Source organism: Ornithodoros turicata, chromosome 1 (genome assembly GCF_037126465.1).
Source record: "Ornithodoros turicata isolate Travis chromosome 1, ASM3712646v1, whole genome shotgun sequence".
NCBI classification, from domain to species: Eukaryota; Metazoa; Arthropoda; class Arachnida; order Ixodida; family Argasidae; genus Ornithodoros; species Ornithodoros turicata.
Window position 1 is genome coordinate 63,276,706 of NC_088201.1, and position 144,179 is coordinate 63,420,884.

At 44.0% G+C, this 144,179-nt stretch overlaps 4 protein-coding genes and 3 long non-coding RNA genes across 12 annotated transcripts; 4 read left to right on the forward strand and 3 right to left on the reverse strand.

The window, feature by feature from the left end:
* Positions 1–17,597: 17,597 nt before the first annotated feature.
* LOC135398805 (putative nuclease HARBI1) lies at positions 17,598–18,174 on the forward strand. Its single transcript, XM_064630321.1, has 2 exons — positions 17,598–17,685; positions 17,789–18,174. Exons 1-2 carry the CDS (start codon positions 17,598–17,600, stop codon positions 18,172–18,174), a joined length of 474 nt encoding a protein of 157 aa, XP_064486391.1.
* Positions 18,175–24,728: 6,554 nt separating this feature from the next.
* LOC135398947 (uncharacterized protein K02A2.6-like) lies at positions 24,729–26,502 on the reverse strand. Its single transcript, XM_064630564.1, has 2 exons — positions 25,741–26,502; positions 24,729–25,679 (listed from the first exon to the last, which is right to left on the reverse strand). The coding sequence occupies exons 1-2, from the start codon at positions 26,500–26,502 to the stop codon at positions 24,729–24,731; spliced, it is 1,713 nt and encodes a 570-aa protein (XP_064486634.1).
* Positions 26,503–26,509: 7 nt separating this feature from the next.
* Positions 26,510–55,223, forward strand: LOC135378314 (dual specificity protein kinase Ttk-like). Of its 5 annotated transcripts, none has more exons than XR_010418323.1 (18): positions 26,510–26,810; positions 27,059–27,202; positions 27,482–27,605; positions 27,675–27,772; positions 27,849–27,939; positions 28,646–28,734; positions 28,911–29,011; positions 32,200–32,275; positions 32,375–32,573; positions 32,811–32,882; positions 32,961–33,115; positions 40,513–40,679; positions 41,461–41,585; positions 42,404–42,481; positions 50,721–50,897; positions 54,401–54,473; positions 54,660–54,750; positions 54,918–54,987. XR_010418323.1 is itself a non-coding variant. In XM_064611316.1 (18 exons), exons 2-18 carry the CDS (start codon positions 27,156–27,158, stop codon positions 54,942–54,944), a joined length of 1,791 nt encoding a protein of 596 aa, XP_064467386.1. In that variant the 5' UTR covers positions 26,510–26,810; positions 27,059–27,155; the 3' UTR covers positions 54,945–55,223. The 5 variants fall into 5 exon arrangements, 4 of the variants coding, with proteins under 4 accessions (XP_064467386.1, XP_064467385.1, XP_064467387.1 ...); XM_064611316.1 differs by having other exon boundaries at positions 27,849–27,940; positions 28,650–28,734; positions 54,656–54,750; positions 54,918–55,223; XM_064611315.1 differs by having other exon boundaries at positions 54,656–54,750; positions 54,918–55,223.
* Positions 45,601–46,784, reverse strand: LOC135378315 (uncharacterized). Its single transcript, XR_010418324.1, has 2 exons — positions 46,691–46,784; positions 45,601–46,044 (listed from the first exon to the last, which is right to left on the reverse strand). It is a non-coding gene; the product is annotated as an uncharacterized LOC135378315 (long non-coding RNA).
* Positions 55,224–67,801: 12,578 nt separating the features above from the next.
* On the forward strand, positions 67,802–69,377 carry LOC135399672 (uncharacterized). The gene is made up of 3 exons (XR_010424382.1): positions 67,802–67,904; positions 68,176–68,291; positions 68,857–69,377. It is a non-coding gene; the product is annotated as an uncharacterized LOC135399672 (long non-coding RNA).
* A 9,865-nt stretch (positions 69,378–79,242) lies between these two features.
* LOC135378316 (Golgi apparatus protein 1-like) lies at positions 79,243–120,563 on the forward strand. Its single transcript, XM_064611319.1, has 22 exons — positions 79,243–79,782; positions 86,212–86,250; positions 86,352–86,438; positions 88,716–88,925; positions 89,738–89,983; positions 91,835–92,015; positions 92,080–92,309; positions 96,009–96,130; positions 97,272–97,373; positions 97,466–97,628; positions 99,668–99,805; positions 102,613–102,762; positions 103,869–103,988; positions 104,145–104,233; positions 104,309–104,432; positions 104,495–104,587; positions 112,593–112,964; positions 113,590–113,727; positions 114,059–114,151; positions 114,389–114,509; positions 116,127–116,233; positions 117,625–120,563. The coding sequence occupies exons 1-22, from the start codon at positions 79,441–79,443 to the stop codon at positions 117,790–117,792; spliced, it is 3,435 nt and encodes a 1,144-aa protein (XP_064467389.1). The 5' UTR covers positions 79,243–79,440; the 3' UTR covers positions 117,793–120,563.
* Positions 120,564–132,318: 11,755 nt separating this feature from the next.
* Positions 132,319–134,711, reverse strand: LOC135399686 (uncharacterized). 2 transcript variants are annotated; one of them, XR_010424388.1, is made up of 5 exons: positions 134,447–134,711; positions 134,167–134,374; positions 133,225–133,305; positions 133,055–133,164; positions 132,319–132,385 (listed from the first exon to the last, which is right to left on the reverse strand). It is a non-coding gene; the product is annotated as an uncharacterized LOC135399686 (long non-coding RNA). The 2 variants fall into 2 exon arrangements; XR_010424389.1 differs by having other exon boundaries at positions 134,443–134,711.
* Between the last annotated feature and the right edge of the window lie 9,468 nt (positions 134,712–144,179).

Genomic DNA, 144,179 nt, shown 5'->3' on the forward strand with positions numbered 1-144,179 from the left:
GTTTCGTAAAAAAGCGTAACTTCTAAAGCAGGGCGCTGTCGGTATTAAAATGGGTACTACCCCTTTTGGGACCTTCAGTGGACACCTTTCAGAGAAAAATCTGCCACCGAAGCGGGTCATTTGTTGCAGTAATTAATTGGTTTCGGTTTACGTATTTTTGTCGCGGCTGGTCGCGGCGAAGCGCAAAAAGACGCTCTTTCACTCCCTTATCCATCAATGAATTACGTCCTTACACCAATGAATTACACCAATGAATTACGTCCTTTTGCGCTTCGCCGCGACCAGCCGCGACAAAAATACATAAACCGAAACCAATTAATTACTGCAACAAATGACCCGCTTCGGTGGCAGATTTTTCTCTGAAAGGTGTCCACTGAAGGTCCCAAAAGGGGTAGTACCCATTTTAATACCGACAGCGCCCTGCTTTAGAAGTTACGCTTTTTTACGAAACTCATTTGCATTTTTATTTAAATAATGAGCGCCTCCCGCTCATTCACGTGGTGCGCATCTTGTAGGCGGTATTGTAAAAAAGAAAGTTATTCGATTGGTGCACCGGTTCGCGAATTATTTAGCCCGGGGATTTAACTGAAACACCCTGTATACATGTACTGTTGGCTACGAAGTTGAATAAAAGTAAAATAATAAGACGTGAACGACAGACGTGAAAGAACGGTCGACGTTTCGACAGTGCCACTGTCTTCGTCAGGACAAAAAAAAAAAAAAACTGACGAAGACAGTGCCACTGTCGAAACGTCCGCCCGTTCTTTTATAATCTATGTGTTAAATTACCCATTAAATGAATTGGTTTTTGTTAACTTTCCTGTGATCTGTCGTCCACGTCTTATTATTTTACTTATATATATATATGTATATATATACAAGGTGTCTTTTTTTAGGCGATACATATTTTTTATTAAACTATAAGGGCTATAGACATGCTGCTTTCATTACGATCATCTCTGGGCAAGCGGACGTTCTTGGCCATATGTTGCTCAACCGTCAAAAGACTAATTACTTAACGTTAATTAACTTTTTAATTATAAAAGTTACAAAGTTGTCCCAATGAGAACTTCTATTCCTTTCGTTGACCTGATATCGTAGCCATTTTCAGAACAAAAATCCGTTCGGTAGATCGTCCGCAAAATATTCGTGAAGAAACACCTTTTTTTTTCTTTTTTTTTCATTGCGCATCTTCGGAGACGCGTCTTTCCTTCACCCCTAATGTGAGAGGGTGACGGAGCCTCATGCGTCGAAGATGCCGCCACAGTGCCGCCTCATGCGTCGAAGATGAGGAGAAGATGAGCTTTAAAGGGACTATGACATTTCCCGAACCCCCGTACTTTTTTCGCTGGAAACTGTTCTCCCGACGAGAAACTAATATGCCACAAATTTTTCCGGACGAAATCGCCCCACTCTGTGAGGAGCGCGCGCTCGAAATAACACTTCCGCGTTCCTCCTCACCCGCGCACATTCTCCCGTCGATGGTGTAACTGTACGGACCGCACTTCTGTTCCCCGTTACGTCACCGGTGTTGCGCAATGGGAAGTAATGCTGCGAGCCCACTGTAGCTGGCGCCGTCCAGTCGCACGTAGAAGGTCACACTGTCTCTGGTCGCGCCTTCAGGCGATTTTGATTTACTCTGTATTTATTGTTCTACAGATGGCTGTATTTCCTTCCGTCGGAGGACTTCTTGTTTGCCGAAGATTATGTTTCATGCAAGAATTTATTTATCAGCACGTCACGTATTGTGTATTCAATGTTGAGCACGTCGTAAATCTGAACATTTAGCATTGCCAACCACCATGCCTACAACACGCAGCTGTAGCGTATTGTGTAAGAGCATTCTGCACATCGTCACTGCACATCTGATAAGTGTTGGTCGTTTAACAAATTTATTGTTCAACCAGGTTTCCAATACTGTGTAATACATCCCTAAGACTGGGGGACACAATCTCACGACACCAGTTCGCCTGCTTCATGCCCTCTTATATTATTGCTTTACGTAAGCTTGAAGTCATCAGTTGAGGTAACTGGAAAGAAGCAAAAAACCCCAGTACTGACGTAGCATGACCAATATTTTGCAATTAGAAAAACGACAAGTAATTGGTACTATTTCAAGTAAACTGCTTGTTGATCTTCTGGCAGAAATCTGCTTTCTTTGTGAAAGAACTGTTCCATTTGCCACTGGGACAGAGTCCTCGCTATGCAGGCTCCTCCAAGGGTGTGGGCACACTTGTATGTGCGTCAAGGACGAGGGCATCAGGCTCAAACTGCTGAAATCTCGACATTTAGCTCAAATATTTTTTTTTTTTGATTGGGTGTTAGCGCCGCGAAGCAACTGTGGCTATGAGCGACGTACAGATGTGGACAGACGGAGAGAGGATAGCAGGAAGGAGTGGGGGACAGGGGGGTTAGTATGCGTCCTGGGCCGACTTCAGGGGGAACTGTGCCGACATTCGTCTGGAAAGTCTTCGGAAAACCCAGGGAAAACCTCAGACAGCACAGCCGGCGGTAGGATTCGAACCCACCACCTCCCAGTCTTCAGCACGACCTTGGTTATCACCAACGAGCGGACGCCTTAGCCCACTCGGCCATGCCGCTGGTTTAGCTCAAATAGTACAATAACTAAGACCTAACATCTACATATACACATTATATGCAATACATGTATAATTTTTATTTTTAATAGAACACAGGATATGTTTTATTTTACATTGTCACACCTGATCTAACAACTGTATTGCCACCAGTGTGACCAGCAAATAAGGGCTGAAGTAGCTGCAGGGCCTTGCAGGATGCCCAGAGCAAGTTGAACTGGTTGAACACAGCAGTACACTGGTATGATAATGGTTGGTAGGGTTATTTTTTGGTAATGTGAAACAAAGCGCAGAGTTGTAGCAGGAACAAAATCTCATGAGGACATAGTGCATCAAAGGTAGGTTCCTTTAATTTAGAGGTGACCTGCAGAACACTCGCTGGAGTTGTCCTGGCATGTTACCCTGGTGAAAGACTTCAGCTGCCATACACATGGGCTGCCCTGATTTGAGACAAGAAAATAACATAGTATACAACTCCAGTTCCGGTGAATGCAAATCATGTAATCTAACTGAGCAATGATTATAAGATAAGAAGTGTCAACAAGAAAATGTCCCCCTCAATATCATATTTGTGCACATGATAAAGCAAACTGTAAATCAAATGACAAAACAGGTTTAAAAAAAACTTGTGAACAATATACAGAGCCGGAATGGTAGGCAAGACACTGCATTAAAGAGGAATCTGGAAAGAGGATGCACAGCATTTGTCTGCTCTGAATAGTGGGTTGCAGTGATCATGCTGTCGCACCTGAGGGGTTTCAGGCTCCGCTGAGGAAGTCACCTGTGAACATGAAAGCAGCTGACTGAAGAGGAAAGAACGGATACGTATGTTCAACATATTACATAAATATTCTGTTGAAGTATGGTTTCCAAGATCATGCTAAACGAAGTGTACTTTTATCAACAGTGCACCACCTGAGTTTAGGGACTAGATTCGGTAACTTCTATTTTCTTTTTTTACTCTCTTTGTGCCGTAAGCGGCGGCAAGGTTCAGAGTCACGCAGATGAGAATTAACCCATTCACGCAATCCTGAAATCTATGATAGCATTTGAACCACACGGACTGAGAGACCTTTGTTAGCCCCAATAACGAAAAATACTCACACCTTTGCGCCGTTTAGGTGGATGTTCTTTCTCCGGTGTGGACAGGTTGCTACACCTTGATTCAGATGAGAGAAAAGCGAAGAGATTCAGCGTACCCTTCGATCATGCAAATGTCCGCTAAAAACACGAGCAGTCGATGGCATCACATCGTCTTTCCACTCCGGCGGTCCGATTGCTTCGTGGCATCAAAAGCTGTCCGTCTCGTCACTGGGAAGCAGGACACATTCGATACCAGGTGAATATTAACGTAAATTAGGAAAACCACAGGATGCGACTGCGATAGACTGCGACCCAGTGTTGCCAAATCTCATTCACAGGAAGTCGCTAGTGGCGCCCCGAAAAGTCGCTAAAATTGAAACTGAAAGTCGCTAAAAAAGTCGCTGCTGCTATTGTGCCTTTTTTGTTCGTTGCATGTTATGAAACAATATGGTGACAGCCCTACCAAGATGATTCAGCGAATGAGCGCAGTGGATGGCCAAGAGAGAACATGAAAAAATGGGCATGAGTAGATAAGAATGAGAGAAAGTAAATGAAATTCGGCATCTTGTACATCGTCTGCAGAACTTTTTCTCGTTTTGTCACCGGAGGCACTGAACATGGTTTTTTTATTGCTTACAAAAAGTTCCGATGCCTTCTCGTGTTTTTGCGACCTGCTTCTCTGACAACCTCGCATAAATCTCACGCTTGCAATATACAGGGTGTTCAAAATTAAGCTTTCACGAGCGCTACGCAAACACAGCGATGACAGGAAACCGGATGTAAACTTTACACTACTTGTGTAAGAAACAGGCGCTGCTAATTATGTAGCACCTTTTCTTACTCAAGGAACAGAAAAAGTAGCACCAGTTTTCTTTTGTTCGCCTATTTATAAAGTGCTAGTGAAAGCTTAATTTTGAACACCCTGTAGGTGCACAGCACCCTTGTGTCAGTCTTTGACTGGACGAAGCTATCCCTTGAATACTGGCAGCATCACCCAGCTCTTGCGGTATTTCTGATGTTACTTAAGAGGTATGTTGGAAAGCGCTTGCGTCTAGGCCACGTGGCGCGTCAGAAATGGGGCAAAATGGAAACAGCCCAAATAAACTAGCGCTGCAAAGAACAACAACGAAACTGCACGCTGCAGGGAGCACGCTGAGAGATCTCCGTTACAGGTGATTGGCCCTGGGGAGTGAGGGCCAGCGAAAAATGGCGCGATTTCATATTATTCTGCGCTAGAGCTTGTCGGCCACTGAAATGTGACAGGAAATTCACGATTCTTCCTGACTTCATCAAGGAATATTTGTGTCGCTAAAAAGTCGCTGAACATGTCAGAAAGTCACCAAAAAATCCGCTAATCCCAAATAGAAAATTTTGTCGCTAAACAGACCCCGAAATCCGCTAAATTTAGCGACTTTTCCCCAAATTTGGCAACACTGCTGCGACCATCGCGCGGAAGCTGCCGTCTCATGGAGATTTCCACTCCCGATGAACGCATGCGCGGGATCCTACAGCGCATGCTCCTGGCGGGATCCTTCGGCTCGGCCACACGTCACGATGACGTGTTGCCGAGCCGGCCGTGGTCCCGTCAAGTTGCATTTTTGTGTCTCCGCTCCGCAGCTCGCCACGGCGCGGCGCCAGCTGTCCTCCCTTCGCCGCTCCGTTTAAATTCACTCCCGAGAATACTCCTCGCGTGATGAAGGTAAAATTTTGCTTCTAGACTCGGAAAAAGGTTTTCTTTCTGATGAAAACGAGAAAGAAACAAAACAATAACACATGTAAAACGACGATAAAACCTGACACATGGAACAGAAAAAATGCGACACGACACGTTCTTCAATACATGTATCGGGTGACGCTATTGGAACTGCCCTTATCTTGGGTTGCATTTTCTGTGTTCTTTTAATCTTTTTCCAGGACGCAAGAGGCGACCGTGTGCTCTTTCACCCTCTCCACATTGGGGATGAAGGAAAGACGGGTCTCCGAGGGTGCGCAATACACAAAATAAAGAAAAAAAATTGTGTTCCTTCATGAATTTTTTTTGCGGACGATCTACCGAACGGATTTTTGTTCTGAAAACGGCTACGCTATCAGGTCACCGAAAGGAATAGATGTTCTCATTGGGACAACTTCGTAGCTTTTACAATTAAAAAGTTAATTAACGATATTTAGGTAATTAGTCATTTGATGGTTGAGCAACATATGGCCAAGAACGTCCGCTTGCCCAGAGATGATCGAAATGAAAGCAGCATGTCTATAGCCCTTATAGTTTTTAATAAAAAATATGTATCGCCTAAAAAAAGGACACCCTGTATATATATATCTCTCTTGAAAAGTTGGAGTTGGGTCGGACGGCTACGTAATTATAGTTGAAATAAATGGGAGACAGAAGACGAAAGTAGGAGAAGTAACAAAAAAGGGTTTATTAAAACTTAAAAAATTATAAAAGTTAGGTAGGACGTCTACGTTACGGCGGAAGCTCCGCCTTCTTCGGGACGAAATAGCTAAATGTGGCCACGAGGGACGAGGCTGATAAGGGGTTTGAGAATGACGTTATGGTAGCTAGAAAGGACGGTACAATCCACCGCTTAAATGAGCATCAGCCAATCATGATCGAGAAAGGTCACGTGGGGGTCCGGAGCCAATGAAAATCAAATAACCGGAATTTGGCGGGAAATCCCAGCGGCGACGGCGGCGACACTATTTTCGCGGTCGCGAAACCCGCATAAGCGGTAACCGCATACGACGATTTCTCGACGGAAAAACGGCCAACTTTCCCACCCGCACAGCAACTCGACGCAAAAACGGCAACTCGACGCATGCCACGACCACCTCTATAATACACGACCATCACACTCCCACCTAGCCCCAGCGCCACTGATGTAGTTTCGCCAAGCGGCCGCCGCGCGTTTGTGGCGCTGAGTACGGGACCCTCGGCAGACGGCGGATACCGTTGCTGCCGTCATTCGCGTTTGGTTTTTGCTATTTTTCACGTGATGGACAGTTTGTCTCCAGTGCATGGTTTGTGCATGGTGCAGACGTGATGGTGTACTGCACCGTCCCGCTTTGCAAGCCGAAGAAAGCAGTGTCGAACACAAGTATTTCATTCCACGAGTTCCGCTCAAATGCTGTCTTACTGGAGAAGTGGCTCGAAATATATAGCGGCGTCCTGACACAAGTAACTTCATTGCGAATTGCGATTGTTTCATTTCATATAGGGTGCACTTTTTGGATGGCAGTGTGTACCATAAATAGTTTTATCTAATATAGCGAGTACCTTTTACGCATCTCTCTCTGAAAAAAAAAAAAAAAGAACTAATAATGAACCACACTCTTAAAAATGAACTTCACCGCATAGCACGCTCCTAGCCAACCATTATCTCGAATGATATCGTTATCTGCCCTGATTTGTTGAAAACAGGGGGCGTACGTCTTTTCTGTGACAATTATGAACCGCATAAGTGTCACAGAAATGGCGTACGCCCCCCGTTTTCAACAAATCAGGGCAGATAACGATATCATTCGAGATAATGGTTGGCTAGGAGCGTGCTATGCGGTGAAGTTCATTTTTAAGAGTGCATGGCCTCCGACCAGGGGTGGACATAAATTCACTTTTTGAGTATTTAAATATAAATGCAAAATACTTTGTTGAAAGGGGTGTTTAAGTACTCTTCATAAATACTTTTCGATAGGAGTATTTAAATATAAAATATACAGTATTTAAATGCCGTAACTAGTACCATAAATACTGTGGTGAAGATGTCATCTGGAATTACAGAAATAACGATGAACATAACAAGTCAGCAAGGAAAAATAGCATTTATTTGTTAGATTATCACGGTAATTTTAATATTAGAAGTTTTTGACTGCATCACTTAGGATTCTTGTGTTCGGCCGTACAATCAGATTCGCAGAGGAGAACAGCATCTTCACTGGTGCCGATGAGCAAAGGCTTGCATTAAATTTGATGAAGATGCTTCGTACAACAAAGTAATCAGCCGCGACCATTGTCTGCAACAACAGCGAAAAACTCTCCATCTAAAATCGTTTTTCGCCTGCATGCTAGCTCGAACTCTGCGTGTTCTCGGCATTTCAAGCCCGAAGACTTTAGCATCGGCGCAAAGCGCAAAATTCTCGGACGTGGCACCGTGGCTACGGTACCTACGTTTAGTGATCACGAAGTTTACACAGCCTTGCATCTCCCAGGAGTGCAAAACGAACACAAAAAAGGCACCAAAAGGTAGCGTCGCAGAAAAGCCACCATCAAGAAAAATTCTCAGAGTGGCTTCTATCCGAACAGCATAATAAAGGTTAGCAGAGCATTGTAATGGCAAACCGCAAAAGAAGAAAAAAAAAGTAAAATAAAAAGGGAACAATAAGCGGACTAAATAAAATAATATAAATATAATAAATAATATAAAAATAAATATAAATAATAATAATAAAAAATAATAAAATAAATATAATAAAAGTAAATAAGTAGGAAAACAAAACAAGCAACTGCTGATTTAAAACTGAAGTGCTTGCTTATGCAACAAATTCTGTTGGACGTCGTAACAGGTATCAGTCATCTCTTTGCCAAGAGCAGTTTCTTCTTACGGTTGCATTCACCCATTCTCTGTAACTGCCCTGTATATTAACACGGAACGCCTCTCACGTGAAACGTAAAGTCTGAACGTGCTTGCATCTGACAATCATAAGCGCATGATAACTGGCCCAACACACAAGGTGCTGCTGCCAAGTTTATGTGTACGATGTACGGCACATAGTGCGCGAGTTTCACAGTTTTACATGCCACCTACGCTTCAGAGCAGAGCCTATTTCTGAGTATTTAGTTTCAGAACTCTTAGCTCTACATGAACAGAGAACCTGCGACAATACACAAACATGTACGCACGAAGAATTAACCACAAGGACCACTCATATTGAACACAGCTGAGCTACAACAAACGCTCTTCTGGGTCCCGCAAGTGGCGCCCCTGGCGGGCGCTCCGCGCGTAAATACGGCACTTCCGCTCCCCGAGGCGCGGACGGAAGTCCCATAGGCGAACGGGCGAGTGTTATGGTCGTGTATTATAGAGATGGTCGTGACGCATGCACAGATTTCCACAGCGGCGGACGGTGACGCCCTAGCCGGCGTTTCGTTAGTCCGTGTTAAATTTTGACTTCAAATTAACTGATAAATATTTTGCTACACATAGAAAAGTTATAGTAGCACACAAAAGAAGCTCTTGAGGTCAAAGCATATTCGCGAAGCAAGCGCTACAAAAGCGCCTTCAGTCAGCAGCGGGTGGACGACAGCATCCTTTCCACTTCCCAAGTTAGGGCCAGTTCTCACTTGGCGACGCCCGACGCGGCGTCGTGAGCGGGCGGCGGAAGTAGAGGCGCATTTCCACCTCCCCGTCAGCGCGCACGATTTTCATGTTCCCACTACAGTGGCTTTCCGTCGTTCAAAGCAGACGAAAAATCAGGGGGCGTGGACTTTCTGTGTCACCTAATTGGTCGCCAGCTGCCGTTCTCGGCAGCTCTCGCCGACGTCGTGAAAGAAGTTCGGCATGGCAGTTTTTTTTTTACTCGACGTCTCTCCTCTCCCGACCCCGGAAATGCGCGTCTATTTCCGCCGCCCGCTCACGACGCGGCGTCGGAAATATAGACTGCTTGTATATGATAATTTGATCTGATTGCTTTCTTGATTAATGCAATGCCCATTGCAATGATTACAATTACATCTGGTCTAGTGTATTTCAATTCTTCGTTAGCAAACCTCAAAAACTCCACCATCAATCCCAGTGGTCCTTCCGATGTTGACGTGCAAATATTCTTATAACTATTGTAGATTCGGCATACAAGTTCTCGCATCTTGAATTCCATAATTTGCACCATATCTCCGAATACGACCATGTCTAGGATGTATTGAAATGCAGCGATAATTGAATCGTTTCGCGGCTCCTCCTTTTCGAAGCAACTTTTTATCAGGTCCTCCCATGACCTATGGTAACGAGTACATATCCGTCCATCTCTTCAATGTATAGCAATTGTCTGTTCTGTTTTGTAGTGTGCCTCGACATTTAATTAAATCATATCGGTGGTAATTTTATTTATTAAAATTTTATTATCAGGTTTAGAATGTTCAATCTGACGTTAGAATTATGAAAGTCAATTTACAAAAAAGATGTGATGTGTAATGAAAAAACGTGTGCTTTCAATGATTCTACGTACAAGACAGCGCTAGAGCCCCTCCTTCCCTAACTTGACTTGCAGGAGCGAGTTTATGATTGTCAACTATACATTGTGTACCACAGTACCAAGACCATTATTGGATTCCCCCACTTCCTGCGGGCGTAACCTTAACGAAAGTGTATGGGAACTCAGCTTCCCTCTCTCACTTCGTTTCCACTAGTGGGTCCTGAATGAAAAAGACATGTTTCTGTGATGTATATTTGTGCTGCGTGGTTACGAAAAAATATTTGCCTAAATTAATTACTGTTTAAGGCTTTGTTTCAGATGATCACTCGACTGATATTAATAAAAATATTCTACTAGTTGGGAATGTATTTTTAAGTTGTGTGCGTTGATTTTCACTGTAGCAAACTTTTACATTCATTTGCATTTCAGATGAGTTGTTTGTGGCTTCTGCATGTAGAAATTACTATTGCAAAGTTGTCATAAAACGATGTAATTAAATTTGATTCTCGTTTTCGAATGAGTATTGTTTCTATCATTGAGTAAATTTGACTTTATCTTTTTGCTTCAGATGTTCACTCGATTGATATTTTGTGAGTTGAGAATAATGTATGCATAATAGTTATGTCTGATCTGAAATACATTAAAATGCAGCGTTTCTCGTTTGGTATTGTTTGCGCCGATAATATTTCTCATTTGCTTAGATAATGTTTCTCTAAAAACCAGTTTGCACTGATATTGACGTCTATTCCTAGATTTTTTGCGTGCTATTGTTTGTTGATACACTCTAAAAACTGAACTTCACCGCATAGCACGCTCTGCGCCAACCATTGCAACGTATGATAGGGTTTTCGCTCCTGATTCGAAGACAGAGGGGGGCGTACGCCTTTTTGTGTCAATTTGGATATATGATAATTGACACAAAAAGGTGTACGTCTCCCTCTCTCCTCGAATCAGAAGCGATAATCCTATCATTCGTCGCAATGGTTGGCGCAGGACGTGCTATGCGGTGAAGTTCAGTTTTTAGAGTGTAGAATTCTTATTGTGTTCTTGAGAATCGAATAATTCCAATGTCTATTTGCAATCTACAAAAAATTTCATCTCTGTACACCAGTCCTGAGAATATTTCCTTTTGGAGGAAAGAATGTGAAAAAGAGAGAGGGTGTCCCCACCCCATAGATTGACAACAGATTATTTGCTTTGGGGTGTTTAGAGGGAGAGAGTGACCCCACCGGTCTCGAGTCTGCACTCTTAAAAATGAACTTCACCGCATAGCACGCTCCTAGCCAACCATAATCTCGAATGATATCGTTATCTGCCCTCATTTGTTGAAAATGGGAGGCGTACGCCTTTTTTGTGACACTTATGCTGTTCATAATTGTCACAAAAAAGGCGTACGCCTACCGTTTTCAACAAATCAGGGCAGATAACGATATCATTCGAGATTATGGCTGGCTAGGAGCGTGCTATGCGGTGAAGTTCATTTTTAAGAGTGTGGTTGTACTGTGTAAAGCATAGCTGTGCTGGGTGTTTGGATACCTCTGTCAAGGTAAAGTTTATAGTGCACGAGTAGGATGAAAATTCTATATTGTTAGGTCGCAAAGTTGATTTTATGATAGTTCAAAAGATATATTATTTCCATTTCAATTTGTAATGTTCGATAGTTTGTTTCGCTATTATTTTCCTGTGTGTTGTTTACATATTGGCAGATGCGCCGTTTAGAGTGTTTCTCTGCTATTTATCCGTGTGTGTTTCTCGTTTTGATAGATTGTTTTTCAATTATTTATCCTTTGTGTACCTCTTGTTTGCTTTGGTGCATTTGTTTGGTTCTCTATTAGCTGTTGATCGTGTTTTTCATTATTTCCTCGTGTGTGTGCTATTGTTTACATGTGGATGGTGTGCCGTTCAAAGTGTTCCTCTACTATTCATCCGTGCATGTTTCTCGTTTTGATAGATTATTTTTCAATCATTTTCCTATCTGTTGTTTACACGTTGGCTAGATGCACCGTCTAGAGTGTTTCTCTGCTATTCATTCGTGCATGTTTCTCGTTTTGTTAGATTGTTCTTCAACTATTTATCCTTTGTGTACCTCTTGTTTACGTGTTGGATTTTGGCTCTCTATTAGCTGTTGATCTTGTTTCAATAATATTTTCCTGTCTGTTGTTTACACGTTGGCAGATGCGCCGTTTAGAGTGTTTCTCTGCTATTCAGCGTTAGCTCTTCAGTGTGCTGTATTAAATTATTCATCATGTGCCATTCAAAGTGTTTCTCTGCTATTCATACGTGCATGTTTATCGTTTTGATAGATTCTTTTTCATTTATTTTCCTGCATGTGTCTGTTGTTGTTCAAAGTGTTATCTCTGCTATTCATTCGTGCATGTTTCTCGTTTTGTTAGATTGTTCTTCAACTATTTATTCTTTGTGTACCTCTCGTTTACGTGATGGGTTTTGGTTCTCTATTAGCTGCTGATCGTTTTGTTTCTCATTATTTCCGTATGTCTATGCTGTTTACTTAATAAGAAAATGATTAATTGTGTAATGTTGGAATAATCTTCCCCATTGCGTTCGAAAATGTTCATAACTGTCACAAAACAGGTGTACGCCTCCCGTCTTCAACAAATCAGGGCAGATATTATTAGAGCTGATTGTTGGCTAGGAGCGTGCTATGTGGTCAAGTTCATTAATATATTTTCTGTGTTGAATTCATAAAACAAAGTAAGGTTTGTAGTGTCTCTTAGAATGAAAATTGTATGGGGTTCGACTAGATTAAGTCACGGGGATGATTTTATGGTAGTTAGAATGATAGATTATTCTCCTCCTCTGTTGTTTTGATTAAGAATATCTTCTTTGTAGTGTTATAGATTTTATTTCCTCTTGTGTTCGTGTCCCATGGTCTTCCAGGTTCTCTGCTGTCCGCAATTAACTACATCTATCGGCACTTGTAATTAAAGCTCCACTATGGTGGTCACGTATAATACTGTTAGACTTTTTATAATAAAACTTTTAATTTTGATTGTAATCATATTGATTAAAAATATCTTCTTTGATTAAATGTGCTACTCCTTCTGCTTAATTGAAAACTTGCGTGATTATATCACTAATAAAAATTGTGATAGCCCTTCAATGCTATTGCATCAGATTTTTTGCTAAGTTTTTCTCCTTCACACAGAGTCATAATATAATTCTCGACACTCATGACTTTAATAAATATATTTTCACTTGTACTTTTGTGTATGGCTATCCTTTGCATGTAAACCGCCCACTGCACACCTGTTGTATCGGACAAAAAATTGTGAAGGAAGTCGTCCCAGGCGGAGAAATGACGAAAGAAGTCGGCCCAGGCTGAAAAATGTGAGAGGGTAAGCGCGCACGCAGCCCTCCCCTCGCCGATAAGCGCGCGGACAACCCTCCGCACACGCGCCGCGCCCTCCGCACACGCGCCGCGCGGGGAAAAATACGCGCAGGGCTCAGGGGCAGGGGCGCCGTAGTTTAACATGGCCGTAGTTTCTCAATATACTTATACTACTCGGCCATACGCCGAATTACGCCGAATACGCGCCGTACGCATACGACGAATTCTCAACGGAAAAACGGCCACCGTCACCGTTTTTGCGGTGAGCCGACGCGAGCAATGGGAACTTCACCGATTTCTCGACGACAGCGGTGGACAGAAGAATTCGTCGAAGAGCGGAAGCGGCCGCTCGACGGCAGCCAATAGGACCGCTCCACGCGCTGTCGTTCCACGAGCGGACGTGCCGGACCAGTGGCGGGCATTTCGGATGCCCGTATGGCTAAGGGCCAGTTCTCACTTGGCGACGTCCGACGCGGCGTCGTGAGCGGGCGGCGGAAGTAGGGGCGCATTTCCGCCGCCCCGTCAGCGCGCACGATTTTCATGTTCCCATCACACAGTGGCATTCCGTCGTCGAAAGCAGACGAAAAATCAGGAGGCGTGGCCTTTCTGTGTCACCTAATTGGTCGCCAGCTGTCGTTCTGGTAAGGCCTAAATTTATACAGGTGAGTCACTCTTTATCGAGGAATAAATAGGCGTCCATTCTGTATATTTAGTTGACCATTATGAAGTGTTTTTTTGCCCAAAACGAGCACTGGATGCAGGTTGCTTGATCGCTCTTCCGACGTTCAATCGAGCACACTTGCATTTTACTCGGCGGCAAATTCAGTTTGAGTGCATAATATGCTTGAAAGAACACGTTACACTACACAGGTAGTGTTGTCATCAATATATGTGCGAGCACTCGAGCGCTTTTTTGCATGCATTGCTAGCATGGTACACGGTGTTCTCTGCGGAAGTAAGTGCCACATTCATTTCTTTGAATTACCTTCACGCACAAGTTCGGTATTACGTCATAATGAGACCACGATTGTCACCTTTTTTCATGTATTGGTATTGTTTTGTGCCTTGGTTTGATTTGTGACAAATTATCCTACGTAACGGTGGTGTGCCGCGACTTGAATAACGCCTTTGTGTCTGAGCTGTAGCGTCAGCTTGTTACGATAGTAATAATTTGTAGCGTGTCTGGCTATTTGTAGCAGTTTTTAAGGCAAAAGTGGTCTCTCAATACAGGTTTCGTCATGAGGGCTACCCAGTGAATAATCTGTGCAGTGTGATACGGCTGGATGTACAGGTAAGTATCACGTTCCTCATCCACTGGTTTCTACTTTACAGGAAGGAACAACCTCAGTGCACGCACTGTGGTTAGCCTCTCTCAGTTTTGCATATTTTCTTACATGTTCACCATCAGAAACACACCTTACACTTTAGGCTCCTTCACCCAGCCATATAATAATTAGAGATTATAATTATTTTTAGAAGAGTTCCGCATATTCTTTTTAGAATAGTTTTTAATCTTTTTAATTTTTAGAAGGTACAGGGATTGTAAACCATGTTTTAAACTGATGTTTTAACATTTGTCCAATGCATTTATTAAACAACATATTCATTTTTAACTAGCTGCACCCAAACCAATGTTCTGATGTATTATTTCCTTTGTTGTCGATGCACCATAAAAATTGGAATAATCATCATCAATACAGGTTACTTCACAGCTGCCTCGACATACTTAAGAAATGGTTGCAGAACCTGCGCAATGCCCACAAACTTTGACTACCACAGCACCTCCAGAAAGTAAAGGCATATGTGTCACAGGTTTTTAAAGGCATTCACAGTATATAATACCTTGTATGAACTGTTGTAGATCTAAGCAGCCTCTACAGTACACTCTCAGAAATTAAAACTTGTCAGGGAACTGTGATAATTGTTTCAGTTAATAGGCGTGCACATATACACTATAAGAAGAAAATTATTTATTGAGAATGCACTTCTCTGGCTGCTCATGTTGTTTACATCTACTGTTGATCACATTCATTTATCACATATTATATTCTTATATATTATTATTATATTATCACATATTCGATCACATTAAATTTAAAATTTAGCATATATGAGAAAATATCAGGATGGAAGTTGCTATTCATTGCTCATTCCAACCTAAAATTGAGTGCTACAAATTTAGAGAGCGTACCTACCAATATCATTCCTAAAATATATATTGCCATTGTAGCAAGGTCACAAAACAATAAATGTAGTCTTTTGCGACCTCCCTGCAAATAGTGCTGTTCATTGTATCCTGAAACGCATAAGTGCAAGAAATAAATCTTGAACTTGAATAAACTTGATGTTGTATAAACTTGACATAAAATGTTGATAATATAATGAATGATATAAAATATTGAATAAACTTGAACTCGTACATTCTCTTTACTCATCATCAGTGATCTTCATTACAAAAGCATATCGTGTTAGACTTTTTTGTTTGCGTTTCAAAGACTGGGTACACGAGGGCCAAAATGACAAAATCACAACTGTTTCAACCTCCAAATAGTCCTGTTGCAATTTGAAGACCATATGTGGAGCTGCATTTTTTGGAACATGCTCCACATAACAAGCATGACAAAGTCAGCACTGGATAGCAGGACCCCGTCCCCAAGCACATTTTCTCACGCTGCAGTTGTATTCAACAAAAGCATGTGAGTGCTGGAGAAGGACATTCAGTCTGGCACAACCGCGCCTGCAAAATAATCAGAACAAATAAAGGAAGAAGCAAACAAACACAGAAGGGCTGTACTTCAAAAAGAGATAAGTCCTGTGTCTCAAGGAGGTGTTACCACTTTCTAAGTAACTTAATTGATTAAGCTTACATCACTACCTGATTAACTGTCCTAACGAGTGTGATCTAATTGCGTGAAGTAATTATTTGCGCTGCTTCGGTGTGTCCATATTTGCGAGGCAAAGCACCGCTGTCGTTTACTAAAAGACTCTTTCTAAGGCGATGCTTGATATAAATCATACTAAACGCATACACGGCTAAAACAACGGCTGTGATTCTACAGAACGATCTCTTTCTGCCATGCGAGTATATCTTTTCCCGGACCGTTCTTTATGGAACAATTTTTGTTCAGGACACAGTACGGGATATTATATACATGGTTGTTGTTAACCTCAAGTCGTTTCTTATTGAAATATTGGCTGGGAAACGTGCTCTAGTACAATCCCTAGCGCTGCACTGCAGTGACGGTCTAGTTTCGGAATGCAAAACATAACGTAATTAAGAATCGAACGGCAGGACACCTGTGAAACACTGTTAGGATACATCAGTATACTGGTACCTTACAAAATTGTGTGATGACAAACAACGATCAATGCTAGCAGCGCAATAAATACTCACAATTTATGTTGCCTCCCATTGTTTTCTATGGGCACACACAGCACTTTAGGGCCCACCAACATGGCGGCCCGAAGGCACGCCTCTCCCCCACGAGCCCCTCTCCCATGCGCGATCCAGCCTTTATACATAGAGATCAGTGGGGGTAAAGCCAGGCGAAAATAAAATTCCATACGCGACCGAGCGAGAATGACTTTGCGCTTGCGCAGTATCCTGGTCCTGCGTCGTCTGCTTCCCGTTGGCGCGCGTCGCAGGACACTGGTTAATCATTCAGCGAATTCTTTAAGCGGAACCACCATTGTCACAGAAAAAAGAAAACTGTGAAAAAGAAAACGGTAAAAAGTCAAGATCTGGACTGCATACGACCTATGGTCAGAGACGATCGGTCGGGGAACCTTACGGGAAAATAGTTTTCCGTATACACGGCGGGGATGTACTTGTGCAGTTCCGAGCCTGGGGTCTGCCTTTGAGTCGTGCTAGTCTGCGTATTGTAGTCGTGCCTGTACGTCAATTTCCGAAATTATGGACAGCGAGCAGCAAAGTCGGGTAGAAGTAATCCGTAAAGCTCAGGGTCTGATCTGTTACTTCGCGGATCCAGCCGTCAGCGGAAAGGTACAAGGGTACACAGAAATCAACGTGCCGCGACAGACTTGTGAAGTGTTTAGAACCCACTTCCGCATCACAAGAAGCATGCTGGAGGCGCTCGTGCGCAAATGCGGTACACGTATAGCACCAGGATATGCAACGGCAGAACGTGGGAGACGACCACTGCGCCCAGAAAAGCAATTCTTGATTGCCTTGTGGTACCTAGCGAACCAAGAAGCATACATGCAGGGACAAATGCCAAAGTGGCAATTGGAATTGAGGGAGTTCTGAGTGGAAACTTTATCGGTATACTATACGTTTCCAGGTCTATCGCTGACAGATTCTGTGTGTCACTTTGGACGGCTCACGAAGCAGTACATCGTGTGTGCCGAGTACTTATGTGGGGGTCATGCAGGAGGAGAACCTAATAAGTTGGCCGAATGAAGCGCGTGCCCTTCAAATTGCTGTGGCCTTTGAAAGCACCTACTCCTTCCCAGGTACCAGGCCAAGCTTATGTAGTATGTGATAAGTCAGTGTATTTCTTTGCGTTTGTTTGCTGTCAAAGCTTGAATATGCTACAATGGGACAAATTGTTTGCAGGTACCACAGGATGCATTGACGGGACGGAGATACGGATCAAGGCCCCTACCTGGTGTCCTTCATCGTATATCAATAGGAAGGGGCATCATTCAGTCACTTTGCAAGCAGTATGTGACAACGAGATGAGATTCATCGACTGCTATGCCGGTGAAGCAGGTTCGGTGCATGATGCCGCAGTGTTTCGCCGTGCCCCACTCTCCTTGGAAATGAGAAAGGAAGGTGTATTTCCAGGAGGCACGCACATTTTAGGTGATGCAGCCTACCCCTTGCAGTCAAACTTACTTGTGCCATACAAGGATAATGGGCACCTAGCTGAGCACCAGGTGCTGTACAATGCAATACGTTCTAGCACACGGTGCACCATCAGCGAGCCTTTGCCCAACTAAAGGGACTGTTCAGACGCCTTAAAGGTACTGTAAAGCAGTAGACAAGCATGATATGCCGGTGATGTGACTAGAGACTTTGTTGCTTCTAAATACCATATGCGGAACCATACGACCGACAACGCGGTATAAGTATTTTTAATCTGCCATGAAAGATGCGGCGTAGCAGAGCCGTATATTAAAAGGGAGTCTGGCCATTAATGGGTCATGCCTATACCTGAAGCTCCACCCACTTTTTCAGCTTTCCGACCAATGAAGTCTTGAAATATGGGGCGCTATCAATCAGCCTATCCTCACTATTTGCCCCCCTATCCAACATGGGCAGCGCCATTTTGGGTGGCAAGTGGATTGGATGGGATTGAAATGGATACCTCTCGCAATCTGCAAAAGTAGTGGATTGTTGGTGCAGATTTGATAAGCGCCACCTAGGGAGCGTAAGGCACGTCGGGAATTGTCGTCTGCTTCCGTCGTTGTACCGCTGCCGGCAGAACCACCCGCTGGGACACATTCTGTTGTCGGTATGATTTTTAAACAAATCTACATGAATAGTTGGAATATAAGAGGCAAAAATGTTTATATCCATGAAATCCAGCTGTTAAATATAAGATGTACAGCACAGCGCCGTTTTTGTTATGATTTCGTTGTGATCGCCGTGTTCACTAGGCCTAACACCGGCGACAAAACGTATTATTTTCAGTTAGATATCGATGGATGAGCATAAGTTGAAACTGATTTCCGAGAAATTTATATTAGGATGTACATTTGAAGCGTAAAATCAGGTTAGTCTGTGAAAATTTTTTGTCACGAAATCCCCGCTTCATTGTGTTTGTATTCGTCGCCATTTTGGGTGGCAGTATGGTGTCATGGCGACCCCCTTGGTAAAAAGCAAACCAATCAGAGGAGCGAAACTGTGATTGACAGGTCGAGCCTCTTTTTGTGACTCCTCCCAATGGCCAGTCTCCCTTTTAATATACGGCTCTGCGGCGTAGTGGAGCGGTGCGACGCCTGGTGTCAAACAACCCCCTGTACAGCAGGCAACACTGAAAATTGGTATTACACACTATTACATCGGAACTTGGTTATTTTAGTAACCATATTATCAGTTTTCGTGTTTACCTATGCATTCTGAAACCCCTGTTAACAGTGTTTTTTGCGAAGTAACCCAGCGCTGGCCGCTGTTCGATGGAGGCTCTCCCTACTTCTCTGCTGCGCCTGCGCGCTCCTTCTGTTCACGGCCTCTTCCGAACGATGGTTCGCGGCCTCTTTCGAAACTCTCTCTCTGAGCCTTTGTGAACAAACAAGTCTCGTCGCAGTCTGGCTTCTTGAACGTCTGACACATTTTTTTTCAACGGCTCAGCATTTCATTTCAGTTCGCTTATCCGTTTATCCTCAGATGTGGATCGTTGTGTAAATTGCAGGGGCGGATTTTATGGTGGATTGTTATGTCGGGCCCAGTGTTATACGCATGCAATGTGGTTGCCGCCGTATGTGTCAGGAGTACGGATTCATTTCGAATACCTAGTGCAGTGTTGCTCGTAATATTTAATTGTAATTTTCTAATTAATCGCACCGTCGATTGGAATGAAACTTGCGCAGTCTTTGTCCTGGTGGCTTGGACTATCGAATAGCCACACTAAATGACATTTGATCTGTGCTGCTTTACAGTATGTGGATATGAATAATGTGAAATACATTCCAGTTGTCATCATCGGAAGGTGCGTGCTTCATAATCTTTGTGTGGACAATGGTGACATATTTGACTGTTCCTATGAAGCTGCGGTTGAGGACGCAGTAACCCATAGTGACGAAGGACGCTCTGAGGCTGCGGCTGTGAAGAGGGACAGCATTGCGAATGCCCTTGCTTTTCAAACGATGCAGTAACCTGTCACATATGTAGGATATTTTAATAAATATTAGCACGTACAAAGATGTCACATACGATCAAAGAGGTCTACAAATCTTTTTTTTTTTGGGGGGGGGGGCAGTGTCAAACCGCTTCATTTGAGCTTTGACAGCACCAAACAACGCCAGCCGATACATTTCTCTAGACCTGCGGCTGTGTTTCTTGGAACAGCCTTGGGACGCACTTAAAATTTGCATGACAATGCAACTATTTGTTGCACCAATCAAAGATACAAAATGCGTGCTTTTCTTACATTAAATTAATGCAACAGTGCTGTATGGATAGAAAAAAAAAACTTTTCGTAGTTTCATCAGCAAACAGACTTTTTAAGCACGATTTGTGTCGAAAGCCCTACGTAGACGACTTCAGAAAATCCTACAGCCGCTCTGAACTATGGGAATTTGCTGGTAACAAAGGAGGACAAGGTCTCCAAGATATTTCGGTTTCTTCTGTCTCTGCTAATTGTCCACGAAGTGCCAATGTCGGTGTTGTGAAAAGAGATATGATTGCAAATGCTCTCACTCAGCTTGAGAGATATTTTGCAAACAACGTTTAATTTCTGCTTTTACACGTCATGGCTAAATCTTTTCAACGAGTTCCTCGAACAGGTCGAGGAATCTGTCCATTCGTTTAATCTTTTCGGCATGGCGTACATCAGCATCACGCCGTGCCCTCTTTCTGCGTGCTCCATGCCTTGGCGTGACATTCACACTATTCTGTGATGAGGCATCGGCAGGCGGCTCTGAGGCTCCTTCCCGAGCATCAGGAGATGATGAGCCAAGCAATCTGCTGCAAGTGCTCAGCGGAAACACCTCCGATCGCTTTGCAAGTATAGTGTCCATGACCTAAAGATTTCAAACATGTACAAAGGCGAGCATATAAATGTACACAGCATTCATACACACATATTGCATGCTATAAAGGAATCCAGCTGGTGACTATACAGTTCATCACAGTGAGACCTGACCAACTATGTTGCTTGTCATTTATGAAATATCGTTACGTTGTGGTTTGTGTTATATTGGAGAAACAAAAGGATGATCGTATTAGAATCCTCCTCCAATACCTCGCGCCCGCGAAGCCGCCTGACTCAGCTGATTGATAAAAGAGATAGGGCGCAGGCTAACTGGTGCATGATGATGAAGGAAACGAATAACCGAGAGACACGGGACACGAAGACAAGCACAAGAGAGCAGCTGAGTAGATCCCTTTGCTTGTCACTATTGGAACAGGCTTGCCTAGCCGAGGCGCCTGTGGCGCCATCTCGTTGGTCACGCAAGAAATGCGCACGGCGCAAGCGCAGCAGGACTCTAATGCGCTAAGTTTGTAGGACATCGTGCATAAACTGTCACCTTCACAACTAAACATGTGTTGCAATTCTCTACGCAGTTTTAAAAAACATACCACATGTGCAACTTTACATTTAGAGCCAGCAGAAACATACAGCGGGCACGCTTATACCGTTTCCATTTTCGTTACAGCTATATTTTCGTTTCCCTTATCCGTTTCTGATACCGGCCTCTCGATTTCGTTTCTGTTACGTTTCCGTTACTGTTTCCGGTAATGGAACGGTTACAGAGCTGCGGGAGGACGGCCCTTCCGGCCCTCTCAGCACCCAGTTTTGCCCAAATGCTGCTTCGGTGTCACGCGTACACACTACACACGTAATTTTGCGTCGTTGGGATGCGCACATCTTGCAAGATACAAGTATATTTTAAAAATGTAGGAACATGTCTTCAGCCTTCAGTCACTCGGAGTCCGGCACGCCAGCTGGGCGCAACCTTCATCCAATGTCGCATTTATAAGCGGACGCTCTCAGAAGTAAATAATACTGCCATGGCCACGGTGAAACGAAAAACAAAAAAAGTACAAAATAAGTAACTAAAAATCGTAGGCTGTCACCCTCGTGCTATGGTGGAGTATAGTCATATGTTGATGTCATGGAGTTATGAGGACTGGGACGAGGTAAGCGAGGGATGCACCCTCGAGATTGCGCTTTCTTTCCATGCTCTCGTGTAGTATTTAGAGCATTACACGGAATGGAGTTATCAAAATACAAAACCAAAATAAGAAAAGTCACTCAAATGTCATCGCACAACAGGAATAGCCATTACCCGAATTCAATACCGGACGATAAATTAGTTTCCGTTTCTGTTTCCGGTAATGGAGGACCATGGTACGCGTTTCCGTTATCATTACTGTGGTGTCTCCACCTGTATCTCAGAGCGGAAGAAACTATGTCCGATCTCCTGTAAGCCTGTTCCCAAAAGAAGACTTCCTCGTCTTCCACTTTATTCACGTGCCCCCCATGATGTGGCTACATCATCTTCCTCTCACTACACCACATCTTCCCCCTTGTAAACCAACTGTTCTGTAACGGAATTAAACCCAAATAAACCCAACAAAAATCCCACACAAAATTCTAGTTCTTTCATGTAGCCTCGTAGCGCACCGGTGGTCGTCGATTCCTTGTACTGCGTCGAAGTGCAGGCAATGGTGAAGTCACTGGTGCAGATGTAAAGTCCAAGGGACGAGGCAGGGGCTCGGCTGGAGATTCCACGGAAAACCAAGGGTTCCATGTGCGATTCCTGACGCTGGATGCTGCCACAGGTGCAAATTTAGATGAATGCCAAACCTTCCCGTTCTCCAAAAGAAAGGACAAAGGGCCACGTCTAGCGATGATTTTCAGAGGAGGGCTGAATCGGAAAGTACCTTTCCGCTGGCGACGCGGATGACGGACACGCACATAGTCGCCTACAGCGTAATTTCTTGCATGGGACCGACGACGATTGTCTGTGTAGGCTTTCTGTTTCAACTGGCTCATCTTGACGCGTTCTTCAAGTACCGCACTCTGCGGTGTTGAGCTGTGGAGATGAGTTTGGTTATAACCCGCGATGTGTAGGCGTGTTCGAAAATTTCTTCCATGAAGTAGAACTGCTGGTGGCACTCCCGTGGTAGCATGCGGTGTTGCTCTGTATACTGTGAGGTACTCCAGAACCGCAGCAGAAATAGGCTTGCTCTCCAATGCGCATAGTTGAATGATGTTCTTCAAGACACCATTAAATCGTTCGACCAACCCGTTTGCTTGAGGGTAGTACAGTGATACGTTGGAATGCCTAATGCCACGCTGGTGCAGAAAATCCTTGAATTCTGTTGCAACAAATTGAGGACCATTGTCAGTAACGATTTCGTCCGGAAAGCCTTCTCTGCTGAATACGTGTTTAAGAAAGTTAGTAATCGCAGATGTTGTAACTGATGAAGCGAAAGCAATCTCAGGCCATTTGCTGTGGTAATCTACCAGTGTGATGGCGTACCTGCAATGAGCTGGTAAATGGTCGAAAGGTCCAACAATGTCGATAGCAAGTTTTGACCACGGTGCAGTTGGGAACGGGACTGGGTGCAGTGGTGGCACACTTGTTTTCGCGGATTTGTCAGCAGACTGACAAACGTTGCAAGAGCCGACGAGTTGTTCCACTCGTTTATCCATGCCAGGCCACCAGTACTGCTCTCGGAGCCTTTGTTTTGTGCGGACAATCCCAGGATGAGTCTCATGAGCGAGCTCCAGGAAACGGCTTGTCAACGCCATGGGCACAATCACACGATCACCTCGTAACAAAAGTTCGTTCATGACTGAAAGTTCTCCACGACATCGATAAAACGGAAGAATGTCTTCGGAGCGTGATCCTGAAGATGGCCACGAGTCATTCTTCACGTGCTGCATTACCTCTTGCAATATGGGATCGCTGCGTGTGGCGCTTTGTATCTCTTGCTTCGTTACTGCAGACACTATGCAAATTACTTCTTCCTCCGAAGTATCTTGCGCTGACAAGGGAAGTCTTGAAAGAGCATCGGCGACACAATTCTCGGCGCCTTTCTCGTATTGTACGGTGAAGTTGTAGTAGAACAAACGTGCAGACCACCTCGAAATGCGTAGAGGACGATGCCCTGAACCTTGCGAACCAAGCAGTGTAACCAAGGCCTTATGATCGGTGCATAGTGTAAATGGTCGACCCCACAGGTATATATGCCAGTATTCACATGCCCAAAGGCATGCCAGGGCTTCGCGTTCACCCACGGAGTATTTTCGTTCTTGTTCCGATAGTGTACGTGAACCAAATGCAACGGTTCGGAGCTGTGAGCCATCGTGCTGCTGAAGAACTGCACCCAACCCGTACGAGGAGGCATCAGTTGTAACGGTCACTGGAAGGGTAGGATTGAACATGGTGAGATTCGGGCAGGTCACCAAAAGCTTCTTCACTCGGTTGAAGCCCTGGTCAGCAGCAGCAGTCCAAGCAAAAGGCTGCTTTCCGCGTAGCAGCTCACGCATCGGCTCTACCACTTCGGCATAATGGGGTATGAACTTTGAATAATACCCAGCCAACCCGAGGAATGAGCGAAGCGACTTCAGGTCCTTTGGAGCTGGTGCCTTTTCAATGGCGGTAACTGCTGTCTGTTGCGGTAGTAATCCCGAAGAAGTGACTGTGTGACCCAAAAAAGGTAATTCACTGACATTAAACAGACATTTGTCGTTGAGTTTGAGTCCCTCGGAAGCAAGGCGTCGTAAAACGGCGCGGACGTTCTGCATGTGTTCTTCCTCCGTTCGGCCGTAAATGATGATATCATCAATGTAAAATAGTACTCCTTTGCAACCTTGTCATACCAGGGTCATCATGTGCTGAAAAGCGGACGGTGCGGAAGCAAGGCCAAAACACACTCGTTTGAAACGGAAAAGTCCTTCGTGTGTTATGAAAGCAGTCAAGTCGCGGCTGTCTGGGTGGAGTAGGACTTGGTGATATGCAGAAGCTAGATCAAGCTTCGTGAAGCGTTTGGCGCCAGACAAAGCGTTCAAGAGTTCCTCTGTGTGAGGAAGAGGAAAACAATCTGGAACTACTGCCTTGTTTGCCTCCCGAAGATCGACGCAAAGACGGATGTTGCCATTCTTTTTCTTGACAACAACGATCGGAGACACCCATTCAGATGCTGTTATCCTTTCAATAATATCATCCGCTTCTAATCGTCGAAGTTCCTCAGACACTTTCTCGCGTACAGTTTGGGGTAGACGTCGGAACTTCGACGTCACCGGCGCAACATTGTGACGCACTGTGACTCTGTGCACGTAGTTTCTTGCTAAACCAGGTCTGCCGTCGAAAAGTTGAAAGAATTCTTCTGTGAGCTCCGCTGGCAAAGGTGTTGAAGTTGTAGCTGTGTTGAAACATGAGAGTTGCATGCCGTCGATGTTTATTCCTAAGGACGTAAGTGCATCCAGACCCAAAAGTGAAGTGCCATCCTGCACAACGTAAAATACGAGGCACGTCGCCTTATCTTTGTAAGCTACTTGCGCTGGAAAGCATCCCAGTACTGGAATATGGCGTTTCGAGAAGTCCAGTAGGCGAACAGTTGCCGGCTGTAACGGATGCTGCGACGCAAACATGGAGTCGTACGTGTCATGGCACATAACTGACACTGAAGAACCTGTGTCGATCAAAAACTGCATGCGTCTGTCTTCAACGTTCAGCGTAACGTATATTCCAGTTTTCGTCTTCTCCCGGGTGTGAAGTTGTAGCACCGTTGGGTTTGTGTCGAAGATTTCTGCCTCTCCAGGCGACTGCGATGACGTCAATTGTCGAAGAGATTTTGTAGATCGGCATACAGGAGCAATGTCCTACCTTCCCGCAGGAGAAACATTTCTGGTTTCGTGCTTTACACGATGGCGAATTAGCGAGGTGAAAGGAAGACCCGCAACGATAGCAGTGAGATCCTGCTTGAGTGTGCGGTGGCTTCAACGGTCCAGTCTTCTGTCGGTTGCTGACGGATTTCTTCGTGCTTTTCTTGAAAAGACGTTGAACTGTATTTTCAGTAGTATTCGCGAACTCTCTTGCGTCTCGGTGAACTTGTTCCAGCTGGCGTGCAATCTGTACTGTTCTCGCCAAAGTAAGCGACGGTCCTTCCAGAAGTAGACGATCACGTAAGTGCGGAATGTTTGTAGACTCAACGATTTGGTCACGAATCATAAGATCCGAAGTCGATCCGAAATCGCAGGTATTTGCAAGTTTCCGAAGTGCAATGACAAAATCATCAAGAGATTCGCCGTATTGCTGGCCACGCTGGCGGAAACGATGACGTTCGGCGATAGGGTTAGCTGCAACTGCGTAGTGCAAATCCAACTTCTGCAGAGCACTATTGTACGCATCAGTTTGTGAAGAACCAGGAGCTTCTGAATCTGCTGAAGGCGAAGGTAGTAGGTCGAAAAGTCGTTGACCTTCAGTGCCTAAGCAATGATACAGGATTGCCGCCTTGCGGGCTACTGCTGCGGACTCAAAACCAGCGGCGAGCACGTAGTTTTCGAACGTCTTCCGCCATGACTGCCATGGCATTGCTGGCCTCCCAGGCGTGGACAGAAAGAAAGGCGGTGGAGGTAAACCAGACATGGTACGGCCGAGGTCAAGAGAAGTAGTATTAGGTTCTCACCAGGCTCGTCGCCAAAAATTAATGTGGTGTCTCCACCTGTATCTCAGAGCGGAAGAAACTATGTCCGATCTCCTGTTGTTGTTGCTCCTCAAGCGATCTCCTGTAAGCCTGTTCCCAAAAGAACACTTTCTTCTCTTCTTCTTCTTCCACCACTAGGAACAGTGGCCACCAGCCACTCTTCCTCGTCTTCCACTTTATTCACGTGCCCCCCATGATGTGGCTACATCATCTTCCTCTCACTACACCACAATTACCATCTCCAATTTCGGTAATATACCGTTTCTGTTACTATTATCGTTACCCTTCCCTGAATTTGGAACGCAGCCATAATAGAGATAAGTGGCTGGAAACGGAAACGAGATTGGGATGATCCACTATTCTCTTGAAGGGAGGGTCGGTACGCACAACGGATGCGTTCGCCGCACCGCATCGTTTATCTGAAGCATCCGTTGTCCGTACCAACACTGCCAACACCCCCTTCAACGGGATAGTGGATCATCCCAATCTCGTTTCCAGCTATCTATCTATCAGCGCCAGATGACACGCGCTCCGCTGTTCGAGACAACCACGGTAGCTGTGCGCGCGACGGGATTCTACTGCTGATCTGTACGTCATGACAGAAGAGAAATTTTCTTGCAAAACGTTCCTTGCATCGTTGAGGTAATCAATTCGCTTCGAATATAATACCCCTCCAGAATTAATCACGTGTTCTAGTAGGCACCATAATCTTGCATAATGTGCAATGTAAAAACCCCGAGACTAGGGAACACGAAGGGACAGACACAACACGAAGTCTCAAGAGAGACCTTTTTGAGACTTTGTGTTGTGTCTGTCCCTTCGTGTTCCCTAGTCTCGGGGTTTTTACATTATGCATCATCTTCACCAGCTCGCTTGCTTCCTAGCCATTTTTTCATTACCATAATCTTCACATGTTTGTAGCCGTGATGCAAGGGTCGTAAGCGACGATGGCATTGCAATTCCATCAGCAGAGAGCCTACAAGATGTCAAAGAAAACCTGCCAGTCCCGGGGACACCAGTAAAGTCGTCCGAGGCAAGCGTGACGGTAACATGTTCAGGCACGCTGCAGTGTGTGACTTACTGCAAAATTTGTTTTCGTTTTCATATATTGCAGAGACCAATCGCCACAAAAAGTGCGCTGTGTACGATATCGGACATTTTGAATATGAAAACACCTGAATTTCGACCGTGCGTGCCATGCTCAAAAACGAAGTATGTTCCATATGCTGTACGAGTGTGAAGTACCCACAGCGTCCACAACACATTTAAATTTCTTTGCATGCCAAAGACAAGTCCTAAGCGACGAAATGCCAGCAACTGGTGCTAGGAAGAAGTTGTATTCCTGTTTGGTGCCCAGCTGTTCTGCTAATGCAACAGAGGTAAAGACATTTATTTTATAATTTTTTCAAGCAACCAAGCTGTAGCATGAGACTAAAAGTCTTAAGCGTGAGATTACTTTCGCATCAGTAGATATTGATAGAACAAGGAGGCTTTACGATGGGTGTCCCTAGGATTCCTTCCAGGGGAGGGCAAAGAACAGTGAGGGCACTCTGATATGGAAGGATCAAGCTGGTGGCATTCTGGATAAAGATAACGGACGAGTGCAGAACCTTCATGCAGTGGCTGTGACGAAATGGTTCGGGCAATTCTGGCATAATTTGGACCATGATGACAGACATTAATAGCACTGATTTCGTGGCTCCTGGGACTGGCACTAGGACTCTTGCCAGCTGTGTTAGCATATGCATGTTCAAGCTGTCTTCAATCAGTTTCTGACGTCTAAAAATTGCAAACCTATACATACCTGTAGCCATACCTGTAGCCCTTTTCTACTGTATTGGACTAATTACTCGCAGATATCTTAGCAGGGCTTAATTCTACTAGTAGTACTTGGAGCGGTCTGATTGCATATACCTATCTCTGGTCTGGACTAAAGACATCACACACCGTGAACGTCGTTCACTGTGCCCCTTTTGTAGCTTACCTATTTCTTGTTTGTAAGGCTTATCCATCCAAAGTAAACTGCTAGTGTTCGATAACAAATACCATAAAGTTTAACAAACTTGTTTCTTCCCATAACTGTAGGGTCAGAGAGAAAAGAGCAGTGGAATTCCGAGTAATTTGTCTGTAAAGAAGGTACAGAAGGAGTATATTCCACCTCTTTTGAGAAAAATGTAAGTGATATCTTATGTACATTAGTCCCTGTTGTGCAAATATCACAAGACAGTGGCATTGACTAACATGAAGTAAGTATCAATTTGATTTGCTAGTTTTGTTCAGTGTAATAGAGCTGACATTTTTCAATTTGACACTGGTTGGGTTTACTCATTTTTCATTTTGATGTAACTAGACGCGAGAACCCATCAATGGTGAAGAATGCAATGCTTGACTTGCAATTATTACGTTCCTCTGAAGACGATGAGGAGTGTGAAGAGGATGCTGAAAATATAAGTACGCTTGCTATGAGACATTGTTACTGTATTTCTAGCATATGGGGTCTGTTAGTTATGTCGTGACTAGAGCCCGGATTTCTAGGCACGAAAGACCCTTGTTTTAGGCACCTATAGAAGGTGCTAAAAGTCCTGATTCAGGCACTAAAAATGGCATTTTAGGCACTATAAATTGATTTTTTTCATCTGTAGCACTGAAAGCACAAAAAAGAAGGTGGATAAACCGGTTTTATCCGCAAGAGCACTAGCGTAAATGGGACTTGTGACTGTCAAATTTTTTGCTGCACTAAATGCAAAACTTATTGATCCTAGTATGGTCACAAGGCTTCTAGCCATTGCCACCGGTTCCTCGACACTTCTCAGAAGGACTTGTCGTGGGCGGCATACTGGCGATATGTGAAACGGGCTTCGAGCATCGGATGCTTTAGTGTAACACTAAACTTTCTTGGTCCTCAATCTTTTTAAGCTTCGCCTTCTAGATTTCGTTTTCAGCATTACCACAAGGCTCGCAATGGTAGCAAATGTGGGGGATCAGGTCTGCTCACACTGGACGCAGTGTCACTTTCGCTCATGTACCTATGACCCTGACTGCCCACGAGGAGGGCAGCTTGCTAAGGTTGCCAAACTGTAGGGATTGTACTGGACCTGTACCTACCTTCGTACGTCATGCCCCCTCGTAGTCATTTTACCATGTGTCAAATTTGTGGAACAAAAAAAAAAGGAGAGAGAAAGAGAGCAAAAGAGATTAAAAAAGGGGCCTCTTCTAGACGAAAGCAGGCAATAGTGCTGAGTGTTCTGGATTGCGACAGAACACTTACCAGACATGCCTATATTTTTTAATAATGACCTACGAAAAACACAATGCTGGAATGGAGAGAAAGAATGAGGAAGCTCTGTACGAGCAGTCAACTTTCAATTCTCAGCTTACATTGCAATACCTTTGAGATACACGCTTCTTTCAAACGATCGATGGTTTCAAAAGGATGTGTGACATGATCCATGTCAATTTTGCCTGGACAACGGCATTTCTCCACCATTTTAGGGCCATAATAGGCAAAACAAAAGCAACTTTATAGGCATTTTTCGATGTTTAATCAGAGTTTTAGGCATCTATGCCAAAATAGGCACCAATGCCTTAATAGGCATTTGTAGGCACAATCAAATCTATACAGGATGTTCCCCCGCACTCAATTTGTGCTCCTGTATCAAAAAGGCACTATTAGAACCAAAAAAGAAAAAAGGCATTTGCCTGGGCTCTAGTCATGATCTACTGAATTACAGCAACCATTTGCATCCATCCTCAGTGCGGCAATTTGGTGGTGTTCTTTATTTCTAGGGCCCTGAACTTTATGCACAAACATCTTCCGAAATATGCATGCAAACATACGGCACAAAATGTCCAAATGTGCACAAAATATTGACATGTTATGACACCGGGAATGTTGCTCCTGAGGCTTTTGTGCACCTTGGAACTGTATAAATTTGCAAATTGTCTTTAAAAAAGTTCTACAAATGAAAATGCACATCCCTAATTTACAGTCGGAACATATACGTTCACGCATGCACACTTAGATATTCCTCGTTGGTCATTGCAGCACGCCACGATAACCATGCATAATGTAAAACCCCGAGACTAGGGAACACGAAGGGACAGACACAAAGTCTCAAACACAGCTGAAAATTTTACTTCACATACAAGTTGTTGTTGTTGTTATATGCACAAGAAATATATGCAAGAAATATATGCACACTAGTGGTGCCAGCCAAATCCACTGATTGCTTTGCACAGAGTAGCTCAGAAGCAGCGTACTAGCGTAGACATGCAGCGGATTAGCGTAGACGTGCAGACGAACACGGATTTTGGGCCAATGACCCCCCTCCCCTTTCCTTTTTTTTAATTTTTATAACCTCAGCAAACCAAAGGGAACGGCATACGTTCAAAGATTGGTTCAAATGAAGCCAGAGTATGACGAATATGGAACCAAATGGGGCCGAGATACGACATAATACGCAGCCGTCATATTATATGATGATCAGGGAGAAATATACCCCTTTTATGACACACAAAACGTTGTAGATTTGTGTCGTCGTGAAAGGTAATGTGTGGAGAACTGCTAGCGTATCCGTACAAACACAATAAAAATGCATTTTGCATGAACTCCAGGGCTCTAAGTATTTCTTTAATTGCTCGATCTTTGTACAACCAATGTCTGCCCCATGGGATGTGGGTTGTTGCCAAAGTTGTACATGGATTGTCATCATCATTTCGTACAGTTTCGTAAGTTTTCGTTCGTCAATTAATAGTTAATAATTGGGGGTTTACGTCGCGAGACAACTGAGATCATGAGCGACGCCACAGCGGTCGGTCTGTGGATTGCTTTTGCCCACCTGAGGGTTCTACAACGTGCGATGAAAGCTCACCACACGGCACCCCGTATTTAACGTCCCTCGCGAAAGAGGCATGCCTAAGCAACTTGTACCCTGCCACCAAGTTGCTGGCGTCTCGGCCGGGTTCGAACCCGCGATCTCGGGATCAGAAGGCGAACACGCTACCGACTGAGCCACCGAGGCCGGTTTTTCGTTCGTCAGAGAGTTCAAACTTCTGCAGTTTTGAAATACACATCCATTGCTGTCACCTGTTGCAACTATGCATCAGCTTCGGCTCGTTCACAATTCAAATTTAAAACAGTCTAGTCACGATTAAGATCCTGTGTGAGCCAATGCATAGCACCCCTAGCAGGTGGTGCAGGTGGGGTGCTACATAGAAGTTGCTAATTATGACATGGTCACTATAATGTAGTAGGCCGTGGTTACATAGTAGAAGAGTAATATGCTGCATGGGGCCAATTCGCAGAGAAATGTTAGAACTCAAGTATGCGAAGGGCACACTTGTGTGTTGTGTTGATGTGTGAACAGTATTTTTGCTTAACATCCATATTATGGTATTCGGACACAACACATGTTTTATCTGCCTTTGCTAACACTGCAGAACTAACTTTGCGCCGCAGCATTGGGATGTTTGAAAAGGCTCCGGAACACCACCGGCTATACCACTATTCGTTTCAATGTCTGCTGTTTCATTATTTGAGTGGATACCCAATCTATAATGTCTACATTGGAATATAAACGAGTCTGCCATTCTCACTGCATAACATTCACAACTCTATATCCTTCATTTTTGTCGTTCAGATGTTGCAAAGAAGAAAGATGATTATCAGAGTGAAACGAGAGGCAGGAGCTATATACCTGGAACTTCAGCTGAGAGGCAAGTATGGTGGCCACCCACACTAGACTCATATTTCGCCTTGTATTACTTTGTGGAAGCTTAACGCTTTGAGCTTCACTTCTTTCCAAAATTTCCTAGGCGTTACAAGTCAAAACGTGTCACGAAACACAGTGCAGAACAGAGAAGTGCAGGCAACAGTTCTGGGGCAAGAGTGCCGGATAAACAACCACCTAGGATTCCGCCCAGGTCCTCCCCACATCGAGCAAGCCGCCCTGACAAGGGTCTTCTGGACCACCGGCAAAGTGAAAATGCCTTGAAACCCCACAACTCGGGGGAGGTAACGCAGTTTTAATTTCCTCTGGCATTAATGCTGTCATCAGTTATTGTAGTTGCTTTTGGGAATGATGTCTCCTGTATTAAAGGAGCTGCAAATTTTTTGTGAAACATCATACATGTAACCATTTCAGCATTAACCCGTAATTTGTGGACTCCACGCATTCGTGTAAATGTAATTCCCTTTTGCGCGTTACCTTTCCAGATTACAGGCTAACTTCTACATTACGTATTCTTGCAGGAGACTTATATCAAGGTCAATGGCAAATACTACGACATCTTCAGCGTTATTGGTAGTGGTGGATCGAGCAAGGTATATTGTATTTTTTGTGGATTGCATAGTGCTATTACAAAATTTGCAATGAACTAAGCACATTTCTTTGCCCCTCAGGTTTATCATGTGTTTGATGCTAAGAAGCATGAGTTTGCAGTAAAGTTTGTTAACCTTGAGGAGGCCAACGAAGAGGTCACGGCAATATTCCTAAATGAAGTGACAATTCTAAAGCGGTTGAAGCGCTGTCAGCGTGTCGTCCGACTTTATGACTAGTAAGAGATTGAGTGTTTGCGTTGTGGTGATCAAGGAACACATGTGAAGCCCCTAGCTTTCTGTGGTGGAAAGTTAATTTTCCACGAAGTAGGATTTACAAATCTGCGGGATTCTGTGGGCAGTAGAAAACAATCAAAAAATGAAGTTTCGACATTCTCCCAGGATCACACAGATGCACAGAATATGAGTGAATCTCAATATACTATAAGGGATACATACGCAGGGTGCGTGCCGATAAACCAAAGTGGGATTTTCGCATGCAGCTCGTTGTCTATGGAGCTGTCAAACTTCTGGTGGTGCACGGTAGCACATTTATGAGTGTGAAAGCCATAGAACAGTTGTTAAAGGGACACTAAAATGCAAAAACAACTTACTCTCAAATGAAAGACTGTTTCAATTAATCAATCAATCAATCAATCAATCTTTATTTACATTTTGACAATGTTTGAGCTCAAAGCAAAAAGCTGGGCGAACAGCTTGACGTGGCCCTGGCCCCCTAATGACAGTGGCAATTGAACATGTACAATAATACAAGAAAATCACATTTGTTATATACCTGAACAATCATACAACCTATCAGCATAATACACGCTAGCAATTGCATAGAGACGGGGAAAAAAATTGAATAAAGAAAAGGCAAAGTAAGCAGACAAACAAGTCAAGGTATACTTAACATACTAGTTCACGGATTGTGGCTATACTTGTAGTGGCATTTATTGAGAATTTGTTTAAAGCACTGCAGCTTGAAAAGATATACGTTGATCACCGTAATTTGTTCGTGAAAATGGGACAGCCCAATTGTATTGAAAGCGCGTACGGACAGAGAGGTCTAGGAAGGTATTGTTCATGGTTTTTAATGCATTACTATAGATTTAAAGTAATCTGGAGGACATGTGATGGGCAGCTATAATATTGTACTTGGCAAAGTGACCGTCCACAGAATCAAATCTCGATAATTTGGCTATACTTCTAATTCCTTTTTTTTTTGCAATATGTAAATAGAATTCTAATGACCAGTAGTTGTCGTCCCCCAGGATAACGTGCAATAATTCAGATATGAATTCAGCAAAGAATTAAACACAATGAGTTTTATTTGTGTCTGCAAAAGATAACAGTTTCTGTTCAAAATCCCCACTGCTCTGGGCGCTTTCGTTATGATGTGTTCAACATGGTCGTCCCACACGATATGACTCTGAAAATGAACTCCAAGTACCCTGTAACTCTGAACAAAGTCAATTACCTCATCTGGTATGTAAGGGGGTGGAATTCCGGTATTCGTAATTAGTACTGTTTAAACAAAATTAGTTCACCAAACACTACTGTTTAGAAGAAAAACGCAGTGAAAACAGAGCCGTCTTTGGCAGCAGCGAATGTGATGCCCGGGAGGAAAGATTGGCAACGTCCAATAAGACAGCAGGAGAAGCGCGCACATACCTATCGTGGGCATGTGGGTTTGGTACGGGTCCGATCGTAGTGTTTCGTATATGCGCGGCATGATGCGCACTGCTGCATTTTTCAATACCGATTCACTAAATTGTAGCCCACAACAGTTCTCGCGAATGTTTCACTGACAACATTTATCTTGAAGCCCTTCAGAGAGCGACGCCAGTCCGCTTCGCAACACGCACTATATTTTTCATCGGGAGTGCTCCACAGCAGACTAAAATCACCCATGCACAAGCTGAAGCATCGTTCATTGCGTAGCGCTGAAGCAAGGAAGAGTGCGGTATAATTTCGACTGTAGCTTTGTAACGGAATCAAAGTTTTGAATTATGATAACAAGTACGAAAACGTAATTTGAAGTGAACTTGTTTTTTTTTTTTTTTTTTTTTTCATTTTAGTGTCCCTTTAACCTAAATTAACAAACCAAGACTAACCTAATTTCATGTAAGTTGACACTCCAGGAAGTTTGAGATCAAGCCAATTTGCAGAATGGTGACACCAAGCAAAGGAATGCCCATAATTCTGTAATATACCAAGTATTCTGCAAAGACATGGGCAATTCTGCAGGAAACGGCATGTTCCGCGAGTCATGGTCAAACCTACACAGGTCCTCAAAAGTTGAGGGATTTGGAGGAAGGGGTGTATACTTATTCGAAGGAAAAACAAGGGAAACGTTAGTCAGGGGATTTTCACAAGACCTTGGTAAATATGTTCTGTAGATGCCACTGTGACAATATCAAGAAAGTATATACAATGAACCCTCGTTAATAAGACCACCGCCATTCCCGCGGATTTTGGTCATAAAGTGAATTGTCATATTAACGAGAAACGCACCCTCTGCGGACCGGACACACGCTACACACAACAAAAGCCCACGTAATTATAATGTATTTTCTGAAAAATCTGTTAACAATGCCTATGTCAAACAATTTTCAGTCATTGATTTTTCTAAATGGACAATAGCACCATCAATTGCGGACTCGTTATCGACTTGCTCTGCTCTGCTCAAGAAATAACGAGGCAACCAGTAGGGCTTCGCTTGCCTCCTTCGAGTAATGCCGCTCTTCATTCCGACTGCCAAATCCCTCTTCTGCTTTGTTTCGGCCATCGTTACGTGAAAACAATTGCACAGTGTGACCTGGTCCCCGCCTTTTTAAACACTTTGATGGTTCGAAAAGTGATATGAATATATATATATATATATATATAGGTATTCAATAAAGATCAGAAGTGGAGACGGTGCTTCTACAGGATAAGGAATAAAAGGGGGACTAAGAGGGGGTATTCGACGTTTCGACAGCAGCGCTGTCTTCAACAGGAATGGGATACTATGGTGACGCAAGACAATTGCAAAGAATGAGAGGGGAATATGTACAAGGAGAGAGGGCAGCACACGTGCTTTGTCAAACAAAGGTAAAGGGGTACAATGAATCATAGGCAGTCAAGTTCTTCGCCGGAGGGCAATGATTTCCTGGGGTGACCAACCGGGGAGTCTGAAAGAGATACAAAAGAGTATGTATTCTGAGAGAATTAGGAATTTAGGTTGCGAACTGTTGAGAGGACGCCGGGGTCCTCGTTGATCTGGCTTTTAAATTTGTAGATCAGGAACGATTCTCTTTGTTCTCTAAGGCGTTGAAATGGAAAACCCGATTGCGGAACGAAAATGGCTGTCGTTAATTGAGTGGCCGGGTTTACTAAAATGTCGAGACACTGGCAGATTAGGTTTCTTTGATACGTCGGACCTGTGGTTGTTGAATCGGATTCGGAAGGATGTAGCTGTTTGACCGATATATTGGGCCTTGCACTCATTACATTGAAGGAGATAAAGGACGTTAGAAGAGTTGCAGTTAAATAGACCATTAATTTTTGTGCGATAGTTAGAATTTGTGCTTTCTACTCTGGTAGCAGTTTGCATTAATTTACAGATCTGGCATCTGCGTCCGTTGCATGGTTGACAACCGTTGTGTTCCAAGGACTTGTTTAACTTGGCGTTCACAAGTCTGTCTTGGATTTTCCTTGCTCGACGATAAGTAACGCGGGGTGGTTCCGGAAACACCTGACTCATGCGATCAGATTGGGTGAGGATAGCATAGTGCCGTTTAAGTATGCGGTTTACGTCCGGGGCATAACCGTTGAAGCTAATAGTGAGGTTTACCGAAGAATTCTTATCGGCTCGGGGCTGTGTTTGGAATAGGTTCTCTCGATCGGTTGATCTAGCTCTGGCTATGGCATCTTTTACGACCTGATTAGGATATTTTCTATCTGCGAAAGTTTCTTCAAGGCTCTCAAGATGATTGTCTAGTTCATCATCGTTAGAACATATTCTCCGGTAACGCAGCGCTTGACTATAAGGGATAGCTAGCTTAGTGTGCCTGGGGTGGCAACTCTGGAACGATAGATATTGTTGGGCGTCGGTAGGCTTGCGATACAGACTGGTGGTTATGATTCCATTATGTAGTTTAACTTCCACATCCAGAAAATTAACAGCTGAGGAGGAGTAATTGAATGTAAATTCAATACTGGGATGTACTTGGTTAAAGTCGTTAACAAAATTATTTATTTATACGTTTTATCTCGGTTAGGTTCTGGAGTGAACTCTGATTTTATACGAAACGGATTACTGTTCGACTCTGTCTTTTCATGAAAATATTGAAAAGACAGAGTCGAACAGTAATCCGTTTCGTATAAAATCAGAGTTCACTCCAGAACCTAACCGAGATAAAACCCTTGATTTGTACATTAAAGCAGTTCAGAAGGATATCTTCCGTGCGTATCAGGACAGCGCCAAACGCAAACTCAGGTATAACCTCACTAAGCAGGAGCAAGAAAGCTTGTCGGCATTAGAGAACGACAAGGATATCGTAATTAAGAGGGCAGATAAAGGAGGCGCGATAGTTGTAATGGATAAACAATCATACGTTACAGAAGGCCTCCGCCAACTTCAGTGCGCGGAATTTTACAGAGCTCTCGAAACTGACCCTACCCCCGAAATTAGTGCCAATGTAACCAAAGTCCTAACAAGATTAAAAAACGCTAAAAAGATTGACGAGAGCTTGTACCAGTATTTACTCCCAAAGGACCCTAGGCCTGGTAGATTTTACATGCTCCCCAAGATACATAAGCCGGGTAACCCCGGAAGACCGATTGTTTCCTGTAATGGTACAGCCACTGAGAATCTTTCATCATTCGTGGATCATCTCCTCAAGCCCATCCCGTCTAAATTCGACTCATACGTTAAGGATACCAACCATTTCCTTCAAGATATACGTAAAATAAACGTTCCCCCTAACTGTCTATTAGCAACCCTAGATGTCACTTCCCTGTATACTAACATTCCTCATTCAGATGGAATAGCAGCAGCAGAGCGTGCATTTAAGAATCAACCCGATCAGGGTTATGATACGTCTGTCCTCACGGAGCTCCTGAATCTGATCCTAACATGCAATAACTTTGAATTCGACGACAAACACTACATACAGGTCAATGGTACAGCAATGGGAACAAAAATGGCCCCTAACTATGCAAATATCTTCATGGCATCCTTGGAAGAACCGTTCCTCAGAAATTGTGCACTGAAGCCACTCCTATATAAGCGATTCCTAGATGATATATTCATTATTTGGCCCCACTCCGAATGCGACCTTCAGTTGTTTGTTAACGACTTTAACCAAGTACATCCCAGTATTGAATTTACATTCAATTACTCCTCCTCAGCTGTTAATTTTCTGGATGTGGAAGTTAAACTACATAATGGAATCATAACCACCAGTCTGTATCGCAAGCCTACCGACTCCCAACAATATCTATCGTTCCAGAGTTGCCACCCCAGGCACACTAAGCTAGCTATCCCTTATAGTCAAGCGCTGCGTTACCGGAGAATATGTTCTAACGATGATGAACTAGACAATCATCTTGAGAGCCTTGAAGAAACTTTCGCAGATAGAAAATATCCTAATCAGGTCGTAAAAGATGCCATAGCCAGAGCTAGATCAACCGATCGAGAGAACCTATTCCAAACACAGCCCCGAGCCGATAAGAATTCTTCGGTAAACCTCACTATTAGCTTCAACGGTTATGCCCCGGACGTAAACCGCATACTTAAACGGCACTATGCAATCCTCACCCAATCTGATCGCATGAGTCAGATGTTTCCGGAACCACCCTGCGTTACTTATCGTCGAGCAAGGAACATCCAAGACAGACTTGTGAACGCCAAGTTAAACAAGTCCTTGGAACACAACGGTTGTCAACCATGCAACGGACGCAGATGCCAGATCTGTAAATTAATGCAAACTGCTACCAGAGTAGAAAGCACAAATTCTAACTATCGCACAAAAATTAATGGTCTATTTAACTGCAACTCTTCTAACGTCCTTTATCTCCTTCAATGTAATGAGTGCAAGGCCCAATATATCGGTCAAACAGCTACATCCTTCCGAATCCGATTCAACAACCACAGGTCCGACGTATCAAAGAAACCTAATCTGCCAGTGTCTCGACATTTTAGTAAACCCGGCCACTCAATTAACGACATAGCCATTTTCGTTCTGCAATCGGGTTTTCCATTTCAACGCCTTAGAGAACAAAGAGAATCGTTCCTGATCTACAAATTTAAAAGCCAGATCAACGAGGACCCCGGCGTCCTCTCAACAGTTCGCAACCTAAATTCCTAATTCTCTCAGAATACATACTCTTTTGTATCTCTTTCAGACTCCCCGGTTGGTCACCCCAGGAAATCATTGCCCTCCGGCGAAGAACTTGACTGCCTATGATTCATTGTACCCCTTTACCTTTGTTTGACAAAGCACGTGTGCTGCCCTCTCTCCTTGTACATATTCCCCTCTCATTCTTTGCAATTGTCTTGCGTCACCATAGTATCCCATTCCTGTTGAAGACAGCGCTGCTGTCGAAACGTCGAATACCCCCTCTTAGTTTTTAATAAAGTCCCCCTTTTATTCCTTATCCTGTAGAAGCACCGTCTCCACTTCTGATCTTTATTGAATACCTTTATTTTTCATGGTCAACCGCATTCGTTTATTTCAACTTATATATATATATATATATATATATATACGCTACAAAATTTAGGTTCGAACGACCAGGATGTTGAATATAGATAGGGGAGAAAAGACACCAGAGACTGAAATAGGGAGTAGGGGAAGTTATTTATTAAGCTGGCATTTAAACTAAGGGTCTGGGGAAGTCTACGTTTCGGCGGAAGCTCCGCCTTCTTCGGGACTGACAGTCTGACAGTCTGACAGGGACTGACAGTCCCGAAGAAGGCGGAGCTTCCGCCGAAACGTAGACTTCCCCAGACCCTTAGTTTAAATGCCAGCTTAATAAATAACTTCCCCTACTCCCTACTTCAGTCTCTGGTGTCTTTTCTCCCCTATCTATATATATATATATATATGAGAGTATATATGTATAATCCCGAGGTCAGCGATTTCAGGGGACATCTCAAACATTGACGCTTTACTTTAACATGTGTCACCCTCTGAGCGAGGTACGAGATAGCCTCTCCAACGGGCTACTCTGACGGTCATAATAGCGGGAAGATAATGCCTGTGTTTGACCGTACTTGTGACAGAAATCTTGGTCACTGTCCGATAAACGGATTGTCATATTAACGAAGGGGATTTACATGCAGGCGGAACGGTTCCCGAGAAAAACAGATAAACATCATCACGTCACGTCATAAACGTCGTAAACAGAGCACGATCACGTCATAAACAGAGTATGTCAGATAAACGGGGGTTCACTGTGCTGATATAGTAAGTGGACATGCACATGTAGGCCAGCAAATTCGCAACCTGAAGAAAACTGACTTATAGGCCTACGAACATTGCACACCTATAAACAAGAATATTTTCGTTTGCGGGTGCTAAAGCAACGTTGTTTATCAGTCGTACTGCACAACATCCGACCTCTAACTTTTCTACTTCCTTGACAGTGAGTTCTGCAATAAGAGAAAGATGCTCAGTTTGGTAATGGAAAAAGGAGACACAGATCTCTCTGGTGTGCTGCGATCAATAATGCATGCAGACAGCCTCAGTCCAATCAATGTGAAGTATTACTGGTCAGAAATGCTATATGCCGTCGCAGAAATCCATGAGAGAGGTATGGTTTTTACTCCTCCAAACAGGAAGAAAGGGAAAATCTGATAATGCTACCAGATTTCTTTTTACCAGTGTGCCATACCATGATAAGGGGGTGGAAATGCCAAGACAAATTGTGTACTATGTGTTTTGTGTGTGTGTGTGTACCAGCACAGAGTGCATTTTATATGACAAGCTAGTCAAAGTGGAATTGCTTTACTGTGTGACATTTAGCCAATGTCACCAACTTGAAACAGATGAGTGGTTCTCTGTGAAGTGTCATGACAAGCTGTGGTTCATTTATTCATTTACATCTATACATTTTATATAGGACCTTGTGTTTTTGTGGTTAAACCTGGTAAAACCGGGATTTTACCACCCTGATTTGCATTATCGTCACTTAGGGTAAAACTCAAACCCTCAAAAACTAACTTGGCAAAGTGCTAATTCAGCCACCAATAAGTGTGCTGGAAAATGCCAAGGAGCGCACACTCAGCACGACTGTTGTGTTCACATCAAACATGAGCAGCACTCTTTATTATTTCCCACATGGAAATCTGCTTTTCTACCTGATTTCACCCTGTTTTACGGTTCCTGAAATAAAACCCGATTTTTACCCACCAATTTTCAGAAAACATAAAACTCGAAAACACAAGGCCCCATTTATATTATTGAGCTTATTGCCCTATTTATTGCCGATGTTACTTATTGTCTTTTTTTAGTTGTTTCAATTGAAATTTGTTTTGGGCCAAGTTTGTTTGGCAGCAGGTGTCATAACATTGCCTTATCATAATTATCCCTAGGCATAATTCATTCAGACTTGAAGCCTGCCAACTTTCTCATTGTGAAGGGGACCCTGAAGCTTATTGACTTTGGAATTGCTGACACGATACAGGCTGATGCAACCAGTGTTGTTAGATCTTGTCAGGTAATATTTGGGAACTCTTCGCTGCTCCTTTAAATGAACAACAAAATTGTTTTGACTTTTGTGGCACAGAGTAATGCATACAGAGTTAATAGATACAGAGTTACACATAATAATTATTAGCACTTGGCAACTTAAAGTACACATCTCTACAATGGATCTTTTTCACATACGCGTCAAATCCTAGCGGCTCTTCTCCAATGAACCATGCTCGGCGCGCGTCAAAACAAATCCACGTGGATAGCACAAAGGACCAAGCCGGTCCGGAGTGGGGGATTCGTGCGTTCTCCCCACTGGTCCCCACTTCTGTCGTCCCCATAGTGCGCCATCTGCTTCAGACGGAGATAATCCCTTCCGGCGCATCAAGGTCATGCGCATAGGCCATTGTGGAAAAGGTCCAAGGGGTTGGGGGGGGGGGCAAGCGTGCAATGCCCCCCCCACACACACACAAACACCTACCACCTCTTTTTCTGGAGCCAGATGTTATGCACTGTGTGAGTGTTCAGAGGTTCCTATCATGACATCTGAGAATAATCATTACGACCTATGACTAAAGAGCGCACTATTTTCACAAGCGACCTCGGAGCGTGCTCTCCCCCCCCCCCCCCCCCCCCCCCCCCCCCCTCTCGGTATGCTCATGGGCGTGGTGACCTGTATATACTGCCCATAGCTGAGTCCAACAGTGGTACTGTATTTCTTTTTTCTCCCAGGGCTGCTCTCTGAGCTGGTGATACAGTTATGGTCAACAGTACTTTGCAGGGTTGCGTTAAACGCATTGTGTCTTTTTTAAACGTAATGCTCACCCTGCATTCTTCTTTCAGATGGGAACGCTGAACTTCATGTCACCTGAGTCCATTAATTCAGAAATCTCCGATACGACAGGATGTCATGACATCAAGGTAACAGTCATCTCACGAACAGTACACGGAGTGGTGCTTTTACAGAGTTAAGGCCGGCCCGCATGGTGCGCATTTTATGCGTACGAGCTGCGTTTTGTACGCACAGTGCAAAATCGAAAAAGTGTCCTGCATCTTTTTTAGCTATGGCTGCTTTCACAACAAAGTGTCAGGAGACACAGGAAAGCGAGAAAATAATTTGAGGTGGAGAAGCATAGAACGAAAGGTTACCCGTCAAAAAGGACTTGTTACGAGTTAAGTTACAGTGTGAAAAATGTAACTAATGTGGCGAAGGCCATGTCCTTCCACCTAAAAGCACCCATCAGCTTTGGAATGTTTAAAATGTTTTGCAAGCAGGAAGTCGAGGCACCTGTTTGGCCCCTGGCAATACTACCCGCTTCCGTGTTTTCCCCCATACCCTTTTAGGCAGACATCTGTAGTGCATTAGTTGCCTTATGATTCATTATGGTGATTTGATACGCTTCCAGTGTTGACCCTCAACCCATGTATATATTGTAAATAAAATGTAGCGTCGTCAGACAGTCTACGGAAAGAGAACACGTCTCGCTGTCTCTCCTTCGGTACACATGCCGCCACGACGACTCCCGGGGATAAGTTCCCCGAGGTTCCTTACACTAAGTTAATAACGAAGTTCTTCAACCTGAAATGTAACTCGCAGTTAGAGTTACTTCAAAGTTACTTCGGAGACAAATAGGACAACACAGGTGCAGCGCATGAGCAGTACCTTGATGAGTTAGACCTTGAGTTGCCTGCGGAGGAGTGCAATACGCTTAGATGGTTTTCGTTTATGTCCAACAATTCGAATGCTTTGCATCTTAGTCCCTGTGGGCGTGCAATGGTTCAGCTTCATTTTGATGGCAGCGGTTCTTACTTCCTGAATAGAATACTGTCATTGATTGGATATCACGCTTTATGGCATAAAACGCCATGAAAGAACTGGAGAGAAAGCAAAAAACAGCAAAAGAAAGGAGTGAAAAGCAAATTAAAAGTAACTTGGAACTTAGCTTAAGTTACTTTGGCAAGGTTACCTGAAAAAGAAAGTCCTCTGAAGAGTTCCTCTGAAAGTTACCACAGCGCAAAAGCACCGGGTTAAAGGGGCACTAAAATGCAAAAACAAGTTCACTTCAAATTACGTTACTAATTTTACGCTATGTTAATTTTGTACTTGTTATATATAATTCAAAACCTTGATTCCGTTATCGAACTACAATCGAAATTATACCGGGCTCTTTCATGCTTCGGCGCTAAGCAGTGAACGTTTCAGCTCGTGCATTAGTGTTTTTAGTCGATGCTGCGCGTGCCACACCATGGAGCAGTCCCCGTCAAAAACATAGTGCGCGTTGTGAAGCGAACTGGCGTCACTGTATGAAGGACATGAAGATAAATGTTGTCAGTGGAACATTCGCGAGAACTGTTGTGGGCTACAATTCAGTGAATCAGTATTGAAAATTTCAGCAGTATGCATCATGCCGCGCATATAAACGCTATGATTGGACCCGTTCCAAATCCACACTGCCACGATAGGTAAGCGCGCGCTTCTACTGCTGTCTCATTGGATGCCACCAATCTTTGCCTCCTGTGGATCCCATTCGTTGCCGCCAAAGACAGGTGTGTGTGAACTAATTTTGTTTGCATTATACTAATTGGAACACGGACTTTCATTTGAGAGCAAGTTGTTTTTGCATTTTAGTGCCCCTTTAAGTTACAAGTTACCAAAAAAGAACTTAATTACAGTAACGAGTTACCTTGAACTCTGTGGGATATACATAGGGCCTGACTTTTTAGGGTTAAACCCGTATCCGCCCGATATTTACCCCCCGAACGAAATCTGTAAAATTCGGGTTTAACCCGAATCTACCCGAAAACATCCGGGTCTCGTGGCACACTCATAAGCGTGCATTAAAATAAAGCTTGATAACATTGCTAAACATTACTTCCATGTTAAGACAAATTTTTATTAAACAAAAAAAAAATCACCCGAATTCCTGACGACAGAATATGCCGTAACGGGATTTAACCCGAATACACCCGAATTTTCGAATAAAAAATATCACCCAATATTTACCCCCCGAATTTGGCCAAAAATAAAACCCGAAAAAGTCAGGCCCTAGTCATATACAGCGTTCTGACTACAAAAATGTACATTTGAAGGCCATGCTGTGGGAAAGGGGTAGTGGCAGTGGTGGACAGTTCTGTTGTGTGTGCAACTGCGGCATCTTTGCCACATGCTGGTTGACACATGTATTTAAGCACGGTGGCAGCATTTCGCGCTGCCAGCTGAAATATGTTTTTTTTTCTTCAGCTGAAATATGCACCTTGCAGGCCGGCCTTTGTTGCAGTTTACAAGTCATGTTGCTCTTGAATATTTTAAACATAAAAGTAAAATACCACCAGCAAAATCCATGGTGGTTGCAAAAGTCTGGTGTTCTAGTCTCTTTCAGCACAAACCCAGTCAACCAAAGAACATCCCATGAATATCCCGAGGTCATTCCTTTATGGATGTTCAAATATTCCTGGTACATTCTGCGGATATTCCTGGGTAGGCTCTCGCGAGTCCCGTGGGTCCCATTTGCAACATTCATGGGAAAGTCCAAAGAACGCCCCACAAAGACATAAATGCCCTTATACTGATGGTTAATGTCCTTTTAAATTACATTATACTCTTATTATTTTGCATAGAGTTACGCATATTTATCATATTTCGAGCGTTCTTTTACATGTTGATATAGAGCTTTGTGGGAAGCATCTGCAGTTAACGTGGTGTTGGAGGTCTGCATAAAAAAGACACAGAGCCCATATAGTGATTTACATTTTATTTGGGTACAACAATATATATATTGATCATGGACGACAACCACACACGACTAGTGCAATTAATATGAAAAGAAAGCGCCAATATTCTTGTTTGGCTAATTATTTAGCATGTCGCAGGTACGACTGTATGACGCATTCAACCTCGAAAGCGCTGATCTTACCTAGTCTCCTGTTCTTCTTGATTGCACCTGGAAATTGAGCACAAGGGAAGCGTGAGGCAAATACGTATCAAAGCTACAACCACACCTCCGCACTTCGTTGTAGTAAGGTGGCTGTCATTATAAAAAGTTGGCATTCCTTGTCAAATAAATTTTTGCTGCTCAACCCGTTTAACGTAGGGAAAGAGGTAATGTTTTCCTTAGTTTTAGGGACATGCAGGATGATGTGGATGACACAAAACTCAAACCAGCTTCATTGTTTGTTTGTGTTTTTCTCGTCCTGATCGTCTAGTGTGTTCCTGAAGCGCAAGGAAATTTCTCTTCTACAGTACGCCAGCTCGCTTGCACCGTTTTTTTTAATTTTAATTCACCGTTCTATTTTGATTCACCGTTTAATTTTTTTATGTGTGCTAGTAGAAAATCACTTCGATGTGCTTACATTTACTTAGATTAGCTTACGTGCTTACATTAGATTTCAGTTCAACAACACACGGGTAGGTGCGGGCAAGATTGCTGGATTCATACGGGTTGACAAAATCGTCGACGACTTCTTGTGCACTGGTGGATGCAAGCCTGAAAAACAGGAACAGAGAATAAAGAAAACGCACTATTTTCGCATGCTGCGCTCTGCCAACTCTTGAGCTCTGAAAAAAAAAATAACTTTCCAGAAAGCGTTCCAAGTTCGTCTGCAACAACAATATGCGTAGTACCACACTCAATCCGTCTGTAAACGTTCAAAAGCCCATTTGAGAAGATCTTCATGCAAGCAACACTGCGATCCGAAGCGACTAGAACGCACAATGTACGAAGCGTCTCACAGCATATAGTAGGTGCATTAAATCCTAAAGCATGCATTAAAAGCTAATGAAGGATTGGTTCAAGAATGAACTGGGCGCACACATTAATCTGTACATTAATGTTGCCTCCGGCAGAAACCCACATACAGGTACCGCGTTCACTTGCGCGCATCACTCGTTTTCTGGCAAAATCGCCCAACGCTTTTTTGCTCGTATGTAATTTCCTCAACACGTAGCAACCAAAAGCGTATGCAAACTTGTGAGGACATATCTATATCGCCAGCACGAAGGTAGGAACACCCTTAAAACGCCAACGTGTGAGGCGTCAGATTCTGGTTCACCGGACAGGAAGCTTGACGCTTAACCCATATAACGTTCTTAAAACAACGTCACACAATGGAAATGACTAATCGGGAACATACCGCCTGCAGAATAATTCCACCTTGATTTTCGGCTGGGTTGCCCAGTTACACATGCGTCTTTCAATTGCCTCCACTTGCGAAAAAGCAGCCTTGACTTGTCTTCGGCTTGGGCGTCCCTCGCCACGGTCGAGGAGCTTCACGCGCCAGCTGCCGAGCTTTCGCCCCCTCCCTCCTCGAGCCCTCGCGCTCTCTGCAGGGAATAGCCCACGTTCGGCATTTACGGTGCTTTTCTGGGGCATATTCTTGAATCGCCCTATAGGGCATTCATTCGACGTTCTCAGGACGTATAAAATTCGCAATGGTTGTCTGGGAACCTGTTTTTCTAGTTGTGCTTTGACCTCGTGGAACAATAACAAAAATATCGGGGTGTCTACCGACCTGGAAGACCGAGAATTCTCAGGGAATTTTGATGCGACTGGGAAAAGTCAGTATTATTGGGGAATTAGCCAAAAAGCAGCTGAAGTAAGGGAAAATCGCTGAGAAGGGCTGTGACCGTGCGCAGCGAATTGCGAGTGCCGATCGGTGGTTGAGCGGCCACGCCACGGCAACATTGCTGCGAGTAGCAGTTCTCCAATTTGACGAGCTCAGAGGCAGAAAAGTAGGGCAGCCTTCTTTATACGCAATAAATTGTGTGTTTAGTGAGGGAGATCTGTATCAAAACGTAGCTGTAGGCACCAAGTTCCCTTTTGTTTAGGGCAGGAAGTTCGCTTACATTAGTGAGTGGAAACCTGGAAAAGTTTGGGGAATTTGAAGGCTTATCACCTTCAGCAATGATTCTGCCCCTCTTCATAATCCTGCCAATCGTTTGCCAGAGGCATTTCGTCAGACAGGCACCAATACGAAAGCAGTGCATCATGGTGTGATCATTGATGTCCTTGGGAAATTTACCCCCATCCAGTTCTTGATTTTCTTCCTCACCTCTGTCATTTGAAAGCGGTTTCCTCCTGCACGAAAGGTGTTTTTTCAGTGCCCCTGCACGGGCACTCGGGGAAAGCATTTGCCCACCCTGTCTAGATGCCAGCTCTGACCACAATTAAGCAAGCTAGCTATGGCTCTTGCATGCCAGACAGTCTAGATAAGTAATTGTTTGCACACATCTCAGTGCAACAACAACAGACAAGAAAAGGAGGTATGATCACAATGTTGGAGTTCTCAGTATGTCAAAAATCACTACAATGTAATCCACTCGCGTCCCGTCAAAGTCATATGTATTTCAATAGAGGTATATATTCGGTCATTCGAACACATGAACGTGTGCGACGGGTCGTACACTCTTAAAAATGAACTTCACCGCATAGCACGCTCCTAACCAACCATCATCTCAAATGATATCGTTATCTGCCCTGATTTGTTGAAAACGGGAGGCGTACGCCTTTTCTGTGACAATTATCATAAGTGTCACAAAAAAGGCGTACGCCTCCCGTTTTCAACAAATCAGGGCAGATAACGATATCATTTGAGATTATGGTTGGCTAGGAGCGTGCTATGCGGTGAAGTTCATTTTTAAGAGTGTACGAACAATGTTGCCCGGCAGTGCCCTAGTCCCCACTACGCATTGTCCTGGAAGCTCCCAAGTGCGCTCTGGTCGATGTGCTTCTGACATTTACTTATTAAGCGTTCAGTTTGCTTATTATCATTATATGGCCATTACTTATAAAAGCAAAACTTGTGTAGAAAGAAGGACGTCACTGAAAAGGTCAGCCAGCTGCAGGACTCGAACCCGCATCTTCTAGATTGCCGGTCCAGGGCTCTCCCTTTTGAAAATGATTTCCTAGTTTCTATACAGGACCTATAGAGAATCTATCTATCGTGTCTAGTGTCAATCTTGTGCATAGGAAATAGATAGAAGCTGTATAGGGTTTTTAACTGGTAAACACTTTCGATACAGGATTCAGGGACTAGAATGTATACATTTTCTATACTGTCTCTATAGAGCCTAACATAAAACAGGCATAAAACTGCGCTAATACTAGGCGCCGAAAGGTCTTATTTACGGACATATGTTACTTGTTTTTTGCTGTTCATTTGAAGAACAACTAATACATGTGATATGTGCATGTATGAACATGGATACAAATGCTAATAGCAATATTGTGACTTATCACGTCAGGCAACGTGGACATTTACCGTTTAGTACTTTTTAATGTTGCACTTGACGCACTGCTGCTTCTACACTGTCAGAGGAAAAGGTATAAAAAGCGTATGTATAAAAAAGGTAAACCAGGGCGGAAGTACCATTTTTGTGCCTATTTCAACTGTCTATACCATCGTTTATACCAAGTGTAACTCACTGATCGCAGTAGCTAATCATATAGTACGGGGCTGGCTCCATGCATGCGCAACGTGCAGCACCACATTAATTTGGTGTGGAGATTGTGCTGGTTTAGTTCAAGTAATTTGAATAATAAACACAGTCCTTAATGCAGTAATATATTAACCAGTTGGAGGAAATATTTTTAGTGACTGTTATTCGCTACCGAAATAACAATCTATGCGTGCTCTCTTCACCCATGTGGTTGCATCTCGAGCGAAGACGGCTCCACATGTGGCCAAGCCATTTTGTTACGTGCTCTACCAGTGTCTGTTCCTCTGGAAACACGTCACAGGGAAACACGTCACAGGCTTGTGCGTGTGCAAGTGTTTCCCTCTCGCCTTTGTTTGTTTTATGTATTTATTCATCTTTCCTTCTTTCTCCTTTTGTTTTTTGTTTGCGGTTTGGAGTTGGATGGGACGCAGTGGGTGGGATGTGGCGGTAAAATAAATGGAAAGTTCCTGGTTTTTGAAATACAAAAGAAGATTATCGAGCTACTGCATCGGCTAGGCAGCACAAACTATGCGTAGCCAACCAGTTGTCGAAGCTGTATCGAAAATGATACGAGATTCTATTCATATTCTATACGACTTGTATCTATTTTCCTGTATACAGTTTCTATAGCACCTGGTCTCCAAATATTCATTGGAAATGGATTAGGATTAGATAAAGGCTGTATAGAATTCCTATAGCTTTTGTACCTGTACCTCTCTAATGACTTCCAAGGTTGCGTCATCGGAAGGGACAAACCACAAACACTTCGTGTGTTTGTCCTTTCGTCTGTGTTAGTCTCAGAACATCAATTTCCATCGTGTGAAACTTGTGTGTCAGAGGAAAGATGAGGACCGTAATGATGAGCGCTGTAATCACCGTAATGGTGTGCACATCCGCGCAGAACAATAAACCTCTACCCGAGAAACATCATCATGACGTTGGTAGACAGACTGAAACCCAAACAGATCGGATGGGGAGAGCTGGGTTCCACGAATGGGCACTTGTTCGCTGCCTCCTATTGAAAGAAAAGTAGGGCCGAAGGTCGCATCCCTTTCAGAGACCATTGTAATCCCCTCAAGACCATGACTTTCGGGCGCGACCTTGTTCGCCACTAGCTTTGAACGTAGTACGACGTACAGGTAGCCCAGGTACCCGTGAAATGCCCCACGTCGTGGGGACAGTAGCGCACCCGAGGACGGCCGCGTCGGCTTCACGCCAGGGACCGCAGGTGCACTGTTGCGGAGGCTAGGCGGTAGTAGCGGAACGTAGTTCAACTCTACCAAGTTGATGGCGCTGTCGGACACTATGACGTCATTTGTTTACAAACAGAGAGGTCTATTCCGGTTACTGGGGTTTTCAAGTGGGTCACTGCTGAAGAAACAAATACAACAATTGTAGGATAACAGATTATTCTTTATCATGAGACGTAGTGATGCTTGCCTGTACATATTTTGGAATTAATAAGTCTCTTAAATTTCGGGCTATCACATGCGTGCTCTTATTCGGAGCTGGAGCAGCTCCCTTTACTTCGAACTCCACTTTATTCTAACAAATCTTTGGTCGCCTTTGAGTTCAATTGAACGGGATTGCACCGTATAAATGAGCAAGGTTCTATTGTTTTTTACCTTTTATTGTGCTTACCATAGCGGAAGTCTGAATGACAACTACAATAGCGCATTATTACAAAAACTAGCAAGTAACCTAGCACCAAACACTGTTATGCAGGTAAACACGAAGTCAGATGTTTGGTCACTTGGGTGCATCCTGTATGCCTTAGTATATGGCAAGCCACCATTTCAAGATCTGAAATCTACCGCACTGAAATTGCATGCCATCAAAAACAGTAAGCATCCAATCCCATTCCCTGAGATTGAAGACCATCACCTTCTTGATGTGCTGCAGGTAAGCTGAATAAACATCTGCTCAATAGCACTGCGTACTAGTTAAGGCCCTGGTTTTCTGCTGCGGCAAATTCAAAATTCCGCGGCACCCACTTGTAAATACCGCGATTTTCCGCGGCAAGGAGTCAACGGCTGCTTGAAGCGGAAAACGGTATTTTCTTGGATAATGTGGGCACAAAAATTATTTTATAAACTTCAGCATTACATGATATCTTGTGTTCTCCTCTGACAGCGAATGCGGCTAAAATCATTTTATAGCTGCTGAAAGATATTTCAGCATCTAGAGAGTTTATAGGAATTGACAAATACTTGATCGCAATAGACACTAAATTCGGAGCAAGCACCCTAATTCCGCTCCAAAAACCCAATTACCGTATTTACTTGCACAATTTACGCACTTTTTTCCCTAAAAAATCGAAAAGTTTATGGGTGCGCAAATTGCGCGGGAACGTTCGTTACGATATTCAAACGAAGCACAATTTCAAAATTTTAGTATGCGGGGCATATAGGAACTCGGTAGCAGAGGTGGGCACCCTCACGAGGGCGTGCGATAGTGAGGGTTTCCTCACCTCACGATATTTGAGGTGAGGTGAGGTGAGGGCCAATTTTTCCAAAAATTTTTTAGCTGAGGTGAGGAAAATTTTCAAACAAATTTGGAGGTGAGGAAAACTTTATGGACGCGCACTTTATAAAAACCTTCTCCACGCGTACACGGGATATATTTCCTTCTTTTCGCAGCTTCTGTCTCTCACCTGGGCGGAGACTGTCCTCCTCTCTCGCCGCTGATCTGACGTTCGACTTTGTGCGTCGTTCGCATACCCGCAGCTAAACCTCAATTTTCGCGCAACTTTTACGGGTATAACAATCGTTCCACGAAGCGTTTTCTGTGATTGACTAGGCCAAATCCTCCAGCAAGAAGAAGAAAAAAAAGAATAACGTTACATTGACTAAGCAATTTCATGAGTTCGATTTCGAAAATGTATTTCAATGGCAAATTGATGAAACTATTTTTATTAGGTGGCAAACTGAGTGTCCAGAAGAAAGTTGTTTACCCCTGTATTTTTCCGTTAAGCCGTCTTCTAATAATGGTCAAATGACACGTTTCGTGCCGCAGCCTGTATGCACTCACGCTTGAGGTATATGCATTTACATTGGCAGTCACTCAAAGCCAATGCGACTTTAATGATGAAGATTCTTCAATCCCTGTGAACGTCACATCGAATACACCCGATCGCCGGCCAACTCAATATGATAACGATGAGAAACAGCGAATTGATATCGTTGGATACATCAAAGGAAGATGACATTCGCGCCAAAGACAGGGGAATTGAAGCGACCTTACTTTCAAGATAAAACCACAACTGAAACCACTGAACTGTGCACACAACTAAAATAGCCTACTCGAAAAATGTAAGAAGTGTGGTGTGTGAGGGAGGGCACACCCGCATTTCTTCAGCTATAAATTTGTACCCAGAAAACACGAAAAGATACGCGCACACCCGTCCGTGCATGCGCGCGTGTGTGGGTAGGTAGGTACACTCAGTATTGACTGTAAAACAAATAAGTCATTCAGCTTTCAGTAAATGGAATCATTCGGAAAGTGGTACAAGCTGCAACATGAAAGTTTGCCATCATTGCCGTTAGCTTGCACCACGCAGGGGCCGCTGGCTGGTGGCGTTGTGTAGTTCTACAACCTTAGTTCCATAGTCGGTCATGGTCTGTACCAACCCAACCCAACCTGACCGACTGACAGAGCTTTAATTGTTGCGTCCATCCTGCTGCTCGTGTCGCCTGTCCGCCCTTCACCTCGCCAAACCCTGGAAATGTCCTTTCATGACACCGTACTACACAAGCTATCCTAGCTTGTCTACTAATCCTTCAATGTTCAATTGTCCTATATAGTCATCCTCCAGGATTACCAGCCCACACCCACGTGGCACTCACCGACGGATCCAGGATTTTTCTGAAGTGTGTGTGTGGGAAGGGGGAGTCCGTTACTGGCAAGGGTCAGGTGCATGCTGGGACTGCTTTAAAGTTGGGAATCGAGGAGGGGGACAGGACATCCAGACCCCCCCCCCCCATAAATTTGCCCCTGCTGGCACCTAGCCGTTGGATGAGTATCTTAAACAAAATCGTGTTACCAACACCACCCCATATTAAATACGTATAACTGCTCTCGGAGTTAACAACCACGTGTGGTTGCGTCCGAAGCAAGGTCAAGGAAAGCCCAGCGTAAATTGGGGAATGCTTGTTGGACAGAACCCTCTGGACAGGCCAGTCCTAAGATTCTGCTCAACAAACATTCCCCCGTGACCACCCACCAGGGTGTCTTTGATCTTGCTTGGAGACACAACCCCGTGTTATGGTTGACTCTGAGAGGAGTTGTACCTTCATGTCGTTCTTCGGAGAGAATGAAGTGTGCGAAATATTTAGGTTAAGTGTGGAAAATATTCGGAAAAATGAGGTGAGAAAAATGCTCAGAAAAAAATTTGAGGTGAGGTAAGTTTTTTTCTAGCCTGCGAGGTGAGGTAAGGAAGAGCTTCAATTTTTTTAGGTGAGGTGAGGAAATGTTTTGATTTTTTTTTCTGAGGTGAGTTGAAGTGAGAAGTATAAAAAATTTGAGGTGAGGCGAGGAAAATTCCGAAAAAATTGAGGTGAGGTGAGGAAAATTTTGCTCCCAGAAAATTGAGGTGAGGGCGAGGCTCGTGAGGACAAACGCCCACCTCTGCTCGGTAGAGCCGATGTCGACGTTATCAGTGCGTTGTGCAAGCACGAAAGAAGCACCCAAATACCCGGCAACCGCCGACGGTCGGGAGGCAAAACGGCCGAGACGTTGCTGAAAGACGCCGCTAGTCCGCGCTTGACTTGGCCACGTTGGCCACGTGTAAGGTTTGTCCAGTGTTTCTGTCCGCGTTTCGTAGTTCGAGTGACAGTATCGTCCATCGCGTCAGTGGACGATCACTCGAAAGTGCGCGCAAATCAAACAAAAGCACCGCAATATAACTTCGGTAGCACTGACGGCGTTGCGAAAAGCGATCGTCACGGTCGCCGAGACGCGCGTGCCAGATAGCCGCGAACAAAAACGCGGGTGCGCAAATTACTCACTTTTTTGTTTTCTTGTCACATTTAGTGCTAAACTAAAAATATGCGATGACGCAAAATAAGCGAGTGAATATGTCGAAGGGTCCGTGTACCTTGAAGCAGTTGGGAGCGTGCGCAGCACGCGCTCTTGACGGTATTTCGCATGAGCGTGCGGTACTTCTCCAGCGACGCTGCACTTCGTAGTAGCTGTCCACATCGCGCCAATCGCGTCCTTCGAACCAGTCGGATTTCCGCGGAATTCCGTGCAAAACGCCGCAAAATTTCGAGCAAAATAAGGGATTCCGCGAAATCCCGTGCCAAACGTAGGATTCCGCGATGGATTCCGTGAAATTTCGCGTAATCGCGGAAAACCCGGGGCCTTAGTACTAGTTCACAATTTTTAACTATTATGTTGCCTTGCAGCAATGCTTACAGCGAAATCCGAAAAAAAGGCCCACAATTGCTGAGTTGCTGCAACATCCATATCTCACGGAAGGTATATTGACGACATCGAAACTGATCTACCTCCTTATGTTGTTGAAATGGTTTGGAATTGTGTAAATATAGAAGCTCATGACTGGCATGCGATATACCTCATTTCAAAAGCGCCGTTTCGATTCGGAAAAGTGCTTGCTTTTGTGTTGGTGCTCCGCCTTGATTTGTCCGTCTCTTTTGCAGGAAGGTCAGGAGCTGCATCGACGGAACCTGGTCTCGCAGCTTTGATTAACGATATCGAACAGCTATCTCCGCGCAGTTTTCATAAGGTAGCTAGAGTAAGTATACAAATTATGAAAAACTACTTGCACCTGCAGTTTTAAAGCTAACTTCGGTTGGCAGTACAATGTGCGTGCTTGTGTTATGACAGTGACGTCATCAGACATTGCTGTAATGGGGAACTTTGCCGTATTTGCAACTGTCATACCCCTTTCTTCTCCCGCAGTTTGTCAGAGCTCTGCGAAGGAAGTAGATGGTCACAAGGTGTGCTCTCGATTAAATGAAAACCTCGTTTATCTCGTTTCCAACTTTTTGTGTGTCTACAGATTTTAGTTGTGTACAAATGCATTAATGTTTTATAAGATTGTATGCTTTTAATTCTTCGATTATTTAGTGTCGTGTCAATAATCTGTAGGGATGGATGCGCTTTGAAATGGGGTAGTGTCTAGACCTCTAGTGCCTCAAAGAGCACATTATCTTTCATGGTTTCTTTCCCTTTTGTGTTTTGTTTTATCACACAGTACAACTGAAGATACTCAATGTCTCAAACATGTACGAGTAAACGAGGTAGCATTGCCATGTAGGGCATTGCGAAAAGTCTATATGCAAGAAACACCTCCCTTGACCTTTGCAAACTACATTCAGGGATGTGGAGTGCATTCTTCCCTCTGTCTTGCAGCACTTGTAAAAGCGAGGTTCGACACTATCACCTGTATTTCGAGCCCCTAGGTCTCCACGATTCTGAAAAATTTCGCGGAACTTGCGGTTTTTCACGGAAAAGTTTTTTTGCGTGAAATTCCACAGAATCAGCATATCTCTCTTATTTCATTTCGTTTCACTTTATTTCCTGCTATGCCGCAGTACAGCTTAATAGGGGAGTGCTGCCAAAAAGCAGTGAGAGCTGCTTGACTATGGCAACACCCCTTACACTTGTGGCCCGGCAGTGGCTCACTTGACAAAAAAAGAAAAAAAACTATACACATGGTAAGGCAGTTATACAATGATCTAAGCAAACGCAGGGTTAGAAATACCATAAAGGCGCTATGCAAATACAAAACGCATTGACAAGCTTGATAGAAAATATACAAATATAGGTTAGACACTTCTGCGGTAATCAAACAAAGGATAAAGTTGCTCTTATATAAGGAAAGCATCACAAAGTTTTGTTGGTGCCATGGGGCTGTTTAGCAGGGCCGGCGATAAGGGGGCGGGGGGCGAGTAAGGCGACCGCCTTAGGCCCCGCGCACGAAGCCCTCAACCAGAGATTACTTTTTTTTTTTTCTAATATCATGTATGCACTTAACTGCACGCGCGATCTTCGACTAAAACAGAAATGAGAGAAGAATGTGTTATGTGCCATTCCGTCATGTGATGAGACAAAGTCCCACTTTTAAGAAAAATCCGCCAACCCTGCAAGCTATACCGAGGATTTCGCACCCTTCTCTCCTGCTGCCATTTCCCGTATTGCTAAAACCTCCCACTGCGAATATCTTATCATTTATCTTTTCATTACTGCTGGTGTGAAAGAGGCCCCGCGATGTGCCTTTGACTCGGGCCCCGCACACCCCTAGCACCGGCCCTGCTGTTTAGCATAATTAGTTCGACAGAAAGATAATTCTCAGAGGTCTGATTGCCTAGTTGGACGCAGGGTGGGCTATGGCTTGCACAAAGAGTGTCGCATATTGCTGTGTTGGCGAATGGCCGTCAGATACGACCTGATTAATAAATAGTCGGACATGTTCGTGACTTTCATACTTGTATATATGGTCCTGAATAAAGCGGAAGTATATGAGCAGTATGAAACGTTTTCTATAATCCTGATTGCTCTCTTCTAGTCTTAGAATTTTGTTTAAATTTCTGGAAGCGCTAGTGCTCCATACTAGATTGCAGTAACAGAGTGTATCAATGACTGATAGATTAACAGTTTAGCTGATTTGGGAAGCAATGATTTTTTTTTTTTCGAGTTTCCGTAGCTTTTACTTTGGATGTGATATTTGGAGCAGTTTTGTTTGTACAGAGGAAAGCACGAAACACGCACGCAGAGCTGCACAGGGCGCGCAGGGGTTTGGGGGGTGGGGGGTGCATTTTGCATTTCGATTGCACAACGTTGTGATACCGCGAAACCAAACCTCAAACAATATCGCTTCACGTGATGATTGTGAGCCAATCAAAGCACAATGTGTTTCTCGCGGACGCACGTGCTGCGCGGATTCGAGAAGTGTTTGTTTGGTGGTGGAATTGTGTTGGTGGTGGCCAATTCGACAGACGCAAGTCTGAGAATGTGGTACAACTCACATTTAAGCAAAAAGATAGCTCGGGACCGCACTCGCGATTACAAATCCGCAGGGTTCTATGAAGATGGAGTTCTTTTCTGCCGAGCATGCGCGAAATCGGTTGATCATCGGCGAAAATCGTCGATCGACAAGCACATAGCAGGCTTCAAACATCGCACAAACGCAGACAAAGCAAAGCGAAAACATGAGGAGCACTCGAGTGGCGTCCCATCTACCAAGGTATTCAACCTGCAGGTTACCTGCCTCACACAATGACGAGAGCTCTGCACTGACGGTACTGGCCTTTTCAACCCAATCTACCTCCCTTCCTGCCGAATGGCAATTGTATCTCAAGATACACCACCTAGATACAGAAAGCCTGTGCGCTCGTCGACTTGACGTAACAATTACGAGTCAGCCAATCAGGATCGTGCTTTTAACGGCTGTAGCCAATCACGAACGTGCATTCAACGGCGTGGCCACGAAGGACCACCACCGTCGCCTGCGAATTGATTGAACATCCCCGCGTACCAAATGAGAAAACTTGGAAATAAAGCGCAAAACGGTCTCAATCTTTCTCAAAAGCGGTTTTCTGGAAAGACTCTTGCACATTTTGTCTAAATAGTAAGGTCTGCAGGTTCCAGGTGAGCTGCAATCATTTGCGGGTTCTTGAATTCGCAGAACGGTGAATCGCAGTAGCAGACGAATTCTGGCTATACAGGGTGTCCCAGAAAACGTGTCATTGAATTATAATAAAAAAACTACACCACCTGGAGTCATGCGGTCAATGGCATTTGTTCTTACTGGGTTTTTGACACCACCTCATGTGAATGTCGTGTAACCTAAGTTTAATTATGTAAATTTTTGCGAGCTTGAGTCTGAAATTTGCCTAGTAAATGTCACTTTTTTACCTCACCAATGTGAAGAGCGTGTCTAATTTAGTCAAATTAATGATAATTGACACAGATATTCAGGGGCTATCCCACACTCTTAAAAATGAACTTCACCGCATAGCACGCTCTTAGCCAACCATAATCTCGAATGATATGGTTGTCTGCCCTGATTTGTTCAAAAAGGGGAGGTGTACGCCTTTTTTGTGACACTTATGCTGTTCATAATTGTCACAAAAAAGGCGTACGCCTCCCGTTTTCAACAAATCAGGGCAGATAACGATATCATTCGAGATTATGGTTGGCTAGGAGCGTGCTATGCGGTGAAGTTCATTTTTAAGAGTGCATCGGAAAAAATAGCCGAGCATCATGCTCTACGGAGGTGGCACAGAATAGCGCACGATGAATTTTTCAGCGCAATCTTTGTCAGTCCGACGAAAGGAGGTTGGAAACCCAGCCCTCCCCGACATCGCAGAAACAGGCACGGCTTATCACGTCCGACTTTCGCTGGGATAATGCTTTCGCTCTCCCAATTTTAGGAACTGTTACTTTTTCTACTATCACTCTGTGGGCTGGCTTCGGAACCTCCTTTCGTCGCACTGAGAGCGATTGCGCTCAAAAAGTCATCGCGCGCTATGGTCCGGTGCTCCGAAAAGCATGATATTCGGCTATTTTTCCCGATGGGATAGCTCGTGAATATCACTGTGAATTATCATGAGTCTGAGTGAATTCGGCACGCTCTTCATATTGGTGGGGTAAAGTGACCTTTACTTGTCAAATTTCCGAGTTCAGTTCGCAAATATTTACATAATTAAACTTGAAGTGCATGAAATTCACATTAAAAGGTGGCAAAAACCTAATCAGAACAAATGCTGTTGACCGCATGACTCTAGGTGGCGTAGTTTTTTTTATTATAATTCAATGACACGTTTTCTGGGACACCCTGTATATGTCCACGTAGTGAAGGAGGGAGAGGAGGCAATGCGCGGACTTTATCTATCTAGGGGTGCGTTCCAAAACAAACCCTCGAATCGAGTAGGTCACATGACCGAGTTGTACCATGTGACCACAGAGTACGCGCCCGGTCGAGTAGCTTTGGGAACGCATGGGGAACTCAGACTGAGTTAAGATGGAGGCCGGTGTCATCACCGCTCTCATGTCGCGCGCGTCATTTATTTTACAGAGACGACGATAACGATGATTGGGAATGTATTGAGCTGTTTACAGGAGTCACCAGGCCCCGTCGGACATAGTTGAACTCTGTCTTGTCGGCCCAGTGGGCATTTGGCTTTTTCAGCACTTTGTGTATGTAGTACTTACTGGACAGTTAGATTCAGAGATTGCTTGTCTGGTAGTATTTCTTCCAAGACACTCCAGAATTATTCTTAAGCCCCTCTATCGGAGAATGAAAGGGAAAAGCAGCTGACATTGTCGTCATTTATTTGTTTATTTTTTGTGGGATGGAAGACTTCACCATTAGCTACCCCAAATGCATGAAGTGGATACATCCCGTTGCATTTGGTAGTCAAAAGAAATAAAGAAAAATGTCAACATCATGACGACAGAAGATGAAAATACAAAAGGTGGAAGCTGCTGGTTGGAATCCTGCAACTGAGGTAGTGGTGCGGGCGTGGGTAGGGTCCGTCGGAGCCGAATGTGAGCTGAACGGCTGAAACAAAACACGTAATCAGAGCGCGATGAAGCGGTTCTGATAGTACACATATCGCGAAGCGCGCAAAAGCCTCCAGTTTCATTCACCTTGGAAGAAGTCTGAGCTTGGGCGAAAAGACGGGAAATTCGTGACAGAGTTCTGTCGTGTTGTCCCTTCCTTCCACAGCTCAGAATTTATCCAAGTTCCACCCAGGCATTTATCCACGAGCTAGCCTGGCCTATGGTACATATTTTATCTGAAACCTGTTCACATGAACGTACCGACAAACCATCTTACAACTGTGAAGGTAAAGGAAGAAAAGTAATATTCCATTTAAAATCCCATTTCGGACACACGCACACAAAAGTAATAATAATAATAATGCTGGTCAGTAATAGCCCTTGCTCCTAATATAGTTTTGAACGTTTCACATAGAGCTCTGCCTTTACAAAGACCACGTGGCTACGAGGCAGTGAAACAAATAAACGTTGCAGGCAGCTGTTAGTGAACATATGCTAAATAGATAATGGAAAAGCGACGTACATGAACACAAAATAGAAAGGCGCACCAGCGAGACTCACTTTATCCTGGGAAATGTATCCGGCTCACATGTCTTCGCGTTCGCCTGGTCCTCAGAAACCATGTCGCACAATCCGCATCGGAAGTGAGTTGCCATTTCGGTGTCCAGTTGTGTACTATTGATAACCCGTTGTGGAGGTAGAGGCTTTTCGACAACCAAACGTTCAGCTGGTTTCGATACCGCGCTTGCGCGGAAAAGAGCAGACGACAAAAGCAAGACGTCATTACTCGAGCGAACCTTCCCTGACCGGCCTTCCGAGGAGAGTTCAATCGAGTTAACTCTCTGGTTACTCCACCTTGTTTTGGAACGCGGGTAATGACGTCATGGAGTTACTCGACCCAGTTTTGGAACGGCGCTTCGGGTAGAGAGCTACTCCCGAGTTGACTCGAGTAGGTTTTGGAACGTACCCGAGGTGGTGTTGCCTTTACCCGAGAAACGTCGTCATGACGTTGGTAGACAGACTGAAACCGAAACAAGCCTGAAGGGGAGGGCTGGGTTCCACGAATGGGCACTTGTTCTCTGCCTCCTGTTGAAAGAAAAGTAGGACCGAAGGTCGCGTCCCTCTGAGGGACCATCGTAATCCCCTGAAGACCTTGTTCGCCCCCCCCCCCCCCCCTAGCTTCGAGCGTAGTTCAACTCTACCAAATTGGTGGCGCTGTCGAACACTGTGACATCATTTGTTTACAAACAGGGAGAGTGTCACGGAAACCTGGTGCGTTCCCGGGATGCTATACCACTGGGACCTACTCGCGATCGCACCAGGTGAAATATCCTCCGTCCTTAACCTCTGGATAAAGGTGAGACGAATTCACCGGCGAAAGTTTTCCGGCCGCACAGCGGACACTTAGCAACACCGTTCCGGACAAATAAATGAAGAAGAGTGGTCGGGCTGCCCTATGTCAATCGACACACGCCCCATGCGCCACACAATGAGACAAAGGAGAGATGCTAGTAACGTTAACAGCAACTAATTTAATTAACGCAACAATTTATATCTAGAATTACGAGAACACTATAAACAGCATGGTGAACATTTGTTCAAATGGAGAACAGACAACGGTAACCTCGAAATCACAGGTCGGTTAGAGTTCTAGTACCTATAGGGATAAGGAAATGGAATCAAAGTCTTAGCTGATTGATGCTGGCAGTCTTCAGATGGTCCTCTTGGTGTGGCTGGTAGACAAAGTCCAAATCGGTGATCACTGCACACACTTCACTTCACCAAACGATATTGACAAACCATCGCAGAGGGAATAACTGTTTTAAAATTGAATTTTGGAGAGTTGGTGCTGAGACGTCCGACTTCTGGTCACATGTTTACCGACTGCCCCGAAACAGGGGTCCTCAAGAGTTTTATTCGGTGTCGCATGGCTTTGACGTCTTTGTCAGTCACCGACGTCGCATACCTCTGGCGCCTAACACACACTTGCTACAATGCACTTTAATTGATCACAGAAGTGGAGGGACACAACTGGTAAACAACGGAGGAGGAGGAAACCCCTATGGTCCACCGCAGACATTGACTCTTAACTATTTGCGGGTGTCCAAAGGGACGCCGCTACATGTGTTTTTCATACAGCTACGAGACTTCCGCAATCTTTTGTTACACAGGTAGAGGCCCATCAAAACCCTGTAATAGGTGGCGACGGCATAAGCCGTCAGTAACGGCTGGTACCAATTTACCCCGTCTACGTGCCTGCTTAAGTGCTTGTCCCGTCAAGACTGAGCATAATACTTCTATTGTACACAACCCTTCACCGAGCAAACGGACCCATGTGTATGCGACAATTTTAGCCACTTTGGCTCTGGCCACGCGGGTCCGGCTCCCCGGGCGTCGTTAGAACATGACAGAAATGCCGCCGAAAAAGGACAAAATTGCCCGATTCCGCGACAGAGAGGTATATTGCAGGTCAGTGGAAGAGCACTTTGGTCCAGACTTCGATATTATGGAATGGTACGAAGGGACTGACACCTGCATTAGCCTCTATTGCTCTGCGGTACATTCCTGTGCCAGCTAACACAGCTGATATGCTGAGAGGTCATTTAGCCAGTATGGGGAAGTGCCACTCACTAACCAATGAACACACCAAACATTTCCTGGTGCTGAAGCATGACAGCTACCTTCACCTGTATGTTTGGTGCCTTGTATCTGTATTCAATGTCCTCTCTTGTTTGTCTTTTGTTTGTTTGGTAGAATGCTTTGCTATCACTGTTGAAAAAAAAATAAAGCAAGAAAATAAACAATATATCATTTGTCCCTTGCATCCCCTTGTTCAGTTATAAAGTCGCAGAAATATCCCGCGGATTTCACGTTCTTTTTTCTTTTTTGTAAAGTCTAGATCGCGAGAAAACAAATTTTCCACCATAGGAACTTACGCGCTTTACCTGTATTTTATATTTAATGTCTGTGAACACAGTTTGCATGTGTGGTGGCGTGCACGTATGCACAGACACGGGCGGATCTGGGTCCGGGTGTCCTAACTCCCCCCTCAATTTCTGTCGTTCCATTATGCAATTGACCTTAGGTAGTGTAGTAGCATGCTGTCCAAGGCAGCCCCCCCCCCCCCCCCCCCGAAAAATATCCTGGATCCGCCCCTGTACCACACACGAGGCTTGTGCCGTAGAGTTTGCGTAGCGAACAGAATTGCGAAGCCCAAGCTAGGGAGTTAGGGAACGTATCATTATCGGTTCAGTATTCAACAGATTACTTGTAATACTAGCAGTATACTTGAACAGGTCCCGACAAACGTTTACGGAACACGCGAGCGGTGTATTTTCTCCTCGGTACGACACCCTAGCGGCAAGCGGAAGCTGGCGAAATCAGGCCAGTTCACTGCCTCAGAGGGGTGGACGACTGCGCTCTTAGCGACATACAGCGGTAGTTTATAAGCTTATATAGTGACTGTATTCACCCCTATTTAGTGACTCTGGGTGGTGCGCTTCTCAGTAGCGTCTTGCGTATCAAAATTCGGGGATGGATATTTTAACGCTGGTGCGTGTTGCAGAATTTTTAAAACTTACAATGGCTTTCAACTAGGATAGTCTCCCAGTAGTACAGAGGGTCATGGAGGTCATGAGGGTAATGGAGAAAAAAAATCACACAGAAAATCACGACTTTTTGCGGGTCTTTACATTCCAGGCAGAAGTAACCGATTTTTTTCCCCTCCAAAGCAAATACCAATCCGGAAAATTCTCACGTGCAATAAAGCGGACATGCAGAGCCACCTATGAGTAAAGTTCCAAGCACATAGGGCAACGCGTCTCTTGACGCATTCCATTGGCAGAGGTGGGTCAAGTTTTTGCCCCGGGATGGGACAAAAGCTCTTTCATTGGCAGAATCGTGTCAGACGTCGAAAGTTTCATTGGCGGAGCAAGGGCAAAACGTTTGCTCGAAAGAGTAATAGTTTTCGACCCACGAGACCAAAGCTAGCACGGGCTCGACGCGCTATGCGCAGCGCGTGCTTCGTACCTCGAACGACTGTTAGCATTCCATTGACGAAGCAAGCCCGTGTGACCCCGTCGGGAGCATGCACTCAAACCCCACCCAGCGCCGGGCAAAATCTGCTACCCAATGGAATACGCGATCTGAAACAGGCGGCGTCGAGCAAAAAATGTCGCACCTTGCCCCACCTTATCCTATACAGGGTGTCCACGCTAAGTGTGAACAGATTTTTTTTAAATATATACAACACTTTTTCCAAGATGAAATCAATTGCAATATACTACCATATGCTAAAGGGCACTCCCTAGCAGGGCATTAGCAAAGTCCAAAGGCAATGTCTTAATTAACTTTCATTAATTAACTTTTTAATTATAAAAGCTACAAAGTTGTCCCAATGGGAACATCTGTTCCTTTCGGTCACCTGATATCGTAGCCGTTTTCAGAACAAAAATCCGTTCGATAGATCGCCCGCCAAAAATTCGTGAAGGAATGCCATTTCTTACTTTATTTTGTTCATTGCGCTTCTTAGAAGACGCGTCTTTCTTTCATCCCCAATGTGAGAGGGAGAAAGAGCACACTATCGCCTCTCGCGTCATGGAAAAAGATTAAAAGGAAACAGAAAATGCAACCCAAGATAAGGCCGGTTCCGATAGAGTCACCCGATACATTTGTTTTTGTTTTGTTTCCGCAAGTTAAAGCTCATCTTCAACGCATGAGGCGGCACTGTGCTCCTTCCCCCTCTCCCGTTGGGGATGAAGGAAAAATGGCGTTCCTTCACGAATTTTTTGCGGGCGATCTATTGAACGGATTTTTGTTCTGAAAACGGCTACGATATCAGGTGACCGAAAGGAACAGATGTTCTCATTGGGACAACTTTGTAAGTTTTATAATTAAAAAGCTAATTAATGAAAGTTAATTAAGACATTGCCTTTGGACTTTGCTAATGCCCTGCTAGGGAGTGCCCTTCAGCATATGCTATATTGCAATTGATTTCATCTTGGAAAAAGTGTTATATATATTTTTAAAAAATCTGTTCACACTTAGCGTGGACACCCTGTATATTCCCGTTGCTAGCTGAGTCACAGGGTCAGCAATCCTTTTTATTTGCTCTGTGCTGAGGAAACTTGACACCTCTTGTTCTTAACTATTGCGGCAACGTATCAATTTGTATGAATCTAACGTGCACTCTTTCATAATCTGTGGAGATATTTCCTCTGATGCTTCAATCATTTCCAACCACTTTAACGGTTACTTTTCTTTCGTATTTGGTTCACATGACGAGGGCGGTACAGACTTCGTTCTATAGCCGATGAGGTTCCTCCGATAAACGATCTGCATTTCTCTGCTTCTGGCATTTTCAACCAGCTATTGAAACTTGATTCTAAGTAGAGTAGTGGTCCCGACACAATCTCAAACGTCTTCTTTGCTAGATATGCAGAGTGGATGTCCAAATACTTAGAAATAATATTCAATAAGTCGTTTAATTCTGAGCTCGTGCCTGATATATGGAAGAAAGCTATTGTTGTGCCTATTTTTAAATCAGGCAACAAGCAGCTTGTACAGAATTATCGTCCAATTTCATTAACGTCTACCGCCTGCAAAGTATTTGAACATGTATTATGTAACCATATAACCGATTTTTTGGAGTCCCACTCTTTGTTGTCTGAGTATCAGCACGGTTTTCGGCCTGTGTACTCCACTGTTACACAGCTTATAGAGTTTGTCCACTGGCAACTGGCTGGTTTGTCTGGCAACTGGCATTAATAGGAATAAACGAACAGATGTTATATTCATTGATTTTAGCAAGGCGTTTGACCTTGTATGCCACCGTAGACTACTCTTAAAACTGCAGTCCTTGCTGAAGAACTCGAAAATTGTATCATGGATTAAGGATTACCTTTCATGTCGATCACAGAGTGTTTTTTATAACCAGTGTACTTCCGCAGATGCCCATGTGATCTCTGGCGTCCCACAAGGGTCTGTGTTGGGACCGCTGCTCTTTTCACTGTTTATTAATTATATTGCTAAGGATGGTTCCAGCGGAGGTAAGGCTTACGCAGATGACTGCGCCTCTATAAAGAGGTGACTTCACATAGTGATCAATTATTACCCCAAGAGTCTTTAGATAGAATCACTGCGTGGTGCAACAAGTGGGGCATGCTCATTAACTTCGGAAAATGTGCCAAAATGACATTTACACGCCGTTATTCTCCGCTCCTTTTTGACTATAAAATTGACCATTCGGTTATAGCATCGGTCGACAGTTACAAATACCTGGGTGTTATCCTTAACCCCAAATTGTCCGATTGTATCTCATTACGGCCGATGTCTCAATACGGCCGAAAGTCTCAATACGGCCAATAATCCTTTAATCCCCAAGTGTCTCATTACGGCCAAAGTCTCAATACGGCCGAAGGCAGTCTCATTACGGCCGAAGATGTCTCATAAAGGCCAAATGTCAAAATGTGTATTGTAACCTGCATTGATATGCAATGTCGCAGCCAGGTATGGATATATATTCAGCAGGGTATAAGCCATGCACTGTGCCCTTATCATATTTATATACACATATTGCGAGACAAACGGTATGTTATCATACCACAGCACAATGCAACATATTGTGTAATGTGTGCTCCCACAAGGTAGTGTAGGCTGTGAAGCAGGCTACTATGTGGAGTTAGCTACTTGTAGAGAGCTAGATGAATACTGGCTTTGTTGTGATGCTTTTGGAGCCATCCTACAGTCATTGGCCATGACAGAGCACCTATCTCAGTCGATGTCAGTTTATTTCCATTCGCCTTACAATGATACAATTCTTGCTTCTGGAATGAGTAAACCTGCAAGAAGCGATGAGCAACCATGAATAGGCTAGAATATTAAAAACAACAACAACAAGCATTTGTCTCTACATGGCTCGTTTTAATGTGCACAAGCTGCACACGTGTTGATACGTGTCTGCTATTTCATACAAGGTTAACATAAATATTCATTTAGACAAAAGAATGACAAGCCTTAAAAATGTGACTTCCTGGTAAACACAGAGCATGACCATGATATGAATATAGGTTCAGTAGTTCATTCCCTTAATGGAAACATGTGAATATCAAATAGTAATACATTACAATTCATGAAATGATGCATGCATAACTTTCCATTTCTGGTTTCTTTTTTATAAAAGTAGTGCACGAATTAACATTCGTGCACTACTACAAAATTTCTCCCTTCACAACAGAACCTTATGATGATCTTAACAGCTCACCTCTTCGCCAGGACTCCCTGGGCAGCAACATCCTATTAGCCATGTTGTTGTTTTTCTTTTTCGGAATCCTTCGTGCAGCCACATACCATGCCTGGAATGGAAAACCAGCTATAAATAACAATGTATTTGAATGACTTCCTCTTGAAGTATTTATTCTAATCAGATATGCTTTGTGCCTACTATGGTGCGCGAAGGCACATAAGTACAACATTTGCAGACGTTCGACGTAAGCAGTTCTTGGAGATCAATTCAAGTACGCCGACTTGCGCTTTTATTTTTGAAGAAATACGACGACAAATTTTAACAAATGAAATATGGCTCACAATGATACTAGTAAATGCTGCTGTACGGTGATGCATTATCGGTATCTTATCGTCTTCGAATAAATTTGTTGTTCCTAAACGCGCAACCAACTAGAAACTGCGCAAACCTACGAACGGATACCGAGTTACATCTATTACAGGCACTTCAGCTGTTTTGATTAATTTAAATTACTCTTATGAGAATCCAACTATGTGTGGACAGCACACTACTAAGACAGGCAATCTACGAAAGCATTACTCACCAGAATTCCTGCTTGACTTGGTCTTGGTCAACACTGCGCGATATACGTTGGGGCTGTGGCGATTCATTCAACTCGATTTTTACCGGAACAACAGGCGCTGCTCGAAAGACAACGACGGAAAATAGAGAGCCGCTATAAAGTCCGCTAATTTGCACATTACAACACTACAAAGCGATATATGAACAAGTCGTAAACAGCAACCGCTCGCTCACACACACAAGAAACGATGTACCCAACGTTGCTAGACACCATCCGAACTCCGAAGTGAGAGTAGCAAAACAACAAGATATCAAAACACGAAAGGAAGAGTATTGATCCCCCCTCCTTCTATAGCATGCAAAACGTGATTTGCGCTGAGATGAACATATATGTTCATGACGCGAGTAATTTTCACTTTTCACTGATCCAAAGGAGGTCACGTGGGATTGCTCGACGCTTGCGAAATTGCGAAATCAACAATGAAAATGGCGAAACGAAACTTGTGAATCGTGCATTTGCTCTTCATGGTAGCTGCCAAAAAATCGAATCAAACTTATGGGACACTGGATTACAGGTATGTTGGCATCTTTTTCATTCCTGCATATCATTACACTATACGTGAATACATGGTGTCATGTCTCACGATGCTGGGGAAGTGTGCATGGTTCTAGACTTTTAATTCTTGATCGCGTAATCGAAATATCGGCACCTCTCGCATTGTGGCTTGCATGTGACCAACCAAGTGCTGTTCCCTTACTAGCGCTTCCTACAAACGACAAAACGAAACATGTGGGAATGTATATTTTTGATTACTCATATGTAACAAGAAAATGTATCGTTTTCAGGTTGCTGCCACTACTCCATGTGCCCGCAATTGTCTTGCGTGTATGATTACACTAACGGCGTCGCCCACCACGGCGGAAGTGTTTTGCGTACACGCGTTTCAGCATGAAGCCTGCAGGTAACATCTGATGTTTACCCTTCGGATATTCTGAATTTACATATTGTCGCTTAGAGGAATTCCGAATGCCCAGAGTGACACACACTTTTAACATTGTGACATCAGTGCAGTGGCATAAGCTCTAATGTAGTGCCCCACGAAAATGAACAAGGGGTAGTGGTTTATCCAGAATCCCAAGCACGAGAAGGGTGTTGGAAAAAATTGTTGGAATAGTTACGTCATTACAGCTTAACATATCATTACAGACGTATCTGAAGCTGAAATCGCAAGGGCACCCCCTGTAGGGGGTGCACAGGCAAAAAAGTTAGGGGGGGTCTTGATAAACCACTGACGAGTAGGACTCCTCCACCCCATGTCAAGCCTCATAAAACACCTCCTGAAATAGTTTCCTCGCTATGCAGCTGCATTATTATGACGTAATTGTCATTGTTGTCCATAATTCTTGAATATGTTTTGAATATATGAAAAAAAAAGTCTGCTTGACAGCATATGCCTTATAGTCATCATCAAACAAGAGCATATGTCATTTTGTTCAGTGGCTTATGTACTTTTTTGTAAATTTCAGGTGGACGTAAATTGTAGAAGGCAGCTAGTGGGGGAGAAGATCATGGTCATAGGTCATGTGACTCCTGGAGCTCCCAGTGGGCTCCCTTGTGGAGTACTTTTCAGAACACACACACATACAGTTTGCTCACAGAACCAACGAGTAGGATGTTGCTTGAATACTGAGAGAAAATGGCGTAACACATACAAATATCGTGTGACACATATGACAATAAAAACATTTTTCACAAGGGATGCATGAGACACTGTCGCAATATTGTGTGCATGAACCATTGTGTGTGACACAAGCCATGGGGGCACACCGCCTCGGACACATTTTGGGAAGCATAAAACACAGTATATACAGAGCTACTATGGTGGATGCTTCTTTTTTCTTTTTGGCCGTTATGAGACATCTTCGGCCGTAATGAGACTACCTTCGGCCGTATTGAGACTTTGGCCGTAACGAGACACTTGGGGATTAAAGGATTTTCGGCCGTAATGAGACTTTCGGCCGTAATGAGACTCGGGCCGTAATGAGATGTTACCAATTGTCCTGGTCACCACATATAGAAATGATCTGTTCCAAAGCGCTGAAGAAGGTTGGCTATTTGAGGAGGACATTAAAATTTGCTACACCTGAAATTAGGTTACTTGCATACAAAACGCTAATACGCCCGGCCCTGGAATATGCATGCGAAGTGTGGGACATACAATAAGTCTTATATTGCTAAACTTGACTCGGTCCAAAATAAGGCAGTACGTTTTATATTATCGCGTTACGATCCATGGTTTTCACCAAGTACAGCACTTCGTGATCTTGACATTACTCCACTAAAGGTTCGACGGCGTGCTCTTCGCCTTAGAACATTTCATTATATTATTAATGGTAAAGTAAGAATTCCTTTTAGCAAATATTTATCATACGCAGGAAGATCCTCACTCAGAAGCTCTCATCAGCTAAATATTGTGCCCATTTGGCCCGTGTTGACGTTTTTAAGTATAGCTTTTTTCCTTGTTTCGTTGAAGACTGGAACCCTCTGGATGGTTCTGTCCGCCAATTCTCCTGTGAATGCTTCTTTGATGCACTCCTGCAATAACCCCTTAAAGGGGTTGCAGTATGTTTAAATAAATAAATAAAGAAATAAAAAAAAAACGTCGGGTGAAAGTGATTGCGTTTGCGAGTTCTGAGCGTAAGTTCCGCTTATTCCTGTTCGTCACAGAAAGCACCTGCTTGCAGACGTATGTTGATAGAGGTGTCTTGTGATGTAAAGCCACAACTTATTTTTATTGGACGTCTGTTGTACAGAACATAGACAGGTTTCTCTGCGACAGCATACGTCTCTTCGGATACTTTCGTTCAACGTAAGAATAAAACGAAGCCGCACTAACTTCAGCGAATTTGTTCTATATCGACACGTCGCAATCAGGAACGTTGTCACAAATACGGACCCCCCCCATAGTCGCCTGCGACTGATCCGGTTCGTTTCTGGTTGCTTTGAAGGCACCAATATTGCAATTCCGGCATGTAGGGCTTGCTCAGAAATTTTGGTAGTAATGTACAAGTAATATCAATCAAGCAAACAGAGACATCAGCAAAGACGACCAGAGTAACAGAGACACAAACAGGGAACGTCGAACCTTCAACCTTCGATCATACGATTAAAGGTTAATTATGATTAAAAGTCGAAAGTTCGACGTTCCCTCCTGTGTGTCTGCGTTACCTTCATCGTCCTCTCTGTTGTCATGTACAGTTGGGGACACGGTTAGCTAAAACCGCCTGTCAGTACTTCGCCGTCCCATATCACCTTGCTCGCGCTTAAAAGTGTTGTGCCAATATTGTATGTGAAGGTGGATCGTGTGCAGCACGTGTTTATTACTCGAAAGAAATAGTCTCGCAGCACCCGTATATTGTAAATGCGATAAACCACGGAGTGCTGATTTTAGACGACCGTATCCCCCACAGTACCAACCGGCCCCGTTCGTCTCTTAGAGTCACCGGCAATATTTTTTTGTATACTAACCAATGCAAGATAAGCTGCACGAGTGCACAACCCACTTATAGCGCCACGACCGTTCATGAAGCTTGGGACGATCTTTTTCTGCTCGGGGGCTACGCGGGCCGCCACTTCGGTACCCCTGCCATAGGACTTGGGTCCTTATTGTAAAAGGGCCCCCGCATCACCACCAGCATGTCGCCCCTGGCGATGGAACTCCCCATTCATCACCTCACAATAAAGTTCGTGTTGTTGTTGTTGTACTGATAGTTCTTCCTATCTACAGGGTGTTACCCTATAAAAGTCTACTCGCGCCGGCACTCCATGCTTGGCAAATACACAATGCCGGAATCATACGTTTCGCGTAATAACTTCGCATCGCGGGGCTCAATCGCGTGGAAATTTAGCATGGTTGATTGTCCCTAAGAGCTTTACATGCAGACAGTCCAATGTTGCGCGTGCATTGAGTATTTGCAAAGCACGGCATGCCGGCGCTGGTAGACTTTTATAGGGTAACACCCTGTACTTGTGGCAGCTAGCTCTAACGTATTCCGGGACACCCTTCTTCTTTTTCTACCCCCTTTATAGGGTTGCCACCATGCCGGTATTATACCGGCACGGCCGGTTATTTAGGCGCTCTGCCGGTTGCCGGTAGGAAGGTGATACCGGCAGCCTTTTGCCGGTATTTGTGGCTCAAGACCTTTCATAAGGGCTTTTACAGGGTTTTCCCTTCAACATTTCACTACAGCTTGAATAAATCTGGAGCACAGACCCAGCTCCGCAGTCACCAGTCGTTTTCTTAGTTATTCATTCTTATTATTATTCATTGTTATTATTATTGTCATTGTTATTAATTAAGTCTTGCATTCGGAGGGGACAAGAGCAGTGGTTGTGCGAAGTTGTTAGTGGTTGTGTCGAGCCAGCTAGACCTGAGGCCGTGTACAACCTTCATGAGATATTTGCCTGCAAAGAATGGTTTGTCTGCGTCGATGCGTTTTTCAAAGTAAGTGGCAGCCTAATCCGGTTGCTCCAATACGATCCAGAAGGCACCGCACGCTAGCTTGAGGGCGCTCTGGTGGTTTGCCTGAGCACGCCCTCTATGGTGACTCCGTACATTTTGACTCGGTACCAAACGGAGCCGTTCATTGCTTTGGTACGTTTGGGACAGTATCACGGCGTACGTGCAGTCACGCGTGTTTTATTTGGCGGCTTTCCTCCCATTGACCTTCCAGACTACTTCTGTGGAAGTACCGTCAAGAAAGGAAATCTGCTCCGGAATGCAAAACACGTGAAAGCCGTACACGAGGAAGTCTTCAGTGACGGAAAATCGAAACTGACGGCACAGTGTCTGGCCTAGACGAACACACGTAGGGTAAGGTGGGGCAAAATGAGACAGAAATTTGCACTTGAATATGAAATTTTAAATTTTTCGTGTTTTCAAAAAAAAAAAGAACAACTAGCCATAGGAATTCTCAGGGGTCTAGAGCTTCTAACCTATAAACGCAGAACGGATTTAGGCGGTCTAAGATAACAGAACAAGAAATTCAAAAATGCAGGTTGTCTCACCTTGCCCAACCCTCGGGGCAAGACGAGACATCGAGTGGGGAAATATGAGACACGCCGTGGTAATTAACTATACAAATTAGTTTTTGCAATCCAATCAGACAATGTAAAGCCCGTAGGCTCCTACGCAACCCCCTTGAGCCCATCGCTCGCATAAAGTGCAATAAAACCACACATAACCCGGTACTATTATTCTCCGCCGTTCTTTGCAAATACGGCACAGCCAGTCTGACATGTGACTGGTCGCTTGTTTGCGTGCGCTTCTGCTTTGCTCCAAATATCCTAGGAAACAGGAAAATTTGCTGCCAAATCCTAGGCAATATACAAAAAAAAAAAAAAAAGAAATATCTGAGGAACAAGCATAAGACCACCTAATAGTTGATTTACCAGTTTCTAAATTACATTAAATTTAAATTATGTTAAAGGAAAAGGGAAAGCATAAAACTTTATGGCAGGTTGCTTTCCCTTGACGGGAGCCCTGTTGTTGTGGCAGCTTACTACGCAGCAATAGCAGCCGTTCTTCCGTTTTCGCCCAGAACCCATTCACAAAACGTGAAGGTAAATGTCTCTCGAGCCGTCTGACTGTTGTTGTATCACGGTCTCGGTGTCGTAACCAGCTTAAACTAACTTCAACCCTTCCGAGCGGTGATCGAAATCGATGCAGTTGTACGGGACTGCGCGGCAGGTACCAGGAGGTTACCCACATTTAGCCTAGTGGGGGCGCGGGTGTCGGCCGAAAACTTTAGCGTGCTGTCCCTATACCAATTTCTAGCATCAATGATATAGCCACACACAGGAACATATGTTTCCCTGTATTATCTTGAGCGAGCACGCTCTCTCACGTGTGTGCTCGTCCAACCCTCACCCCACTTTCCCTTTTTCACGAGCCTTTCCCTCTATAGTGTGTTTTCACATGACGTCAAACGAATGCGTTTGGCCGCCATGGTGGTGGTCACATTTTCGGCGCAGCTGCCGAGATAATCTAGCATTTGCTCGAAAACGAAGCCTTGAATGGTTGTTTGAAATCCGGTTGCGTCCGTACTCTTCTTTTATCCCGAAGACACTTCGTTATTGTCGGACTGACATTTTCTTTTATGAAAACTTTGGTTGTCGCATCGAAAAATAGTGCAGTTTGTCATCTTTCAATGCCGCTAGCACCAAAAGTGACCACCAGTGGGAGGAGTTTACAAGCATCCCACGTCACGATGTGACGTAGGTGAAAACTCCCTAATAGTAAAATAAAACTTCCCAGCCTGTAGTTCTCACTACTAAAGCTTCGGGTCATCTTCTTTCACGCCTGATGCAGCAGTTTGTAATGGCCGCAGTGCAACTACTCAGGTGACTCTTTTCGGCTGTAGTTCGAGTCACACGGGCTCCGCCTCATGGCGTGCGTCATATGTCACATGAGTAGGGACAGGGAGAGCGGTTATATCTCATATGGCCCGAAAAGAAATTGGGCCTTTTGAGTATTTGGGTCAAATGAGCAGGGCAGCATAAGGTGTCCAGAAGGCCCTAATGCCCAGAAGGCCCAAATGGTCATATGGCCCGAAAACCAGGAAGGCATCAGATTGACCTGTGAGGTCATGGAACCGCAAACAACAGAAGCGTATTTCCCCATTCAACTAGGCCAGTCCCAACCTTCCCTCACCTGAAAGAAAGGCTTCTGTTGCCTCAGGGTCCCAAAACTTGCACTGATAAAAGTACAGTATTTTTCTGTGTATAAGCGCCGTTATACATTTTAAAAAAAATTCTCCGAAGAAGTCCTGCGCGTCATCTAATGTCATCATATGCGCGTCATCATCCTGCGCAGGACTTCTTCAGATAACTTTTTTAAATATATAACGGCGCTTATACACAGAAAAGTACGGTATTTCTATCAGTGCAAGTTACGAAATTTGGTGACGGAACAAACGATCTCGGAAAAAATGATTCCCGAGGGCTTAGAGCGGAAAAAACGGTCCCATGCGTAGGCATGGTTTGCTACGTTCAAACCCCTCCCGAAATCGTACATTTGGTAGCATGTTTGGGATAGGGAAACGAGGAATAAGCCCTTCTCTCCTATGTAAATTTCCCCCTGAACCCCTCCAGAAATATTTTTTCTGGCTACGCTATACTGCCGTGCCCGGCTTGGTTACCTTCGCAGAAAAAGTGGTACTCATTGTGCGTCATAGCAGTACTCCAGAGAAGGTTGAAAAGCTTTTAATGTGGCAAACGGATAAGTTATTCAATAAAAACATTAGGCACAGAGCCTACCAAATGTACCGAACGAAATATTAAACGCTGTAAGGATTCATATTTATTTGTATTCAGTTTTTGCCACATCTATATCTTATTTGCTTGAAAATTTGTTTCCTCATTTCAGCACATTTATTAATATTTTTAGTTCAGTTACCTTTTTCTCCTCTGTCGCATTCATTTAATATTGTGCATAGGAGCAAAGGAAATATCTAGGACACTCCTAATCTTCCCTCCTGGTTTTCGGGCCATATGACTATTTTGGCCTTCTGGGCATTTCGGCCTTCTGGACACCTTACCCTGCCCTGCTCATACAACCCGAATGTTCAAAAAGCCCAAATCTTTTTCGGGTCTTATGAACATTTGGGCGTTCTCATCACTTGGGCCTTATGCACACTCGGGCCATATGAGATGATACCAGGGAGAGCAAGGGAGAAGCGGGAATGGCTCGGGAAGAGCAAAGACGGGGAGGTAAGATTGGTATGTGCACGGCTGCAGAATTGTTTCCAAGTAGGGCGATTTTTTGGCGAGTTCTAACTTAAAAAAAGGTATTAAGAGCGGTTATATGTACGCAGCCCATCAGACTGAGAACACGATAAACATTCCGTTAAATGTTCCGTTGAAACAGTCAGCACTTCCAGCACGTCATGAAATATTATTTGCGCTGTTGCCTGTGTACCGCTGTCCGAGGCGTGTTACCCCATTACGGCTTCTCAAATTCAGCATTATGTATTCGATGCACGGCGATTTTCAAGTTTATCTTACTTCACAAAATAATATTATCATGGCTATGTGTAATTTTTGTACGTGTAACGTGTTTACTCCCATATTAGCTTCTGTGAAGTAGGGTAGGGTCCTGAGGCTACCAGGGGTAAACATCGCACATCATCATAACTTCTCTATCATTTATTTTTGTTGTTGTACGTGCTTCCGATTTTCGATATATATATATATTAACAAGAACAGACACAGAGAAACTCTTTCATTAAATGGAATACAATAATCACATGTATATTGCTCTCAGTCTATTCTTTTGCTCTTTTATTTTATCTTATGTTTCCAGCGATTTGAGCACACATTTGAATCACACATCACAGACACAACTGCTTGCTCACACCTGTCGCACTTAGTCTAAATTGTGACAGAAGACGAAAGTTCAGAACAGTCCTCTTGCGATTTGTAGTTGTTGATCGCAAAATTTTCCGAAGTTCAGCAGCAGGCACTTGTGTTGCCGTTCGGCAAACACTGATCCCCATTTTGCGTTTCTTCCCCTTTTTTATTTGGTCTAATAAATATATCCCCCCACCCATCTTGCCCGCGAAGACTAGTGAACGAGTTACTCTTCTTCTTGCAATCTGGAATGATATGCTTGGTTTAATAAACGAACAAAAGCTTTCCTTGTCGTATGAATTATTTTGAGTGACAAATACCCAGCGCTGTCACAGGTCGGCTTTCCTATTTTGCCCGGGGAAGCGGTGAAATTTCAGACACTTCCCCGTTTCGCTCGAGAGGAAGAACCACCTGAACGCACTCAGTGTAGCGAACCTCTGTCGGTTTTACACACACTCGAACTGCAGCCGAAAAGAGTCTCCCGGTGACCCGTGCCCAAGCACAACTTTCCAATCCGTTTACGCCACACAAAATGGTGCAAAATGATAAGGGTTGACCGACATTCGCGCATCAAGTGCTCAACGCGTGCAGAATGCTCCTCTGCTTGACAAAAACAGGACACTATTCCATGCAGAAACACAGAAAACAAGACATCCTTTTCAAGGTTTGCCTACATCCACTAAAGCCTGATGATGGCATTTGACACCGTACGAATAAAATACAGTAGTTATGCGCTGAATCAAATATGCATCATATTGTTGTCTTCAAATAAGTCCGCAGATGATGATCCAGAGGCTTAAAAGATTATTTGCCATGTGTGAGGCCATTCCATGCCAAATGTGAGGGTTGAAATGGGTTCACAGGTGATGGCTGTGCTGATTTTGAGCAGGTGGTGGTGGTCTTTGCCATTGTTTTGTTCATAAGCTGAGGTGATGAAAGGGCTCGCTGAGCATCACCGTTTAGTATACCCTCAGGACCATTCACAAGGCCGGTGAAGTTACATGCGGGTTGTCAGCGCAAATTGAATGGATAAAGGTTACGTTTGCGATTTGCTATAAAAGCACTTACACTTAAAATATATCGTAGAACGTGAAGAAAAAACAATGTACAAGTTTCCGGCGATGCAGAATCAAAAATAACAAAGACGGTTAAGAGCATCAACTGTTTACTATACAGGGTGTCCACGCTAAGTGTGAACAGGTTTTTTAAAAATATATAAAACACTTTTTCCAAGATGAAATCAATTGCAATATAGCATATATGCTGAAGGGCACTCCCTAGCAGGGCATTAGCAAAGTCCAAAGGCAATGTCTTTATTAACTTTCGTTAATTAACTTTTTAATTATAGAAGCTACAAAGTTGTCCCGATGAGAACATCTGTTCCTTTCGGTCACCTGATATCGTAGCCGTTTTCAGAACAAAAATCCGTTCGATAGATCGCCCGCAAAAAAATCGTGAAGGAACGCCATTTTTTTCTTTATTTGACATTGCCTTTGGACTTTGCTAATGCCCTGCTAGGGAGTGCCCTTCAGCATATATGCTATATTGCAATTGATTTCATCTTGGAAAAAGTGTTTTATATATTTTAAAAAAATCTGTTCACACTTAGCGTGGGCACCCTGTATACATAAAAAACAAGACTTTCGTGCAGTAGGCTGCACTTCTTCAGGTTTTCAGGTCTTCTTAAAATATACGCAGAACATCAAATAATGGTACGACCCCTGTTCTCAACTCCCCAGATGAAATTCTATTTGGCAGGTAACTGTTGTGGTATAGGAGGAGCATTTCCCCTCCCCCGTGTTAATTCCAAAAATCCGCCATGAGCGTTGCAATCTCCTGCCCCAGTCCGCCATAGAAAATTAAATACAGTCGACCCCCGTTTATCCGGACTTCATTTATCCGGATCCCGCGGTATCCGGACAAAAGGTACGGGAACAGATTTTCCTCCATGTATTTTGTTCTCGTCTATCCGGACTTCAGCTTCCGGACTCGGACAAGAATTCCAGGGAACGAAAGTCGAAAATTCTTGTAATCCAGCTTCAGTTATCCGGACTACCGTGAGTAAGAGGAGACGCTGACCCCACTTCGTCACCCTTTTCGCTGTTTTGGGGTTATTCCCGTCACACGTCGGGGACCTACATTCCTCCGTAGGGGAGACAACCGTGCACGATGACCCCCTTTTCTATTTGTGCGTCACGTTGACCAGTCGAGTCATTTGGAAATATCTCGAGCAACTGTCCGGTTCTAGAGGGGAAAACTCCAACCCGAGGGCCTGCTGCTTACGGCCCGTTGAGCTGCGATTCCTGATGCAGAGACTCACTGCGACTGCCGTAGATGATGCTGCGGTTTCTGACTACGTTGACGTTGATAAGGATGATGACGCGTGTGCAGCTATGACTGACGACGGTGTGTCTCCGATCATGTGCAGCAAGACGGTGCCGATGACGCCAGTGAGAAACAAGGCTCGGACATTGACACTTTGCGACCGCACTCACATTCTTCGAGCAGCGCAACAGCGTGGCTCAACTCAATGCAATTAGCAAAAGTTTGCAGGAATCGAGTGCCTACACTACTATGTAACAGCTGTCATTGACGAGATTTCTGTGGTTTAATTAAACCTTACTCTGTAGGACGTCTCTATTCGGTCGTTTCATTTATCCGGATGCCCCAGTATCCGGACGATTTCGCCGGGGACGGCACCGTCCGGATAAACGGGGGTCGACTGTATTTACAACAAAAATGTTGCAACGAAATACACGTACCGCGGCTAATTTCGCCTACACCGACATTCCAACGGTGGCAAGATCACATACAGGGTGTCCCAGAAAACGTGTCATTGAATTATAATAAAAAAACTACACCACCTAGAGTCATGCGGTTAATGGCATTTGTTCTTACTGGGTTTTTGCCACCTCCTCATGTGAATGTTGTGTAACGTAAGTTTAATTATGTAAATTTTTGCGAGCTTAAGTCGGAAATTTGCCTAGTAAAGGTCACTTTTTTACCCCACCAATGTGAAGAGCGTGTCTAATTTAGTCAAATTAATGATAATTGACAGTGATATTTACGAGCTTTACGAGGGGGGGGGGGGCGATTTCTGGGGAAATCATTTTAGGTACCCTAGCCTAGATGTGACAGGCAAGGTATCGGAAGGTGTATGGGAATACTAATTGGGCAAATTGAAATTTGTTTATCGTTACAAAATCCGGACTTGTCATCGTCCTGTTTTATGACAGTTGGTGTAGCGCGATATGCATAGCCGAAGAAAAAAATTAACAGGCACTGTGTCGAAAAACAGATTCGCGACTGGTGCAGCAATATCCAGCAATAGCAAAAGTTACAATTTTAAGACAAGAGACCAAAGAGAGAGAGAGAGAGAGAGAGAGAAAGCCTCGTGAAAATTAATTCTGTCTCATGATACCACGTGTTGCAGCGTCATGGGGAAATGGCTTTTCATTGCGAATCGCATTAAAGCTCAAGACAAGTTTGAGCCAGATATATCAGCGAGGTTGCGCCTGCACATGTATATGTTGAGGGGAACCCTGATAAAAACGCGTACGAGTGTTCAGAGCTCTGCGCGTGTTCGAACTCCAGCGGCGTCTAGCGAACTTCCGTCGCTTCCGTCACGCTTCCGCGTCAGCTCCTAGGGAGTATTCCCGCCCACAACGACACAGGCGGCACCGAGAAGTCCCCGCTTCAAGATGGCGGCCGCAAAGTTGCCCTCCCGTTTTGCGCCGCAGAGTTTTCATGTGGCAGTTTGCGTGTTTCTCGTTTTTTACTATGCCAGTGTGATAACGGTTACCGGTGAACCTTTGTCTCAAGGGAATGACATTGCTGTCGAAAGCCAAAACGCTCATATTGACAATGTACCTCGAGCAGCGCACGCCGACCTGTCGAGAGACAAGCAGAATGTGCTTGAGAGAGACGTGAACACCGTAAAACTAGCGGAAACCAAGGAGTGCGCGAGTGACTTGCGAGCATTGTGTGGACCTAGCACGCTCTCAAACAATTACGATGTCTTGGAATGCGTGCAGGACGACAAGGTAGGTAATTACTAATGAGCCTCGGAAATGTTGCGCATATCTTGTGCCGGTTTGTAGCCACAACACTCATGAGCACGGCTCACCTTGTGTGACTTGACGACATATCAGACCTCTTACACTGACAGGTGACGATTTAGTCGGAATGCGACCTTTAGTCATTGCAGCGGTAACGCAGTCAAATAGCGCGAGTCGGGTTTTTCGTGAACAGTCACGCCTGTCACGGAGCACGAACAGCTTCCAGATGGTTTGGATGAGAAAAGTGTCGTTCATTCACATCTGTAGTAACAGCGTCCCGTTTGCCTGTACTTCATTTTCTTCTGTCGGCTAACCAGAGTCGTCGTCGTGTAAGGTGGAAAAGGGGTTCCTGACACGTGTACCCACGTGACAATGCGTCAGTTTCATAATCTACGCACAGATGGATTTGTTAATAAAAGACCTGAACCGAATGTATGCTTCAGCTCTTCGCATTCCAATAGAATTCCATGGCACATGGTGTGAATATATGCTTGTCGCCACCTTCTTTATTTTTTCTGATGTTATTGCGCCAAGAAACATCAAACCTCCTTTATTGTGAAGCTTTTTTTTTTTTGTTGTTGTTATACTGTATACCATGTATCGGTACCCATACGTTGGGAAATATTGGAAAGCTTAGAAAAAAACACAAAAAAAACAGGGAGATTTGTTTCAATCTTGGTCACTGGTAAAAGTAAAACAATTGGCAAGGTTTAAACATCCAAATTTTGCACTAAACTTTTCCAATTAGACATCATCACTCAGAGTCTTCATAAAACTCCAGCTCGTTACCATCAACCATTCCTAGGTGATTGACTTTGGCGTCACCTTAAAATCAAGGCTGACATTCAAGAAAGGCAGTGCCATGTCCATGTTGCTGTCACTGTTAAGTTTTCCAAAACACAATGAAATCTGCAACGTAGGGTGTGCTTTTTCTCTGGTCAACATTGTTTTGACTGAAGGATGTGCTGTTCGACCATGATGCCGTAATAGTGGATTCTGATCTCATCAAAGGCTTATATATGCAGCTGGTTGTATGCTGCTTGAAGACCTTTTCTGTGTGCATTTGCTGTTTGCCATACGTGGGCATTTTTGCCACCTGATGACTGACCTTGTTCGGGCAGAATTTCTTTTGACAGTGATACGGTTTTCAGAAACAGCTATTGTTACTTGCTGTTTCGACAATTTTTGCTAATTCTGAGCAGCTTTGTTGGGTGAATGGTTTGGCATATAGCCTTTGAACATATCTGACAGATACTGTTATGCTCCCAGTCTTGTTAAAATTGGTTAAACAGTTCTGGAAAAGAATGTAAATTACAAGGACTTCAGATCATTCTGGAATACTCCATAGAGCAGCATCTCAACAACGTGGTAGCTTTGGTCACTTTGATTTCCAGTTTGGTGAACACTTAGTCATGATGCAATTCTCATAGAAACATAGACAAAAGTGAGCACAACAGCAGATTACACTCATGCAAAATAACGATAATGATAAAATGAGCAGTGTGCCAGGAGCATTTGTATACATCACTTGTGTTGATTCCTGATGAAGAATCATTTTTAAGTTAACCATGCTGTACTTTTCAGGAGAAAAAAACAAGTAATGACTGAAAAATGTGTATCTCTGTTTGATTCTGTGTTGTTCTCTGTCTGAACATTCTTTTTTCAGATGTGCTTGCTTGAGTCCTACGCAAATTTCCTCGTAATTTTTTCTTTCACTCAAAATTTTCCGGCCATGCACATAACACTGATCCAGTGCAACGTATGGCTTAAGCAGTGTTTGTTGTCTGGACATGTTTGATGTGTAAGGGCATCTTGTACGCTTCTCTTGGTGTTGGGTGTTGCTGATTCCCTGTGACCTTGGTAGAAAAATATCCGTCTTTGCTTGGCTGTCCCGTTCACATGCAACACATGTATACATTGCGTGCAGTTGTGGAGCTGAAGTGCGGGCAGACGAGAGAAAGAGACGACAAACACCTATAGCTCCGAAACTTCACATGATGAATACATGTGACCAATAGGCCCACTTTCCTATACTAGTAGACACATGTATACCTGTATATCCAAAACACATTGCATCCGAAAAAGTGCCGTAGCTCTGGGATGAAATGTGTATGATGAACTGATGCAACGGGATGGAACATCTTTGTAATATTTCAGGGCAATTAATTTTTAGTAGTTATACTCGATTAATGCAATTTTTATTCCAATCCATATATAATACTTTGAACATGACAACTAGTTAAACATTTTTGTGGTCGTGTCCCTTTTCTACACGTTTCACATGCTAGCACAAGATATGGCCTTGGTAAATGTGAGGTATCATTCCTGCGACAATTAAAGTGTGATGCTGAAGCACAGTTTTTACGCAAATTGTGAGGTACACTGTGAAGCACCGTTCAAGGAAATCTTTCTTTGTTTATGCGAAGCAAATGTGCAGCAGCAGTTCAAAAAGCAATTTAAATGCCTAGTTTCGCTTGTGTATGAAATGGGAACCATGACAGAGAAAACAGTCTTTGCATTTAATAAATGTCCCTGAAACAAGTATGGAACGTCCTTAACTACACAAATATTGTACTCTAGTTGCCTTCTAAAAGTGGCGCTTCTCTGTCACCAAAGCATGTCACGCCTCTTTCTAGTGCTTTTGGGACTTTGGAAGCCGCCACACTTACCAGCTGTGAGCTACAATTTAACTGCCTTATTCACAGACATCGAATAATGCCACCTAAATAGCCTTGAATGCGCAGCATCTCACTTGAGTGAGCGTAATAAAGTGTGTAGAAGAAGTGTACTAGTATTTTGATATGATGGAATGCATAGAAGACAGTTTTAACAAACCTGCTCTACACCTTCTAGAGCTCCTGTATTAGTATGTTCTTATTTATTGCTACACATTTGTGATATATGTGTTAGCAGGTGCAGCTTTCAGTCTGTCAGTAGTATTTATGGACATTGCTATTGACACGTTAGGTGTGTTTGAAACCGTAACAGCATGTGTGCACACTGCTACACGTACTTCAGTTTAGTAAAGGACAGGAAAACGTTCCAGAAATGTACATGACTGCTTCCCCACTACTTTTCAAGCTTGTATAAAGGGTGAATGCCATGTGTAGATAATATCACATAGATCCAGGCACGCTGGAAGGTGTACTCCATATTGGAAAGGCCTGAGCGTAGCTTTTTCAGGCGTTTTCCCTAGGGGATGCCATGTGGTAGACTTTTGTACATTGAAACAAATGTTAGAAAGTGAGTGAGTATATGTGGTAAAACGATCCCATGTTCAGTATGTCATGTGCAATAATTATGCAATGCAAACATGCATAATTTTGCACAAAAAGAAGGCTCAATGGCCGCTGGTGTCATGGTCAATTTGAAAGTGACTAAAATATAAACAAAAGTTATAATTGAAATCCTATGAAGCTGTACTACATGCACCATGGCAGACCAGTGGCAGATCCAGGGGGTATCGCCCGCCACCCCCAAAGCATTTGGTTAACGATTAGATTACCCCCCCTCCGTTACGTGTCTCTAGGAAGAACCCCCAACTCCCCAAAGTGAGGTTCTGGATCCGCACCTGTAGCAGACGGTAGCAAAATGTGTAGGTGACATGCTTAAAAATAATGGCTGCTTTATGACATCTTTGTAGCCTGAAAGGGCTAATAAGAATAACTTTTCAGTGATCTTAACGGTTAAATATGAAACGACTTCTCAGCCCTCAAGGCCACAAAACATGCTCAGTCTTTAAGCATCTCAGCTACAATCTTCAGTTGTTATCTTCTGCCTTTTTACTGAAATTCCAAATTGCTTTCAAATTTACTGTAATTGTGAAGACTAATGAACCTATTCTCAATGTGAAATTATACAGGGTGCTTTTTTGTCCTTTACTGAAAAAAAAAGAAAAGTGAGAACTGATGCCATTTCTGCAGGCCAGGTGGACATCCTGTGGGAAAGCGTATGTAGTTACTGGACGACTAGTTACCTAAAATTCACTAACTTTTTAATTAATGTTTTGGGAAAATGTAAGACAACAGACTTGACCTAAAACGGCTATCATACCTAGCGATCGTTTGTCCAAAGTTGGAGTACGCTTCGTCCATATGGGATCCGCACCAGCAATATCTCACTAATTCCATTGAAGCCGTTCAGAACCGTGCATCCAGATTCATACTCTCTAACTATGATTATCGTGCATCCACACCAAGCATGAAATCTGAACTTAATATTCCTAGCCTTTCAGACAGACGTGCAGTAGCACGATTGTGATTGTTGTACAAGATTTTCTTTCTTTGTCCATCACAGCCTGAATTCCTGATGTCTGCAGTACACATCTCATCACCACTAGACCACTGCTTCAAACTAAATCGCCCTCTCTGTCGAACATTAATATATGATACATATTTTGCTCCCCGCACCATAAGCGAGTGGAACTCGCTTCCCCAATCCATTGTCTCACAAACTTCCGTGACACACTTCAAGGAGGCATTGATTTCCTATCTTTCATCAGCACATCATCAACAAACTAATTTACAATACAATGCTCGCTAATCTGTGCATCAGCAATATTTTTTTTCGTTTTGTGTTTTCTTGTCGGGCTGTTGTCTGTGATTTCACACCACGGTCATTTTGTGTTTCGTTGCAGCTATTTACACATGTATTTTGTAAATACTCACTCCGTTCTGCAATGCCCTCATGTGAGGGCCCTGAACGTATAATAAACAAACAAACAAATAATCATCTGCCTGAAAATTCTGTTGTAGTCTGATGTGATAGGGGTGGTATTTGTCTGAGTGTAGGATCCTCATATCATTCGGCTTAGATGTTCCAGCGTGTCTTTCAAGGACGTGCAGACAGTAGTTTGAGTCTTGGGCAACTTCTTCGAGCATGCTCCTTTTGCTTGAGTCACTGGAAGCGTGTGGATGAGAGTGCTTCTGCTTTGTGGGTCGGAATTGACCATTCAAAGACAGCCACATCAAAGTTCTCCACATGGCCCGATCAGTGGGCACCCTACCACATGGTGCTCTTTCAGTGTGCAAGAAAAGATTTTTCTCAGAAACAGGCAGTATAGTGCTGCAGTTAGTTGATGTAAGCCTAGCATTGTGGTATGAACAAGCAGAGATCAGTAAGTTACTCAACAAAAAGAAACCCGTTGTAAGTTAAGTTACTGTGTAGAAAATGTAACTAAGTTACTAGTTATGAAAGTGACCTTGAAGTTTCTAAATTACTTTGGAAAAGTAACTAGTTACTTTCAAGTTACTTGCTACGTAATATGCACTTTTTAGTTCTTGACCTTCTTATTATTACCGTATTTTCCGGTGTATAACGCACCCCTAAAAATGTGCCAAATTTGAAAAAAAGGTTGTGCATGACATGCACCGTAGTGGTGCTACAAGCTTCTGTACTGCTACCAGTATACACAATAAACCAAGGTGGTGTATCATATATGCATATGCTATGTTTGAAACACATTTAGTCAAAGCCGTTAAACTCTGAATACAACAGAGTTGGTCTCATAGTATACTTCAGTTTCCTCTCTGCTTTTGGTTTCGCGTCCCTTCTCAACATTTGGGAGAAAGCCACAGCACACGCTGGAAGAGGCTAGAATTTGTATGTCACAGACCTGAAAAGGAACTCTGCAGGAAAATATTTCCTGGTATAACGTGCAGGACCTCTTCAGAGCACTTTTTACAGTATAATGCCTGCGTCATACACCGGAAAATAGGTAGTTAAGATCTTAATGTCACAATGGGTGGTTTAAGACGTATAATAGCTTTGATGCATCAGAATCATACCGGTCTCCGATATGGTGAAAGGTGCCCTACCTTGATGTGCTTCCTTATATTAATATTTGATTATTTTGACATCTGAATAATTTTATTTTAATGGAGAACAAAACAGTCATCGGAATTTTCAGTTCTATGAGTTGTCATCGTCTGTGCCCATTTCGTAGAACTCTGTGAAGTGTAGCATTTAATGTAGCTACATAGTGCCCTCCACCATTATAAAACCAATACAGGTCGCTAGGGTGAATGCCTCCCTAGTCACCGAACAGACGGCCAAACCGTAATTTGTGGTGTTCACCGCTCAACAACGGAACAGGATCAGATGCACTGTGTATGTTGAACCGGCGCGCACATGACTTTCTTCTCATTAGAGAGGGGAGATACAGCTTGTATGATATGTGCACTGGAATTGAACAAAAGGAATTTACCCCAAGTTCTTGTGACAAAGGAATTAGTTCCTGAAGAAGTTACTGGAAGTTAGAAGTAACGAGTTAAGCTAAAAGTAAAAAAAAAAAAAAAAAATCTCGGTTACAGTAAAGAGTTGTCCTCAACACTGTGAATGAGTATCACAACTGCAAAGTGGTGGTCATGTTACTGATAAGTTTGCCAATATGACATTATTTCTTGTCAATTTCAGCGGATGGAAGACAGCAGTCTGTCTGCAGAATGTCATCATGTGAGTATGTTTGCTTTGATATAATTCTTGTGCATGTGTAGCACGTCTTCAATTTAATTAGTAGTATGCCATACATGTACTAATGTATCGAGTCTTCGTAGCTCCTGTGGACATTCAAGAGGAACTTGACGCAGGACAACCGATTTAACAATGCAGCGGCAAAGCTATGTCCAAATCTACTTGCTGCGGTAAGTACACTTATACAATGTAGTAAGGCACTCTGCAAAATCAATAGCATTTACCAAAGAATTTGTGTAAAGCTAGAAATTTGACAAAAAGATGCATGGAGCACAATATTTCTTGGCGTTTTCTTCGGGTGTCTTTTTTAAGGAATTTCTTGGGGTGGGGGGTGACAGCAGTCGATGTGAAAAAAAAGATAGAGAGGGATAGAGAGAAGAGGAAACATTGAAGGATCTAAGTACTCAAATTTCTTATCGTTGACAGTACCTACACATGAGACTTCGCCAATGGAGAAATGAAATTTGTAGACCTATTGTGATTGCCATTGCTCCCCGCCTTGATCGGAACTAATTCATATACGGTCGACCAACGTTTATGCAGGCTTTACATATCCGGATCTCGCGCTATCGGGCCCAAAAATCATGGGGACAGATTTTAGTCCATCTATTTTAGCTTCATTTATCCGGGCCTCAGCTTCCAGATCCAGACAAGAATTTCCAGGAACCACTTTGGGAAAGTACCCAACAACCTGCCTCACTTATGTGGTCTTGGGTGAGAGTCCGTGTGCGACATACATTTTTTGCCAGCGGGGGTGACAAACTTGAGGGTAGAGCGAACTACTCCATACTATGCTTCAACGATTTCCCTCTTGCCCATTGTACCCATGCGGGGTGATGACCAGAACAGTTGTTTGAAGCTGCAGAGGAAGGAAGGACCTTCAGTCCGAAAGTAAGAAAGTCAGTCAAAAAGTCTGCCAGCAGAATTTAGGTCCCTTGATTTGGATGGCTGTGATGAAACGTGTGCCATCATTTCTGATGAAGACGACGTTGATGTTGTCAGTTGCAACGACGACAGCCGTGAATCAGATGACAACACTGAAGAAGCACGTGTGGTGACCCTCCAAGAGGCCCGAAATGCACCTGGAGCTGCTGTGGTGCTTTTTGAGCAAAAGAGTTCCTAAAAATGTTCCCCTGAAGTTAGTGCCATAACTGAGAGCTTAGGAGAGCTTGGTGCTTTAGTAGTCTTGCACAAATGAGTATGGGCAGTTTCACATGCATTAGGAAGTAAATACGGGCCTCGTGGACAGCTCAAAATATCATATTTCACTGATCCGGATGCCCCGCTATCCGGACATTTTTGCTGGGAACGGTCAAGTCCGGATAAACGGGGGTAGGGTGTACTAATTCTAACCTGAATGCACATACAGAGAGATGTATGTATGCCATGTACAGGGCAACTACACCATTACATTTCTAAATGTCATAACATGGGTCTTGTTCTGTGCTAAGGCTATCCCTTGGCAGTTGAACGTGGTGAGATGTTGCAAGATGCATGAGAAAATAATGACTCTTTACACAGTTGCACTGTTCTTTACCTAACTCGTAGCCCAAAGCACAAGTTTATTCAGTTCCTGCTATTTATACCAATTCTGTACCAATCTTAATCCCTCCCTGTGATATTTGCCTTGCTTCTACTGAGTCTTCTATAGCTTACCTGAATGACTTCCCAAAATACATGCTACATGCCTTGCAGTATATCAGTGCAATAACTGTGCTAATTAAATAGGTGTCTCGTTATGAGAACAGAAGTTAAAAGTTTGGCAATTTCAGTGTGCACCTGCACAATATTTCCCCAAGAGGAAACAATAACAAAGTAGTAAATACATGTATTTTGAGTACCAAAGTTCCTCTTCCCCAAAATGCAGCAGATACAATTGAAATATCCCAAAAATGTCACATTGGGAAAATTGAGATGACAAAATACAAAATCAAGAAACCTCTCCTTGACAATGAAGAACAGCTCCAATCCTCAGTAACTGCATGGCTCTTCAGCTTGACTACATAGTTTATAGCCCCCAAATTTTACTTTTCCTCTGTGCTCCATGCAAAATGTGTCAGTTTAATTAGCCAGTATTCGTACATAAAGAGTCCATTGGGATGAAACAATTGAGGTAAAATACACCTTTGTAATTCTCAGTTACAGTTGACATATGTACATCATGCTGTTCCCTGTTCAATTAGTTTGGACATAAATGTTAGGTATTTGTTATAGTTAAAAATGATATTTTGACATACAAATGTATGTTTTAGTGTGTGAAATGGTTCTTGTCTGCCTTAGAGCTTATGGGGACTTCAGTATAATTAGATTTTTCTGCTAAACAAAAACATATAGTCAAACAAAGTTAGGAGCACATATAATGTATCCTTGCACAGGAGATAAAGTTGTTTGGAGCACCTAGAAATCCATTGCAATATGTATATTTTCTTCCTTGTGTATTACTCAAGCATCCTGAGTGCCAACCTGGAGGTAGAGGTCAAATGCTGGCCTGTCTGATGGACCATGCTGACAATGCAAGTGATACAGCATGCCGAACGTTCCTCAATCACATGGAAGTGCTGGTGTTCAGCGACTATCGCCTCATCTACAAGTTTACTGAAGAGTGTGATGCTGATATTCAAAAATTCCACTGTGGACGTCTTGCAAAGACCTCCTCGGTATGTTGCCTTACTGTACCTGCTGATTTTGCATTCTATTTGTCTCAAGCCCATTCATACCGTATTTTTATAGCAAGATTCTGACAGTGAGTCGTAACATGCTTCTACCTTCATATTTTCTCTATTCCAGATTATGTACAATCTCTAATCACATTTTTGAGGCAGCTTCGCTTTGTATTACCAGGAAATTTAAATAGTGATTTGTAGTTACTTCTTATTTATTTTGATTTACTTTAATAGTGCATGGAAAGGGTCATTATGTTGGTGAATTGGACCAAGACCTCATCGCCCACATTCTACAGGGCTTTCTGGCCTTGTCCACTTTTGTCATTCACACAGGATCCTGGAATTGAAGTTTAGAAACAAGTTTGAACAATTAATGGAAGTATGCCAGATAAAATGCAGAGGCCCATAGTAATACGAAAGTGAAGAATCACTATTGTGCACAAGGGTCTTTTTAAAATGACACTTTGCTTCCTTTCTACGCCAGTGAAAGTGCTCTGCTGATCTGACGTCCGCTGAACACGCCGGAAGGCGCTGGCAGAGATTGCTGCCACTGCACGCACTCTTATAAGCTAATCTTCTCGGGAATTGCGCGCCCCTCCAAAAGAAATATTTTGCGTGACAGTTCCTGGAGGTAGTACGTTCATATTGCCCAGAGAGAGGAAAAAAAAATGTTCAAGGTGCCCCTTATGCTAAGCCTGCACAAGGGAATGAGGCTAAACGTAGGTGGTGGTTGGAAAAGTAAATACCTCTAGTTCCAATAGTACCATATGGGTAACAATGGGTGCCAAATAAAACCTTCTTTTCAGGAGCCCCACTCTCAAGGGCAGACGATTGAGTGTTTGGAGAGTGTGAGCAACCACCTGCAGGAGGCCTGTCGTGCAGAGATCCTACGAGTGGCACGACTGCAAGGAGAAGACTTCCATTTGGACCGTCCCCTGTTCTTTGCGTGTCGTGATGATCGAGACAGATTCTGCGCAGACGTCCCTTCGGGAGAGGGCAGGGTGTACAAGTGCCTGTTTAGGCATCGTACACACAGGGACATGAGTGCAGCGGTGAGTAAATACATGTTGAGTTTCTGATGAATCGTGAAGCATGTTGGAGCTCCCAGATTGGGTTAAAAGAGTATGTCTGTGTAAATATTCAGAGCTTTGAATGTGAACGAAATATTGAGATTGGTACACTGGTACTGTCAATTATTAAGAGGTTATTTCATCATAACAAGGGACCATCCATCCATGATGCTTAAGCTTATAAATGTGACAGGGGACTGGTCAAGGGCGTCAAGTGTTTGGGGGACTTGTGCAGATCTGTTGTTCATTCTAATATATTTTTACTAGTATCTGCTGCGGAGTAGTCAAAAGTATGAATTTGGGTAGTTAACCTGCTCAGCTAGGCATGCCATTAGAATGTCATTGCTTTGCATTTGTGAAGGATATCATTTTTAGTTTTGAGTACACACATGAGCTGGGACAGAACAGTCATTGTCCTAATATAGATTGCTGGTAGGCAGTAGCGTAGCCAGAAAAATATTTGTCATCTTGCCCATTGAAGCGCTTGCACACAAGACTTCGATATGAAAGTGCTCGCTCACGTGTTGTGAAAAATCGAGAATTACATTTTTATTGCAAAAACATAGGTAGGAGACACTTTCAAGAGCCATAGCCTCCAAGAGTAGTGAAGTGATAATGCATTGCACTTAACAGTTCATAACTGACTGGGCTAGGTGCATGCCGACCATCTGATTTCAATGACGCTAGCTCGCAAAGAAGTAATGGAGGTTGCTCTCTCTCCACATTATTCTCTCGCCCCTTAAGACTTTTCACGATTTTTTGATACTTGCACATTTCTTATCTTCGTAATTTCTGGGGAAAGGGGATAAACCACTTGTTGAATAGATATGGAAAATGTATTTGCCAATGCACAGTTTGAGCAAACAGTAAATGAATGGTGTCTATCCTTCTTGAAATTAGAATCAGTCAAGCCTTGTTACAGCAAAACAAGACGAAACGAAATTCGTGATACAGTGAAGTAATTTACATTCCCCATCACAGAACAATGCATTTTAACTCCTGCTAGAATGAAAGAGTTTAAGCCAGCACCTTGGTACAATGATAGAAAAATTCCCCAAACAGCATTTGCTCTGTTCCTAACATTTGCCCCAAGGTCAAGGAAATGAACAGAGGCGCAAATGTGTGCCACTTGTTATAATGAGGACGACGGTAGTGCAGCATTTCAGCTATTGGCTGCTCATACAGTTTATTTCGTCATTGTCGCTATTTTGAGCCTCCCAGTTGCAGTGCTAGTATTTGGTCAACCCCTTCAGTCATCCTCCATCGGCAAAGCAAAAGACCTCCGCCGTCTGTAAAGTGAAAGTTGGGACGATCACAACCGATCAGGCTTGCGTTGCTCGTGCCTAGTGTCGTCAGCTAGCTGGCACTGTACCTGGAGAGGTAGGGCGGCCAAGAAGGCACTGCCATGTCGTGGAGTTCTGTTTCCATTGCAGTATGGGTGATGCGCACAGCCTGCACGACGGCTCACCTGTTCCTATCCTCTACTGTGACCAAGAGGAGTGTTCGTACTATCCCGAAACATAACACATTACACATGAGGCGTTCCAGCCAGGAAAAATTCTGCAACCGTATCATCGAGATTCTGTTGTATATACATGTTGCTTGCCTCTTCACAATTTATGACATAAGTCTTTTTAGATTTTGTCAATTTTAGTATGAAATATTCAATAGAATGAAAGCAATTGTGATCCCTGTGAATTTCGTTATATCATGGTTTGACTGTACTTATCTGAGTGTTATGGAATATGTAGCTTGCTACCGGGCTTTAAAAAAATTATACAAACTGATGTTGTCATTTATGAATGATCCTGAAGCACTGCTATCCCTCTGCAGTGTCAAGAGAAGTTACTTCAGCGGGAAAAGCTCACAATGCAAGACTACAGAGTGAACCGCGGTCTGTCTCGCGCCTGTCGTGATGATATAAGGATGTACCACTGCAGAGACGATACGTCGCAGCGCAGGGAATTTCGGCTTGCTCAGATTCTCCTGTGCCTAGAAAATGCGCTTCACAAAGGTACACCATTTTCCAGCTTTATGGATTATTGTTTGTGCAAAACAGTGTATCTTTTCCGTTTTAGACTACCCAGTAGCGGCAGAGTGTCATGCTGAAATGCTGGAGCATCGGCGTTACCTAATGGAGCAGTATCAGCTAACTCCTGACTTGGCAACTGCATGCGAGGGTGACATTACAAATTTTTGCCAACGGAGACTCGAGCAGGGCGGCAAGACCCTTCACTGCCTCATGAGGCATGCGCGACCTTCTCCTAAGAATGGAATGAGCCACATCTCGGACAAGTGTCGCAGAGAGGTATTGCAGGATCCATCTGTAGTTTGTAGCCTACCGTGTTTACTCGAATCTAGGCTGGTCCCGGTTCTAGGCTGACCCCCGGAAATCCGATGGTGGGGAAAAAAAAAAGAAACTTCCTCGATTGCAAGCTCATCTGCACAAAGTTACGAACAAACGCAAACAAACACGCATACGTTATCGATATTCGGCATGTTGCTTATCATCGTCGTCACTGCTACCGTCACTGGACTCCTTGTTGCTGTCCTCCTCCCGCAGCGCACTGTCTTGGGATCTGTGCAACGTGTTGGAAATTGAACACTTAAAAAAATGATTGTATGATCAGCTCTGCGGGAATCTCGTGCCAAGCTGCCACTACCCAGTTCGCAAGTTGGCTTAACGGCGTGTTTTTTTCCTTCAGCGGCACATGTTCTTTTCATTGATGCCGAATTCTCGCTGTGGCTGAAGGTTTGATGTTTGCTCGGCAGCGAGAATGACTTTGCGTTTGAATGCCGCAGTGTTGTGGCATCGCTTGACTGGTGCCATGTCGTCGCGAACACGTTGCACGTTGGAAGCGCAATAATGACTGGCAGCGTGTGCTGTGCGTGGAGATGGCGAAACCGGGTGGAAGCGGACGGAGTAGCGCTGACTGCGTCCTCAAATCAAAGCCGGACCCATGCTTTTGTACCCAGAAACTTTGAAAAAAGTATCTGCCTAGAATCGAATAAATGCGGTAATTTGTCTGTTTGCTCTTGAGCAGGGAGTAGCATCCTAGGTTTCACTTAGAAACTAATCCTGTACTGTGTATATGTAGGGCCTTGTGTTTTAGAGTTTTATGTTTTTTTGAAAATCTGGTTTTAGTTTTGGGAGTCGTAACATCGGGTAAAATCAGGTGGAAGAGCGCATTTTTGTGTGGAAAATAAAAAAAAGCGTTTCTCGCATTTTAGATGAACACAAGATGTGGAACAGCCATGCTGAATGTGCAGTGCTTAGCATTCTCCCGTGCCCATATTGTGGCTGAATTGCCACTTTGCCAAGTTAGTTTTCGGAGGTTTTCTGGTTTTACCCCAAGTGACAATGATGCAGATCGTGCGGTAAAAACGGGTTTTACAGGGTTTAACCCTAAAACACAAGGCCCTGTTGTATGCCGGTGTGTAATAGTGCATGCAAACCTGAAGCGATATATGTTAATATGAAACTTGCAGTGGGACCAAAGCCACTGTGACTGCGGAAAGTAACACAAAGGTGTGATGTGGAAAGCCCCACGGGTGACAAGGCACTATCAGCTTGGAAGCAACATACGAGCAGAGGGGAGGAAAGAGGGAATGTAGAGAGTACGATTTTTTTTGTCTTGTGAAAGCACAGTACAATACTGAACAAAGTCACCATGCGCACCGGGAAAATACTTGGTTTGACGAGGACCTCTGCTACGAGATTTAGTTGCACCGGAAACATCAAATTCTGGACTTCTGGACAATGCCAGAAGGTTGTCAAAACAAGTTTGTACGGGTCCCGACAAAAGTTTACGGAACATGCGAGCGGTGCACTTTCTCCTCGGTGCGACACCCTTCTAGCTTGCGGAAATGGGCTCGTTTACTCGTTCAGAGGGGTAGCAAGTGCGCTGGTAGCAACACACTGCGGTAGTTTTGGTATGGCTTGAATGTGCTCGAAAGATGGTTTGAATTGGTGTCTCTGCAGGGCTCACTCCTCCACCCCTCTGAACGAGTGAACAAGCATGCTTCCGCTTACCGCTGGGGTGTCGCTTTTGTTGGAGCCTGTACAAACATGCTAAATTCAGCTGCACAAAAGTGTCTGCATCCACGTCCGAGCAAAAGAAAGTACATGTATGCAATAACAGGCTCTGCAATACTAAATTGTGTTTCGTGAAAGAAAGTATTTTTGTGATATCTTTATTCAAATATACTAAGAATATACAGTCAAACTCCTTTATAAAGAACTTCAGGAGACCGCGGAAAATCTTCGTTGTAAAGGTAACTTCGTTAAAACTGATGTTTCAAAGGAAAAACTAAAATGCTAGCAATCTTGTTTATTGGTAGAATTTTGTTGCTCCGATAAAGATGCACCTCAGACATTCAACCTACAATAGACCTGGAACCTTATCTCTGTTTTGACTTATTTACCCCCCTCGCAACAATAAGCCGCGAAGCTGTGTGACGAAAACAGCGACCAGAACACGTGGAGGGAACATATGAGGACAGCTTCTGGCAATATTACACGTTACCATTCCGCAAGTCGGCTTCACCTAACACCTGTATGCTTTAGGAGAAGCTCGCTTTACGAGCGCACGACTGGTGGAAAGCCTGCTGGGCCTTTTGATTCATCTCGTGAATTTCGGCAGCATGGGTAAAAAACGAAGACACAAAAGCGTTACGACCGGCCTCTTTCACTGACAGTAATGGAAAATGACCAGTCAGTGTCTATTCTCTTGTCTCAATTTTTATTTTGGTTCAATCATTTCGATACAAATTTTTTCTGCGACTGTCCTTGCGTTTGCTGATGCGGATAGGAGGACGCGGAGGGCAGGCACTTCCCAAGCCTCTGCTCTCGCCTAAGAGATGGTGCAGCGTTACCGTTGTTTCGCGTGTCAGTTCTCGTACGATCTGTACAGTCTCCCCCAAAAAGCAGGTCACACAAGCGAGGTCCACGAATCCCGACTGTGCCCCACCCACGTGAAGAAGTCATTCTGTTGGACAAATGCCAGGAGGATGAACACCTGTTCTCTCTCCCCGCCTTTTATGACCCCCGCGGAACAGTCATCCGTCATCATCAACAGCTCGCACCGCGTGCTCCGTCGGAATGAGAAACGCTCTCAAAAAGTTCGCAATTCAACATTTGCTTGCAAAACTTTGTTGTAAAGGGCGCGAATTTTGCCCTCCCGACTTCAAAATCACTTCGTTATTTTGGTACGTTCGTTATAAAGGAATTCATTATAAATGTCCGAAGTATGCATTAAATCCTATGGGCACCTGACCAGACCGTGAAAACGTTCGTTATAACAGTCTTTTCATTACAAAGGCGTTCGTTGTAAAGGAGTTTGACTGTACTAAACATATGAGGAGTGAACATTGTTTGTTTCATTTACCACTCTTCATACACACTCCAAAACTGTTCGCAATCTGCGGAAATGGAACTTGTGGCTTCACTAAGCCAAAAATGATGTGACAGCGGGATTGACTTTCAAAAACGGGGCTGTCTCGGCCAAAATGGGACTTCTGGTCACCCTAAACATGGTTTCCAAAACCGATATGTTCACCGAGAGTAAATAGTGGTTACTATCCCTTCAAGAAGCAGATTACTTCCCCCATCGGAACATCCATACTTCCTGCCCCTGTGATTTTACGGTACAGAACAGATTACATAGTGTAGAGCGTCCAGGGATAAACCTTAGAGTTGTTCCTTTGCCTCCTGCAGTGTCTACTTACCTTTCAATGGTCAAACTTTCCACAAAGTTACACGAGGAAATTGATGTAGCGTAAATAAATATTCAGCACAAGGACACAAAGGAAAATTTCCAGCTCCGCAGTCACGTAAACATTGATGCTCTGTGTCATTATGGATGCTAGAAGAACCCTGATCTTGAGAAACACAGAAAAGATGACACAATAAGAAGGCTCTCGCATTATGTTTTCCTTGAGAACCGGATGCTACGCCAGTAGCAAAGATATTCGGGATCAGCGCTTATTTCAACCCTCATGTGCGCAGGTCGAGTTGGTATTGAAAGAGGTTGGTATCGGAGAGGACTGGAGAGTTGACCCGGTGCTGCAGGAATCGTGCCAACGAGATGTAGAATACCTCTGCCGAGGAGTTAAGCCAGGGCGAGGCAGGTAAGTCACGGTGTGGATGCTTATCATGTCATACTGTATAAGTAGTAATTTATGCATCGAACTAACATTCGTGAAATTAGCGAGCACTGTTTTCTTCTCGAATTTAAAGCTCCGCAAAATATTCTAACCAATGACCGAAAAATACGACAACGAAATATCTAAGGAATAACGCCCAAGACAGTGAGGTAACTTACGTATGCGGTTAATTGCATTATTACACTGCATTACCTCATAAAGTGTTCTTCTCTGTTGCAAGAGTAGCTCAGCCTTCATGAACCCCCGCGTGGACGTCCGCATTCCATGACTCCAGTTCCTTGTAAGCCTGAATCATCCAACCAGTGTATTTGAGTTGGAGCACGCTGGCCCACATATCAGCCTTTGCAAAAGTTAGATTCACTATTGTATGCCAATCGTACCTGCTCCTCATACAAGATACCAGCCGAGTAAGGACACCGTAATCGCAGCTCTGAGTCCGAAGGACTATAGAGGAAGATAAATGGAACGAGTTACTGCCCAGTTGTGATACCTATTGTTAACTTCGTCCAGGAAGTTCAAGGGGAAGAGCTCCTAGGACGCTTGGTGTAGGACCGAAAGTCGCGATACCGCTAATTTAAGGTTCCACGAATTATTGCCTTGACCCTGACCACTCACAACTTCGCAAATTATTGAGCCCACGAGTTTAACCACTTATACATAGGGAGTGACTTTTTCGGGCTAAACCCGATTTCTTCCTGAATTCCAGTCACTATGAAATCCTCAAGTGACGTTTCCACTGAAGACGAACAAAGGTCGCCACGTGTGTCAGAAATACACCCATGTGCGTCAACACTGTCTATGCCTTCGGGGATTACCGCTGGAAGGTCACGATCTCGCAAAAACAACAAGAAAAAGAACAAAAAAGAACAAAAAAGAGAGATTAGGAAAGGACTTAATAGACAAGAGGAGAAACAAAAACACCCGATAACACCCGAAGGCACAATTATCGCCCGATTTCTCCCCGAATTAGAGATTTAAAAATAGCGCCCGATTTTTACCCCCCGAATCTGAGAAAGGCATTTAACCCGAAAAAGTCACTCCCTGCTTATACAGTACTACTATCGTGAAGGAAGCCTAACATAAGCACCAATATTCGTCCTTTCAGTGTCTTGTCTTGCTTGATGGACCACATTGAAAACTTTCACATGAGTGAAACATGCAAGGAGTCCTTGCTTCACATACAGTACTTTGTTGCTCGAGATTTCAAGTTAGTATAAATTTAATTTCTTTTAGCTCTACTGTGTTCTGTTAGTATAGAAAAATAGATGACATCAACATTTACATATTGTTTTCTTGTAGACTAGACCCTCTGCTGTACCAGCAATGCCATACAGAAGCAGTGAAGTACTGCAGAGCTAAGAAAGAGTGGCATGACAACCCTAGTAGAATGGATCCAGAAAGGGGCCCCATTGTATTACCATGCCTCTACCGATATGCGTACCATCCGGACCAAAGTGTGCGGGTCAGTTTCCCGTTGTTCTTGTGTTATTTAGACATCTTAGTGAGTTGCTCAGCTAAATTACTGCTGCCGCTACTTGATTTCTGTACTATATGCACGCTTCAGTCATGCTGTGGAACAGGGCTGTCGAGTAATTAATTACAAGTAACTAAATTACTGTAATTGAACAGAATACAACCACCCTAGAAATCTGTGCACATTTGTTTACTGCTGAGAACTACCACTACAAAACCTTCAGACACTGAGGATCCTTTCTCCAGGTCATTTGGCAAATTCTCAATGTTAAATGCACTAGGCAACACTGAGGATGGCATGTTGGGAATAAAACGGTAGGGGAATAACTTTTTGTCTGTGCACTGTATACTACAGTGGAGACCGCTTATAACGTGTGTCGCGATGTGTAACGTGAACGTGGGACCGCCGAAAATCCGCACTATAAGTAGGGCCTGACTTTTTAGGGTTAAACCCGTATCTGCCCGATATTTACCCCCCGAACGAAATCTGTAAAATTCGGGTTTAACCCGAATCTACCCGAAAACATCCGGGTCGCGTGGCACACTCATAAGCGTGCATTAAAATAAACTTTGATAACATTGCTAAACATTAGTTCCATGTTAAGACAAATTTTTATTGAACAAAAAAAAATCACCCGAATACACCCGAATTCCTGACGACAGAATATGCCGTAACGGGATTTAACCCGAATACACCCAAATTTTCAAATGAAAAATATCACCCGATATTTACCCCCCGAATTTGGCCAAAAATAAAACCCGAAAAAGTCAGGCCCTAACTATAAGTGGTACCGCACTATAACCAAATATCACATTTTTAGGCCAATACATGCCCGAGATTGAGCACCCACCTTTCTGTCATACCACGTTGTGCACCGGACTGAACAGCGCGGAGATTCCTTGCAGAGAAAACAATTTATTCAACGTTCTCACGGAGCCTGGAAAAACGCCGTGATTTTTGTCTGGTGTAGTGTTCTGACCGTGTCTTGCACGTGCATCCCCAACAGTGGCTGACTGACTGTATGCCTCGTTGCTCAGTCCATTCTGGGCACAGAAGCCTATTAGTTTGTGCACACACAATATTGCATCTTTGCGGGACATCTCTGCTGCCACAAAGTCCCAATCATCATCAGTCGTTTTCCAGCACTCACGCCTCATGGTCCCGGACAGCTTGCACTATCGCTTCATCGGTCACTTCATGCCCGTCAAAATTTGATTATACCTGCTTTGATACATGTGCTTTGTTCCATACCATACGCTTATTTGTCCACGAAACCTGCATTTGAATCAACTGCATTTCTTGTTTTGTTTTTCTGTATAATATATGTGTATGCCTATTTTCAGTGTAGTACCCACTCCCCTCTGTAATGAAGAACCCTGAGGGTAAATAAATAAATAAAATAAAAGTGTCCGCTGAAGAAACAAAGTCGTTCTCTACAAGATCGTTCCATAAGTTTTGCGCGTCGGTCCTGTCCCAGATGGGCACGGGTGGCGTAATGCAAAGAGAAGCGAGACGCTTCCCCGGCAGCAAACCTCCTCGCAAGACACCCTCAGCCGCCTCGTCATGGGGAGATAACAGAAGCGTTCTCCGCAGTGGGTGATTCGCGCTTCGGAATTCGCTGACAAATGCGCTGTGTCCTTCGGTGACTGCGCTATAACCGGTATCCCACATCGGGATGGACCATTATAAGCGGTATTCCTATACAGTATGTTCTATGGGAAGAATAGTGGGTGTCGGGGAAAAGCCCCATTATAAGCGGTTACATTATAAGTGGTCTCCACTATGTGAAGCCAATATAACAACTCCAGTGCATGAGGCAGCTGTAACTCACACTGCAAAAATTCTGAATTATTTAATGTCTTTCATATGTATTACATTTCCTTACGTTACATCCATGGTCTTCATTTGTCCACAGACATGCAAAGTGCCTTGTTACATTTGCGTCAGCCACGACCTGGGGTTTAGTGCAGCTTTCTCTTCTCAGAAAAGTGGAAAAAAATATTGACTTACTTTCTCCCCATCTGTAGCTGTCTAAAGGTTGCCTGTATGAAGTCCGACGTGTCATGCGGCAGCGTGCTGTCTCCATTGATCTTCATCCAGAGATTGAAGAGCCGTGCATGACAGATCTAGCCAGCTTGTGCAGTGACAAACTTGGCCGGGGGGAGGTGAGCTTTGTTCCTTGTTGCAGTATTGGAGTAATGAATGTTTCGACTGAAAACATTGTCAGAAACGATTGGCTACTGTGAATTGCTGTGGCACCACACCTTTGCAGAAGTTCCTGTTTAGTGGTCCTTACCACAGGATTGGCAGCATCAAGTTACGTGGTATTCTTATACAGGGTGTTCCACGGGAGGATGTTATTAAGTTCCTAAAAATAGGTTTTACTACTTAGGTTTTAAGAAAATTATAAAACTACTTGCAGTACACTCACACAGACTTTTGCCACAGATTCAGGCAGTTTCCATTTGTGCCACACATTAGGGTGGTTTTGTTAATGGAACTCTCAAATTAGCAAAGGTAGCATTTTTCTTCCTGAATTTGGAAGCCCATGACCGCAACACATTATTCCAATCAAAATGGCAGTTTTTTTTTTTTTTTCACAAGGTTCCTACAAAAATTTGACAGCCGAAAATCGGTCGCTGTGCGAAGCATATTCACTGCATGGTTGCTGATTGCATGGTCACTGGAAGCAATGGTTCAGTGAAATTTGGGTTTGAGGAACTCTTGGCTCCGCCTTTCTTGAGGCGAAATGGATAGAGCGATACAGCTTTATTCTGATCGATGGCCTTGTCACACAGCCCGTCATTATCAGTGGCTGGCAGCTGACCACAGACACATTGATAAAGGCAAAAGGTGTGATTATGGCATGGGCTGTTTTCTACTTACACAGGAGGGATGGCATTTGAATGGAGCCAACAGTTCCATGAATGTAAATATCAGTGAGCACACTTCGCCCATTGACAGACTATTGGCCTTCAAATTATTGTAGAAATCTTGTGAAGAACACATTTTTTTATTTGAAAGGTGTGTTATGGCATAGGCTTCCGAATTCATGAAGAAAAATTATACGATAGCTTTGCTTGGCTAATTTGCAAGTTCAATTAACAAAATTAATGTGTGACAAGAATACAAATGGCCTCAATCTGTGGCAAAAGTCTGTGTGAGTGTATTCCAAATACTAGTTTCATAATTTTCTGAAGTAAAACCTGTTTTTAAGAATTTGATGACATCCTCTCGTTAACACCATGTATAGATTTAATGAATCGGCTTTGCTACGTTCAATTCGCGACCAACTACTGTACTGGAGACCTGGACATGTGCAATGCTCCCAGCATCCGGGCAGTGGTACTTGCGGTCGTCGCTTTGCTTTGGGATATGGGGCTAGTTGGCATGATTCCATATCACATGATTTGCAGAAACTGCGGAATTGTATGGTGGGCGATAGGTGGTTTACGAGAAAGAAGAGGGCGGCGTATGCATATCTAGCAGACTGTAACAGACAAACGACAGTGGCAATGATTATGATAATGTACATGTCATTCTCCTCTTCCCAATTCTTCGCAATAGTGCTAAGTAGCACCTCTAGCGGCCATTAGTATAACTAACCTTTGACCCGGCTCTTTCATAGGCGACTGGTATATGTCCAGGTCTCTAGTATAGTAGTAGGTCACGTTCTCACTAAGGTTCAAAGTATTTTAGTCTCATCACATTGTAGATTGCCAAACATGACACTCCACTAAAATTCCAGGAACAACTGTGGAAATACTATAGACTGCAGCCAGTGAAGTTGTGGGTGCCTAAAGTGATATCCTTGAAATGAGAACAAAATTTTGCATTGTATATTTTTTGCATTATGGCCATTGCCTCTGTGTCTATCCTGATGCGTTGAATGGAATCCTTAAATTATGTAATGAGCTTGCAGTGCTCTAGTACAGTCAAGCCCACTTATAACGATATTGACGGGAATGCGAAATATGATTTTATTGTCAGGGATATCGCCGGTCGGAATCACATCAATGAAGAGGGTGGCATAAGTAGAACACTGCTAAACATGTGCACGCTTGTTGTAAATGCAAAAGCATTTTATTTAGCTCTAAATTGACACATCTTTGTGTTGAAAGCTTTTCCATGGACAATATACTACCCGCCGATACCACGTGAGGTTCCACACGGTTTGAGTTCGATGACTTCGTTTATTGCTCGTCATCCATTGCTGTAGTCATCATCATTCTCACTATCGGAACTGCATTGTCCATGAGAACGCGCCTCGCCCATGGCTAATTCGTCGACACGTTTTTGGGTTTGCGACACGCAACTGTCTGTCAACTCACGTTTTGGAGGACACAGTACTTTGCAATGACGTATTGCACCAGTGCAAAATTTGTTGACCACGTGCAACTTTGAGCCTTTGAGCCACGTGCCTTTCCTTGTTAACGCACGTCCCGAACTGCCGATGCCATCATAGCATGCAGCAAACCAGAACAAAAGAAAAAAAAAAAAAAAAACCAGGGCGAGAGAACGATGTGGAGAAGGAACTGCCTCATCTACTTCTTACGAGCCCCTTCGAAGTCACGCGCCTTGAACACGTGCATCTAACCCCCGGCAGTTATGCACGAATAAAGGCACTGCGTTCTCACTTTAATGCTCACAGAGGCTACGGCTCTTGAAAATGCCATCGTAATTTGTTGTCAATGAAAAAGTGCAATCTTACTTTTCGATTTTCACGCGTTTTACCAGCTGCCAGGAGAAGTCTGATAGCTATATGTGAGCAAACGCTTTCGTGGCGATCGTTATATCGATGCCTTATTTGCTTGTATACTTTAATGGGTGAGCTGATGGGAACCAGGTATTTGATCGTAATATCGGAGTTATATCGAAGATCGTAATAAACGGGCTCGACTGTACGATTAATGTGACTGTGGCGATTTCAAATAGAAGTTTCACGACTGTGTTGTGTCCTTGCTTTCTGCAGGAAATGCAATGTCTGCAGCAGAACTTGGAGAAGCTTACCCAGGACTGTCGTTCAGCAGTGGCCAACTATACAGAGGAAGAAGCGGAACACTTGGAACTCAATTACCCACTGTACAAAGCTTGCCATCCTGTACTCAAGGATTTATGTGGGGTGAGATTCTATTCATCGCAAGTGCTGCTTGGAGGCATTGTACATACAGCCACATAGATTTTTTGGAATTTGTGGGGCCCTTCATACAGTCAGAGGTATTCAGCAGTCTGAATATTATTACATTGGGAGTGATAACCATGGCCCATCAACAATATTAACTAGGATTGTGCAAATAGTAAAAATGTCGAATACAAATATCACTAATATTTGACTTCAAATATTGAATCAAATAATTGCTTCAAGCAACCCTGTTTCTGCAATGTACACATAGAGAACATACAACTATATTTCGATAATAACAGAAATATGTAGGGAAGCATCAACTATGAAAGGATGAGGAAAAGGTTGCCACTCCCATAAGACAACTTATACTGCTGCAGTTTCAGATGTACCCCACTCATTGTAAAGTTTCGCAAGGGCAGACTGTGTATTTGATGCAGTGTTACTGACTCTGCCATATCTTGACCTCGCCGGTGCTTGTAAGAAGGTGACGGGTCCGACCGAAAAAGCTGTGGATTGCTTGCGACGTCCGCATATCGCCCCTGATGCTGTCGCGCTGGTACCGTCGGCTTAACCTGCCCTCTTATGTCATGGCAGGTGGTGGAGACGCGGAAAACGAAAACTCGAAACTCTCGCAAACGACGTCATTGATGGCTAAGCGTAATCTTCCGCGATGCTAAAAGGAGGCACATCGAGTACTTTCATTCCAGCTATCTTTCGTGTCAGAGCTGCTGCTGCTCCTCTCTCATGTGACAGAGGTTGCTTTCTCCTCGTGACAAATGTGATGGCTGGGACACCCCCCGTCGTGTTCACCACTACCGCTTTTAAGAAGCTCATTCGAGATACTGGGGTGGGTGTAGCTCAGTATGGTTGTGCCACGAATGTGTGGTACTTTGCTGGTGTTTGGAGAGAGTGATGGCAAGCATTACACTCCACCGTCCCCGGCGATTTGTGCGTGAAGTACTCCTTCCCATGCGGCGCCTTCTCTAGCTGGCAGTCTGGATGTTTAGATGTTTACACACGACACAACGCAGCCCTCTGTGTACACGTCATTGGACTATCCTGACACTGAGGTCTGTGTAACCTTTCTCTTTCTACTTGCGCAGGACTTGCTGACAAAGGATGTCGACCAAGGAGATTTGTTGCAGTGCCTCATCAGCCACAAGAATGAGCCAAGGATGAAAGAAGAGCAAACGTGCCGTGCTACCCTTGAACATTTCCAATTGGTATGTGGCGCATGAGTTAGTTCACCCTCTCTACGTGTGCATACTTTCAGTGGGATGTAATCTAGTTTATCAGAGAGGTCAGGTTGGTTGCAAATTTTATCATGGCCTCGTCATAAAGTCTCGGACTTTTGGTGATTTCTCATTTCTTGTTTTCAGATATCTCTGAAGGACTATCGTTTCAGTTTCAACTTCAAGGAGTCATGCAAGAAGGATGTCCTCACATACTGCAAGCACGTCAAAACAAAGTATGTGCTGAAGGCTTTTGACAGTTGGACATTTCATATTTTCATGGAATACATATTTAACTATACGTAACGCAGGGCAGAGGTAGTGAGTTGCTTGAGTCAGCTTGTGTTGGAAGACGTCACGTCAGACAAGGCTTCATCGCAGCCACGGGTGTCCGAAAACTGCAGGCGCCAGTTGAGAGTTGAGCTCTTCCAGAGGGTAAATCTCTCGTGCCTATGTCCTCCTCCGGCCTCAACAACTAACAAATGTCTTTATTGCAGGAAGAAAACATCAGACTTGACCCAGATTTGAACACTGCTTGCCAGAGGGACCAACAGAACTTTTGTTCGAATGTTAGCCCAGGAGAGGGCAGAGTAAGTGAACTTTTACGCAGTTCTTGAATCTCAAAACAAGTTCACTGGTATCTTCTTTGAAACATGGAAATACAGTCGCCGACCGATTTTTCAGACTTGAAGGAGCCACAAAATCAGTCTGAGTTATGGAGCAGTCCGAATTTTTAGACAGAGGCTTAAATCTGCAATGTTTCAAAAGAACTTTAGTTGCGCACTCACACTGGCTTGAAATAACTGTCTACACGAGTTTGCTTCGCCGCGCGGACACAGGATAACGCATCATGGCTAATTTCTGCTAGCGTAGCCTTGTCGTGATGCTCTTCCATGAGCATAGTCAGGATAGCTGCGGTTGATGGGGTGCAACGGCAACCTCTTTGTCGCCGCCCCTTGTGACGGCAAATCGGCACGTGCTACTAAGATCTGCCTTCGCGCGCACTGCGCTTCTATGCATGTGCCGGGTCAGTGCGCTTCTCCTTGTGGTGTGGTCTGAAACATTGAGTCACGAAATGCACTGTAGTGCATCTGTTGTGGCCCTTGAAAGACAAGTCCGAAAAAAATAGGCATGCTTGGGGCGAAATAAGTACGAAGAACTGGGCAGTCCGTCTGAAACATGGTCCGAAATATTGGAAGTGGAAATGCATTGGCTCTATGGGGCATTTGACAGTGCCAAGTGGTGGAAAGTCCAAATTTTTGCAGTTTGAAATATTGGTCTGCGACTATTCATGTCGCCTGGAAACTGCACTGTCTTATCTGCTGCTAATGTTCGAAATGTTTTTTTTTTTTAAACTGTCTGTCTTCCGAGTCATGTACAGTGCAATTCTGTTAATTCGAACTCTGAGGGGACCGAAGATTTGTTTGAATAAAGCGGAGTCCTAACTAAACGGAGTCACTCTGAATGAGGGCTTCCTGCGTTGGCAGCTGCGTCAGAGGCGTGTCGTGGCTCGCTAGGCCTTGCCGCACATTCCTGGTCACGCATTGCCGGAAATATAAGAGGCTCGTTCTTTCCAGAATATTTATTTACAGGCAAGCATCCAAACATCTTGGAGTAGAAAATAACCTGTTATACACGCTTGCGTTAGTTTCTTCAGGCACGACTCTATAAACGTCGTTTGCGATAAAGCCCAACCCTGTTGCAAACCCCGCGAACGCGAATACATATTGCCAAACCAGTTCAAGAACATTGGTGGCCGTGTAGTCAACAGGAGTGATCTTTATCCCCTTCAAACAACAAGGCTTGTTTGCTTTGCCGACAGCGAGTAAGGGGCATTGTTTCGTACCAATCGCATTTACGCACACCATTACTTGCTTCTCTTTCCTCTGGCATAAGGATCACTTTTTATGAGTAATTTATAATAGTGGTGTGCGAATATTCGAATTCTCGAATTCAAATCGCATATAAAACGCTCGAACTATTCGATTCGCGAATCGAATATCCAGTATTCGATTTTTCGAATATTCGACTATTCCGCAAATATGAACGACACAACCCGAAAGTGGGCTTCACCTGATGCTTCCATGCACGAGGAGAAGCCTGCTTTACAAAATTGCCCTTGCTGCAGGACCAACACAGGCGGGACGGTGTTTAGTTTAAGATAACGTTATCCAAAGTTAGTTTTGTAGACATCATCTGTGGAAGGGGCGGCGCCTCTCCCACATGCAGTTTAGCGGTGCCGACGAGGGACTTTGATTTGATGTCTGTGAGGTTGCCTTTAAAAAGTTAGGACTCTTGAATAATGACTACAGCCCACGAACAAGAAGGGTGTCTTAAAGATGTCCTTTGCATCTAAAATTTCAGTAGTGCAACTTCCTAGGGCGAGTGCAAAGAAACTGAAAGGTGTTCATGACAAAGCTGAGGCAGGATGCCAATTCGTTTGTTTCACAAATGGCCTGTGGTTGTCTGAAACAATTACAGCCTCATCCGTATAATATGCTACTGCCTGGCATAAAATTTTGAAATGAAGGTAACCACTCCAGTACTCCAGTAAGTGTAGGCTCACCCAAAAAGCAGGAAGCACTCTCATGTAACATTAAAGAGTAGGGGCTTTGAACAGAAGAATTGCATGTCTCTCTTGTGACAGTTAATGCTAGAAAAATTACACTAAAGGCATGGGCTACGAAATGGAAACTTTTAGTGCGAAAGTCACATATTGAAAATTTTGCACGAATATTCGATTCGGTATTCGGAATTTTCCCCCCATTCGATTCGATATTCGATTCAACTTAAAATATTCGGATTCGCACACCCCTAATTTATAATAATGTATAACATCTAAGTAATAAGTAAGCAATCCGCCAGCAGGGGCGTGGGCGGGCACGTGCGAGCTGATGTGTGGTCCGGCGCAGCCGGGGCAATCTCCTTCAAAGAAACCATTCCACACGTTCATGTGTTCAAATTGCTAGGCCTTTTCTCCTATTGAAATACACATGGCTCTACCGGTACCCGAGCGTCAGTTCGAATTGTCCAGAAGTCCGAATTAACAGGATTGGTAGCTAACTCATCTGACTTACCTTCGGTTCAAGTTAGCAGGGATTGAGCCAAGCTTGGTTCACCCTGAGAACGTTGATTTTTGGCAATTTGTCAAATGTTCTTGCTGATGTAGTACAGTCAAACTCCTTTACAGCGAAGCTCAGGGGACTGCAGGAAAAATTTATTGTAAAGGTAAACTTGTTAAAGAGGATGCGCACCTCATTGGAGCAGTACGAGGTCACAACATTATGAAATGACTAAACCAGTTCATAAAAGCATTCTAAAAAGTACTGTTGAATTACCCCCTTTGCCCCCAAACGTGAAATTAACCTAAATTCTGACCTATAATTTCTATGTAAGCGCAACTGTTCTCTGCCGAGTTACCACACAATTTCATGTCTTATCTTATTGCCAAAATTCGTATTAGATCCGCTTGCGAGTTGTGGTCAGCTTAGACGTTCGTGCGGGATCAGTTTGTTTACTGTCGTGCCTAGCAAAAGCGCAGTGTCTATGTCGCCACCATCACACTCTGTAGTTTGTTTCGGTGTCCTAACTTTATGGCACATTGCGAACAGTACATCCGAAGGCTCTCCATCTCCATCTTGCATATGGAATGTACATGACGTCACGTTAAGTGTGATCAGCACTGGTCAAATGTCGGCTTTTACAACTTGCCCTTTGTTGTTGGGTTAGCGCACCCTGAACAACAGTGTCCTGCATTCACTACTCCCCTCTGGAACACGTACATTTGACCTCGAAGGGGGAAATTTTCTCAGGCCCAGCCTCCTAGAAGGATGGGGCAGGGTGTGGGGTACGTCATGCAGCCCTGCAAGACAGCGTTCGTGGTTCCGCTGCGCAGATTCGTTCAAAGGGTCCAAAATGTGGTGGAGGTTACCAAAAATTTGTTTTGCGATTCCATATATTCGTTGAAAAAGAATTTGCTGTAAATGTAAAAAAAATACATTGGCTCAATGGGCCTTTGACAGGAGAGCGCAGAAACTTCGTTGTAGCGGTATTTTTGTTAAAAAGGCATTCGTTGTAAAGTAGTTTACTGTACCTACATTGACATCCTTGCATATCACATGCTTTATAAGTTTTGAAACTTTCGTCATTACTGCTTGCAAAGAAATTATAATTGTCTCGTTAATCTTATGCTTCATATTCTGACAACGCTATAGCAATCCTAATCATGCTTGCTGGAGTGTAATCAGACGCGGCTGGGAAACCTTGTTCGAATTACCGAGCGTCTTCCCCTACCGAAATATGCGCGACTTTGTCGGGACCCGAGCGTCAATTTGAATTATCCCGAAGTTTGAATTACCAGGGCTGCACTGTGTCAGAAAAGGATGTCCTATTCACTCCATTTGTGGCCTCCAGTGTGCTAGCACATGTAGTGTGTTTATCACGTGGGTGACGTCCAAGAGTGACAGTCATTCAAGTCAGTCAAGAGTGACAGTCATTCCAATGGGTACAGCTCCTGTCAGCCTTAATAACAACACTAGAAAAAATTCGGTCTCATTTCCGAGTGCGATAACAGCCACCCTGGGGACGCTGGGTGAATGTTAAGTAAACAAAATCCTTGCATTAAACTAACAGAATAGTTTTGTTCCATTAAGATCTCCCCATGGCCCCAGGGGTTTGCTGTAATCGTGCTCTGGAATGAGACCATCTTTTTTTTTTTTTTTTTCAGTGGGCGATTTCATCAGATTCAGGCAGGGCCCTAACCTTTGGGTCTCCGATTTTTTCCGTCATTTTTTAGGGGATAGCCCCACCTGTGGCATGAACACTGGCGTTGGTCCCAGGTACCGAGACGACGTGGTAGGCGAGATATAAAATAAAGAGCGTCAGGGGTGAAAACAACGGCTGTGCTCCGAAGCGATTTCTGCCCACTTTGAAGCAATCTACTCCGGCGTCTGTAACCACCACAGCCTCCAGTCTTCCACAACCTATTCACCATGTCATAGGCTCTGGGGCTGATTAATAATTCTTGTCTCCGACGAGCGAAACCTTTTGTAAAAAATCCTAGAAAAGCCATCCCTACCGAATTTTACGCACTTTTTGTACCCATATGTCTGCGTTCGTGATTTTAGCAAAACAATGAGCTACAAGTTAAACGAAAGCCTAATTTTCGCTCTGTTCAACGATGTGCAGCACAATTCTCTATCCTGTTTCGTTTCGATAAAATTTGCGCCGCAGCTGTCAGAGGTACGAAAATTTTGTCAAAGTTCGCGAGGCGCGTGCGTAAAAAGGCCATGATGGATTTATAAACAAAAAATTCTGGTTCACGACGAATACCTTAGCTTTCTTTCGACATACAATTCATGGTTGCTAAAAGCTTGGTGACTGAGTTACAGCGCTCACAAACTGCCATACTTCGCCACGCCCGACGGACCGGCGTACTTCGCTGTCACTTGCAGTTTTCAAGCATGTGCATTCACTACAAGTTTATAAAAGCTGGTGCATGAGCCACAATACACCTACCAGTTCATAACGAATATATATTCACTTCAGAAGCATTCCACTTTGCAAACAATTAAAAATAAAGAAATGAGGGAAAGAAACGAACAAGTTGAATGAGGTCAATACGAGCTCGTATGCGGGCTCATAGTGTCTGATTTTTTTCTTTTTTTGTCTTGGGATGTACGCAGCACAACCTTTAAGGGAGCCCGAATAAGAAAGATGTCATTCACATACGGCAGGACGGGGAAAAGCAAGCAGTTGTGAAGCGATTCATGACGTGATCCATAAGAGAAACGTACCACATGTTCAAAAACGACCACACGGATATAAAGCTAGGGTTGACGAAGTTTTACACACTTCGGCCGAAATGGGTTCGAGTGACACCCCATCAGTTTCAGTATGTTTGCACGTACTGTGCCAACTTCGAACTTGTCGTTATTGCCGTGAACACAATCTCTGCACGTGATCTGTGTAAAGACAGCATTAAACTAATGTGTTTATGTGACCCACCAAGTGAAGCATGCCTGTTCCAGGAGTGCCAAGCATGCGCCGGAGCTAAAAAGTTAACAGTGAAGACTTTACAAATAAGTGCAGAAGATGAAGTTGTTCTCGCGTTGTGGGAGTCCGGCGACCTCATAAGAAAGACGATGAGCGGTCGCGCATTCGTCAAGGAGCTCCGCAAGGGGGTTGCACTCTTCATAAAGCACGACCACATTCGCAACATTCAGAGCAAGGCCATTTGGAATGAGAAATCTTTCCCGAGGCTCCGACACACTGTCCTTCACTTCGATTTTGCGGAGAACTGCACGATTAATTTGCCTTATGAAGTCCAGAGCCAATATTGGCAGAGAAGCCAAGTATCTCTCTTCACGTGCGTTGCAACGGCAAAATCTTACACCGTTAGCCTGGCAACGGTAAGCGATGACCTGCGCCATGATACAGCGCACGCGCTTTTTGCGTTGAAGACAATATTGGACACCCTTGATGACATACTGCCGGTGTTCTCACACGTCGTCTATGTGTCGGACGGTGCAGCGGCGCATTTCAAAAACAAGTATCAGTTACACGAGATGCGCCGTAACACTCTGCTGACACTCTGGATATTTTCAGCGAGTGGACATGGGAAGAATGCCTGTGATGGAGTAGGGGGCTCGCTTAAACACGCAGCAAGTGTGTACAACATGCGGTCTCAAGCAACGGACGTAATTCGGTCGGCTCAGGACTTCGTTTCGGTGCTGACAGAACGAGGGCACGCAACGCATATCTTGCACCTGCCTTCAGATGAAGTGGCAGGTGGCAGCATTCAGGGAATCGAAACAGACCGAATGGTCGTCGGTGCGGCCAGTACCCGGCCTTCGTTCATGTCACGTTTGATACAAAGCTGACAGAAGTGCACACGAGGATGTTTCCCTTGGGAGAACAATGCGTGAAGTGACGACCACGCTTTAATGCATCTTTAAGGCACTGTTGTCTTTGAATAAAATGTGGAAAATTAAGCGCCTGTTGATCTCATTGCCATTCCTTGTTCCTCTCTTTACCGGTTTTCCTTCATTTTTCTGCAAAGTGGAATGCTTCTGAAGCGAATATATATTCGTTATGAACTGGTACGTGTATTGTGGCTCATGCACCAGCATTTATAAACTTGTGGTGAATGCACATGCTTGAAAACAGCAAGTGACGGCGAAGTACGCCGGTCCGTCGGGCGTGGCGAAGTATGGCAGTCTGTGAGCGCTGTAACTCAGTCACGAAGCTTTTAGCAACCATGAATTGTATGTCAAAAGAAAGCTAAGGCATTCGTCGTGATCCAGAATTTTTTGTTTACAAATCCATCATGGCCTTTTTACGCACGTGCCCGCGAACTTTGACAAAATTTTCGTACCTCTGACAGCTGCGGCGCAAATTTTATCGAAACGAAACAGGATAGAGAATTGTGCTGCACATCGTTGAACAGAGCGAAAATTAGGCTTTCGTTTAACTTGTAGCTCATTGTTTTGCTAAAATCACGAACGCAGACATAGGGGTACAAAAAATGCGTAAAATTCGGTAGGGATGGCTTTTCTGGGATTTTTTACAAAAGGTTTCGCTCGTCGGAGACAATAATTAATAATCAGCCCCAGAGCCTATGACATGGTGAATAGGTTGCGGAAGACTGGAGGCTGTGGTAGTTACAGACACCGGAGTAGATCGCTTCAAAGTGGGCAGAAATCGCTTCGGAGCACAGCCGTTGTTTTCACCCCTGACGCTCTTGGTTTTATATCTCGCCTACCACGTCGTCTCGGTACCTGGGACCAACGCCAGTATTCATGTAACAGGTGGGGCTATGCCATAAAAAATTACGGAAAAAATCGGAGACCCAAAGGTTAGGGCCCTGCCTGAATCTGAATGAAATCGCCCCAGTGTTATCATTAAGGTTGATGTGAGCTGTACGAGCTCCTGTGGTGCTTTGGGCGATTTACTGTCAGCGTCTTTTGGAATGGACAGTGGAGTTCTCTACTTGGCTATTGTCGTCCTTGTCCATGTTGCAAGACTAGATCTGAGGTCCTCACCGAATAAAAGTATGGTACACCTGATCAAGAGAAAACATAGTGGGCTGCCCAAAACCTTTTAATACTGATAATGGATCTACAATTGATAGTATTACTAAGTTGAGACAACATGAAAACTCTGCATGATGTAAAACCCCCGAGACTAGGGAACACGAAGGGACAGACACAAACACGAAGTCTCAATGGAGGCCCAGGAAGCAGAATTCAGCTTGGGTGGTAGCAATGCAATGTCCAAGTTTACAAAGCGTGAACAAAGCCTGGAGACGTAGACTGGAGACGTAGACTGGAGACGTAGACTGGAGACGTAGACTGGAGACGTAGACTGGAGACGTAGACTGGAGACGTAGACATGGATACTTCGTGTTTGTGTCTGTCCCTTCGTGTTCCCTATTCTCGGGGTTTTACATCATGCATCATCTTCACCAGCTCGCTTGCTTCCTAGCCATTTTTTCATGAAAACTCTGTTCCATCAATTTTGAGAAAAAAAAAAAAAAGGTGCATATTGCAAGTAAAAAAACATTACCAAGGACAAGGTGCTTTGCTTGACTTGCAGGTACTGGAGTGCTTGAAGAACCATCGTGGACAGCTGAGTCGGGCTTGCCATGTGGCAATTTTCCGACGTGAGAAGCTTGAGATGCAAGACAATGCAATGGACTACACACTAATCACTGCCTGCAAGTCAGCACTTCACAAGTTCTGTGCTGATAGGCCTCGTTCACAAGCTCTCACGTGCCTAGCTGAGTACCGTTTGGAGCCATCCTTAGATGACCGATGTCGTTCCGTAGTGCAAAGGCGGCTTGTCGAGCAGAATTCAGATTACAGGCTCAATCCGAGGCTGCAAAAATCCTGTCGCATGGATATTGCAAAATTCTGTTCCAACATTGTTCTTGAGAAAGATGGCAAGGACACAGAGCTCGAAGGAAAGGTAAGCCACATTTTTGTAGAGATATATTTGGACCCTACATGCCTCAGACCGCATGTACGAAATGTAAATAGACGCAAATTCCCCACAGTGACAACACACAGTTATAACCAAAACCTGACTTTATAACAGTTATAACTTGAGCATTGCATTTTTATTAATTGATGTGACTTATAGTTATCTAACATACATAGTCGAGACTCCAGTGAAGCTCAGTAACACGGTGCATGCTCCATTCCTCTGGGCACTATAGCTAGTCTTGAAAGAGCCCTACAAGTGAATGCTGAAGAATTTAGCGCGGAAAGACATGACTATAGGAGGAGCCAGATACAACAAGTGCTCATTATGTCTGTGTCTCCATTTATAGTCTTGTCTTTTTGTGCTAAGTTCTTCAGCAATCATGTACCAACTAGCTCAACAGTCCACGCTTCTCAATGCAAGTGAAGTTTATGGCAGTAGTACTTGTTGACTTGGAAACTAAAATGTCTTTGGGCCTTACTTTAAAAGGCAGCCATATGCTTCCCCAGACAAAATGTTTGTGACAGTTGTTGTGAAGAATTAAATCATGTTGCCATACATGACAAGGCTTTATGAGACTCATTTATGCACCACTGGTATTGTTCTCTAGGTGATCCAGTGTCTGAAGATACAGTTTGTTAGAAGGCAGCTGACAAAGTCTTGTGAGCCTGTTGTAATGGGTATCATTCGTGAGGTTGCTCGTGATTATCAACTTGATCCAGTCCTTGCAAGAGCTTGCTCTTCAGAGGTGAGTTGGTATTGATCACCTTTGCATTTCTCTCTGAACAACCCTCAAGGGCTCTTGAGTGGGGTATGTATGTAAGCAGGTGTGACACTTTTGCGTTATACAGTGATCAGCTAAACAGGGCAACCTCCTAACTGACACCAATTTAGGCAGTGCGGTTTCTGCACTTCTAACAACAAAAATGGTAGTTTCATGTGATTGAAGATAACTGCAGTTGACTTGTGTGGGACAAATATGCCACTTGCTACACAGACGTGGATAGGTGATCACATCAGTGTAACTAGCATGTGCATGGAAGTTTCTGAATGTGGCTCATTAAATGTATGGATTGCAGATCCAGAATCCTTGTAAGGATGAACATGACATGGAAGAGTGCTTGAAGGCAAGGTTCCAGAATAGGGACATCAAGAACCCTGAATGCAAAAAGGTAAAATTATCACAATTGTTGGCAGTTTTTGTGGCTTCCTATGAAGTGGTCACTTGTTAGGTAGTAATGCTTTTACATGAGTGTTAAGACAGTGTTGCAATTGTTGAAGACATGTGCACAAACATAATATTGCACAGGTAGCATCTTGCTTGCACAGTCTTGAGGTTTTTGAGGATATTCAAATAGCTGCTCATGTAATGTGTACCTGCCAACTGATTTGTATAAATTGTTCTACAGGAAGTTGCGCGACTCATCCATGAGGGTAAAGCTGATGTTCAGGCCGACCCAATATTACACAAAGCATGCCTTACTGATATCAAGCACTACTGCCATGGGCTTTCTCCTGGTCATGGAAATAGTGAGTCGCATTTTACTTTATGCCCATAACAGCAAATGAAAAAAAAGAAAGAGACTACTTTTATTGAGGCTCACTTGGGGATGGGTTACGTCTGCATTCTTGCAATATCCTGAGCAAGAATGCTGACTTGGAGTTTGTCTTTGGGTTTCTGAAATGACACGTGCTTTAACAGCAAAACATCTGCCAGCTAGCACCTCCTTTACTCACTGCCATGTATTCTATCTCTACCGTGTTAGACGAGTTGGAAGGTGGGAAGCAGACATGTTATAATTAGGGTTCAGAGTTTTCACTTTGGAAAATTTGTAGGCTGTTTATTGGGGATTTCAACTTTTCCGAAATTCTGAGCTTCTCGGAGAAATACAAAGTCTGAAAAATGAGTGGCGCCAATTTCGGAGTGTTTCAGAGTAGTCATCGCAGAGGCGATGCAAGGAAAGAAGTGCAAGAGTGACTGAGACCACACGATATAGCGCACTGATGTTTTACTACCCAGAGCTATTGAAGTACAAACACGCGTAGTTGCACAAATTGTGAGTGGTGCCCAGGCTCAAAATGAGTAGCAGCTGTGACGAAGCAGAACTGCAGAACTGTTCTGTGCCAAACCAGCCCTGTGCTCGGGGTCAAGTAGAGTCACTAGGGTCGAGGATGCATAGAACAGACGGGACAAGTGTGTGTGCTATCCTCCTTTTGGGCCATTTTTGCGTCCAGCGACACTGGTTTTTGCAACAAGTGTGCATGGAAGATGTAAGAAATCAAAGGACATGCTAAAGCATATATTAGGAAGTACGTACTGCCTTATTATAAAGACTTTTAGCTCTGTAATTCATACCTGCCAACTTTCCCGAATTATCCGGATATACTCCCGAATTTCGTTCAGTCTCCCGATTGTACGGACGCGTCCTCTAATCTCCTGGAAAAATGGGTTATTGGGCTTTTTTCTCCCATTTTCCTTTAAAAGCTGCATAAACATATTCCTGAAGAGTTAGACAGCTCGTAATACGTGTTTCGTGGCATGACCATCCATAGCTGGAGATCGCGGCAGATCGTGTGTCTTATTGTGTCCGTGTTTCTCGAGAAGACGCGATATTGTCCTATCATCAGTCTAGTCTCGTACAATAGCTTCGACCGACGAAGACCACTGGTATCATTGGTGAAATGGCTGCAGCCGCACAAAATGCAATGTTGCAGAGCTTTAGACGACGCGACTTCGCAATTGCAGTTGATGTAAGCAACGAAGCAACGTCGTAGCTCCAGCCGATAGTGGCTACGTACATCAAAGAGGAATCGTAATACAGCCGGTGGCAACACTGTTTCGAGTGTAGAAGATTAATGCGTACCCCCGTCACGCTGAGGGAAATCTCCCGAATTTTGAGTTCGTCAGGTTGGCAGGTATGGTAATTTGTAACCAGCTGTTTATTTTTTTTACATTCCACTAGCAAACCAGTAACTTATGCACACACATCTGTTTCCTGTACAGCAATCACTCACAGCTGAATGCATCAACCAAAATGTCTTCACAGATTACATCGCCATATTTGCTGCAGAGTTGTGTATGAGTTGTGTGTTGTTGTATGTGAGTTGCTGCTCGGAACAGGGCTGTACAGGTTCGTTTCATTGCAGTTCTGTCTTGCCTTTTGACTGGACTGGAGTCTGACACTGTGGTGTTGACTGACGAATGCCGCACTCTCCTTTCCAAGAGAGTAGAAATGTTTGAGTACGCTGCTCAGGTGAGTCTCCATTTTGCACGTAATCACGATTCGGCTGAGGACTTAATCAAGAGGCCACATCATCAAAATAATTTGATGTGTTGCTCATATTCCTTTGAAAATGAAGGTTTCTGTTTGTGTCGAGTTGAAAAAAATGTTCCTAGGCTCAACAATATTGCAGCATATTTTGTCTTCTGTCTGCTAAATATTATATCCTGTGCCCCATTAGCCGGGTTTGAACCCGCAACCTATGAATCAAAGCTCGTTGGTGCGACCAAAAAATACCACATACAGTGCTCACCACTGCATAGAGAGCAGGAAGGGTCTGGAGGTCAAGTACTGCAACCTTAAACAAAAGAAAAAAAAGAGTTTCCATGCGAATCTGAGGACCCTCTCCCACTGTAATCCCACAGCTGCGTCAGAGTGTCACGTGTCTGCGAACAAGTCTGGCCTCTTCCCATTGCGTGTGCCAGAGTTGAGACCGTTGCGAGCAGTTGCAAGTTTTCATTCCCTTGCTTGCTGTTGGACCACGGTATAAGATAAAGAGATGTGATGACACTCACGCCAGCGGCGCGTCCAGATAATGTTCACTTTCAAGACCCCTCGCCTGATCGCCATCTCTCGGTGTGCAAGATAGCTGCCGAGGCCAAGAGCCGAAGACCCTCACTTGCAACGCCGGGAGAGGTGAAGATCACATTTGGCTGTCCTGTCAGTCCTACGCACTGAGAGATGGTGATCATATTAGGGGTCTCAGGAGACGAACACTATCTGGATGCGGCCTTCGCATGGCGGGACGAGAGTGTGTCATCACCTCTTGTCTTTGTCTTTCACCCCTCCTCGCATTGGACAGCCTCATTTTGAAAAAGACGAAAAGGGGGGGGGGGGGGGGGTTCCTTACAATCGAGAAAACATTAATTTGCAGGAAATTTGCGGTCACTAGGAAAATTGCCAAATTAACGGCAGTGTTAGTTAGAAAATGAATAGAGCCTAAAGTTTTAGGGTTTTACCCGATTTTTCCCCGAATTTGCACCCCGAATTGAAGGTTGACTCTTTAGGGTGAAACCCGATTTTTACCCGGCAAATTCCCCTCCCTGGGTTGTCTGTAGGGATGCACTGACATACTTGTTTGGCAGCAAATGCAGTTACATCACTGTTTGTACCAAGCCAGTACAGTTAGTTTGAGTAACTGAGCCCGATTTCTCCTTGAATTTAGCGTACTGGACCTTTTTCCACCCAAATTTAGAGCACATGTTTATTTACCCGATTTTTACCCCCCGAATTTAGAAAAAAATATTTCCTGAAAACTTCAGGCTCTAAAAATGAATGCGTTCTTCAGCTGAGAGAGACCCAGAGGAGTGTTGCGATAAACAATGTACAGTCACGTTACTTATGTACTTATCACCATGTCCTAGGTGGCGCCAGTGGAGTCTATTCGCGACGTGGTTCAACAGATAGCCAACTCCCCTTCACGCAACTATTTCCTGGTGGTCGCCATGGGAGCTCTCGGGGTCATCTTTCTGGGTGGCCTGTTTTGTGGACGGATCACTAAACGAGTTCCAATCAGCATGAAAAACAGATGAAATGCACCTTCAAAAGTGGTCATCGCGCCTTGCAGACATTCACGCACCATCTGAAGCTTTCCTAGGAAGTTTGTGTTTTTACTGTGTGCTGTATTCTACACTGTTTACATGCCATGGAACATTTCTTTAATCCTCAAATCTTATTGGTTCCAGAATGAAGTGCTTCCTTATTTGGAGCAGTTTTTATGACAGGGTTATATTGACACAGTAACGCAGAATACCTGCAAATTTTTATTTTTGGTTTCTGCGTTACTAACCCAGTACCAGGCCACTAGATGTTTTCCATTGTTCAGTGGGGCCCGAGCAGGCCCCAGTGAACAAACCTTTTACAAATAGGTGAGGCGCAGTAATTTTGTTCTCATCTGTGCACTTTTGCGAGAGCTTCGAAACAGAGTCAGTACCCTGTTTGGGGGGGGGGGGATAATGCAAATTTTTCCTGTTAGAGTAACGTGTGCGAGCAGTGTAATAGAACGATATGTGCAAGGAAGTAAACAGAGTTGTATATACTGTGAAATACGGTGAACTATGAGAGGCTACACACTACATGCATGGGTGCAGGAACACAGGACTCTGTGTTCATGTTCAGTTGTCTGTGTGCACACATGCTGTAGCTGTGGTTGGCACATGGCATTATCGAGGGTCCTTTGTTTTGGATGTGTATTTTTGTGATCCTAGCTTTTCATGAACAAGTGAAGTGTAATTGCAGTCACGCGAGGCTTCATCTGCGTGAGAGGAGATTCAGTGAGTGGCATACGCAAGTACGTAAATTTAGGGTACTATTGTGGCATTGTTACCTTGGTCTCATATGCGAGTTTGGTTTTTTGAGGAGTGACTGGTATTCCATTCGACCACGTTGCAAACTATTGTGGCGGCATTTCTGAAGGTTGGATAGTGAGCGCGTACGAATTATGGTTCGGTACTTGAGTTATTAGGCAACAGTAATTTTTTGTGGTGCTTTTTTATAATGAATATAATTTTTTTTTCTGCTTCCTAACTGCCTAACTAGCAGATTTCTTTGGCACAAATTGTTGCATCTTTGTTGTTGTTCAACAACGTTTCGTTGAAGTAAGGCACCCACTTTGTTGTTCCTGCACTAAACCTGCAGCGGAAGTGTTACCAGAATATGACAATCTGTGTCGCAACAGTCCTTCTCCACAATTTTGTCAGCCTCCTTTATTAGTGATTTGCAAAACTTTTTTTTAACATAGAGCCAATTCCTTAAAAAGATTTTTTAAATATTTTGCATCGTGTGGCACCCAACTGATAGTGCGCTAGGTTTATAGCTTTTTTAATGTTGCATAAGTGTATACCTATCTTGGGATCAGTAGCAGACACAAAAGAGTAGTACTTCACGAAACCATTTTGTAACGTTCTCCTGTTGTCATACGCGTTCTCTAAAAGTTTTAATGGTGCATACACAATAAAAAAATTAAAAAAATCACGAGTGCACAACAAACAAGGCGCGAGCTCCACATTCTACTCAAGCGCTGTGCAGCTCTAGTCATGAGAATACACTCGGTGCTGCAATTTTTACTTGTTTAAGGTGTGCAGGCATTAGGTCACATTCACGTGCACCAACCTTTTCCACCACCCACTCCAACATGAGAGCTGGCGAGAGTTAGCAGGCACCACCAATCAAAACTAGCCAGAGTTAGTGGGGGTTGGTGGTTACATTTTTCTGGCCCAAGGTGATTGTGCCAAAATTGGTCACGGGTGATAACGTTGAGTTGGTGCACGTGAACAAATGTGAAAAAACAAGAAAGAACATCACAATGTTGGCTATGAAATGGATGGTTCGTCTAAGTTGTCTTGTGTGAACATAGCCTTACTTCTGTGCACCGTGCCATGTGTGGGGATTTCCTGGAGTTATCGCAGTTTTCTTTTTAATGTATATTTATTATTTACACCTCTGCAATACGCTAAGTGCCGTAACTTTCTATTAGGGCTGTCGTACGGAACTAATGAACAAACTAAAATGCAAGCAAACTGGTGGACTGTGGAAAGAGGTGACATTTCCTTGTCCACTCCTCAAGCTCGAGAATGTTACCTCTTTCTGCAGAAGTAATGTTCAAAAAATCACGCACCGTTCCTCGTTACAAATATATCAACATGTCATAAAAGGTAATGTGTGGCATCTTGCATGCTTGATACAGTTGTGTACCAGTAGAGAAAAACTACAGTAGAACCTTGTTAATCATGACATTATAAATCTGATGAGGTAAAATGTAAATATATGCTGTGAGGTTACGCCTTCTTGTTTGTCACAGTGTGTCCCTGTGACAGTTTGATGTGATTACCTACTTGTAATGGTGGCGTACATCTACCTCTAGTATCTCATAACCCAGTGTTGAACAAATTGACACTATAAGTATGCTCCATGACTAGAAGCATTTGGTTCATAAGACACACAAGTGATGAGGTTCTCCTGTAGTTCTGAGCACCAAGCACTTCTGTAGCATTGCTACCCGACACTGTTGAAGATATATGTATTTTGTTTGTATTCTGTCTCCCCTACATTTGGTTCATTTCCTGAAGTAGATGAAGGCATTACCTTGAGGATGAAGAGACAACACAGAAGACAACATGAACAAACAAACTCATTTCCCTAGTTTGAAAGCTCTTATATGTATGCCTCAATTGGAATCTCTTTTGCATGTTCTTATTGTGTTTGCAGTTCTGGTTCCCTTTTCTGTGTGATGGATGGTTCTTAAAAAACTAAATCATACACATGGTATGACCATATACAGAGTAAATAAATTTTTGTACCAGTCTTCGGAGAATTTTTACATGTGTGTTTTATTCGTACTTTGATTACCTTTGCGGGAAATTTGTTCCTGTTCGGTGGTGACACTAGGTCCATTCTTTTTAAAAGAAAAGTGCTGCACTCCTTGAACTAGTTCAGGAGGTGCAGGCAAAAAGAATGAACCTACTGCCTACATAGTTTTGAGGCCCTAGGGCATAATTAATTCCAGGACACTAGTATGCCAGGTTTAGGAATTTCAGGGTTCTTGAATTGCTGTTCACTCCCCTCCTCTTACCAAATGGAAACTCTGAGGTAAACAGTGCTGCGCTACGAAAAATGGAACTATAATCATATAGCACAGTCAACCAAAATTGATACATGGTGTAGGAAGTATAAAGGCAACACCAAGGGCAGATCTGGAGGGAGGGGGACCCTAGATCCATATATAGCATGCTGTCCATGGCTGGATCCCTCCTCAGAAAAATCCTGGATCCACCCCTGGACACGGGTGGATCCAGGATATCCCCTTTGTTAGTCAATCCCCCTGTCCGGAAGGTAAAGTAGCCATTAGATTAGCACGGGTGGGTGGAGAAAGCACAACCAAATGCAAAGAACATCTTCTCCTTTTTACCTTGATGAGCAAGAGAAGCTTTCGGGAAAACACCACACGCTCGTGAAGGAAAACGCATGGCTTAGGGCCTTGCGTTTTGGGATTAGACCCGTTTTTTGCCCACAATTTGCATCCTCGTCACTTCGGGTAAAACCCGAAAACTGACTGCATAGTGGCAATTCAGCCATCATTATGGGCAGTGGAGAGCGCTAAGCACCGCAAATTCAGCACTGCTGCTCCACATCTTGTGTTCATCTAAGGCCTGTTTCACGTTTTTCGCATCAGTGTTTTTAACGGAGGCAAAACGGACCCATTGGAACCTATGGGGATCGAATGCCCTTAGGTTCTGTTTTGGAAGCACACGGACGTGTGAAACCGGCTTTAAATGTGCAGAGCTCTCGTTTTTATTTTCCACCTGAAAATCAGCTTTGCCACCCAATATCGCCACCAGTTCACGTGGCTTAGGAGGATTGCTCTCCACTGAGAGTGGGAGGTGACATGGGTTTGTATCCCGCCAGCACCGGCTGTGCTGTTTGAGGTTTTCCCTGAGTTTTCTTTTCCGACAGACTCACCAGACCAATGTCGGCACAGTTCTCCCTGAATGCATGCAGTTCCCCCCTCAGGATGCATACTGCCACCTCGCCCCTGGGCCCCACTTCTTCCTGCTGTCCGCATCTGCACACAGCTCATAGTCACAGTGGCTTCACGGCACTAACGCGGAATTTACAAAAATCACTATCTCCTGATTTTATGGTTTTACAGCTCCTGGAACCCAGTTACCCACCCACACCTGATTTTAATAAAACCCCAAAACACAAGGCCCTACGTATATATATTGTGTCTTCTCTGGTCTATCACATCAATAAAGTACCATGTTTCTGGATCAGAAAATAAGATTTGATTTTCGTGGAACTGTAAAAACGCTGGCAATCATTATCGAATTGAATTATAATAAGTTGTAATCTGTGCTAAAGTTCAGTTACATTGCAGGTCCCGTTTGGATTGCAGTGTGTTGTACTTTGTTCATTTGCTTTCAAATATGTGTTTAGTTATTAGATTCAAATGTCCTAGGGGGACCTGCAGGTTAACATAGCCGAACGCTTGATTAGCGAATACGACAAGTAGAGGAGAGCACGGGTAAGTAAATCTGCACCCCATCCCGTGCTATGTGAAACCGGTATACCTGTGAACGCTGTACCCACATTTTTCCTTCAACCCAAAGCGTAACTGAATTTCAACTAGCAAATATCAAAACTGCGAAACGAATCGGAAGAGATTTTTCTTCATAAGAGAGACATTGTTCTGAATGGCAGTTAATTAGTTCTGAGCATGTTATTCGGGGATGTTCTGTTGCTAGAGTCTGTATTGGGAGAGGTGGGGGGCAAACGACTGACGAACAGCTGAGGTGATCAGTACACGTTTGCCGGCAGTGGTGGGCTAATATACATATGTATATATATTAGGGCTGTGCGAGTAGCAAACTTTTCAAGTTCGAGTCGAGTTCGAGTAATACCAAATCACTGTTTCGAGTATCGAGTCGAGTTCGAGTAGTTGGCGTTCCATTAAATGGTAGGTAATGTGTAGAAGCAGGAAGGTAGAAAATTTCAAGATGCTTTTAGCGCCGCTTTTTGGCCAACTTCCCCTTAAAAATGTTTTTTTGTGCTACAGTTGACAACAAAAAATGAAATGAATGAAGATTATAAGAGCTTTATAAAACAAATGTGCCACCTAAAGACAACATTGCTAAATGAATATTACAACCATAAAACATTTACAAGTTATGGGTAGGAAAACTGGTCTTTCTACAACGTGCGGTTTAACACTTTCCTTACCGCCACAAAAATAGCCATTTTTGGGTGGTTTTACAAATATATTTTTTGTAGCTGACAGTGTCACTTCAAAATATGTTGCTATATGGGAAAATGTAGCCAAATCAATGCCCTATATAATGGTGTAAGTTTCATAAACACAGCTATCCATGTATTTCCAAAATTGATTTTGGGACACCAAAAGATTGGTGCAAACAGCAGAAACCCTTTTGAATATACGCCTGTATCTTGAACAAAAATATCAATCTACAAGTTCTAAAATATACAAAATGTGGCAACCTTTGTCAGAAATAATATCTGAAAATATCAACCCTCTGGATGAAGAAGTTCATGAGTTGTGAAAAATAACATGAACACTGCATGTTGTCCATGTAACTGAGTGAGTTCATTGAAGGAGTAAAACAAAAATTAACATCGTAATTTCCGCTGAAAACATTAGTTTCAGGCTTAACTTTCCTGCTGTACCACATATTGCTATTTCATCACTCTTCCATTCCTCCCGGTTAGTTTTGGAACAGCAAAGAACAGCAATAGTGCAAGTTATATATGCCCACACATGCAGGACAAAAATCTGGTTGTCTAACCATTCAGAGTCGTTATTTGCGTTGTAATAAACGAAATCGAATCAGGATATGCTTAAAATGGGAGTATTGCGCATTTGTGAAAGAGGTCTGCCGGGGGAGCGCCACACCGCAACCAAGATAACATATCACACTGAAAAAATGGCTAGGTCATTATGCATCTCCACACTGCCTCCTTGGCGCAGGGCCAACTTCATAAATCGCTACCACAAAGAAAAGATAAAAGTGAAAATTGAACTCATTCTGTAGTGGTTATAGTATCCAACAAATGTGACCACTTGTCCGAATCTACTTGAGGGACCGAGTAGCGCCGCTCATAAAACGTAAATCACCGGTGATCGACTATCTATGGGCGCGGTAAGGAATCGTTCGTACCGGAAATTTTTGTAAAGTAGTCCTACACAAGGCTTCCAGCCCTTTTCGGTTTTGTGCAGATGCTCTTTTTTCACTCTTGTCAGACGTCTCCGAGTTTTATGAGCTAGCAGAACCGAAACAGACTCTCCCGTCGAAGAAACGAAACTATGAAATGCGCTCCTCCAATGTCGGACACGCTTCCGCGCGCGCGACGCCTCCATGGCCAGCAGTAGCCAGTTGAAGCCAGTTTGCCATTCATAGCCACTACTCAGTCTGTAGCCAAGTCGAGGTTAGCCGAAGCTAATAGTGAAAACAAGATGGCGGAGCGGAACTGTGACAGCGACAGCAATCACGGCTGCGCAAAATGCGTGTTTCCAAACGGTGGAATCGTTGTGACAGGTTATATCTTACATGTGATGGATTTTAATGTGGATCTAACGCGAGCTCAAAACGATATTGAGTACTCGAAAGTTGTCGAGTCGAGTACGAGATCGACTCGACTCGAACTCGAAATTTCGAGTACACTCTTAAAAATGAACTTCACCTCATAGCACGCTGCTCGCCAACGATCTTCTCGAATGATATCGTTATCTGCTCAGATTTGTTGAAAACGGGGGGTGTACGCCTTTTTTGTGACAATTATGAACTGCATAGGTGTCACAAAAAAGGCGTACGCCTCCAGTTTTCAGCAAATCACGGCAGATATAACGATATCATTCGAGGTGATGGTTGGCGTGCTATGCGGTGAAGTTCATTTCTAAGAGTGTACTCGCACAGCCCTATAGTGTAACCTTCTTACCAAACCTATTTAAGTAATGTGTAACCAGCTACGCACCTTTTGTCCTGACGAAGACAGTGCCACTGTCGAAACGTCGACCCCTTGCCCATTTTATTTTTTAACGTCTCCCTATGTAATAAACTAGTGTTTGGAACTTCCCTAAAATCTATTTCCGCGTCTTTTTTTTATATGTGGTATGAACTAGGTATATGTGCTATATATATAGCGCACATACCTAGTTCATGCCACATATATATACTATATATGCATGTGGTTATGCTATATGCGTGGCATGAATATACTGTAATATATATATATATATATTTATATTTATTACTGCCCACCCCTGCCACTGCAGTGCCCGTTAACAGCAGCGTTCTTGAACGCCCGAAACGCTACCAAAGCCTACCAACGGCCACTACAGTCACCCTTGAAGGAGGAGCCCAACTGGCTCAGAAACGTTGGGTATCCCCTTCCTGTATCTTGGTTAGAGATTTTCCTTATTTTTTATTATGATACTCATAATACTGCACAAAAACACTTATTATAATACTAATACAAGAATACTTCTGATTGAAACAGTGATAATACATAATATTAATAGTGTATCACAATACATTAGGGTAATACATTCAAATCTCGTTATAGTGAAGTGCCACAGGAACTATGAAACTGTACATTATATCCAAATTTTGTTGTAACAGTATGATACAAAAAACGAAACCCTGCTTGCAGATTCCGGAATATGGCGCCAGCTGTAGTTGCAATTGATATGACGAAGCCAAGACACAGTAAAGTCACTCCAAATCAGTTTATTACAAAAAAAAAAAAAAAGCACTGTCTTTGGCTGCTTCGGGCGACCACATTATGCACAATGATCCGTTCGACCTTATTGATGCAACAAAAGGCCTAAGAGTTCTTCCTCAGACTCTGCTGGGTGTGTCAGCAAGTCCTTAAAGTAGCACAGAAGTCATTTTTAACACCCTGCTTTCTTCCTATAAAACTGTTAAGTAGGCCAGTAAGACGCACCATGCGAGGTAATTCACACCACAGAGTCATAATTATCGCATAAATTGAATTTAAAGCACGCCACAAAAAGTGACCGTGCCAGCCAAAGCAAAGTACCAGCCAGTGATCTGCCTCGAACCTCGCGCTGATGCTACAAGGATCACGCTCGCTGATTGCTACTCCGCTGTTTGGGTTTCTGAGAAACCATTGCTATTGGCTCGGTCATGATTCGGTCATGATTCGGTCACTCTTCTATCCCCAATTCTCCGGGGGAACTGGCAAAAGTGGTTTACGGCGACAAAGGGGCAAGGCACTGACCCCCACTGACCGGCGAGCCAGAACGAGTTCCCCCTGTAACGTAATCGGTGATGTTGCATCATACCTTCTCCTCCTCATCGTTATACCCGGAGTGGCGAGTTTAGGGTGAACATGCGGAGCCACGTTTATGAGAGTTTTTTCTGGGAAACAAATTGCACACATCAAAACTTTTCATGCTATTCGGTAAAATGACACACACTTTCATCGGACGTCTTAACCTGAAATTTTTTTGCTGGCCCCCTGTACTCCTTTATGCGCGTAAACCATGTTCAGCGTTTCTGAGTTTTGTTGCAAAGGGCGTCTCCGGACCTTTTTAGTCTTCCTCAGTGTCATCATAATCCCTCGCCGACGCTGTTCGGCCTGTATAACCTGGCTGTGTTTTCCACATGAGTCAGTCAGTCCGGGTGCCACAACAACGGCACCGTTGGCCAACCGGTGCAAAATCATCGCACATAAAGTCCTCACATCTTTCAAACGTATCAAGACGTCTGGTTGGAGTGACCCCTGTTAGTCCTACAATCCCATACTTTGCGGACTCTCTCTTTTTTTGTTGTACTGCTGTAGAATATCCATTTTCATGTCCCAGCATAAAGCCTCTCGCTTTCGAGTCATTGCTGCATAGATCCGACGGTAAACTAAAAGCACGTGGATACACAGGCAGGATGTTACGGGAAACACGCAGAAAGGGGAGGTTGAAGGGCCCCAATGCGAGGGAGGGAGTGATAGAAAGGGTAGGAACACGCAGCCAATACAGACTAGGACCACCTCGTGTTCATTTACAGTCTACCACGACCTCAACAGGTGCTTTTTTTTTCATTGCTTGCCGCAACATTTTCTCTCACTTTCTGCAGGCTTTTATAATGTATTTAGTTTAGATCCTTGCAGCAGCGTGTTTGATACTCCAAGCACAGCAAACATGGACCGACTGTCAATACCCAGTGAGCATCCTTACTTAACATTTCTCCTCATTTATTTTGAATCTCTTTTTTTCTTTACAGCACTTGGGATGTGCTGACAGTTGCTCTCAGTCACCCGTGTTGGCTCCTGATTCATTGGGTTTGTGTGGTATGTGGTCATTTGTCAGTATGCCACTCATACAAATTTGCCAACTGAATGAAATGCTAGCAGTTAACAGAATATTCACTCTAACGAAAGCCAGAACCAAATCACTGTCCCGCATGGCATGGCTAAGCTCCTGTTCTTGTCTGTGTGCCACTCATAGCTTCACAATGCTAGCAAAGAATAGAACAAGAACGAAAACACTGCCTGTCACTGTCTCAAAAATCACAGCTACAAATGCTGTCTTATGGCCTCGTGCGAAGTGTCCATGCCTTTGCTGTTCCAGTGTACAAGGTCAGGCCCTGCAGCTACCTCATGGTACCTCCTACCTGTCTGGACCTCCTATGTATACAGTAAAGGAACGAGATGACATAAGAGTATACATATTTTTTAAAAATTCCTATCCAACTCTTTCAAGCTAGGTCATTTCGTAAACTTACCTCTTATACATGCTATAATTGGGCTTTCTGGGCCCCTTTATGAACAGCTTATGCACATTTAAGAGCCATCTGGTATCTGTAGGAGATAAACATAAAGGCTCATATTTTTGTTCAAAAAGTATGAAACATAAACATGTCTATTTTACAGTAAACATTAAACAAATTTGCACAAAGATGCCGCTTCGTCTGTCTTTCCAGATTCAATTATGTCGTGAGAGTATTTATTGCATTATCTGAAGAACTTACCACACTGCAGTGCCTGTAGATGTTCATTCACGCCACAAAGTGTTCGCCATGCCTTAGATGTTTTTGAAACAAGTGAACATCGAGGAAGAGTCAGGAGGATGAATTTGTCCAATCGTGTCTTCAGGTGGTCCATGACTGCCAAAACATCCTTGATTCTTTTCGAAAATCTTCCATCTTTTCCCACAAGGGAATGGACGTACATAAATTAGGAAGATTTTATCGCACAAATCAATGGGCTTTGAATGATTAGTTTATCTCTAAACATTTTACGAATGCAGCACCACAGATTCAACCAAGCGATCGACATATTTTATTCAATATGTGCCTACCTGTTTGATGTCGTTTGTGCCAATCATTAAAATAACTTTGCTGTGAATAGTTCCACAATTCTGTAGCCTGCGCAGTAGAGCTCGGCACGTCGCACCGTGCTTCAAAATTGAAGATTCTGAAAAATGAATGTAACTGGGCACTGATTTGTATTCCCTGCAAAAATGAGGCATCCACAGTTGAAAAAAGCCTGAGCTAGAAGCGAAATCCCACTTTATAGCTCTATCTTTATAGAGCTACAGTCAGGGCCGGCATCTACTTTTTGCCTCCGCCCCCTGCCCGTGCATTGTCGCTTTTGTTCATCCTACCCTTTGTGATCATAAAACTAGTGCTTCCTGCTTGCTTCCTGTGTGGTTCTGATGTGGCGTTTGGTTTTGTTGACAACAGCAACAACAACTGTATTGTTTTGTTGACAACAATCAAGAGAGATATCCTTATTTGGCAAACTCAGCGCTTCTAGTAATGCTGTCCGGTATCTCTGCATCGTGTGTCCAAACCCTAGTGTACATTCTGTCAAAGTCCACACCTTCACTGCGCATACTTTGCAGGCTCTGCTCGTAGACGTGATACAAAGGTTACAATCCACAAATATTTTTGTAAAGGTGGTTGTCTGACACCAAGGTTCAAGCAACTGTGCCTTAGCTAGAAATGATGAAAACAATCCGGAATATTGTGCTCAAGTAGGGTTGCTAAGTAACTTAGTAAAAGTATCTGAGTACGTATACTTAGATACCTTTTGTGTATCTTGAGGAAATATTAGCTACATTTTCAAACACGCACTTCTAACTGCAACTTAATTACTTTTTTCAGTAATGCATCTTAGATCTTAGTTTGAGTGCCCAGAGAGAGCTTCTGTGTTGGTGGTACGCCCCGAGGTCTAGGAAGGCACTTGTACCCTAGGACTCGGCACAATCTAAGATTGTGAAGCGTGGCATTGTGAAGTCCTGCCTGAGTGCGGCTTTGCAGAAGTCGTGTTGTCATAAGGTTGTGGAGGCGTACAATCGCCAGTGTGAGCGGATCCGGGAGGTTGGGTATCCTCAGTGGGTTCTTAGAAGTGTCTGTGTGACTTTGTTGAGGGAGTGGAAGGGTAGTCCCGGAGAGATGCAGGCTGAGGAGGGGCGGCGAGGGAGATACATGGTTATGCCGTACATTCATGTGGTCTCCCATAACCTGAAGAAGCTTGGTGACCGGTACGGTGTTCGAGTGCTTTTTTCCGCACCGTTTAAGCTCAAGAGCTTGTCGGCCAAGGTGAATGGCCAGGAACGGAGGCCTGTGTGTGGTGTTAATCATGTGAAAGGGTTTATTCCTTGCAGAGTAGGAGTAGTGTATCGGATCCCTCTCTCATGTGGCAGAGTTTATATAGGGCAATCCGGAAGGTGTGCCAATGTTAGGCTGATGGAGCACGCGGCATCACTGAGTGGCACTCCGCAGGGACACCTCGCTGTACATTGTAATAGATGTGTGTGTACACCGGACTTTCGGAGGACTGGTATCTTTGCACTGTCGCGCAATGCGTTGACGCGAGAGATTATTGAAGCATACATGATAAGTAAGTCGGGTGAAAGGTGTGTGAGCCAGCCTTCCGTGACGTTGTCAGTGCGGGAGATAAAGTATCTCGATGATAGCGGGTGGCAGCCACCTATCGCTGTGTAGTGTGAACTTGTTCGATGTTGCTGGTAGAGGGCGGGAGGTTGTTTTTCTGGATGGTCTTCTTTTCCTTTTCTTCTTTTTTGTTCCTGTCTATGTGCCTTTTGCTATTAAACTGAGTTGCGAGTGTGTGTCTCCCTCTTGTCCGTGTGTGTTGCGCCTTAAGATGCATCAGTATTACCAACTAGCCCAACTATTGTTGTTGTTTTTTCAGTAACTTTGTATCTGTCTTTTTGAGAGTATTTTTTGAGTAAACGCGACGAAACACCGTCGTCGAGCAGGAGGTGGCGCGAAGGGCACGCCGACACTAGGGATCCTCCATGCGCGTGAGAAGCTGAAGCAACCCGTCGAGGCTCACTAGCAGACACCAGGCACGAGCTCCACTCCTCCTCGCCCTTGCTGCGCGTGCTCACGCCCTCGCACGTGACATTCCTTGTTCCTCGCCACTCGCTTGTGATAAATGCGCAGAGTGAACCAACTGTGTGATTTTCAAACAAGTGCGAGAGTACAGGCACTGTTGAGGCACTTTATACTTCAGTGGTGTGTTGTGTTTGCAGAGCATAGATAGTGCTGTGCTGCACATTTTTTGCTTGTGCGATGTACTGTATTCATTGTATACATTTCATATAATTTACCCACCAGAATCCCAGTCTCACGGAGAACTAGTCGGGGCATAAGATATTCAGCCCATGGATCTGATGGCCATGCGAAACTCAGTGAGATTTTTTGGCAATTCAAATGTTTATTTGTTGCTCATCTGTGGGCTTGACATCTCACATGTACTTTTTGATGGCTGGATGGCGATCGGTAGTCAGTGACACCACATTGATGTTGCAGTCCTCAAGGAATTTGAGTCCTCACATCAGACCGTTTCTCCATGTGGCTACTGGGAAAGGGAAGGTACTCTGAGAGAATTTATGTTAACTGCAAATGTCTGATGTCATGCCCAAGGCTACATGTAGGCGTGAAGCCTATGAACGCCTATAAGAGTTTAAGTGTCTGTCATGTTACATGCTTGTTCTCTCACCTGAGCTGAGAGCACACAAAAAGCATATGGTAGGCATACCTCCTTCACCTGGATCTGCTCAAAGTGAAGTAGCTTATTCAGCACATCCGAATAGAAGTTGTATGTTAGATACTTTGCGCTGTGCCCAGGTGAGTTGCATCTCCCATCTGATGCCAGAGAAGTTTGGTCTGTTCAGAGGTTCCTAAGCTGCTACTCTTGTTGTGCTTTGTACACCTGCAGTGCAGTAGATATGGTTCTTTAGTAAATACTTCTTTGTGCACAAAGGTGCAACTACTTCGGGCAGCAGATACAAGGTAGCATAAAGTTAATTCGTTGTTCACTACATCTCCGTTACTGCAGCGCTGGACAGAAGTTCCCAGAATACGAGAGCGAGACTATTTTCTCGACAATGTGAGGTATCTGGCATTCAAGACCAGCCCTTTGACTCATCGTCACACCGAGTCTTCGCACGGCGAGTTCAAGGCTTTCGAGTCTCATATTCCCACCCTTGTTTATCTTTCTTGGTGGGCTTTGTCTAGAGGCAGTCCGCACTTGGTACTCGTACAATAAACAGCTCTCTTATAGCAGCGGCTCGACTCAGGCTTTTGTTCCTCTACGGAGTCTAACACACAACAGACAACACCCTGTTGGTGATAAAGTGGGTACCAGTTAAAGCTGCCTGGACCAGTTAAACCCCCAATGATGACCTATTTTGTAAAGTACTGCGTGTAGCACAATTTTTGTCCTGATCCCTATATTTCGGAAATCTAATAAGTACCACTGTAGTCCTACCTTTTTCTCACTGTTGGGAACAGTATGGGCCTTGGTACCTGCAGCACTGCCGATCAGTGAGAACCTGGATGTTTATATGGCAAAGCACCCACAAAGTGGATGTCGGACTTGAGCCGCTGTAGAGAAGACCTGCAGAAAGCAAGGAATTTCCTGCAGCCGTCTTTCCTATGCAGGGCTGGCTTTTCCACGTCATAGTGTGGTCAACAGGGCATCTTGCCACTACAGTAAGCGGTGTCCCACCTGTTTCAAATGAGCACCTGCAGGCTTTAAAGCTTTCCCTGCATGTTTTGGGGAGCTCAATGAGGCAGCCTTCCAACGCTATGAATTTTGGTTCCTTTGAAAGTTGCTGCTTGTCAGGTAGAGGTACCCCGCAATATTGCAATATTTCTTAATTTCTTGAATGTAGCATACAGAAATATTTTGAAACAAATTTTCTGTTTATTGCACTTCTGAATTTCTCATTTGCAAGGAGTTGGTAAAAGACAGGTAATGTAACATGCAGAGCAACAAGTATATGTAATATCTTAGCTACCTTAATTCCTCCATGTACAAGCAGTGTTGACACCCTATTTCCTGGGAAGTACTAAAAAAGAAACTATAGTCGCGTTCAACTTAAGGAAAGGAAACCTAGTCCGTCAGCTCTCAAAATATTATTGTGTCGCAGATAGGATGGCTGGACACAGAGGGGTCATGCTCCTGTGCAGATAATGTAACCCATCATACTCACTCAGGGCCGGCGAGAGGGGGTGGGCAGCCGGGTTTGGTGCTTTATGGCACAAGAGTGGGCAAAGGAAACTCTCATCCAGTGAGGGGTAGTACATCGCATCTCTGTCTAGCTCCCCAGGTGAAAAATATCTGCAAGTGGAACCACTTGGAAGTTGTTTATGAGACAAATACCCATTTGGGAAACCACTTGGAAATAGTCCACTTTAAAAAAAGCACCTGCAAGGGGTTCCACACCACTTGTATACTGTTCCCCTTTGGATACCTACCTAGAGATGCGAAGCCCCAGAACACTACTAAAGTTTCTACCTCATTGTATGCTGTGGCTTGGCCGGCAATGCTTGGACTCAGCAGTAACCGCGCTGGTTTCCATTTTTTCAGGAAAAAAAAAAGTTTTTTTTCGAGAGGTTCAAAATTTCCTGAAATTTTGCATCTCTATACCTACCTATTTGCAAGTGGTTCCACTCGGGAAAACACTTACATGCCGTTCCACTTTGGGACCCATTTGCGAGTGGCTCCACCTGCGGAACCACTTGCAAGTGGGTCCGCTCCAGTTGCCCGTTTATAGTCGGCCATAGACATGCATTTTACAGCACAGTCCTTTTAGTTCAGATTTTTACACTCGCAGCTAATTCTCCAGCAATGTAAGGCACATAAGGCATTGAAATACACATGCAGAATTAGATATTAAAAGGGTTGCGATCAAAACACCAGTGAAATTAGCACACATGCACATGCATAGAATATGCCTGTTGCTCTACTTGAGGGAGAACATCTACAGACATGATGATAACTACATACCAGCAATGACTTGGACATTTTCTGGGGGAAGCTCGTTCGGCGTAACTTTGCCATGCTCTTCTCTCAATCAAAAAAGGATTGCCTCTGATTTCAAGACAATCTCCTGTGTCCTTTGGGAATAAATCTCCATCAAACGTTCTGTTTGATAGGTCTATATTGTCTCATATTACCTGTGCTGTGTGCTCACTTTTACTTATAGACACACTCTTATTGGAGTTGACTGGTAATGTAGACTACTTGTCTGCACAGACCTGCAATATTGAACAATAAGAAGTTACCTTAGCAAAGAGATGTTCGTCAACCACCACATCGAATCAAATATGGCCCTTCCAGATTTAGTGGCTGCCAAAAGTGGCTGCCTTATCTTGTAGTTATTTATGGTCAGGTTCAGTAGGTCCATTGTGTTTCAGTATGCGGATTCCCGCTCACACCACGCAACATTCAAATGATTCAAAGACACAGAATGAATTGGATTGCATACCTTCCCCTGTTTAGGGTTCCTCATGTCACACCCCAAGTGGACCCCGTCTAACCCACTGACTTTCAAAGGGGTTCCAGTTCAGTGCATTATAATTAGAGCGTGAAGTTTTCTAGGAATATTTTTTTCTAAATTCGGGGGGTAAAAATCTTGTAAATGAACAGCTGCTCCAAATTCATAAAATTCGGGTGAAAAAACTGCCAGTATGCTAAATATGGGGAGAAATCTGGCTCAGTTGCTCAGTTAATTGTACTGGTTTGGTACAAATGGTGACGTAACTGCATTTGCTGCCAAACAAGTTAGTGTACATTCCTACAGACGTCTCAACAAGGGCATTTTGCCGGGTAAAAATTGGGTTTCACCCTAAATAGGCAACCTTCAATTCAGGGTGCAAATTCGGAGAAGAATCGGGTTAAACCCTAAAATTTCAGGCTCTAATTATGATTTCCAAGTGGTTCCAGTTTAGCCCACAACGACTCTGACCAAACCCACTCTAACTTCTGAGTGGATACACTTTTGCAACAAAATGGCTCTATTTCAAACCACTTTACTGACAAGTGGTTCCATTTTGACCCACTTTGCTGTTAAAGTGGTTCCACTACATCCCACTTGGGATTCCACTTTGTCTTTTCACCTGGTCATCTTCAGTGTTGCATTCCTCAGTGCGTGAGATGTTCAAAATTGAAGACTGAGCATGGTGGAAGTTCTCAGGGAACAGCCTGCGCAGGAGATAACGTTCTACGCCGCACTGTCAGGAGCACTATGTTCTATAGGGTTTTCGGTCTGTACTTCAACAGACCTCACTGCTGCTAGCTGCAGCAGTGTTGTGTTGCACTGTATTGCTGCATAAAACAGTAGAAGTATTACAGTGATGAGCTGGCACTTGTGACAGAATGGCCAGAGTCTACACTTACAGGTGCTGACCAAACCAACAGATTTCAAAGCAGCATCTGTCTGTGTACCCACGGTTCCTGTAGCCTTCTTCCTGGTACTGCAGCCCGTGCTGAATGCTCCGAGGCACACCGATGTGTTGGAACAACTCAGTGGTCTCATGGGCTGTAAATTTAGGAAAGTCGGGTTGTGTGTCGCACACCAGCTGAGACAGTGAAACAAGTTAGCCCGACAAACATCAGACAAAGCAAGCTTCTGAATACTGCACAACGTCTGTGTTCAGTCTGCTGTGCGTCAGCATTCTTACCTCATATTGTGCCAGTGAGACATGTTCACCCACAGTCTCCTGAACAATGTAAAGGAAAGGTTGTTAGCAGCATGAAACTTGCAATCCATATTTATTCGCAGACAAGCCCCTTACTCTACGCATGTTGCATGCTGCATGAGCTAGGGGCGAAAAAGCATAGGTACCACTCCAAGCCACCCTGGAAAACACAGTCTACTATGCCATTGCGACTTCACTGAGGCTTAATTAACATTGACATCATTAGTGCCAGGGGTAGATCCAAGAATTTCCTGGGGGGACATTGGACAACATCCTACTACTCTAAACTCTATGTAATGACAGAAATTGAGGGAGGTCAGGAAAGCCGGACCCCTCCCTGATCAGCGAGTGCCGACGTTCAGACCGTTTCATGTACACTCTTCGCACTGCAGGACATACACATATATGAACAGCAAAGTGTGTGGAATATATACCTCTTGTGCGACTGAGAGTTCTAAGCTGTAGGTCTGAGGTCCATGTGTTGCCTCAGCAGCTGCAGGTCTCTACAAAATGGACAAAGGGAAAAATTCGTAGTTTTATGCACTCAACTCTGTTTATATAATGAGTTGTACCTCACCTGACACACAACAGTTACGACCATTTCAGAGCAGTGATCCTCCCCTTCAACAGCTTCTACCTCCATGGGGTGGCTATCCTGAGCCTGTTTCGAAGGCAAAGCAATGTGGACAAAACTGTACATGCCTGATGTACAGGCCTGATTCACCTCACTGCACTGGATACTCTGTTTACTCTGTCTACTCTACGTAGGTATAATATATGACGAATAAAAACAGATATGGTAGCTGCATTTTGGGTTTTACTCCAGCACCAGGCAATGTCTATTCAAACATATGAATTATATGGATACCTGCACATCTTTTTTATATAAGCACGTATATTTAGCAGAAAGATTGAAATTTATGGGTATGCAGTAGTCCCTATCTATTGATATTAACTCTTTCACTGTCTGCACAAGACAGACAGCGCCTGAAATTTCAGCACTGCAACATTAAGCATCCGTTATTTTTTTTCCCTTTGCTTTGTTGAAGGTTCACGCCACAAAAATGAGTTTGTGCACAGCGAATCACGCACCAAGTAATTGGAAACTTCACAACTGATGGATATTATACGCATATACTTCACTTCGTTAATACCATATTGAATGGAAAGTAACAAATTTCTACTACAGCGTTGAAATGGGGAAGTTGGTATCTGATAGACATACAGTGAAGCACAAATAGCCAAAGACAGGACGAGACGAGAAAGCAACGAGCAACGTGTAGCAATGCACGTAATCTGTTAAGAAATTCATCAGTTGAGAGTTAGCAGTTGTGTTGTAGCTGTTTCGTTCTGTCCTTGGCTGCTTGTGCTTCACTATAAACTAACCTCGCCATCTCCAGAAACGGTGGAGGAGGAGGAGGTGGAGGGGAGACGCAACGAAGGCACTGTGAACGGACGTAGGCGTAGATGCTTGCCGCTCAGGCCCAGTTGCCGCAAAAGCACAGGGTCTCTTTCGTAATCGCTGTTCCTGAAGTGCAATTCGCAAAACCTTACGCCCCCTGCACCGGCCCTGGGGCGTGGACGTAGCTGCGCTGCAACTGTGGCTAACCACAGCCGTCTTTGATGTTCATCGCACGGCAATGTGTGATAGCGTATGCCCCGACGGTAGTCTCTGTTTGGACACCCCACAACAACACAACCGATAGGCATTCTGACCCTAGTAGCACAAAAAAAAGTTCTATAAACGTCAAAGAAAGGTGCCGGCAAGGCACCGTCTTCTGTCTAGTACAGAGCACGCGCGTTAGTGTGTTAGAGATACGCACCACGCTAGTCAACTAGCGCGCCAATCGTTTCCGTCGGTTTCCGTTGCGCCGCTCGTCGCCGCCCAGTTCGTGGGGCGCTACAAAGTAGAGAGTATTCCACCATATGAGGTACTGCGGACTGAAATCTGGATGAATAAATAAGATCAACCAATATGACAGAGAGTACCAACAATATGACAGAGAGTATTCCACCATATGAGGTACTGCGGACTGAAATCTGGATGGATAAATAAGATCAACAATATGACAGAAAATTTAGTAGAAATACGAGGCGACAGACAGCACGCAACGAGGCACAGTGGACAAGAATCACCACTGAAGAGATAAATGCGATCGAAATGGACGACTGGCGGAAGAGAGTAACTAAAAAACAGAGCCTCAAGTGTTACAGCAAACACAAGCAGAAGCAGACCTGCAAGGAATACAAAGGAGACAGGGCAAGCGCACTTCTCTTTCAAGCACGCACCGGATGCCTTCTAACGAACCAGAGAAGGAGTGAATTATTTGAAAACGTTGATCCTACGTGCCAGTTATCCGGAAAAGCGGCGGAAACCATACGACACATTTTAACCGAGTGCGAGAAAATGCAAGAGTATGCTCCCAAGATAAAAAAAAATGGATGAGAACATGCAGTGCTTGTTCAAACAAGCTGAAACAGAAACTGAAAGCGAAGTGGAAGACCCACCATCAAACGAGCCCTTCAAGCAGATACAGAGCCGCCTAGTGCACTGGGAGAAAATCAAACACAGACGCACAGACTCACGAAACCCACGAGACAACCACAGAAGTGACCTAAGTAACAAACCAACGAATTGAACTCATCGAGAACTATTTTCTTTTCTTTTTATTTTTACACCTGTGACTCCATCCTGGAAGTCTGCCCTGTATCAAAAGGGATTAGGTGCCACTATCACTATCACAAAGTGGCGTACACTGATCTCTATGTATAAAGGCTGGATCGCGCATGGGAGAGGGGCTCGTGGGGGAGAGGCGTGCCTTCGGGCCGCCATGTTGGTGGGCCCTAAAGTGCTGTGTGTGCCCATAGAAAACAATGGGAGGCAACAGAGATTGTGAGTATTTATTGCGCTGCTAGCATTGATCGTTGTTTGTCATCACACAATTTTGTAAGGTGCCAGTATACTGATGTATCCTAACAGTGTTTCACAGGTGTCCCGCCGTTCGATTCTTAATTACGTTATGTTTTGCATTCCGAAACTAGACCGTCACTGCAGTGCAGCGCTGGGGATTGTACTACAGCACGTTTCCCAGCCAATATTTCAATAAGAAACGACTTGAGGTTAACAACAACCATGTATATAATATCCCGTACTGCGTTCTGAACAAAAATTGCTCCATAAAAGAACGGTCCGGGAAAAGATATACTCGCATGGCAGAAAGAGATCGTTCTGTAGAATCACAGCCGTTGTTTTAGCCGTGTATGCGTTTAGTATGATTTATATCAAGCATCGCCTTAGAAAGAGCCTTTTAGTAAACGACAGCGGTGCTTTGCCTCGCAAATATGGACACACCGAAGCAGCGCAAATAATTACTTCACGCAATTAGATCACACTCGTTAGGACAGTTAATCGGGTAGTGATGTAAGCTTAATCAATTAAGTTACTTAGAAAGTGGTAACACCTCCTTGTGACACAGGACTGATCTCTTTTTGAACTAAGTACAGCCGTTCTATGTTTGTTTGCTTCTTCCTTTATTTGTTCTGATTATTTGCAGGTGCGGTTGTGCCAAACTGAATGTCCTTCTCCAGCACTCACATGCTTTTGTTGAATACAACTGCAGCGTGAGAAATCTGCTTGGGGACGGGGTCCTGCTATCCAGTGCTGACTTTGTCATGCTTGTTATGTGGAGCGTGTTCCAAAAAATGCAGCTCCACGTATGGTCTTCAAATTGCAACAGGACTATTTGGAGCTTGAAACAGTTGTGATTTGTCATTTTGACCCTCGTGTACCCAGTCTGTGAAACGCAAACAAAAAAGTCTAACACGATATGCTTTTGTAATGAAGATCACTGATGATGAGTAAAGAGAATATACGAGTTCAAGTTTATTCAATATTTTATATCATTCATTATATTATTCAACATTTTATGTCAAGTTTATACAACATCAAGTTTATTCAAGTTCAAGATTTATTTCTTGCACTTATGCGTTTCAGGATACAATGAACGTGCAGGCAGGTCGCAAAAGACTACATTTATTGTTTTGTGACCTTGCTACAATGGCAATATATATTTTAGGAATGACAATGGTCAGGTACGCTCTCTAAATTTGTAGCACTCAATTTTAGGTTGGAATGAGCAATGAATAGCAACTTCCCTCCTGATATTTTCTCATATATGCTAAATTTTAAATTTAATGTGATCGAATATCTGATAATATAATAATAATATATAAGAATATAATATGTGATAAATGAATGTGATCAACAGTAGATGTAAACAACATGAGTAGCCAGGGCATTCACAATAAATAATTTTCTTCTTATAGCGTATATGTGCATGCCTATTAACTGAAACAATTATCACAGTTCCCTGACAAGTTTTAATTTCTGAGAGTGTACTGTAGAGGCTGCTTAGATCTACAACAGTTCATACAAGGTATTATATACTGTGAATGCCTTTAAAAATCCCATGTGACACATATGCCTGTACTTTCTGGAGGTGCTGTGGTAGTCAAAGTTTGTGGGCATTATGCAGGTTCTGCACCCATTTCTTGAGTATGTTGAGGCAGCTGTGAAGTAACCTGCATTGATGATTATTATTCCAATTTTTATGGTGCATCGACAACAAAGGAAATAATACATCAGAACATTGGTTTGGGTGCAACCAGTTAAAAATGAATATGTTGTTTAATAAATGCATTGGACAAATGTTAAAACATCAGTTTAAAACATGGTTTACAATCCCTGTACCTTCTAAAAATTGAAAAGATTAAAAACTATTCTAAAAAGAATTATAATCTCTAATTATTATATTGCTGGGTGAAGGAGCCTAAAGTGTAAGGTGTGTTTCTGATGTGAACATGTAAGAAAGTATGTAAAACTGAGAGAGGCTAACCACAGTGCGTGCACTGAGGTTGTTCCTTCCTGTAAAGTAGAAACCAGTGGATGAGGAACGTGATACTTACCTGTACACCCAGCCGTATCACACTGCACAGATTATTCACTGGGTAGCCCTCATGACGAAACCTGTATTGAGAGACCACTTTTGCCTTCAAAACTGCTACAAACAGCACGACACGCTACAGATTATTACTATCGTAACAAGCTGACGATACAGCTCAGACACAAAGGCGTTATTCAAGTCGCGCCACACCACCGTTACGTAGGATTCTTTGTCACAAATCAAACCAAGGCACAAAACAATACCAATACATGAAAAAAGGTGACAATCTTGGTCTCATTATGACGTAATACCGAACTTGTGCGCGAAGGTAATTTAAAGAAATGAATGTGGCACTTGCTTCCGCAGAGAACACCGTGTACCATGCTAGCAATGCATGCAAAAAAGCGCTCGAGTGCTCGCACATATATTGATGACAACACTACCTGTGTAGTGTAACATGTTGTTTCAAGCATATTATGCACTCAAACTGTATTTGCCGCCGGGTAAAATGCAAGTGTGCTCGATTTAACGTCGGAAGAGCGATCACGCAACCTGCATCCAGTGCTCGTTTTGGGCAAAAAAACACTTCATAATGGTCAACTAAATATACAGAATGGACGCCTATTTATTCCTTGATGAAGAGTGACTCACCTGTATAAATTTAGGCCCTGTAACCTTGCCAGTACGGTTGGTACGACCGTAATTGCAAGAAGTTGCCATGATCGCTGCGGCGACTGTTGTGGGTACAGTAAGATGGCGGCCGGTTTCTTCACGCTCGCGCTCCCAATCCGCGATCCAGCCTTTTACAATCGAGATCAGTGGTGGCGTATTTACACCACTGATCTCTATGTATAAAGGCTGGATCGCGCATGGGAGAGGGGCTCGTGGGGTAGAGGCGTGCCTTCGGGCCGCCATGTTGGTGGGCCCTAAAGTGCTGTGTGCGCCATAGAAAACAATGGGAGGCAACAGAGATTGTGAGTATTTATTGCGCTGCAAGCATTGATCGTTGTTTGTCATCACACAATTTTGTAAGGTGCCAGTATACTGATGTATCCTAACAGTGTTTCACAGGTGTCCTGCCGTTCGATTCTTAATTACGTTATGTTTTGCATTCCGAAACTAGACCGTCACTGCAGTGCAGCGCTGGGGATTGTACTACAGCACGTTTCCCAGCCAATATTTCAATAAGAAACGACTTGAGGTGAACAACCACCATGTATATAATATCCCGTACTGCGTTCTGGACAAAAATTGTTCCATAAAGAGCGGTCCGGGAAAAGATATACTCGCATGGCAGAAAGAGATCGTTCTGTAGAATCACAGCCGTTGTTTTAGCCGTGTATGCGTTTAGTAAGATTTATATCAAGCATCGCCTTAGAAAGAGCCTTTTAGTAAACGACAGCGGTGCTTTGCCTCGCAAATATGGACACACCGCAGCAGCCCAAATAATTACTTCACGCAATTAGATCACACTCGTTAGGACAGTTAATCAGGTAGTGATGTTAATCAATTAAGTTACTTAGAAAGTGGTAACACCTCCTTGAGACACAGGACTTATCCCTTTTTGAAGTACAGCCCTTCTATGTTTGTTTGCTTCTTCCTTTGTTCTGATTATTTGCAGGCGCGGTTGTGCCAAACTCAATGTCCTTCTCCAGCACTCACATGCTAGCTTTTGTTGAATGCAACTGCAGTGTGAGAAAAGCTGCTTGGGGACGGGGTCCTGCTATCCAGTGCTGACTTTGTCATGCTCGTTATGTGGAGCATGTTCCAAAAAATGCAGCTCCACGTATGGTCTTCAAATTGCAACAGGACTATTTGGAGCTTGAAACAGTTGTGATTTTGTCATTTTGGCTCTCGTGTACCCTGTCTGTGAAACGCAAACAAAAAAGTCTAACACGATATGCTTTTGTAATGAAGATCACTGATGATGAGTAAAGAGAATATACGACAATGAAAAAATGGCTAGAAAGCAAGCGAGCTGGTGAAGATGATGCATAATGTAAAAACCCCGAGACTAGGGAACACGAAGGGACAGACACAGCACGAAGTCTCAAACACAGCTGAAAATTTTACTTCACAAAACAAGAAATATATACAAACAGAAGGGAAGGGAACACTATTTGAGAACAAAATAGGAGGTCATTTCGGGGGAACGAGCAGTTTGTTCAAGGCCGGACCGGGGATTACTGAAGGTTTGCTGACACAGTTTCCACAAGAAATTATGAAAAGGGTCTCTCTCAAAAGTCTTCTGTGAGGGTCCACTTGGGATGCCTTTACAATTGTTTCATCCCATAGAGGGAAGCAATTTGAGCATTCTTCCAAATGTTTTGCAATTTCAGAGTTTGAGAGTCCCCTCTGTGGAAAGTCAGCTTCTCCGTTTGAATGATGCTAGTTACCCCCATCACATGTTACTTGGTGCTTTAGATGTTTTGTTAAACACCTTGCTTCCTGGTTCACCTCTAACTAACTTTAATATACACAAGCTTTCGTGCAGAACCTGCACTTCATCAGGTGAAGATACAAATCTTCACCTTATGAAGTGCAGGTTCTGCACGAAAGCTTGTGTATATTCAGTGGCGTAGCCAGACCTCCAAGGTAGGGGGGGGCTCGATACGAAAACTCGCCCAACTCCCCCCCCCCCCCCCCGGCCGCTGATCCTGGTCGCGACAACATACACATACTCGTGCACGCCGCAAAATGCGGTTACAAAAAACAGAACGAAAATAATTGATTTGGACGTGCACAATACGATTACATGTATAGGCTGTCATGTCCAATGAGGTGGTGTCACGAGATTGGAAGGATTTTGAAAAGCTCATACTGTGAAAACCATTCAAGAGTGCTGCTTAGACGCCATGAACTGTAAGAACTTTCGCGATCGTCACACTGTCACCCCCCCATATATATATATTATTTTCTCCTCGGATTTGCACGATTTCCGAGTGTCGGTCCGTGGCAGGTAGGGGGGGGGGGCTCGAGCCCCCCCTAGCCCCCCCGTGGCTACGCCACTGTGTATATTAAAGGTTTATTTCAAAGAGTGCTTCATTCGAAATGCCTGGCGAGACGTTCTTCTTCTTCTCCCCAGGAAGATGGCCGCGATCTGCAAGGGAGATTGGCCAGGGCTAATTCAGTATGATATGAGTGTGACAGTGACACTAAGGGCTAGAACCGGTTGGAGCCGGCAACGAATGAGATGAGATTATCTGCGATGACGGGATTCCATTTTCCGGTATGGGACGCACCGAACGAGAGTAATGCGCATAATGAGAGAGGCACGCTAAACCTTAGCAGTGGAAGGGTGAGGGACTGTAGGCGAAGGCGGCGGTAGGTACTACAGTCGAGAACAAAATGTTGGAGGGTTTCGTCGTGACCGCATTCAGGACACCCTGGGGAAGGTTGCACCCCACTGCGATGGAGGTAAAAGTTAAGCGGGAGGGCAAGACACCGAAGACGCGTCAGACAGACTTCTGCACGTCGAGAGCGGCAATAGCGCGGGTTCCAAGCAAAAGAGAGGTGTTCATAGCCGAGGCGGGGAGGAGGCCGAGCAAGGGATAGATAGCGTTTGTAACGGGCACGGACAACGGCAGCAACCGGCGGGAGGATAGGAAGCACGGGGCCGGACAGGGCCATCTTCGCCAGGGTGTCAGCGGCCTCGTTGAGCGGGAGCCCACAATGGCCTGGAACCCAGGTTACAATGAGGTGTGATATGTGAGAGGGGGCGAGTGAGGCCAGGACTGGGAACAACGAGCTATCGCGACAGTCCAAGGCCGATACCACAGATAAGGAGTCGGATATGAGAAGTGCCTTACAGAAAAGCGGGGGCACTTTGAGTAGTGCGAGGACCATTGCCAGGAACTCGCTCTCGTAAACAGGTGTATAGTCGGGCAAGCGAATAGGAAAACGGGCGTCAAGTTGCGGGATGACAATACCCACACCGGCCCGCTCGTCCGAGACAGATGCATCAGTTGCGATGATGAGGTGATCGGAGAACCGAGAAAAATGGCAAGTCAACACAGTCTGGAGATGATTCAAGGAGGAGTGCTTCGTGCCGGGGCGAAATATATCGAGAACCTGGACGGAAATTGGCACTGGCGGGGGCAGAGGTGGGGCAATGTCTACAAGCGAGACGTCCAACGGAGTCAGCAGAAGCTGAGCAAAGAGGAGTTGAGGGATGTTTGATTTCCGCCATCGTCTACACATCCAGGATCGCGTATATTTAAGAGAGTCATTATGCTCTAAAGCAAGGGGATTCTGCAACAATGAGAGCAGAGTGTTCACGGTTAGCAGGCGGAAGCGATCCTTCAGCGGCAGGACATGGGACTCAAGATACAGAGCATCGTTGGCAGTGAACCTAGGAAGGCCCAAGCATAAGCGTATCGCCTTCCTTTCTAAGATAAAAATTTCCTCAGCCGGTAGTCGGGAAGATGGGAGAAGATGACACATCCATACTCCAGTATAGGGCGAACGTAACATTTGTATACATAGAGC

What these genes read in the sequence shown, in the direction of transcription:
- LOC135398805 (XM_064630321.1), top strand. Translation starts at nt 17,598, where the DNA reads ATGCAGGAGGAGAACCTAATAAGTTGGCCGAATGAAGCGCGTGCCCTT. An exon ending in AAGCACCTACTCCTTCCCAG is followed by an intron (nt 17,686 to 17,788) that starts GTACCAGGCCAA and finishes AATTGTTTGCAG; the next exon opens with GTACCACAGGATGCATTGAC.
- LOC135398947 (XM_064630564.1), bottom strand. Translation starts at nt 26,502, where the DNA reads ATGTCTGGTTTACCTCCACCGCCTTTCTTTCTGTCCACGCCTGGGAGG. An exon ending in AATGTTTCTCCTGCGGGAAG is followed by an intron (nt 25,680 to 25,740) that starts GTAGGACATTGC and finishes ACGTCATCGCAG; the next exon opens with TCGCCTGGAGAGGCAGAAAT.
- LOC135378314 (XM_064611315.1), top strand. Translation starts at nt 27,156, where the DNA reads ATGACAGAAGAGAAATTTTCTTGCAAAACGTTCCTTGCATCGTTGAG. An exon ending in AACCCCACAACTCGGGGGAG is followed by an intron (nt 32,574 to 32,810) that starts GTAACGCAGTTT and finishes GTATTCTTGCAG; the next exon opens with GAGACTTATATCAAGGTCAA. An exon ending in GTTTTCATAAGGTAGCTAGA is followed by an intron (nt 54,751 to 54,917) that starts GTAAGTATACAA and finishes CTTCTCCCGCAG; the next exon opens with TTTGTCAGAGCTCTGCGAAG.
- LOC135378316 (XM_064611319.1), top strand. Translation starts at nt 79,441, where the DNA reads ATGGCGGCCGCAAAGTTGCCCTCCCGTTTTGCGCCGCAGAGTTTTCAT. An exon ending in GTCTTGCAAAGACCTCCTCG is followed by an intron (nt 88,926 to 89,737) that starts GTATGTTGCCTT and finishes CCTTCTTTTCAG; the next exon opens with GAGCCCCACTCTCAAGGGCA. An exon ending in ATCCGGACCAAAGTGTGCGG is followed by an intron (nt 97,629 to 99,667) that starts GTCAGTTTCCCG and finishes CCCCATCTGTAG; the next exon opens with CTGTCTAAAGGTTGCCTGTA.